This window comes from Chionomys nivalis, chromosome 11 (assembly GCF_950005125.1).
Source record: "Chionomys nivalis chromosome 11, mChiNiv1.1, whole genome shotgun sequence".
NCBI classification, from domain to species: Eukaryota; Metazoa; Chordata; class Mammalia; order Rodentia; family Cricetidae; genus Chionomys; species Chionomys nivalis.
Genome location: NC_080096.1, coordinates 11,969,599 through 12,099,901, shown reverse-complemented (window position 1 = coordinate 12,099,901; position 130,303 = coordinate 11,969,599). Strand labels below are relative to the sequence as shown.

Genomic DNA, 130,303 nt, shown 5'->3' with positions numbered 1-130,303 from the left:
TCTATCCAGGCGCCTTTGGATCCATACACAACTAGGGGAGGGTTCCATGCAGATCAAAGAGGGGCACATTAAGAAGGGGTGGCTGAAACCTAATAATTCTCTCTGACAACCTCTTCTTTAGGGGAACATCGACAGGACAGGTGTGGTTTTATTTATTTATTTTTATTTTGTTTGTTTGTTTGTTTGTTTTTGTTTGCTTTTGGTTTTTCTAGACAGGGTTTCTCTGTAGCTTCGGACCCTGTCCTGGTGGAACTAGCTCTTGTAGACTAGGCTGGCCTTGAACTCATAGAGATCTGCCTGCCTCTGCCTCCTGAGGGATAGGTGTGTTGTTTTTAATTAATTTATTCATTAATTGGTTTTTTTGGTTTTTTTTTTTTGGTTTTTTTTTTTTTTTTTTTGGTTTTTCGAGACAGGGTTTCTCTGTGGTTTTGGAGCCTGTCCTGGAACTAGCTCTGTAGACCAGGCTGGTCTCGAACTCACAGAGATCCGCCTGCCTCTGCCTCCCAAGTGCTGGGATTAAAGGTGTGCGCCACCACCGCCCGGCCATTAATTGGTTTTTCAAAGCAGGGTTTTTCTGTGTAACAACCCTGGCTCACTTTGTAGACCAGACTGGCTTTGAATTCAGAGATCCACCTGTTTCTGCATCCCGAGTACTGGGATCAAAGGTGTGTATCACCACTGCCCAACTTTTTTTTTTTTAATATTTATTTATTTATTATGTGTACTGCATTCTGCTTGCAGCACCAGAAGAGGGCCCCAGATCTCACTACAAATGGTTGGGAGTCCCCATGTGGTTGCTGGGAATTGAACTCAGGACCTTTAGAAGAGCAGTCAGTGCTCTTAACCTCTGAGCCATCTCTCCAGCTCCACTGCCCAACTTTAATTTATTTTTTAAGACAGGGTCTTGGGACTGGAGGGATGGCTCAAATGTTAAGAGCACTGGCTATTTTTCCAGAGGTCCTGAGTTCAATTCCCAGCAACCACATGGTGGTTTACAACCCTCTATAATGTGATTTAATCCCAACACTCAGGAGACAGAGGCAAGCGAATCTCTGTGGTTTCAAAGCCAGCCTGGTCTACAGAGCAAGTTCCAGGCTCCATTTACTGGGAAACTCTGTCTCAAAAAACAAACAAACAAAAACAGGGTTTCAGAGGAGCCTGGTGGTGCACGCCTTTATTCCCAGGACTAAGGAGCCAGAGGCAGGCAGATCTCCAAGTTCAAGGCCAGCCTGTTCTATAGAACAGGTTCTAAGCTAAATAGAGTAACTTTGTGTGTGTGTGGGGGGGGGGGAATCAAGAATCTCACTGTTAGGATTATGCTGGCCTTCCCTGTAGCCAGACAGGATGAATCCCTTTAAGAGACAAGCTCCACCCACTCGCAATCTCATCACCCTGCTCTCTCTTCCCTCCTTCCCTCCCTCTCTCTTTCCCCCTCTTCTCTTTCTCTGTATCTCTCCCTTCCTCCCCTCTTCCTCCCAACACCCGCTTCCTAATTAAAACGCCATACTCCCAAGCTCTCTTCATGGCGTATTCTGTCTCCCGCACGGTCCCCCACTCTAATGGGACCTGCCAGGGTCAGTCGTACTGTGATCTTTCACCCACTATGTAGCTCTGGAGGCCTGGAGCTTCCTATGTAGCCCAAAATTTCCTTAAACTCACAGAGATCTTTTTGCCTCTCAGTACTGGGATTAAATATGGCCACTGTGCCTGGCAGGCACCCCATCTTCTAATGTAGGATGTATACTGTAAAGTCTGGAGAGCAGATAGCTTTCCTGGGGGCTGCCCAGGGTAATTGACAGACTTACTTAAAGTAACGTATTTATTTGTTTGTTTATCTGTTCATTTTGGAAGACAGGATCTCATGGAGCCCAGGCTAGTCTCAAATTTGGTAGTCTCAAAGTAGCCTGGCACTCCGGATTCTCCTGAGTGCTGGGATTACAGGCATACGATACCATGGATTAAATTCTAAGAGAGGAGAATATGTTATATCTTTGTTCTTTACCGGAAAGCCCCTGGCTGGATAGTAATTCTAAAATCTTCAGGTCAATGTACGATGTCATAGTGCCACTTAGGGACACAGACATGGAGACCCTAATTTTTGGGTTTAAAGGCGTGCGCCAGCACCACAACAACCTATATATTTTTTCTTTTTTTTTTAAATCAAAGGTTTTCAGCACAACAAGGGTCCGCATTTCCCGAGCCTTCCCTTTTCCCTTTATGGTGATATCGAGCAATCAGAAGTGAAGTAGGACTTACGGGAAGCGATGTGGTTCCCCCCACCCCCATGTCAGGCAAGAAAGAAGCCACCTTGACCCCGTGTGGTTCACAGTACATCTTTTTTTCCTTGCCATGCTACTTTCGCTTTGACTTTGGGTAACACTTATGTTATTCTGCTTTTCAGAGGCCCCTTGGTAGATCATTCCATGGAGAGAGGAGGAAAGTCAGGTACAGAGAAGCAACTTAACTTGATCAAGAACACACAGCAAGTAGCAGAGCCGGAGTGTGTGCTGGGCCACTTGAGTCTATGTCCGCCATGTCTCAAGTTCATTATTCTGCTGCACTTCCAGCCCTGCTCTGACCTCAGCTTCACCTGTGCGCACGCACCCCTGCTGAGTGACCCTGAGACCCTCCCCAGCAGGCAAGGGTTCTGAGTAGTGATTTGTGAGCTTCTGTGTCCATGCACGGTCTTCCGCCACAGGCAGAGATTTGGTAATAAAGGCACTCTTTTGAACACTGTGTGTATAATAATAATTTAAAGTATCCAGTAGATTAAAAAAAATGAGTGGTTTGGTTGGCAGAGTGACTCCTGGCAGAGTGGAGGGCACTGAGCCGCAGGCTCCAGGGAGTAGACGCATGGTCTTTTCTCTGGGCTCGCTGGAGGCAGCGGGGCTTCCCCGGGTCTCTGAGGTTCTGTCCCTCAGAGGAGGGGTTGAATTCCAGGTAGAAAAATAACTTCTCCAAATGACCAGGCTTCCTCCACGGGCAGGCACTAGAGAGACCAAGGTCAACTTTCCACTGCCCAGGTTCCTGAGGCTGGGGTGTGACAGGCTGTGCACTGAGTCCACAGGTTTTCTATGGATGGATCGGTGCAGATCTGTGTGAGTCTGTGCACTTCTATTTTCTTTTTAAAATTTTCATTTTGTGTGTGCGTGTGTGTGAGCGCACGCGCACCACCAAATGAACTAAGAGTGTGGAGATCCAACAACGTTTGTGACTCAGTTTGCCCCTCATGGCGTGGATTCCAGAGGTCAAAGGCTGGCCTCGGGTTTTAGCACCAGAAGCCTATGGCTGCTGAGCCACTTAGCCAACCAGGAGGAGCTCCTAGCAAGAAATCAGTGGTCAGCCGGGCGGTGGTGGCGCACGCCTTTAATCCCAGCACTCGGGAGCCAGAGGCAGGCGGATCTCTGTGAGCTCGAGACCAGCCTGGTCTACAAGAGCTAGTTCCAGGACAGGCTCCAAAACCACAGAGAAACCCTGTCTCGAAAAACCCCCCAAAAAAGAAATCAGTGGTCATAAGGTCATGGGAGCTTCAGGACTGGGAGAGGCATCAGACAGCATCCAATTCCTCCTACTGAAGTCATGGTTATGGTTGTGTAAAAACCATCTTTCCCAACTGTCTCTCTTTTTCTTTCTTTTTTGAGACAGGGTTTCTCTGTGTAGCCCTGGCTGTCCTGGAACTCACTCTGTAAAGACTTGAACTCACAGAACTTGAACTCCTGAGTGCTGAGATTAAAGACATGGGACACCATCACTTGGCTCTAACTGTATTTTTTTTTTAATTTTTTACTTATTTATTTATTTTGTTTTTCAAGACAGGGTTTCTCTGTAGCTTTGGAGCCTGTCCTGGAACTAGCTCTGTAGACCAGGCTGGCCTCGAACTCACAGAAATCCACCTGCCTCTGCCTCCCAAGTGCTGGGAATAAAGGCAGTGCCACTACCTCTCAGCACATTATTCTGGTTTTTCTTTTTTCTTTTTTTTTTTTTTTTTTTGGTTTTTTGAGACAGGGTTTCTCTGTGGTTTTGGAGCCTGTCCTGGAACTAGCTCTTGTAGACCAGGCTGGTCTCGAACTCACAGAGATCCGCCTGCCTCTGCCTCTGCCTCCCGAGTGTTGGGATTAAAGGCGTGCGCCACCACCGCCCGGCTCATTATTCTGGTTTTGTTTTTGTTTAAAGATGTATTTATTTATTATGTACACAGTATTCTGTCTGCACACCAGAAGAGGGCACCAGTCTCATTACAGATGGTTGTAAGCTGCCATGTGGTTGCTGGGAATTGAACTCAGGACCTCTTGAAGAGCAACCAGCGCTCTTAACCTCTGAGCCATCTCTCTAGCCCCAAATTATTCTCTTTTTAATCTGCACCAGCATGGCCCCTTACAACCATCTGCAGCTGCAGCTCCAGTTTCAGTGCCGTCTTCTGGCTTTTTGGGGTACTCACATACATGGTGGTGCACAGGCAAACATGTAGGCAAAACACATCACATACAATGAAAAATAAATATTAAAACATATTTACTTTATTGTAAGTTGTATGTCTATGTGGGGAGGGGTGGGGATTGTGCATGTGAGTCCAATATCCAAGAAGTCCAAAGGAAGCTGTCAATCTCCTGGAGCTGTTGTTATAGGTGGTTTATACCTACCGAACCGGGTGTGGACGACTGAACTCCCATCCTCTGGAGGACCGTTCTTCCCGTTCTTCACAGCTGAGCCATCTCTTTTCTTTTTTCCTTCTCTCCCTTTTCTTTTGATGTTAGGGATGGAACCCTAGCCCTCATACATTTGAGTACGTGCCGGGTACTGAATTGTACTCCTGGTCCTGTGTTTCTTGGTTGGGATAGCCAAAGCAAACTCACAGTGGGAGCACAACCTTATCAGGGTTGTTGGTGAATTTCCCTCTTCTTGCTTTTTTTTTGTTCTTGACAGTGCTGGGGATGGAGTTCAGGGTACACACTGTACCGCAAAGCCACACCCTCAACCCAAATAAGCCTTGTCCTGTCTGTTTCCAGAATGATGGGATTACATAGGATTACAACCTAGTTGGTCTTTCTCTTGTTTCAGACTTATATAGCTGGGTGTGGTGGTACTGGCCTGCAACCCCAGAATTTAGGGGGTGGGACAGGAAGACCACAAATTCAAGACTATCCTTGGTTATATAGTGAAATGGAAGCCATCCTGGGCTAAATGAGATCCTGTGTCTCAAAAAAAAAAAAAAAAAAAAAAACAGTTGGGCGGTGATGGCACATGTCTTTAATCCTAGCACTTCAGAGGCAAAGGCGGGTGGATCTCTGTGAGTTCGAGGCCAGCTTGGTCTACAGAGTGAGTTCTGGACATCCAGGACTGCACAGAAAAACCCAGCCTTGAAAAAACCCCAAACCAACCAATCAAACAAATAAACAAAACCCCTGTATCAGTGCTGTCCCCTGCCATGGAAAGTAGACCCCGAAGAGCATCTTCTTTACCTGGCAGCTTGAGCAAGGGATGGTTTTCTAGAGAGATGGCAAGCTATTGATTAGAGACCAATTCTGCAGACTGTGGCTGTCACGCATGCAAACACGGGTCAGGCTGGGGAGCCACCGGTGGCTGCAAACTAACCACGTATGTTTATTGAATTGATTTCGATCCAGGTTTTCCCGGATTGGAGAAATTACATTTGATTCCCCAGATGAGCCCGTTCTCATTTCACATTTCTTCGGGCCTCTTCTATTAAAAGAGAAACGGTAAAAGCTGTGAGGGTACAATCGCAAAGTGCTTGCTTAATCCTCGAAGACTAGGCGGCAGGGCTGCAAGAGCCCTCTCCAGCCCTTGGGACTTTTCCTACCTCCCTAACAGGATGTGGCCCAGGCATGAGGCAGAATGCCGGCAAATACTCATTGATTCAGTTTAAACCCTGGTCCTCACCGGGCCAGCTTCGTGGCTCCTACGTCCTTTAGCTGAGAGTCCCTCTCCACGAACTAAGGGATGAACACCCCAAGGATAGAAATAGGCAGCGGGCCCTTCTTTTAGGAAACTGGACGAACAGGTGGCACTTCTCAGGTTTTTGGAAACAGAAAAGCCTCCTGGGATATCTGTTTAAGATGCATTTTCCTGGCAGAAGCTAAGTGTAGCTCAGAGGTAGGGTACACCCTTCTGTTTGTTTGTTTCATTGTTTCCTTTGTCTTGTCTTCATTGGTTTGATTTCATTCCCAGCACCCACAAGGGGGCTCACAAGTCTATAGTTCCAATTCATTCTAGGGCACTCTTCTGGCCTCCTGGTCTCCGTGGGTACTGCGCATACTTGGTGCACAGCCATAAATGCAGGACAATCTCTCATATACATAAAATAAATAAAATAAAAAATAAAATTAATTTATTTACTTACTTGCTTTTGGATTTTTGAGACCTGGTTTCTCTGTGCAACAGCTCTGGCTGTCCCAGAACTGACTTTGTAGACCAGGCTGCCCTGGAACTCACAGAGAGTAACCTGCCTCTGCCTCCCGAGTGCTGGGAGTAAAGGAGTATGCCGTGACACCTAGCTAAAACCATAATTATAATCATAACAGTCAGGTATGGTAGCACACTCCTTTAATCCTAACATTTAGGAGGCAGAGGCAGGCAGATCTCTGTGAGTTCGAGGCCAGCCTGGTCTACAAATGGAGTCCCAGGCTAGCCAAAGATGTGTAGTGAGATCCTGTCTAGAAATATAAAATAAAATAAATAAATGAATGTAAATAAAAAAATGAAGCAAAGAAAATATAGCATATAGTAAATAATAATAATACAACTTAACATTAGTTTGCGTGCGTGGGCATTTTGCCGCCTTGTATGTAAGTGCACCATGTGCATGGGGCAGCCACCATGTGGGTACCGAGAAGAGCAATGCTGGCTTTAACTGCTGTGCCATCTCTCCCGCCCCTGCAGTTTCTGTTTTAGTAAGTTAGTTTCTAAGAAACTCCCAAGGGATGCTGATGCTGCTGGTCCCAGGGTCCCATCACAGCTTCCTGACTGGAGCTGAGACGCTCCATTTGTCCTGCTTGTCTTACCAGCCAGCTGTGCAACCCTACGAGCGTCTCTGAACTTCCATTCCTCTTCTGGATGTTATTTAGGTTAGCTGCCATGCTGGGGACTCAGAGGGCCAGTTGTAACATTTAGAGACCTTTTGGATTCTAAAATTCCGTGACTCACTATCAGAAATAGAAGTTTTTTTTCTTTTTAATTAACTTATTTTTATGTGTGTGTTTTGCCTGTGTGTATGCCTGTGCACCCTCTGGCATGCATTTCCGGTGCTCAAGGAGGCCAGAAGAGGAGGTTGAATCACCTGGAACTGGAGTTACAGATAACTGTGGGCCACTATGTGGGTGATGGGATGGAACCCAAGTCCTCTAGAAGAGCCAGCCGTCCGTGGTCTTAAGTGCTGAGCAATCTCTCCAGTCCCTAGAACAAGACCTTTTCTTCTCAGAAAAGCTCTTAATTATTAGCTCTACCTACAGGTCTGGGTGTGAGGAAATAATAAATTCAGAAGGAACCCCACATCAACGTTGCCATTTTACTAGCAGGAAACCAGACCGAAAACAGGAAGAGTTGACTCCAGAGCAACCAACTCATTTTCCAGTTGTGCTCACAAAGACAGCGTTTGGCCTCAAAGCCTGGACAAGCTGCTGAGACGCCTAATGACACATCAAAGCGAACCTGGTTGCCAGGTTCTCCCAGCATCCCTCAGTTCCTACCTGTTACAGAGTCTCCCTGGCTAACACATCCCACCCCTACCCTAAATTCTCCAGCCCAGAGGCTGGGCTGGGCCTGCCCTTCTCCCACCTGTTCTTCCCTATATAATCCAGCCATTCTGGCTACGCATGGCGCTATTTTAGCCCTTTTACCTCTTGGCTGCTTCTTGGTCTCTTGCTCTCCGGGCCCCCTCCTCCCATGGTTAGGTTCAGTCTACAGACCTTGCTCAGCCTGGACTCTTTCCTCTGCCTGCTTTCTCTTTATATCTACAATAAAAATCTCTGTTATTAGTCCAAAGAATGTCTTTATTTTTATTTTATTTATTTTGTAATGGAGCTCTTGTTTTTTAATTTTTTTTTATGCATAGTGTTCTGCCTGCATGTATGCTTGCGGGCCAGAAGAGGGCACTATATCTCATTGTAAATGGTTGTGAGTCATGTGGTTGCTGGGAATTGAACTCAGGACCTCTGGAAGAGCAGCTTGTGCTCTTAACCACTGAGCCATCTCTCCAGCCTCTGGCTCCTCATTTTATTTCATTTTCCCATTCATCTACTGGCTTTCCGGTCATGTTTGAAGTGTAGCTCAACGGGAATAAAATGGCTGAAGACCTAAGGTCTGTCCCCGGGAGGACCCAACTCCTGCACCCTGCAAGTTGTTCTCTGATCTCCACAGGAAACCCTTGGCACACCTCCCCACAAAAGAGAGAAAAGGCCTAGTGGTACATGTCTTTAACCCCAGCACTCATAGGCAATGGCAGGCAGACCTGAGTTCGAGGTGAGCCTGGTCTACAGAGAAAGTTCCAGGACAGCCAGGGCTACATAGAAACCCTGTCTCAAGAAAAAAAGAGAAAGACACCAAGAAAAATATAATTTTGGTATATTAATCCTAGAGAGACAAGATGTTATCATTTCAACGAGGAATCGATGTTATTTTAATTATTTATTTGACTTTACATTTTAAAAATGTATCATTGTGGGTGCATGTACGATGTGACTGATTACACATACCACAGGTTGCATGCTTGTTCCAAGGGTCAGGAATCAGGTCATCATGCTTGCGCTGCTGGATGCCGGGAGCCTTTACTTCGCCTGTTGAGCCATCATGCCTGCCCTATTCTTCTTGTTGTTGGTGGTTGTTAGTGTTGCAGATTTATTTTTAATTATTTATTTTTTTGAGACAGGGTTTTCCCGTAGCTATGAAGCCAGTCCTGGAACTTGCTCCGTAGACCAGGCTGGCCTCGAACTCACAGAGATCCACCTGCCTTTGCCTCCCAAGTGCTAGGATTAAAAGTATGTGCCACCACCACGTGGCTTTTAATTTTTTTAAAAAAGTTATTTTATGTACATGAGTGACCTATCTTCACGCACACCAGAAGAGGGAATCATATCCCTTTATAAATGGTAGTGAGTCACCGTGTGGTTGCTGGGAATTGAACTCAGGACCTCTGGAAGAGCAGTCAGTAATGCTCTTAACTACTGAGCCATTTCTCCAGCCCCCTACTTTTTAATTTTTAGTATGTGTTTGGGTGGGTTTGTACACTTAAGGCAATGTACTGGAGCTAGACAGTCACAGGCAGCATGAGCTACTGAGTGGGTCCTAGGAACCAAACTCTGGCCCTCAGAGGGCAGTAAGCAGTCTTAACCATTGAGCCATCTCTCCTGCCCATTTCGTTTCAGTTTGTTTTTGAGACCGGCTCTGGATATATATATCAGGGTGGTCTGAGATTCACTATGTAGCCTAGGCTGGCCTTCAACTCATAGCAATCCTCCTGTCTTTGCTGGCACAGTGCTAAGAATATAGGTGTGTACACCATAAGAGGTTTATCCTTTCCTTCTGGGTGTGCCTGGGATTGAACCCAAAGCCCCTCATATGCCAGGCAAGTGCTCTACTGCTGAGCTGTATCCCCCAACTCAGTCAATTTGATTTTCTTTTTTTATTTATTTATTTATTTTCTTTCTTTCTCTCTTATTTATTTATTTATTTTATTTTCTGAGACAGGGCTCAGGGCTTTGGAGCCTGTCCTGGAACTAGCTCTGTAGACAAGGCTGGCCTCGAACTCACAGAGATCTGCCTGTCTCTGCCTCCCAAGTGCTAGAATTAAAGGTGTGAGCCACCACTGCACCCATCTATTTGCTTTTTATGGGAGGTCTGTCTCTATATGTTGCCCAAGCTAGTTACAAACTTTTGTTGTTGTTTTTTTGAGACAGGGTTTCTCTGTGTAACAGTCTTGGCTGTCCTAGAACTAGCAATTTAGAACAGGCTGACCTCAAGCTCACTGAGATCTGCCTGTCTCTGTCTCTAAAGTGCTAGGATCACAGGCACACACCACCACAGCCCAGCAGTTTAAAACTTATGATTTCCCCCTAGCCTCAGTTTCCCAAGTGGGACTACATAGCTATATACCATCATGCCCACACTAATATAATAAAACTGTATGGATCGTTTTGTTTTCAAGTGTAGTGTGAGTTGGGTATGGTGGTACAAGCCCATGATGGAGAGGTGAGGCAACAGGATACTAGTTCAAGGCCAGCATGAGCTACTCGGGTGAAACATTGCTTCAAGAACAAAGGAAAACAAAACAAAAAACCCAAATGAAACAAATCCAGTGTTTATGCTGTAGGATATTTGCATCATGGACCTCCCCTATTCAATTTGCATCATGGACCTTCCCTATTCAAGGGTTCAGTAGTTTCTCTCCTTCCTTGTTCAACAGCACAGGCAGATTGGATATCATCCTATTGTGGTCCAATTGCACATACCCAGACCATCAGAATTCACTTCCATCTGGAGCTGGGGGCATGGATTGGTAGAGTGTTTGCATAGCATGTATGAAGCCGATTCAATTCCCAGCATCATATAGATGGACTATGGTGGTCCATGCCTGTAATCTCAACACTCGAGAAATGAGGCGTGTGAATCAAAAGTTGAAGGTCATTCTTGCTACATTTTTAGCTCAAGGCCAGCCTGGAGTACAGGAGACCTGGTCTAAAAACAAAACCATCTCCACCAGCAGTAGCTGGCTTCATTTTTATATAAATGGGACCAGAGACTCTTTGGACTAAGAGGAGATTCCTGCGGTCCAGCTGGGTGGAATCGCCCCTCTGGGAAGGACTCTGGCTGTCGCTGAGTCCAACCTCTATTAAGGAGTAGCAGAAAAGGCTAACAGCAAGATCACCCATATTTGCATGTAAAAACGGAGACCAGTCACCTGTGCCCAGAGAGAAGGGCCCAGAAGTCTCCTCTCCCTTCTCATCTTTACCCCTTTCTTCTGTCCCTGAGCAGTTGCTCAACTAAAATGAAGTAAAATTCCCAAGCTTAAGTGGGAGTTGGAAGGAGCACTCCCAGCTTGCCCTGTTGGTGCACCTCACTCTGTCACACTGGTTACATAAGCTGAGCTGCCGACGTGCCTCGCTGATGAGCGTATGCGCCTGCACCCCATCTCAGCCAGGAGTCACTCGGGCTTTCCCTGGGTCTGAAATAGTAGAGAACTGAGGCATGTAGCGGCAGAAAACACTTTTATCACTCCCCGAGGTGGGCCAGTTTGTGGGTGTTATCCCCCAACCGCGCAGCTTTTCCAGCGCGGCCTCAGGAAAAACCAGTTTTGGAAGCACCACACCTTGGGTCAGATGATGCAACGTGATATTAGCGTCGGGTTGCATCAGCGGTTCTGACGCATGTGCCTTTTACGCCGACAGAAAGCAGTATAATGGGGCCGGAGAAAGAGAGATATTCGCTGCCTGAAAGCCTTTTAAAGGCGCCCTCAGCGTTTCTAATTGGCCACACAGGGTGTTGTCGGGAAGATAAACGCCCAACCAGCCACCTCCCCCCTGACAAGCTCCAGCATGCCGTTTCCTGAAACCGGGATCTGACTGCACACTAAAGGCAGAATTTTTTTCTGGTTGGTTCTAATGTTTTATATCAAAGCCTCAAGGTTTAATCTCTTCAATCTTTTCGAATGCCTGGCCTATTAAGAGGCTTTCAAACGGTGCTCCTATGTGGTATTGACCTGAATATCTCCAAAATGTACCAGTTGATGCTCATCTTCGGAGCTGTTTTACATAAGTGCTTCCGGCTCTCGGGGCACACAGACTTGTGACTTTATCCAACAACTTAGATTTGGTTCTCTTGGAGTCTCTGTCTGCTTTCAGAGTGAACCCCCACCCCACCCCCCCGCTTCTCGATATAATAAAGAATGAACCGCAAAGACCCTAGAACTCTCTAGTCAACCAAGAAAGTTGCCAAAAAAAAAAAAAAGAAAAGAAAAAAAAAGAAACTTTCACAGTAGTCAACTCGGGCACTTGAGAGAGGGAGGAGAGAGGATCAAGTTCAATGCCGGCTTGGGCTACACGGTGGGTTCAGCCATCCTGGGCTGCCTGAGACAAAACAAAACCCTAAAGAAAACGGAAGAAACCTTTGGTGGGAGAGAAAGTGACACTGAGATGCAAGCTCCCCCTGGCACCAGCCGAGTCGATCTTTGTCCAATCGACAATCCTGTACGTTGCTTGCCCGGTTCTACGAGGTGGCGCCTGTCGACTTCTCAGCCTTGCCACTTTAATCTCACCCCAGCACCTCTGGCCACTTCCCTTCCGGGGAACCCTGCACTATTCTATGGGGCTGGGAAAATGCTTTTCCTGGCAGGTCGGATTCTTTAAATTGCTCAACCCAGTTTACCCAGGAAACGCCTTCCTTAATCCTGGAATGGGGTAAGTACCACGCTTTAAATTATTTCTCCTTACTCCGCCTTCCAATAGGGCAGAGATCTTGTTCTCTACGTCTGTATTTTCAGCATCTAGCTCCCTTGCATCTTGTCTTGCTTGTCCTGGGGGCGCAGTAAATATGGTAACAGAAAAAGAAAAACTTTTCACCAGAAGTTTCAAGCCCACCTATGCCTTCCCCCCAGCCCCCGCTAATGACTACTTTCTTAGTATATCAAACCTTTATGTAACTTGACCATGTTACAGCACCCGGCTGCATCCTGGGGACACGTCCACGGCAAATAAAATCTAGCCTGCACAGGAGAAAGTTATTCAAATTGTTTTCATCTTTCATTCCAATCACTCAATTAGGGCACGTCCCTCGTTGGCTGCTGCGTGAGCAAAGCAACTATTTTCCAGCGAGTGTCCTCAGGTGACCTGTCTAGACGCTCAGAGGAAAAAACAAGAGAATCTGACACTCTCTGGAGCCCCATAGACGCCTGTGACGCGCAGGCCGCGCTGCGTGGAAGGGCGTGCGGAGCGCACAGCGGCAGGCCCAACGGGGCTGGCGGCGTGGCGCCGGGTGCCCGGGACGCAGGCTCCGGTGGGTGGCCCAGCCGTCGGGGTCCTCCGGCCGGTAGGGGGCGCGCGCGCCCGGGGCCCCTCGCCGCCCGCCGCGCGCGCGCTCGCTTGCCGCTCGGCCGCACATGTGTTTCTGTTTTGTGTTGTAGCATTTGTTCTGGAAGCTCGTATTTACATTTTAAGTGTATCTGGTGAGTGGGCTGGAGCCCTCGTCCCGGCCGGGGAGAGAAGAAGCCGTCGACCCGTCTTTTCAGTCGCTTCCCCTCCCTTTTCTCATCACTCCAACCAGGTAGGGGCTGGAAACCGTCAGGGACCAGTTTGCAGGGTCTGGGAAAGTTTTTTTTTTTTCCTTTTTTTCCCTCCTCCCCCCCACCCAACGAGAAAGGTTTTAAAAAAAAACAACGCTAGGGAAAGGGGGGGTTGGGGAACGGAATGAATAAGAAGGGGAAGGAAGGCGGATCCACGTGGTTTAATCGGAGACAGACAGAGATCCCATTGTTCAAAATCAATAAAAAAAAAAAAAGCAGACGGGGCGAGTGCGGGGCAGCGGGGGCCGGGCAGGGGGCCCACGAAAGTTCCTCTTTCCGCGCGTGCTTGCAGGTGCTTGGGGCCGGGCTGGGGCGACGGGGGTCCCCGCGTGGCGCGCGGCGTGGGGAGGGGCGAGGGAGCAGCAGGTGGGGCGGCCCACGCCGCGCCGCGCTCCCCTCCCCCGCCGCCAGCCCGTGTGCATTGTGCTCCCGTGTCTCCGCAGCCCGCGACCATGCCCAGGAAGAAGGGGGCGGCCTGGGAGGAGCCGAGTTCGGGCAACGGCACGGCGCGCGCGGGGCCTCGGAGGCGCGGCGGCCCCGCGGGCAGGAAGCGCGAGCGGCCCGAGCGCTGCAGCAGTAGCAGCGGCGGCGGCAGCAGCGGCGACGAGGACGGCCCGGAGCTGGACGGGGCCCCCGGCGGCGGCAAGCGCGCGGCCAGGCCGGCGGCGGCGGGCAAAGCGGGCGGCGCGGCCGCGGTTATCACCGAGCCTGAGCACACGAAGGAGCGCGTCGTGAGTGGGGCGGGGGCGCGGGCGGTTGGCGGTTTGGGGGGAGGGGCGCCGCGGGGTCACGCCCCGCCCCTCCCCCCACGCCGCGCGGGGAACTTGAGGGAGCTGGTCCCGGGCCGAGGGAGCGGGGCGTGCGTGGCCACGCGGGGGCTGTCGCTCTGCCGCGGGTGCGTCCTCCCCCCTCGCTCTACTCCCCCCCTCTCCGCGTCTTTTCCTCCGAGGGCGGGGGGAGGGCAACCCGCCGGGAGCTGCCGGCTCGCGCCGGGGCTTTGAGGTTCCCGCCGCTGCGGCTCGGGCGCCCCGGGGGGGCGGGGCCTGGCGCGCGGCGCGCATGCTCCCTGGGTACTCGGCGCGGTCGGCCGGCCGGTGCGCGCGGGGCATGGTGGGGGCCCGCGCGGGTGTGAGCGCGCATGCTCCTCGGAGGCCCTCCCCGCCCGGGGGCTCGCCTCCTCCCACCCGCGACCCCCCGCAGAGCGGCGCTGGGCTTTGTTTGCCTCGGGTGGCCGCGGCGTGGGGCCGGTGGGGTCGGCAAGCCTGGGCGCTCTGGTCTCGGCCATCTAACTTGCTGCTTGCGGGAAAAGCCCCGCCAGGACCGGTACGAGCCGGGCCCAGGGTCCGCAGCGTCCGTCCTAGAACTTTGTGTGCTAGTTTTCTTTGGTACACTTCTGCTCTCCATCCCGGCAAGAAACCACATTCTTATGTTAACCCTAAGAAAGAGATGGGGCTTGAGCCTCGGAGAGAGTCACCCTTGTTTCAGAGGGTGCTCTGGAGAGGTGACAAGGGTTAAAGGGACCTGGACGCCTCACAGCCATCCAGGCACACTAGACGGGATCGTAGAGAGCCCTTAACCATCGCAGATCGCGCCCGTGAACGTACTTCACAAATATCCCTGAAGTGGAAGGAAGGGCCTGGCTAGGCATGCAGGGGAACCCTGCGTGAAGCAACCAGATAGCGCGATGGTCTCAGCCCGCCTATTAAAAGAGGAACTCACCAATTGGTCTCCTACTCCCCCGCTCAGAGAGTTTGGACAGGATTAAGAAGTTAGGCCTATCTCGAAAAACCAGGGGGCAAAAAGGCATGATGGGGTCCTGCCTCTGTTGTGTGGGGTTTTTCGCGAGCTTGGGAAAGTCACGTAGAATTGGATTATCTGTCTGAGCTAGCAGCTGGACTGCTCTAGTCCACTGCAAGAGCAGCGAGTTTATAGTCTGGAAAGATATCTTAACCCACGGCGTAGGAGTGGATTGCATGAGGAGTGGAAGAACGGCGTGTAGCAGGGACTCGGAGACCTGTCTCTGCCTCCTCCAACCCCGGATTGCAGTTGGCACTTTGTGTCCTTCTGGGACATGCCATCTCTGAGGGAAGCAGCCCCCTGCAGTTTGTGCTTGTTTTATGTGTACAGCTAACTTCCCGTATATGTATAGAAACAGGAACTTAAAAGCTGTCTGCCACCTTAAAGCAGGGCCTCTTGAGGATCCTCACACTGGTGAGTGAGTACAGGGCCATAGAGGATGGGTGAAGGCAGGGGCCTGTGGGGATTCAGAAGAGATACACTGTTGCATCTGGCAAGTTTCTTGGGTTTCTCGGTCAAGAGAACAGCCTTGCGTTCTTTCCCACAGGCCTAGGCCATCAGACTGCCCAGTGTCTCTGGCCCAAGGGCCATCATGGTCTTTCTCTGCTAGGCAGATCAGGGACTGTTCGCTGTGGTAGGCTAAAGTTTCTTGATCTTTTAGAAGTTACTTCACTGAACAGACACCAGCCTCTCCCCTGTGGGTTGCTGGAAGGAGGCTCCTCTGCCAGCGTCTGAGCCTCTGGCCTTCGCCTTCCCTTATCCTGAGCTTGCGGGTGTGTTGGGCTTGGGAAGATGAGCCACATGCTTGCATTGTTGAGGGGAGTGTGCTAGGAAAGACAGAGGACTTGTCAGTTTGTAGAAAACTTCAGTCTTGTCCTAAGTTAGCGACTTGGTCTTGTCCCATGTTAGTCACGGATTGGAGGCGCACAGGTACCTGTGTAGGATGTGTATTTTGTCTTTCAAGGAAGAGGCTGATTCATCGTTCCCGGTAGTCTTGCTTGAATCCTCAGAAACTGGTGAGTGGCACAGGTGGTCCTGCTCTGAGTGGTTGTTTGGTTGTTTTGCTGTTTTGTTTTTTGAGGCAGGGTTTCTCTATATAGTAGCCCTGACTGTCCTGGAACTCTATCTGTAGACCAGGCTAGCTTTAAGCCTGGAGATCCACCTGCCTCTGCCTCCCAAGCGGTGGCATTAAAGGCGTGTCACTCCCGCCTGGTCTGTGGACCCCTGAGACACATCTTCCATTCATGGTGGACATAGTGAACCAAGCCTGAAGTGGGAGGGTCGGAAGCCCTCAGGGACTGTTGGTACCAGCTCTGTGATCCTCGTCGCAGGACATCAGTCTCCTGAATGGCCATGTGAAGAGGTTGACTCTCAGCCTTGCGAAGTGTACTTGGGCGACAATTCAGAAACTGCTGTGGCCAATTACTCCCAGTTTGTTGATTAAAGATACTCAGTGCATTTTCTGTCTTAGCCACTCATCTGGGCCCAGGTCAGTCTTGTGACCAGTCATGGGGAGGTAGGTAGCTAGGTGAGAGGGAGTTTCCCCCATTCTGAACTCTTGGCCTTTGTTTGCCTGCATGCTTTCAGGTACAGTGTAGGCTGGGCTAGCCTTTGCAGAGCAGGGAAACCATGGGCTTGTTCTTTCTTCCTGTCTTTCCCTCCCTGCCTCCTTCCCTTCAATGCTTGGGACTGAATCCAGGGCTAAGCACATGCTCTTCACTGAGCCCCCAAACCCTCCCAAATCCATTTGCTCACCCCAGTCCCCTGGATAGGGCCAACAGGTTTATGGGATAGGTTGTTGCAGTTCTGTGGGATTTTTTTTGTTGTTGTTTGTTTGTTTGTTTTGTTTGTTTTTTGCTGGGGGCTTTGCTTGAAAGGGCATTATAATAGCACTAATTAAAGTTCTTATTCCCAAAGAAGGAGGGAAGACATAGGCTGTAGAGATGAACTGTTGGGTTACTAGTAAAGAGTTGTGTAGGTCTTGGCAGTGAATGCAATCACTCATCTTCTGTGAGAACACGGGCCATGATGTGAAACTGGAGCCAGTGTAACAGGTCGTGTTTTTAATGGGCATCCAGGCAAGGTTGCCCACAAACAGGGCTTTCCTGTACATACTAGCTGGCATGAAAGCTTCAGGAACCCCAGGGGTAGCAGTAGGCAGTAGACACTGGCCGCCAGCCCTTGGACTGGTGGAGCTCAGCTCGGGGTGGCTGCAGCACTCATGGAGCTTTGCTGTGTGATTATCTCTCCAAGTGCTGAGCTGCTAGTGCGGTGCTGTCTGGCCTGGAGTCCTGCTGGGTTTGAGACCTTGCCCCTCTATTGCTGGGTCCCTTCAAAGTCCTGATCTGAAGAGTGGTCGAGCGTACACAGTAAGTGATGGCCTTACAGAGGGCCCGGTGCTATGGGCTGAGGCTCCTAGACTTCCAGCCACACCTGCCGTTCAACAAAGGAGAGAGGAAGGGAAAGTAGGCTCCCATCGGTAACTTGAGTCTGCTGCTGCAAGGCTGGCCTGCACTCCACACTCCTGAATAATTGAACAGGGAGGCCACTCCAGTCCTGTGAGGCCTGGGCCTGCAGCGGAGTCAGTCTTTTGGTCCCTGCCATCTGCCTCCTGGACCATAATACTGGGAATGCCTGGGACATCAGATTCCCCCCCCCCCCAATAATAAAATGGAGACTGTGGAGGGTGTTGTCCAGGACAGCTGATCTGGGGCCAGTGTGGGCTTGGAGGTTTGGGGGCTGCAGCTGCTGCTCAGTTCTGGTTTGCTCCAGGCCTCCACAAGGGTCTCTTTCTTAAGGATGGAGGAGTATAGGGGTAGGTACATAGATTGAGCCTAACAACCGATTTTATTTAATTGCTTTTATTTATTTTATTTATTTAATTGCTTTTATGTATTTTGTATTTGCTTATTGTAATGGGGATGGAATCCAAGTATTTGCCCAGGCTAGACATTTTCCACTGAGCTTACAATATACTTTACAAAGAATTCTTTTTCTCTTTTTCTTTCTGTACTAATTTTTATTTCTGTTTGTGTGTGTGTGCCTGTTTTACACCATGTGTGCACAGATGCCCTCAGGTCCCCTGGAACTGGAATTACAGAGTTCTGAGCCACTCTCTACCTGATCTGGGTACTAGGAACACAAAACTGTGTTTGTGGGCAAGTCCGAGTCCTCTATAAGAGCAGTAAATGCTCTTAATTATTGAGCCATTTCTCTGCCCCTGCAAAGTGTGTTTGGAAACTGGGTATAATCCCAGCATTTGGAAGGCTGATGCAGGAGGATTATATAAATGAAGGCCAGCCTGGGCTACATAATGAGCCTTTGTCTCAAGCAAAGCAAAAGTGCATTTTCCTCAAAGACATCCATTTTATTTATTGTTTGTGTGTGTGAGTATGAACACACAGAGGCCATGGCTCCTGAGGATTTGAACTCAGTTCATCAGGCTTGCACGATGAGTTCTTTTATCTCACGGAGCCAGCTCAGCAGCCTACAAGTAATTTCGAAAGGAAAGAATAATGTATTCGACCTGAAGGCAAAGAGAGAGTACTGGTGATTTTATGGGCACAGCCCATAATTGTGTAGTGGCCTTAAAGTGTGAACTCTGTATGGGCGGTGGGGCTCAGTAGCCCAGCTGTGGGTTTCTGTGTTTAAGATGGCTGGACAGGTGCAGTGCCGCGTACCTGTACTCTGGTGCAGGGAGGCTGAGGCAGGAGGACCACTGAGATTGAGAGGCAATCCGAACTGCAGAGCAAAATCCCATCTCTACATGTGGAGGGGGTGAGGAGTCATGCTCTTGTCTGGACGTCCCAGTGACAAAGTCCCCACTGTGGACAGCGTTGAATGACCCATGAAAGGCCCCTCTGCATCAGACCCTGCGGCCCCACCAAAGCTGAGCCTTGTCTTTACCCTTTCCATCGCCCAGATGAAGATAGGTACCCAGCTGTCATTCCTCCTTCTTTCCTGTTAAAAACATGGGGCTGATGTCGTGGTGATCATGCGGAAGACATGCGGGGCTTGAAGTGTGAAGGCTGTCAGACACCATGATGCTTAGAGTGTGGGATATGTAACTGGCCTCGGGCTGTGGCTCCTGAAGGGGAGAGCAGAGCTCTCCTTTGGTTCAGCATTAGTGTTGAGCTCAATCTCAAGACTTCTGGGGATGGGCTTGGGGTTGCCCACCTTGGAGCACATAGATGAGGGGCTTATTGGATGGATCTGTGCCAGTATGAAAGCGTCAGCCAAGAATTTTTTCAAGCCAGGTGCAATGCTGCGTGCACATTTGCAACCCACACGGCTGAGGCTGTAGAGAGAGACCTTGTGTCTTCTATTTCCTAGGACAGCTGTGAGTGCCAGCCACAAGTAGTCTTAACAAGCTAATTCTTGGCCTTTCTCTCTCTAGAAACTCGAAGGGTCTAAATGCAAAGGGCAGCTTTTGATTTTTGGGGCAACAAACTGGGACTTGATTGGACGGAAGGAAGTGCCGAAGCAGCAAGGTATGCGAAAGTGTCTGAAAGATGACTGTTCTTGTCCCCAGGGGCCAGAGGAATGCTAGTACCTGCCCACCAGGTAGGTACTCTCTGTATGTGTGGGCTTGTTCAGAGAAGCCAAGCAAATGGCTTGAGGCCACAAAGCCACTCTGCTGAGGTGAGGGGGCTGCGTTTGAACTGACCCTGGTCTTAGTCATGTCCCTTCACGGTCCTGTGTTTAAAACACTCAGATCACTCGGGAATGGAGTCCTCAAATAGGCATGGCCCCTTGAGTCCTTGAGATTGCCTTTCATTACAAGGAAGAGGCTGGCCCTGTTCGGGGAGCCATGAGGCCCCAGACAGATGTCCAGGCTTCTCACTGGCTTGTTAGAACACCTCAGTGGAACTAGTAAGCTGTGGAGAGAGAATGGGTGCAGTCCTGCCGTCTTCCTGTGTCCTGCTGCCTGTAGATGGGTCCCTTCCTGAAGGGCCTCTCAGAAGAGGGCTGACTGGCACAGCGCCACATTTGATGGCTCTTGATTTCATTTGGAAACATGCCCAAAGTGCTTCCCAGCATTGCTTTGTCCGTGAACAAATATTTGAACACCGGCACACCCTAGCGCCCAAACCTAGAGCCTTTGCCATCATCCTGCCTCAGGAAGATGATAGGGTGTCCTGCATGGTGTGGATAGAGCTGACCTGCTGCCGCTCCTTCTTGTGGAAGATCCATCCTGCAGCACAGCCTTGGGCACCTACCAGTCCTCATGAGTGAACAGAGTGGCCATTGCAGCTAGGGCACACAGGGTTCCTGCTTGCCGGTGTGTCTATTGCCCTGTAGATATGGTAGGGGTACCTTTATCTGACTCTCCCTCCCATGCCCTCTGTGTGCCACAAGTCCAGAGCACCCCGGGCTAGTCTTGGGAGTCTTGCCAACCTACCCATCCCAGGGAGCCTCCTGCCCCCATCTTCACTTGCTCTTCCTGGCTTTGCTGTCTCTGAAGTCATTTAAGTATGTCTGGGCTGTTAGGCAAGGTTTGCTTCTCACCAGCCTGTTGGTAGAGGAGGAACACATGCCTACCTACCCTGTCTCTTGGATCTGTGCAACTCCCTACCTTTAATGTGGCCTGGTTTGTGTGGCAGCATTGTGGTCTTTGCTATAGCCTGTGGTAAGGACCAGGTCCTGGGGGTCTGGAAACCGAGGGATAAATGTCTACCAGCCTGGCTCTGAAGCTGAGACCACTGCCGGCTGACTTTGACTTGGGCTTCTCTCGACTAAAATGGGGGGTGGGAGTCCCTGGAACGGGGAGATGACCTGATGTTCTTGTGGTGGCTGATAGCACCCTCTTCAGGGAAAGAGGCATTGGCGGGATGCTGGGGAGCCAGCTAGTGAAGAGCCTGGCCATTCTCTGCTGCACTCTGACCCCTCTAGAGCCTGGTACTGTTGCAGTTCATGGTGGCCAGTGGAAGGCCTTTCCTTTATTGCTAGCCAGTCCACGTCTGAGTCACCTGAACCGTGGCTAGTTTCTCAAGATAGCCACCACTGTCCTGGCGGTAAAAGACAGTCACACCCCTGCCTTGAGAAGTAGGAGTGGCAAGGGCAGGTCTATGGCCTGGTCCCTGCTTCCTGTCACAGAAGCAGTTATAGGTGGGATGCTTGGAGTGGGGTACAGGTTAAATAAGGGGTACAGTGCAAAGTCAGATGTGGGTTTTCTAGAAAGTCTGAAGGGCTAGTAGGGGCTATGGGAGGATGTGTAGAGGAAATGACTTGGTGGGCAAGTCAGGTGACAAGCTGAGGTAGGTTCCTGGGTGTGGGTAAGCTGAGTGGATGGCGATAGGCCCTCCATTCAAGGAAGCAAGTAGGTCTGAGGGTGATGGGGACACCAAACCCTGCTAAGAAAGACCTGCCTTTTGGCTGTGGGAAGGCTGAGGTGCAGGTGGGAGGGTAGATGGGAGGACCCAGTGATGAGCTTGTGTCACTCCAGGTAGGGTGCAAGAAGGCCTCCCTGCCCTGTAGTAGGCTGGGACCCAGCAGCTGTGGGTCAGAGGAGAGGTGTTGGTGCCATCACTGTAGAGGTGACCGGCCAGTGACCCCAGGCAGGCTTGGTTTTTCCGACCCCTGGTGATAATGTTGGGGTGTCCTCACCTGTCCAGTTGTGCTCTGCAGGGGTTTAATTTGTGTTCTTCCCTTTGCAGCTGCTTACCGCAACCTTGGTCAGAATTTGTGGGGGCCCCATAGGTATGGGTGCCTGTCGGGAGTCCGGGTGCGGACCGTGGTTTCGGGTTCATGTGCTGCCCATAGCCTCCTCATCACCACAGAAGGGAAACTGTGGAGCTGGGGTAAGTATTGGGTGTGGGCTACACACACACTCTCAAGTGTGACTTAGAGTCACCTGGAAGAGGTTCTGTCCTCATCTGGATCCATGGCTGCTTGCCCCCCTTTCTGTGTGTGTGTGTGTGTGTGTGTCTGTCTGTCTGTCTGTCTGTCTGTCTGCATCTGCATGTTTGCACATGTGGAGAGCCAAGAACAACTTGGGAGTCAGTTCTTGTCTTCCACATTTCTGTGAGTTCTGGGAATTGAACCCAAGTCTCCAGGCTTGTGCAGCCAGTTCCTCTTATTTGCTGAGCCATCTCATTACTTCCTGTTCTTTGAATCCTTCTTGAAGAATGTTTTTCTGAACTTGAGACAAGTGTGATCTCTCTGACCAGCCTCTGTTCTGGCCTGTTGTCCCTGCACTCGGCCCTTGTCCTGCTTGTCGCATCATGTGACACGAGGCCCGTGTCCCCGCAGTCTAAATGCCGCCCCTGGCTTTTGTAGCTGTCACGTCTTGTTACAAGGCCCCTGTGGCTGAGCCCTTGGGGCTCCTGGCCTCAGGTCTGATTTAGGGCCTTTGCCCACATTTCCCTTGCCTCCCTCCTGCCAGGCTGTGTTGTGGCTCCCAGCTATCATTTTTTCCAGGTGGGCCAGAAGGAGGTATTGCACAAGGCTCGCGTCATCCAAGCCACAGGGCTCGTGCAGCTGGGGGAGTTGGCTTCTCTCATTTGTTTCTAGCCTTTGGCTGGCTTCTAGTCCATATGACGTTTTTATTTTGGTCTGTTTGAGCCATTTTTTGGTGATTTCATGAGCTGCTGTACCAGAGTCCAAATGTATTAACATCTGCCGTCTTCTCTGCACTTTGCTAATTTTATAATTCTGTTGAAAAAAAAAATCTAACAAGTGTGTGTGGCCCAAATTTATCCTCCCAGGCTCTGGGTGGCACACCAGCATCTGCCCCAATTTTTGTTTTCTCTGGGTTGGTCTAGGGCCCCTCCCGCATCCCCTGCTGCTGCATCCTCAGTACCCGCCAAGGCCTTTTGGGTCAGCTCCCTGGCTTCAGCACTACTCTTTGATCTCCATGCCGGTCTCACCACTACTCAGGTTCTCGATTGCACCTCAGGGCAGACCCTGTGCCAGGAGTGCTTCCTCCAAAGCAAGAGTGGGGGGAGCTCCCTAGAACAGCAGCAGGGTTGTAGAGATCTGCAGGACGTCATGAGACCACTGTGAGACACTTGGGAGGGGAGGGGCGCCAGAGGCATCCTGAGCAGGAAGGAGAGGCTGCTGCTCTGTGCCAGGCCTCTGAGCGACATCCGGCTTGCCTGCCAGTGGACTTAGGTGTGGCAGGCTCTTCTTGAAGTTAGCGCTTGTCCAGTGCGGGACCCTAACACTAGCCCTTTAATTGATGTCCATCTGCTGGGAGGGGTCCCCCTATGAGGGAAGAAGCTGGTCCCCTGTCTGCCTGCCTCCTGCAGTCTGCTGTGGCTCCCTCAGTTCACTCACCTGTCTCGTCACTGAACTAACCAGAAGGGGACGCTCACCACTGGGGAAGATTAGTGGGAACCCCATCCTGCCCGTGGCCTTCTGCCGAGTGCATCTCTGAGAGAGATGGTCCTGGGGTTACTCGGTTTTGTTTTGGATCTGTGTTAGAACCTGGGTGGGATTTCAGGGCTCCCTGAGGAGCTGTGCATTGCTAAAGCTTCCACAGGAATTGGTCCCCTGCTTGCCTTCACACGCCATGGATACAGCACAGCCGTCCTGATGAAGGTGACCCTTGTCATGAGGGTACTCAGGGCTCGGGCTTTTTTGTTGTTAAAGATTTATTTAGTGTACATTGGGACTTTGCCTTCATGCATGTCTGTATGACATGAGGGTGTCAGATCCCTTGGAGCTGGAGTTGCAGATAGTTGGATGCTGCCCTGTGGGTGCTGGGAATTGAACTCCTTCCTGTCCTTTGGAAGAGCAGCCAGTGTTCTTAACCACTGTACCATCTCTCCAGCCTCAGGGCTTGGATCTTATAACAGGGTGGGGATGACATAAGAAATGAAGATCAACAGTAGGAATCAGACCCTCTATGAGGAGGAGGGGACAGGATTCCCGGCTGCCGTGGCAAGGCAAGTGGGAACGGGGTTCCTAAAGCTTGATGCCTGTGGAGCATCCAGGCCACACCAAGCATTTCCTGGGGTAACAAGGACTGGGGGCCATTGGGATTGTGTTCTGTGATGTTTTTCTCTTTTGGCTTTTTGAGGGGGTCTGCCACCCAGCTCCTAAAATAAATCACACACACAGAGGCTTATTACTTATGAATGCCCGGCTTTAGCTTGGCTTGTTTCTTGCTAGCTTTTCTTACATTATCTTAATTGCCTTTTGCCTCTGGGCTTTTTTCTTCCTCTGTGGCTTGCTGGGTGGCTGGCCCCTGATGTCCTCTCTTTGTTCTCTTTTCAGTTATACTTTCTGCCTGCCGGCCCCACCTCCTGCCTCGCTATTGGCCGGCCGTTCATCTCTATTAGACCCATCAGGTGTTTTAGACAGGCACAGTAACAGCGTCACAGAGTTAACAAATTCAGCATAAACAAAAGTCACACATCTGAAAATAATATTCCCCAAGAGGAATGGTCCCATAGCTGTCTACTTCCTGTTGGGATATTTTCAGGGGGGCTCTTTTCATTGGGGAGAGTAGCCAGGCTCTTCCTGCTCTCGGGGATTTGCTGAAGGTTTATTTTGGGGCATGGAGTGGGTGCTGCCTTAGCTTGTCCTTGCATTGCTGACCTAGCCAGCCATGATTTCCTCACAGGTCGGAATGAAAAGGGGCAGCTGGGCCATGGTGATACCAAGAGGGTTGAAGCCCCTAGACTCATTGAGGCACTCAGTCATGAGGCAATCGTGCTGGCAGCATGTGGGCGCAACCACACCTTGGCGCTGACAGGTAAGAAGGTGACTCTCTTTGCTCAAGCTGAGGCAAAGGCTACAAAGATGTTTTCTCTGGAGTAGGTGAAGTTGTTGAATGAGTCTGGGCCAGTGTCAAAAGGGTGGTGATGCCCCAGTTTGGTGGGTCTCTTCCTGAAGGCTGTGAGCCCCTGTGGTGGTCCCTGGCTGCCCAGACCAGGTCCTGTTTGTGGCAGGACTCAGTTCTGTTTTGTACCTTTGCCATCCTTGGGACAGATGGCCACATACACAACTCTCTCTTAGTGGATGATGTAGCATGAATACTGGTTATTCTTAATAAAACTGAGTCAGCTATGAGGGCTAATACTGAAGATCAGAGAAGCAGAGCAGCCAGCCATTAGAGAGCCGTTAGTCTACCTGTGCTCAGACCGAAGGGGCGATCCTGTCTCTACAAATCCTCAGACTGCATCTGAGCTCATGTCTCCTCCTGCCAGTCTCTACTTCCCTAGTGCTGGGATTAAAGGTGTGTGACTCCCAAGTACTGAGACTAAAGATGTGAGCCACCACTTCTGGCTCTTAGATCACTCTTTTGTGGCCTTGAACTCCATCTGCCTCTTTCTCCTAAGTGTTGGTATTAAAGGTGTGTGCCACCACAATCTGGCCTCTATGGCTAACTAGTGGCGTAGCTCTGCACTCTGATCGGGTACGCTTTATTTGTTAGATCACAAACAAAATATCACTACAGGGTGAGCTGTTTTCTTAACACTGATCCAAATCCATTTGAAAGTGTTGACCCCTTACATCCTGTTCTGTCATGGTTTTCTCTCCTTCCAGACACTGGCTCCGTGTTTGCCTTTGGAGAGAATAAGATGGGACAACTGGGCCTTGGGAACCAGACAGATGCTGTCCCGAGCCCTGCTCAGGTACCAGCAAGGTTGTGGACTTGGGACAGCTTAGGTTTGCAGACATGTGATGGAGAAGAGCGATGTTAGGTCAGCCCTGCCGTGGGATGCAAGGGTTTCCTTGCCTACAGATACTCTGGTTTTGTTGTTTGTGACCCTTGCCCCATACCCCCAAGGTTTCTCTGTGTAAGTCCAGCTGTCCTGGAACCCACTCTGTAGAACAGACTAACCTCAAACCCATACGACCTTCCTCTGCCTCTTAAGTGCTGCCATTAAAGGTACGCACTACCATCCGGCAGATAGCGAGTTTTGACCTCAGAATGGAGTGAGGGGTTCTGCAGGGGGCTTCCACTATGGAAAACGGTGCCGACTGCCAATGACTTAGGGATGCATGTGGGGGGAACCTCATGGCTATGCCTGTAGGGTTTGAGGGATAATGAAGGACTCCTGTTTTGTTAGCTATGAGTTATGGAGTGCAATTGGATAGCTAGAATGGGTAAGGATGGGATGAGCCTGGGCGCCATGTTCGCCCACACCATCAAGGGTTAAATGCTTGTTCCTTCTGTCAGGGCCTTTGCCAGGTTTCTGTCCCTGTGCGGTGGGACCAGCCTGTCACTTACTTATGGAAGCCCTGCTTGTCACTTCCCTGTTTGAGGCTTATAGCAGTATTAGCACCAGAAGTCAGCTTTTGGGGTCACAGCAGGACTTTGCTGCCTCCAGCCCTAGTCCCTGTGCTTGTGCCAGATGATTTGGGGTGGGCAGGGGGGGTGTTGCTGCTAGGAGACTCCAGAGTATGAAGCCATGTTTTCAGCCTCTGCTGTCCTGGGAAGGTGAGGGTGGTCAGCTTTGTGCTAACAGGTGTTCAAGTGGCGGCCATGGAGCCATAGAATCCACCCCTGTGGTAAGCCCTCTGCTTCGCACCAGGGTGGAATAAGGAAGAGATAACAAGGAGCTGAAAGTTGGCTTTTTCTTTTCAGATCATGTACAATGGGCAGCCAATTACCAAGATGGCCTGCGGGGCTGAATTCAGCATGCTGATGGACTGTAAAGGCAACCTCTATTCCTTTGGGTGCCCTGAATATGGCCAGCTGGGTATGGAAGTCTATTTCTTAAAAGCTCTGTAATCTAACTAAGCATAGAGCCAGAAGGCAGTGTGGGGCTGCGCACACGTGTTACAAGTGTGGGTAATTGATCCAGACAGTAGCTGCTTTTGCTAAGTGCATCTCATGCTCTGCGGGCCAGCTTGCTGTTAACTCACAGGTTACAGGGGTCAAGATGCTCTACCTCAGTGAAAACATCAGGACTGAGTCTGGCAAAACTTTTGTTTTGGTTTGGAATCCATCTCAGACAGAAAGAAGGACAAAAGCCGAGCCAGCCTTTTATTAGTGAGAGAATTACATAAGGGTGAGAGGTTCTGAGAATCTTGACTGAATAAGCAGCTGACATGTCTGCAGCTCATCCTTCACCGCAGTGGACGTTATACAGGCACAGAGCAGACGAGAGGAGGTCAGCAAACTGTCCTCAGAGCCGGCAAAGCTTGCCACCCGAATTTTGCAAGGTCTCCATTTTCCTTTCTCTGACTCCCCAGGCAGCTCTTGGTGCCTTCTCCAGTCCTGAGCAGGAGACGAGGTGTGGGCGCCCCCTGCTGGTGTCTGAACAGCCTGCAGCAGCCCCAGATCTGGGTTGCTGGGTCCCAGCGTCATTAGAAGTACGCAGATGGGAAAATATAAATAGCAGCAGAGCATTGCACTGGCCGTAGACTACAGGGAACAGTGACTCTGGGAAACTAAATATACCTCGAGTCAGAAGTGAATAAGAAGTTCGACCAGCCCCTTACGCACATCCATGCTGGTTGCCAGGGAGTTCTCAGGGCTTGTTGGATAAACGGTTTCCATAGTCACAGGCGGGCATCCTGCCATCCCCAGGCCCAACACAGGAAGTGTGTTTCTGTGCTTCCTGCTACGTGTGTAGCTTACCTGCCACCTTTAGACAAGCATCTTGATGAAACCAGCCTGTTTGCCTTCAGCAGCTTGGTCTTTGCAATAAGGGTGGTGTTCATGGAATGGTTCTGGAAGGGACAGTTAGGCACTGTGTGCAGCTAGGAACCTCTCTTCGACTGGTGTGCAGAGCCTCTCATTCTGAACTCAGCAGTTCTATGAAGCGTGTTCCTGCTCAGAGCCAGCTGTGCCGGCACACCTGTGATCCTAGCAGCTGAGCGCAGCGCGGAAGGGTTGCAACAGCTTTGAGGGTAGCGTGGTTTACCTGCGTTCCAGGCCAGCCAGGGCTGCGTAGTGAAAGCTGTCTCAAAGCTAAACGCAGCCCAGTCTCCCAGCTCTGCTCTTGTCTCGGGGTAGACATTGCCTTTAGAATCCAAATGTGATTTCAGAAGGGGTTCTGTTGCAATGACTGGGTGACCAGGGATGGCTGACCGGGGAAGGACATTGAATTCCTCCCAGGGGAGAAGGTAGCTGCCCCCACCCCACCTTCCTGGAGGAAGTGTTGCCTCCTGCACTGTGACAGCAGCCAGCTGCTGATTGCAATATCTTTAAGGAGGTGGAAGGAAAACAGTGGCAGGGTCTGCCTGCTGCTCTCTGGGACAGTCTGGGTGTAGTTAACACTTGGGCAGACACTGCTTGGAGCCCTGGTCAGTAGTAGAGAGCTTGTTGGGAAGATGGCGAGGTTCCTGGTAGTTTTAGTTAGGCTTTTCAGTGCCTGGGTCCTCGCAGTGGTGTCTGAACTGCACACAGAAGGCAGGCCTCGACAATACCCAAGCCAAGCCCAGCACCCTGATGTGGTCCACGGCTGTTTTCGTAGTGCAGCACCCACACATCCCCGCCTGTAAAGGTCTGATGAGCAGAACCACAGCCTACTGGGGACAGCCAGTGTCCTGCCATGATAGCACTTCACCCGTGGGTCAGTCCTTGTCAGGTGGATGCAGCACACATTGTCACAGCACTTCTGGGAGGTGGGGCAGGAACCAAGAACATTCTGGACTATAAGCAACCAGGGTCTTCGCTAGTGGGCCCAGATTGGCCCCTTGTGACTTGGTGACTTGTTCTGTTTATTTGGTGGTTTTATTTATTTACTTTTTTGTTGTTGTTGGTTTTTTGTTTTGTTTTGTTTTTTGAGATCGGTTCTCACTGTTTCTTTGGCTAGCCTAGAATTTGCTGTGTAGACTAGACAGACTTCAAACTCAGATCAGTTTGCTTCTGAGTGCTGGGATTAAAGGTGTGGGCCACGATGCCTTATCTGTTCATTTTTGAAATAGACTCAATGTAGTCCAGGCTGGCTTGAAATTCCCTGTGTAGCTAAGGATGGCTTTTACCTCCTGATCTTCCTGCCTCTATCTCTTAAGTGCTGGGATATATCATCAATGCACGAAGCCAGAAAATGTTGGGTCCTAGGGCCACAGACATGGGAATTCAGTGCTGGGCTGGAGCAGGCCCTTCACCAATGAAGCTAATGCCGACCCAATCCCTCATGACTTCTTGCAGGTGGTTTGTGAATTTCAGGTTTATATGTCCTTTGCAGTATGTTTAAATTACTCATTTGTAGACAGAAATGGAGAATTTTGTGAGCAATTGTGTTCACCCTTTCCCTTCTGGATGTCCTCAGAACTACCAACTCTAGGTGCTTGGTAGATTGATTGGCTTTACGATGAGAGCTGCCTACTGTTGTGACCTCAGCTACAGAAGGAAACACATTTTCCTTTTCCTCCTAGAGTGTATGTAGGGTTTGTCCCAAATTATGGTCCTATTACATAGGGTATCCTTGTTGTTTTATATGCATTTTAAGTTACCACAAGTTCATGACCAAGTGGCTGGGCTGTGGGCAGGGTGGTCCCCGGCCTGTCACAGTACAAATATAGTAGTGTACCTCCATGCCCATGCATTCTGCTGTTGCTGATGGCTGACTCTGCTTACCACAGGACACAACTCAGATGGGAAATTCATCGCCCGGGCACAGCGGATAGAGTATGACTGTGAGCTGGTACCCCGGCGGGTGGCCATCTTCATTGAGAAGACCAAGGACGGGCAGATCTTGCCTGTCCCAAATGTGGTAGTTCGAGATGTAGCCTGTGGTGCTAACCACACAGTAAGCTTTCTTTTTTTCTCACTGTCCAAAACCATCCGTGCTCGTATAGACCGGTCCTGGGTGTCTGCCTTACTCGGCTTAATGTCATTAGGCTGGGTGTTTCCCATCATGAGCTGATTGCCAAAGACACATCTGAACATGAACATCCAGGTGTGTCGTGTGTGTGCACACTGTGTCACTACGAATATGACTTCATACTAGGGTGTGAATGGTTAACTATTGAGGGTGTGTCCACTAAAGGTCCTCTGAGCAGAATAACCCTGGGAGGATAGCCTGTGTGCATTTGCTGCCTTGAGCCCTTCGTCTTTGTGAGGACATAGGCGCTGAAGGAGTATGTGGAAGTTAGGACACTGAGTGACTCCAGTCAGCAGCCCTGCATGGCGAGTGCTTTCACCTGCTCAGCCATCTTACCAATCCTCTTTTTAAGATAGTCTCCCTCTGTGGCCCTGACTGGCCTGGAACTCGCTCTGTAGACCAGGCTGGCCTCAAACTCCCAGAAGGGTGAGCAGTGTGCACCTGTCGTTGGCCCTTCTCGATCTCTTCGCTGAGAGCGGGTGTGTCTGGTTTGGGTGTTCTGCTCTGGCAGCAGAAAGGAATCCCGGAGTTGAGTCCCAGGGCCACTCTCTGTCGACTTGGTGATGCTCAGTGAATAAACTCAGGTGTCTCGAGCCTGCAAGTCCTTCAACCAGGAAGCCAATTTCAACCTTTGGCAACCCATGTTATATGTTTTGCAGTGCTTGGTATGAAGCCTAGGGCTTTGCACATGCTGGGCAAGTGCTCTGGCCCTGAACTTCCACATCCTCTGTCCATGCTGAGTTTGCACATTCATGGGGTTTAGATGTGAAACCCCAAAGACAGAGAAAAGGCAAATGGTAAACAGCTGGCACATCTGTGCACCTGTGTCCGGCAAGCGCAGAGCAGATAGGTAGCAGCCTTTCCCTCCTGTGCCTGTAGTTTAGACAGTATTGGAATAGGAGCTCAAGTGTTGCTTCAGGGAGGAAAAAAGAAAATCATACCTCTATAAAGGAAGTGTGTGCTGGCCCCTGCTGGCTGGCTGTGTGGCCAGCTAACTTCTTGCCTTATAGGCTGTGAAGTTTCTGGGCTGCTCCTTTGCTATCTGCTGCTATCCCAGGTCCTCTGGGCAGAAGCCATGACCTGCGAGTCACAGTCTGTGTCTCCTCTCCCTGCAGCTGGTCCTGGACTCACAGAAGCGAGTCTTCTCCTGGGGTTTTGGTGGCTACGGCCGACTGGGCCATGCAGAGCAGAAGGATGAGATGGTGCCTCGCCTGGTGAAGCTGTTTGACTTTCCAGGGCGTGGTGCGACCCAGATCTACGCAGGCTATACCTGCTCCTTTGCCGTCAGTGAAGTGGGTCGGTGTCTGTTTGCCCCCACCCGTCTTCCCAGGTCCCATGTGCAAGGTTTTCCCTCTTGGGATAGCTGTTTCCCCCATAGGGCCCATAGCCATTCTGTCCCTGACTCTATCTCTGCAATGTCCATTTAAGCAGGTTCATCACCTTGGTGTCCTGAGATGCTTCCTTGTGACACTAATGTGCTTTGCTCCTTCTAGGTGGCCTGTTTTTCTGGGGGGCCACCAATACATCCCGTGAGTCTACTATGTACCCGAAAGCAGTGCAGGACCTCTGTGGCTGGCGGATCCGGAGTCTCGCGTGTGGGTAAGTGACTGTGCCAAGGGTGCGTGGTATCTGTTTCTTCCTGTGACTGTTAGGTGCCCTGCGTGCCTGTGTCCTTGGGAAGGCTTCTGTGAGTGCTGACTTGGGGTCTTCTTGGCTGGCAATAGGAAATACCAAATCCCCAAAATTTGGGAGAGGGGATAGTGAGGGCCTGGTGGCTAGGATAGTTGGCTCCTTCCTTCATGGAAAGTAATTCTGAAAGTTTTATAAGGCAGTTTTTCCTGAATTTGGAAACTATAGGGTTTTACTTTCTTAACACAGCAAGTGGGTAGGGAAGTGACTTTTAATTTGATGTTCGCATTGAAGGTACCTGCTGAATTACCCAGTGCTTATAGGTGATAAATCTGAGTGTATGTGGGTTAGCTTGGCTCTGAGCAGTTGCTCCCTGGTCCCTGTGTCTTGTCTGTCCTCCACCCCTGCCCTCTTGTTAACTTTTTTTTTTTTTTTTTTTTTTCGAGACAGGGTTTCTCTGTGGCTTTGGAGCCTGTCCTGGAACTAGCTCTTGTAGACCAGGCTGGTCTCGAACTCACAGAGATCCGCCTACCTCTGCCTCCCAAGTGCTGGGATTAAAGGCGTGCGCCACCACCGCCCGGCTCCCTCTTGTTAACTTTATCTTGAGTTTGGACTGTCACTTTGTCTTTATGTGGCCTCCTCCCCACCTTAGTGTTTCTCCCAAAGGACTCTCCCTCTGAAAGGCCCAGGACAGATGGGCAATGAGGCCCTGGCTCTGGTATTGATCCGCTAATGAATGCGGACCATCCCTGGCCAGGAGGAACCTCTCGCTCCTTACTGAATTTGCGGTATGGAGGTGGTGGGTGTGTTAAGAGGTGTCTTTGACACAAGTCAGTGGGACAGGTGGCCCTGCAAGATGTCCTCGCCTCGGGTGGGTAGTAACAGCTTCTGCCTGTTTGCAGGAAGAGCAGCATCATTGTGGCGGCCGATGAGAGCACCATCAGTTGGGGTCCATCGCCAACCTTCGGGGAACTGGTGAGCCCTCCCTGGGGTCTGGGAAGAGCTGGACTAGCCAAGAGAGACCTGGAAATAGGCATGAGGAGAGTTTCATTTGGTTTTTAAGTTCTAAAGCTGTCCTGGCTGCTGGTGAGGCTGCTTGTCATCCATGCAGTAGAACAGGACAGTGGGAGGTGTCAGACCTGTGGGGCTACAGTGACGTTGTCCTACTGTTGGGACCCGTCATCCACGCTCACAGAAAGCAGTGTATGAGCTGCATGTACCATCCCGACTCCTGTGGCTTCCAGACATTTCTCATTGGTAGAATCAGAGAGGCAGGGCTGTCCTTGTCCCTCAAGCAATCACTGGTCTCCGAGGGCCACTAGCCACTCCTCAGGGTTCCCAGACCCAAGGGATCCCTCCTGAGACTGAGGACCTTCCTTCAGTTTTTGGGTTTTCAGAGAAGGGTGGACGGTGTGTTTTTGTTTGTTTTCAAAAGTTTCTCTGTATAGCCCTGGCTGTCTTATTCACTCTGTAGGCCAAGCTAGCCTGAAACTCTCAGGGATCTGCCTGCCTCTGTCTTGTGAGTGTTGGGATTAATGGTGTGTGCCTTCAATGTCCAGCTTCTGTTTGGAGTTTTTTTTTTTTTTTTTTTAATATTTATTATGTATACAATAATCTGTCTACGTGCATGTCTGCAGGCCAGAAGAGGGCACCAGACCTCATTACAGATGGTTGTGAGCCACCATGTGATTGCCAGAAATTGAACTCAGGACCTTTGGAAGGGCAGGCAATGCTCTTTCTTAACCACTGAGCCAGCCCCTGTTTGGAGTTTTTTAAGACAGAAACTCACCATGTAGCTCTGGCTGTCTTGGAATTCGCTATGTAGACCAGGCTGGCCTCAACTCGGAGACGTGCCTGCCTCTTCCTCCCAAGTGCTGGGATTGAAGGTTTTTGCCACTATACGTGGCTGTTACAGCTTTTGGGGCCCATCAGAAATGGTCTTTGACAGCCTGGACTGCATGGTGGAGTAGTGTCGGTGGTCTAGTGACTTACTGGATAGTCTAAGCTGCAGATTAAGACCCTCTGTCAAAAAACATTTGATCTTCTGGGGCTAGAGAGATGGCTCATGGGATAAGTACTGCCTTCTCTTGCAGAGGATGAGGGTTCGATTCCCAGCACACACACACACACACGGTGGCTCACCATTGTCTATAACTAGTTTTAGGGGATCTGATGCCCTCTTCTGGCCTCTGCAGTTACCTGGCACACAGCTGGAACATACATGTTTTAAATTTCTTCTAAACACAACTTTGTGTCTTAGTAACAGCGGGCTTAGTAACAGCCTGAGGGGCAGGGAGGTGATGCTGCTTCAGGGGCCATTCCTCAGATTTGGGAAGATAAGACTAGGGCTCAGGCCGAACCGCCCTTGGTCCAGTGCGCTCCAACAGCCCTTGGCCACTTTCTTTTAACCTCTGGTGTCTGATGTTGCCACTCGGTGCTCTGCACATTTTGTCCCATAATCACAGTGTCTTCATCTCCTACCTCCGTGAGTGATGCCTGGAGACACACATTTTCCTTTGGTTAGATCTTCCCACGGTCTGTGTTTTTGTCTTTGCAGGGATATGGGGACCACAAGCCCAAATCTTCCACTGCAGCTCAGGAGGTGAAGACCCTGGATGGCATCTTCTCAGAACAGGTGAGTGGGGCTTGCGGTGTCACAGCTGTTCGCAGCCTGCTGACTGTGTAACACCACTTGACTGGCTTTCTTGTCCTGTGGCTGTGTGTTGAAGGGTACAGCTTGCAGCAAGAGAGGGACAGAGGGGTGCTGATCTAGGTCCCTGGCAAGTTTCTGGTTCAATGGTCATCACTCCCCAACGCCCCCCAAACTGGGATCCTTGCCGCTAAGCCAGGGTCGGGAAAACTAGTCCTCAGCAAATACATTTTGACCTGTGATCCGGAAAGCAAGTGCAGTGTGGAGCTGCCCCTAGTCCCTGCCCACGGGGCTTCAAGGCCTTCCATCTGGGCCTGTGACACTGGACATTTAGCAAGGAGAGAAGGGTTTAATTTGCTTTCCAAGGGCCCGACCCAGTTTCTGACCCCCACACTGAGCCAGTGAATCCAGCGCATGACCATTCGACACCTGGGCTGTGTGGGGTGCTTGTGTTGCTGACATTGACTTGTTCTTGCAGGTGGCCATGGGCTATTCACACTCCTTGGTGATAGCGCGAGATGAGAGCGAGGCTGAGAAAGAGAAGCTCAAGCGGCTGCCCGAGTACACCCCACGTACCCTCTGAGGCAGGGTGGCACTCCCCTCGTGGCAGCTGTCATTTACACGTGCACTGGGACCAGAAGTCAGACAAGGAATTTAGGAAGCAAAAGTTGACCGACGATGCATTGGGTCAGCCTCTCTGCAGTTCCGTTTCCAAGCAGTTCAACGTTAACTACCTTTTTCTGTATGCTTTCCAAAGTGTTTTCCCTCAATGTTTGATTAAAACATCTGCTCATAGCCAGCTTGCCATTCTACGAGACAGGCAGGAACTCAGAGCAATTTAGGCTTTTTTAAATATATATAAGTTGTATTTCTTTTCTCCCCTCCTGAATATCCTTGTCCAGCCCTGCCATTCCAGCCATAATTAGCATTGTGATCCGAGTGGGTGCCGCGTGGGAGAGGAATTGCCACTTTCCCAGATGGAAACGGCCCTTCCAGGAACCAGCAGCCTCTAGGCCAAGAAATCCCCAGTGCTCGGTCTCCACCCAGCTCCCGCCTGCTCGCTTTGGGAGACCTGGTCACTTGCTTGTGGGCCCTCCTGCCCCTCACCTCCACCCAATAGCTGTTTGCTGGCTTACTGTCTGCATAGGCCCACTGCCTTTTGGCTGAAGCAGTTGTAGAACCAGCCATTTCCCCCCTGGTGGGGGAACTGGGGTCTCTGTGTTTAGCCATTTATATCTACTTTAGCTCTCGAGTCCAAATGCGAATTGGGGACCATGGGATATGGGGGTGGGCAAGGTGGGGACCCTTTGTGTTCTTGAAGGGCCTGACTTATGGCTCCCTATGGAGCCCAGACTATGCTTCCCAGTTAAGAGATCAGCCAGCAGTCAAGTGTGTGTTCAGTCCTCTGTGACCTGTCGGCTCCTGCTGTCCCCTCTGCCTGGGATGGCACCTTGTTCTGAGACTTAGCCATTCTTCTGCTAGCCCCAGTGCTCTTTGGCGCTTGCATTTGCTTGGCTCTGGTACCAAATAGTTGGGATTTCTGATGAAATCCCCTGCCCCGCGTGTCAGCGCAGATGCTGTGACTGCCACCCACATCCCCACAAGTGCCCTCTTCCCGAGCCTGTCCTGGTATTGACTTTGCGGCTGAGTTCCAAGGTGCCTTTCCTGGATCCCGAGTGTGGTGGCAGCTCGGGCTGGGGCCCCTGGTTCCCAGAGGGTCTGGGTTGTGTCGGCTGCTTTAACTAGGTTTAGTTCCGTGGTGCTCTGGGGGAGTCGGGGAGAACTGAAGTGTGAGGCTGGGTGGATGAGAAAGTTAATTCTGGTCTTCAAATTTATGGTTTCGCTTCTGGTGTTGTGACGCTTGTTACTGTCTCTATGTTAAAATGCCAAAAATGATCTAGTCGCTGCTTCCTTCCCGCCCCAGTGCTCTACAGCAGCTTCTGGCTTTGCAAGGTGTGTTTGTCTCAGCCAGCGCCATGGCCTGGCGGGAACGGATCCGAGTTCCCACTGTCTCCCACCGCGTGTCCAGCTATAGTCAGTCCAGGGACAAGCTTCTTCAGTGGCTGTGCTCCCGCAAAACCTGCTTTGTCCTGGTCACCCCAGACACCACCCCTCGCCTCCACGTGCCGCCTGAGCCTTCCCTGCTCTATGGCTAGTGCTGCTCAGTGTCTGCTCCTCTGTCCTGGAGTTGTGTGGTCACCAAGAGGGCTGCGGATGCAATAGCCCTGAGCTGAGCTGGGCTCATCTTCCAGGGAGCAAACCATAGCCAGCAGTCAACTCCCGGGTAGTGCGGGGGTGGGAGCTGAGCAGAAAGTACCTTCTGGGGAGAGTTCCTTGAGTCCAGCCACAACCCCTTCCTTTAGGCTAAAGTGTCCACCTGAGCTTTTCCACTGGGAAACACCTTTAGAACAGGGACAGTGGGAAGTCCTGGGCGGGAGCCACTCTGGCCGCCCATGGACTCCTGAAGTCTTCCAGTCACCGATGAGAGGGTAGCAGGAAGGGAACAAGCGAGGATGGTGTGATTTGGTTGAAGGTGCCTGGTTTAGTGCTGTTAATTGTCTTATTTTTTTTTATATATATATTTCTTGGAGTAAACATTTTAAATAAACGGCATCATTGTTTACTCTGCCTCGGCTCTTGTGTTTCCTCTTCAGTAGTGTGGACTGCACCCTCAGCACTGTGCACATGCCCCATAAGTGTCCAGAGAGGGCTGGAGAGATGACTGTTCTTCCAGAAGTCCTGAGTTCAATTCCCAGCAACCATACGGTGACTCAAACATCCGTAATGAGATCTGGTGCCCTATTCTAGCCTGCAGGAATACATGCAGAACACTGTATACATAATGTATATATTTCTTAAAAAGTGTCCAAAGAGGGTGAAAGTAGCCCCTAAAGAGGTTCTGGGCCACCCTGGGCTAGAGGGGTACAGAGAGCCGTGACCATCCCTAGGAAATGATGGGTGGCCAAAGGCCAGCATGTTGACAACTGCCAGAGGCTTCCTTAGTGGTAGTGGCCACGGAGGTGCCCCAGGACACATGTCCCAGCTCAGGAGTTTCATGGGTACAACAAGGTTTCATCTAGCTCAGGCTAGCTTCCTGCTTCCAGCATATGTGAGGTGTCAGCCCTTGGTTAATGGGAGCGTACTGGGCATGAAGGTGGCTAGCCGTTGACGTTCATGGGGTCGGGTGTGTTGAATGTGGGTTTGGTTTTGGAAACTGTCACTACATAGCTTCCTCTGGCCTGAATTTTGTGTGTACACTAGGCTGGCCGTGAACTCTGGTCTACCTGCCTCTGCTTTCTAGGTGCTTGGAGTAAAGGTTTGCGCTACTACACTCAAATGTTGACCTAAGATGTTTTTGACGCGGCCTTTTTTAGGTTTTGGTGCTGGGGATCAAACCTAGATGAGCAAGCAGTCTCAGCAAAGTTTTATCCCAGTCCTGTGGGGTCTATGAGAAGGGAACCCCACATTAAGAATAAGAGATCTAAGGCTATCTGGCTGCTTCAGTTTGGCCAGTTACCCACCAGGGGACGCTGAGTTCAGCCTTTTGTCTCCCACCACAGGAACTGAGCTTGAACCCAGGTCCCTGAGGGCTACTGTACATCCTGACTATCATTTCCTGCACCACACACCAGCAGTCTTGAGGTTGAGGAAATGTGTAGTCACGTGACACACTTGGTCACAGGGAACCTCATCTGAAAAGGCTGTAGTCATCCGCCCCCACACCCCTCCAGGAACGGCCTCTGGGAAGCTCGCTGCAGAGCTGGAGACCTCACCCTGACCAGGCCTGGTCCGTGCTGACTACTGGTGGAGAAGCCTCCCTAGTTCTCTCATGTTACTGGAGCTCCTTGGGAGGAGAACAGAGGGACCCCAGATGACCTGCCATCACACCCTTGCCCCATTAGGGACCCGGGTTCCCGGTGACCACAGTGTGGGAAGAGTTCTAAGGAGCAGCCTTGTCCAGGCACTAGACAGGGACAACAGCTGCAGAGCCCAGACGTTGGTTTAGGAGCCAGGTCAGCAGAGGTGGGCAGAGCAAGCATGACAGTAAGCTAAGCTTAAAATCTTACGTGTTTTACCTTCATATGTGTGTGCATCGTGTGCCGTGTAGCGAGTGCCCCAGACCTGGAACTGCAATTACGGTCATCAGTCGCCATGTGGGTGCTGAGACTGGGTCCCCTGGAAAAGCAGCCAGTGCTCTAGCCCACACACCTCCAGCTCCTCCCTAGCAGGAGTCCCAGGGCCTGGCCTTGGTGCACCTAAGAAGTGGTGCTCCGCCTGTTATTTCGCTGCAGAGAGCTTGTGCAACACGCCAGAGCAGTTACACTCCCACTGTTTGGTTTGTGGGACAGGGTTACTCTGTAGCAGCCCTGGCTGTCCTGGAGCTAGCCTCGAACTCAGGGATCCACCTGCCTCTGCCTCCCGAGTGCTGGGATTAAAGATGTATGCACCACCGCCCGGCCCCATTCCTGCTGTTAACCATAGTTACACGCAGGCCAGCACTTGTCTAGGAAGGAGGCAGGAGGATGAGGTTTGCCTCCATGCATGAAGTTAGAAATCCGTTGTTCCGCTGTGTGGGTCCTAGGGATCAAACTTGAGGTTTACCTTCTGAGCCATCTCATCAGCCCTCAAGATCATTTTTGACTATGTAGGGAGTTCAAGGCTGGGCTGGGCAACATGAGACCCTGTCTCAAAAAAAAAAAAAAAAAAGCTTTAGGGGTGGACAGGATTATCAGCCCTCAGTTTTCTCATCCACACCACCCTCAAGTTGGGCGGTAGAGCCCCAAGTTGTAGATGTACCTACCATGGGGGCTTTATGTTCAGAGCAGTCACGTTCGGGGATTATCTTCCCAGCCAGACAAGTCTTAGCATTGGCCTCATTCTAGGGTCTTCTCGCCAGCCTGAATCCTCCCCAGTGTGTGGCGACTAGGGGCTGCATCCAGCCCAAGTGGGGCAAGCTCCCTTAGCAGCCCAGCCCTCTCCTCCAAACTCAGGCGGCTTCTGAAGCTGCATCCAGAACCTGTTTTATGCTCTGCAGTTTATCTAAAGCTCCCTTTCCACATTTACCTTTCCCTCCAGAGCCATCAAGCTGGTAGATCTGAGGGGCCCTACCCTAACTCTCCAGCTTCTTCCCTTCAACCTACTGCACCAGGAATCATATGTCGTTACTGCTTTATTAACTGCTTTATGTATGGTAAAGACCATTCACTCTGGGGGGTGGGGGAGATCTGGCAGCTTTGGGACCCAGGGCTTAGGGGATCATCTTCCACCACTTGAAGGCAAACGGCACCCGGCGGATAATAATACAGGCACGGTCATCTCCAATGTTGGTCAGGTAGCAGTCAAAGTCTTCAATGAAGGTGCACTTGAGACCCAGGGGCTCCAGTAAGTCGCAGACTCTCTGTTCCAGGCAACAGGTGCCCTTGATTTTGGGCCCAAAAGGCTTGGGGATTCCTAGATTTTTGTCCAATACAACCATCTGCAGCTGTTAAGATAGAACTAGGGTCAGGCAGGGCCAGGACCCAGAAATAAAAGCTATCCCTACCTCTTCTGGGGTATGGGTGGGTGAGTGGGAGGGGCATAGATTTTATTTTATTTATTATGTATACAATATTCTGTCTGTGTGTATGCCCGCAGGCCAGAAGAGGGCATGAGACCCCATTACAGATGGTTGTGAGCCACCATGTGGTTGCTGGGAATTGAACTCAGGACCTTTGGTAGAGCAGGCAATGGTCTTAACACCTCTGAGCCGTCTCTCCAGCCCAGGGGCATAGATTTTGATATAGGGAAAAACCACACATCACTCTCCTTAGGGTTGACCAAACTTAAGCCTGTGTCCATGAGGGCATCTCTAATCAATCTCAGTGAAATCAATCTACTTTTGCTTAGTTGTCCAGTGCCTGCCAATGTTTCTCTGAAAAACACAGAATTCCCTCTGACTAGCCCCTAACCTTGATGGGCCTACCTATTTGCCTCTGGATTTGTTGCTCTGACCCTGTCTGTGGACCCTATCCCAGGCAGCTTTACGACCCCAGGGGCTCCAGTAATCCAGAGTTTCCCCACCACACCTAGCTTTGTTCCTTGATATCCTTTCTTAACCCATGCATAGCAGTTTTGGTACTAGGCACGTGAACCTGGGGGCTACACCACGCTCTCATTTCAGGCCATAACCATCTGATACAATCGAGCACCATGACCACCAAGGCACCAGCAGCACGGGCTGTGTTTGAACAGCCATGCCCAGCAGCCCTCACCATGTCAGGGAAGAATGGCCTTGCGTAGAGTTTTGTGGTCTGCTGGTTGGAGGGGACGTTGGTCAACAGCTCCAGGCAGAAGAGCTGTGGGATGGTAATGATGTCCTTCTCCACCAGGCCCAGCTCCTTCTTTAGGAGGCTGCGGTTCAGGCTGATGCATTTCTGCAGCACAGGGAAGGCAGGAGAAACAGCAGGAACGTAAGCATTATCAGGAAGGAGCTCTGCTTGATGCTGCACAGACCCAGAGGAGGCCGTAGAGCAGTTTATCTGGCTCAAATCCCGTGAGCCAGGAACCCTGTCGGCCATCCGAGCCTTCCCCTAACACGTAGTATAGCATAAAGTGAATTGAGAATTCAGAAAAGGCCAGGGTCCCTCACTTGTCTTTGCTGGGTGGCCACTAGTGTCAAAGCCTCCTGCAGGTGAGCAGGGTTGGGAGCGCAGGAGCAGAGTGGGAGTTGTGGGAAGCATACAGAACTCTTCAGGTCCTTCCCTCAGATCTAAGCAGCCACTCCTGCCTACTCAACACACCCTCCCCTTGGGCACATCCCTGCTGATGCCAACACCCTTGGTACCCTACTTCAGCTTGAAATAAGATCAAGCCACCTGTCCTAGGCCCATCTGGTACCCACCCTGCTAGGACAGGTGGGTCCTCACTGGATCTACAGAAGCCACGGCACCAGTGCACCGTGGCATAATATGTTCTTGGTCTAAGTAGTAAGGACCTAGTGGACAGAGCACCCCACTGCACCCCCGAAGTCTATATCTGGGCCTGCAGTTGCCTGCACTCCTCCCAGGAGTCTCAGGGCCTCCCCCCAAGCCCTGCAGTGCCAGCACCTTGGGGACAATCCTGCACCCCAGCCTTTTACCTCTACATATTCGTTCTGCTTTCGCAAGTTCTGATCAGCCAGGATTTGGGAGATGGTTTTGGCCTCCCTCCCTGTGGAAAGAAAGACCAGGCAGGGACAGATCAATGCCCAGCATGACCCAGCCAGTGAGGCATCCTCAGACCAGTGACTGCATGATCAGCCTCAGGTACTACACCTGGGTCTAGCATCTTACATCTGATGCCAACAAGATACACAGTACCAGAAAACCCAGTCAGGATTTACTGCCACTGGCTCAAGGGGAAGCAAGCTCAGAGTGTGTTAGTGTGGAGTCATCAGCCCTGCCTCAACTCAGGGCACCTCAACCCTCTGTGTGCTTACCCCTCCCCCCCACACACACAGGTGTATACCAGGAGGCTTCTAGCGGTGGTCATCAGGCCCAAACTCCATTCCCTCAGGTTCCAGCCCAGAGGTGACATGATCTCTCACCCTGTGAGACAAGGTGTCCCTGGACCCTTCCACAGAACGTTACTCAGGAGACGGGTGGTACCTCGAGTCTCTAATCCAGGCCAAGAAAATGTCCTGATGCCCCCACCTCTTTATTGAAGAAAGTCAGTCCCTTTGCATTCCCCTCACACATTGAGGTCAGAAGATGGCCTGGGGCACACCTCTGTCGGCTCCCTTAAGGGAGAGCTGGAAGTGTTAGTGCCACCAAGCCCTGTGGCCCCCTCATGGAGGTCATATAGCATCAGTTTGGGTGAATGGAGTCACTTTACTGTGGCCCAGAATCTCGGGTCTGCCTGGATAGTAGGGTGCCCCCTCCTGGTGTGGTATGTTCTGACAATGGCCATCCCACCACCTCTTAGGATTTCCTGTGCCCTCTCTACCAAGAATGACAAAGACCCTAGGCCAGTGGTCCTCAACCTTCCTAATGCTGCGATCCTTTAATGCAGTTCATGTCCTGGTGACCCCAACCACAAATTATTTTGCTATTTTATAACTCATTTTGCTACCATTAGGAATCATAATGTAAATATCAGATATCCTGCATATCAGAGGACTTCTGTGAGGGTCATTTAACCCACAGGTTGAGGACCGCTCTGGAAGGTACTAGGGTGGCCAGGTGGCGGTGGCTCATCCTTTTAATCTTAGCACTCAGGAGGCAGACAGGTGGATCGAGTTTGAGGCTAGCCTGGTCTACAGAGTTGAAGTTCCAGGACAGTCGGGGTATACAGAGAAACCTTGCCTCAAGAAAATCCAAGTTCCTAGGTGAAGAGAAGTCGCTTTACCATTAGAGAGGAGCTGCTCTGTTCTGACTTCTTCAAATAGGGTCACGTCCCCAAAGCCTTCCTTCTTCTTCTGTTCAAAGAGCTCATAGCAGGCACTGGGGCTGGCCAGCAGGAGACGGAAACCCTGGGAAGGGAGATGAGGGTCACCCACCCACTGTGGGGGTCCCTAGGCTCAGCAGATGTACCCCTCTCCGGCCCCCAACACAAACCTTCCCGTCACCATTTTTATCCTTCACAGGGACAAAGCACATGAACTCATCCACGTGGCCTGTCATCAGCCAGTCTGAGAAGAGCTCCACAGGGGCCTGCACCTGCTGGGCACACACGAAGTCTCGCAGGGTCTTGCTCATGTCCCGGCCTTCGGAGCTGGAGGGTGGAAACAGTGAGATGGTGTGGCTCAGAGCAGCTGCCCACCATCCACTGAGAATCAGGCCACCTCCAGGCTACAGACTGCTTCTGCCAATGGGTAGGTAGGGCGGCTTTAAAAAAAAAAATTCCTAGCCGGGCGGTGGTGGCGCACGCCTTTAATCCCAGCACTCGGGAGGCAGAGGCAGGCGGATCTCTGAGTTCGAGACCAGCCTGGTCTACAAGAGCTAGTTCCAGGACAGGCTCCAAAACCACAGAGAAACCCTGTCTCGAAAAACCAAAAAAAAAAAAAAAATTCCTTACTCTGGGCCAATGAATTGGTTCAGAAGATAAAAGCACGCCAAGCCTGGGGACCTGGATTGAATCCCTAGGACCCGCACAGAGAACTGACTACCTACAGGTTGTCCTGAGTGTAATGTGTGTACATGGTTCTCAAACACAATTTAGGAAGGGGTGTGTGCTTGTGGTAGCCCTTACTGTGACCTAGCTCAAGTCCAAATCACATAATCCTACTTGAGCCCTAGACTACATGATCTCCTGGTTTTAGGGTTAATACCACCAGCCCAAACCCATGTTTGTAAAAGACATGTCTAAGCCACGGGGTAAGTGGTGCATGCCTTTAATCCCAGCACTTGGGAGGCAAAGACAGATGGATCTCTGAGTTTGAGGCCAGCCTGGTCTAAAAAGTGAGTTCCATGACAGGGTGGTTACAGAGAAACGAAAGAAAGAAAGACAAAAAGACAGAAAGAAAAAGTAATGTGTTTGGGGTCAGTAGCCTAGTTGGATTTAAAGCCAGGAAAACCAGAGACATTTTTGGGTAGTTTTTACTCTAAAACAGCACTCCACATGCTCAAGCTGGCCTCAAATCCATAAAGACATGAGTCAAGGAAAGATCTGAACCTAGGACCTCCTGCTTGCTATGCAAGCACCCCAAACTGCCACGTCTCTAGCCCTGCCGCCAAACTTGATTTTTGTAATCCCAATCTTACCACAAACCAAAGGCTCAAGTACCCTGAAGTCTTAAAAAGAATGCAGAGCAGGCCTGCTGAGGGGGAACTGAGAATTACTGGGACCAGGGTGATGGCCTTTTACCCTTAAGACAGCTGTCACCTGCCAGCTGGCCTCCCAGCTCACCTGGGGTAAAAGCTGCCACCAATGAGGACCCTGCCTAGCGGGTAGTCTTTGCCTTGAGCCTTGACCGGTGGGGACACCATCAGGTTCCCGATGGAATCCAGGCTGCCCACTCCATGGTCCTCGGTTTGGTGCATCAGATAGCCAATACCAGGGCTCTAGGAGGGGAGCCGGTAGGGGAAGGAGAGTTATACAGGAAGCACTGGATGTAGGTCCCGTCTCCTGTCAGGTCCATGCACATCTTCTTTCCCCCAGAGGCCTCCTGGAACCCCACCCCCAGCATCCCAGCTCAGCACTAGACCTGAGGAGTTCACTAGAACGGAACATAACCCAACACCTCACCAGTGAATATTTCATGGGGAAATCGTCCAGCTTGGAAACCCGAGGGGTGTCAAGAACCAAGGACACCGTCTTGTGGGGAGCCTGAGTATAGCAGAAAGCCATCTCATCCTGGACAAGACAAAGATGGAGATGAACTTTCTTCAGCTGCTTCCTCTTCTGCTACCCTATTCCCTGGGGGCAGCCAGAGGGAAACCTTCTGACCAGCTCCTGCTCAGCCCTCAGAACCTTCCCGGAGGCTTCACCCAACACATTCCACCTTCCAGTTCGAGACTGAGAACCTCCAATCCCATCCCAGTGACAGGTCAAGTTCTACTTACAAATCCATTGTTTCTGGTACCTGCAGGCATTCGCCATGATCTGATTTGCCCTATGCCCTTCTAGTCAGACACCCCGCCACCAGGGTTTCCTGCATCTCAGCCAAGTGACTCTTTTTTGGTGTGTGTGTTGATGGGGGAGAGGTGTCTTTTGAGACAGCATCTCATGTAACCTTCAAAGTTCTATGTGGCAGAGACCTGGCTTTAAATTCCTGATCCTCCCTGCCTTGTCTCCAAGTGCTGGGATTACAGGTATGCATCACCTCACAACCCCAGTTTACAGGATGCTGGGAACTGAATTTGGACTCTCCTCTGAGCTACATCCCTAGGCCCCTCTCCCCTTTTCCCAAGACAGAGTTTCTCTGTGCAACAGCCCTAGCTGTCCTGGAATTCACTTTGTAGATCAGGTTGGCCTCAAACTCAGATCCGCCTACCTCTGCCTCCCAAGTGCTGGGATTAAAGGAGTATGCCACCACCACCCAGCCTGCACTGACCTTTCAATTCGGCTGTACCTTTAAAGTGTCACCCCCGCCTTGCTTTGAGTTTGCTTCTGTACTTTGCTGGAAGGGTCTCTTATTCCATGGTGCAACCCTTCCCTGCCCCTGGTCACGCCTCATTCCCCCAAGCACATCTCACATTGCGAACTCCATGTTAATGGCACTGCCACCCGAAGAGCTGGTGCCCCACACCCCATCACAGCCACAGCAGCACCTGGCTTATAACCCACCTGAAGGTTTCCTCAGCTACCTAAGTGACCTGCTTAGGTCTGTTCCCTTCTTTTTCTCAGCACTTAGAGCTTGGGCCTGGCTGGAGGGTACCTGTTCTTAATTCATCTCTAGCCCCTGGTGGCACGCCAGCCTCTGGTAAGTGCGCAGATGTGCTTGGGGCAGGATTTTCCAGAACCAAAGCTGATCGAGCTCTGGTCCTGCTGTTAGGCCAGGCACAAGGCCGGACTCGCAGCCCAGCTCCAACACTTGCAACCGAGGTCTCAAATTGATCTTGAAACAAGCTTAGCATCTGAAGAGGGGGCTGAACTCTAGGCCTATCCTTGATGAGCTGCAGTAGGTTGCTGTCTGACGGTTAAGGTCATCTTGTGGCATGTGCCAAGCCTCCCTGCCCCTCCCTCCATAGCTAGGGCACCCCAGGTGGGGTCAGTTACCTTGGGGTCAGTTACCTGGAGCCACCTGCCCTGGCGGCTGGGGTCCTCATAGACGGACGCCACCTGCACGCTGCTCTTCTCACTCAGCCTGGTCACTGTATCCACAAAGCCCTGTATCTGCATCTCCCTGCCACGAGAGAAACCCACTAGGATTTCCTCAAAGTCCTTGAAGCTATCACACTCCCTGTCCCAGGGGGAAGGCAAGGGAGAGGGCCACACTCTGCCCACAAGGCGAATGGAGCCACTGTCCCTATCCCTACTTCAGCATAGCTTGGACTTTTTCTGCCTAGACCATGCTGGTCACTGGTGATATTCCAACCCTGTTCACACCGTTCACACCTTTGGATCCCCCTCTGCACGCACACATTCTTTATTTCCCTTGTGTGGGCTCCTCTGCTCAAACCATTGGACGACTGTAGCTCAAACAGGGCTGCCAGAAACTAGGCAGCTCACGATGGATGACCAGTGACATCATTGATTTGTGGGGCGTAGGGATATGGGGACATCTAAACACCTGGGTGCATTTTTTGAGATGGGGCGCCATGACTACAGTGTTCTGGAGCTTGCTCTGTAGACTAGACTGGCCTGCCTCTGACACCCGAGTGTCGGGGTTCTAGGTCTGCATCCCACCACACTTTGAAAAACTTGTTTAAAATATTTATGTATGCAGTGTTCTGCCTGCATGTATCCCTGCGGGCCAGAAGAGGGCACCAAATCTCATTACAGATGGTTGTGAGCCATCATGTGGTTGCTGGGAATTGAACTCAGGACCTCTGGAAGAGCAGCCAGTGCTCTTAACCTCTGAGCCATCTCTCCAGCCCGAAAACTTTGGGGTTTTAGTGTTTTCATTCAAGGCATGAATACTTGTGAATCCACAGTGGACATCCTTTCCTTGGGCATCGAGTGACATTTGGTGATGTCAAGACATCCAATTTAACAACTGGACCCTCAAGAGCTGGCTGTACCAGGAAGTCACAATTGGGAAGTGTCCTAGTTGGGATTCTAGTCCAGAGTTGGGGGAGGAGAGGATGCTAGTGGCACACCCTCCCCAGGTGGCCTCTTACCTGCACAGGTAAATCTCAAGCGGCATCTGGGTGCTGGGAGTGAAGATGTAAGGAGCCACCCGGAACACTACTGTATCTTTGTATAGCGGGATCTCGGGGATTAACTGCAACATATGAGAAGTCTCCATGGCGACCCGGCTCCATCTGCCCCCTTCCATCCCTGGGTCCGCAGCTGTTCATCTTTCCACCCATCCCTGGAGCCCACTGCCTTGCATAGCTTTCTGTAACATCCCCCAGCTGTGCTAAGACCCACACTCCTGGGTGTCCTGCCTAGCACTGTGGCTCTCTTCCTCCGAGCCCAAGGGATCCTTGCTGACCTGGCGGCATACCTGGTCATGAGACATTTCCACTAAAGACACGGAGAAGGAAATCAGGCCTGTAAAGCTGGTGGACGGGAACTCCAGGGCTTCTATGTAGAAGGTCTCTTTCCCTCTGTTCTCAAAGGGAGCCAGGACATGGACAGACTTGTTGGGTCCTACTACCAGCTTATAGGCGTCGTCTAGGAGAGATAAGGGGGCGAGTGGCTATTCAAGCTGCCTGGTTGCTATCGCAAGTCCAGGTGGGCAAACATAACAGGCTTGTGATCCATCCCGACATCAGAACTGAGGGCTCCGGGATCGTCAGTACTGTCATGAGTCACTTCATGCACCATCATCATACTGTATGTGTTTGCATGGGTATGCACATGCATGTGGAGGCCAGAGGTTGACAGAGGTGTCCTCAATAACTGTTTGAGGTAAAGTCTCCTTCAGTGAACCAGAAGCTTACCAATTCAACAAGAGTGGCTGGCCAGAAAGGCCCAAGGATTCCGCCATCTACCTCCCACAGCTGTGGGGTTTCAGGGGCAAGCCACGCCTCACCTAGGTTTACATGTGTGCTGGCAACTGAACTCAGGCAATTTCTGATTACAGGGGTTTTACCGACCCAAGTTACCACCCCAGCCTCTGCACCAATGTTTTTTGAAGGCCTCGGACAGACACGCTAGGAGTCAGAACTCCGCTAGAGAACCCATTCTCGGGTGTCCAACTTGAACCAAGTAGGTAGTTGCATCCTTGAACTCACAGATCCGACATTTGGGAAGAACTGTAGGAGTTCCTTAAAGGTGAGACACTCAGTAGGCAAAGACGGGCTTGGCAGCCCCAGCGGCATATTGGCCAGCCACATGACGGACAGATGGATGGAGGACTTCTCCAGAGACATTTCTGGAGAGACCTAGAGTTTTGGTGCCCTGCCCCCACCACCAAACCTAGTTCAGTTTTAGAATAACTAGAAGAGACCCTGAAGGTAGATGGCCACATATCAGGCTGTCTTTATAGTAGCTAGACTCCAACTGTCATTCTCGTTGGAAACTGTCCATCAGCTGAGCTACCGAGCTTCTCCCTGGTGTCACTGACTTCCCAGATTCTTCTCACCACTCCTAGAGTCGTTATTCCAGGGCCAGTTATGGGAAGTTAAAACTAGCACCCTTCCACAACCCCACCCCTCCACTTGGTCCCTTTCCCCAGGCTTTCAATCAACCTGGACAGCAAGCAGCACATGCTACTCAGTGAGCAGGGGATTGGGTGCCATCCCCACGTGGATGCACCATGACGGCTGCCACTCTGGCTTCTGAGCCACTGGATCCTAAAGATTTGCTATAGAGGGGTCTGGGGTTAAGTTGGTTCCAGACTAGAGATGCCTTGGTGGTTAAGAGCACTAGCCAGCTCCTTCCAGAGGACACAGCTTTCCAGCACCCATACGGTAGACAGGACGGGACGGCTAACCCACGGTAGACAGGACGGGACGGCTAACCCACGGTAGACAGGACGGGACGGCTAACCCACGGTAGACAGGACGGGACGGCTAACCCACGGTAGACAGGACGGGACGGCTAACCCACGGTAAAATGTGTAAATTATCTGGTAAAGATAGCAGCCAGACAGCCCCTGTAACATAGATCTGGCCTGTGACTTGCAACTCTAGATTCTGGGCATCCTCTTAGAGGCAGTATAGGGCCGCCAGTTGACCAGCATGCCAAGGTGGAGTAGGGCTGGGACTTACTCTGGTGCAGGTAGACTCTTGCCTTGCTTGCCTCTTCCTTGGAGGTATGGAGGATCAGCCAGTAGTCCTTAAGGACAGAGGCGGGACCCTCCACAGACAGGGTCATCTGAGACAGGTTCTGTATTTCTGGGCAAAAGGATGAACACAGGCTCAGACCAGGCTCCGGGGGTAAGAAAGTAAGCAGCAGGGAAAGGGGTAGAAAATTGCATTGAGTCTTGTTTAGTAGTCCAGCATGGCTGAACTCTGCGATTCCCCTGCCTCAGTCTCCCACGTGCTGGGATGACAGGTGAGCTCTCATGTCTGACTTGAGGGCTTATCCGAGATCCTCTGGCCCCTGGGATGCTCTTGGGTCCCCAGCCTGAAGGCTCCTACTCACTGGAGAGAGGTTCCCACATCCCTTTGATGGGATCAAGGATTCTTACCACCTTGTGAAGTCAATTTCTCATTTCTACCCCCCAGATGGCAAAATGAGGCTTGTTCACAACCAGGAAATAATGAGTTAGTGTCTGATTTAAGCCTCTTCAGGGCTGGAGAGATGGCTCAGGGCTTAAGAGCTCAGGCTGCTCTTCTAGAGGTCCAGAGTTCAGTTCCCAGCAACCACATGGTGGCTCACAGCCATCTGTAATGGCATCTGGTGCCCTCTTCGGATGTTCAGGCAGACATGTAGGCAGAACACTGTATACCTAATAATTTAAAAAACAAAAAAAACCGCTCTCTTCATGGGACAAAGGATGTAGCTCAGCTGATAAGAGTGTTTGCCATGCACAAAGCCCAGGGCGGGGGGTCTAATCCTTAGCACTACATATAAACGGTATAGTGAAGCACACATTCCCTCGGGAGGTAGACACACAAAAACTGAAGTTCACGGCTACACAAAAGCTTTGTCTCAAAACACATGCAAAAGAACTAGAGAGATGGCTCAGCGGTTAAGAGCCCTAGCTGTTCTTCCGGAGGATCCGAGCTCAATTCCCAAGAACCACATGGTGGCTCACAACCATCTGTAATGGTATCTGGTGCCCTCTTCTGACCTGCAGACAATACGTGCAGGCAGAACAGTGTATACATAAACACAATATTTCTTTAAAAAAAATAACACCTACAGAAGAGGCACTACACCAACCTATGGAGAAAAGACAGCCAGCCTTGAGGACTCAGCTGTGACCTGTACCGAGGAATGGCCAGAGCTCCATAGAGGTGGGGGACATGGAAGATGGGGACATGGAAGATGTACCTTTGGAGACCTCCTGATCACTGGACTGGTCATCAGGCTCACCCGTGTCCCCAGGATTTAAATTCACCAGCAGGATGGCTCCCCAGCCATTCGGGCCCCACACCCATCTTTTCTGCAATAGACAGGAACATCAAGGCAGGAAAGAGACAAGCAAACTCCAAGCAAACTCCCTGCTTCTCATGTGCAGAGTTTTGCTCCAACAGTCCCTGGAGACCCAGGGGGCAGCTTGAGAACGATGACCCATGACAGTAGAAGGCTACTGGGTGAGTAAAAGCTAAATACAGGTTACAAGTGGCCACCGGTTTCAGGAATGCAGGGACAGAGGCCTGCTGCAAGAGATGTGTCTCCTCGAGGTCCAGGGTGGGAGAGCGCAAACTCTGCTATCGCCGGCTATATAACCAAGCCAATGTCCTGCATACCTGGCTATTTTGGTTTTGTCTTGAGACAAGGTCTTGAAGGGCATCCCAAACCCATCATCCTGCCTTTGCCATCCCAATACTAGGATGACAGGCAGGTGTCACCACTACATCTGGCTGTTTCGTTTCGAGGCGGGAATTCCAGGCTAGCTTGGAATTCCCTGTGTTGTCTGGGAATGGCCTTCAGTGCCTGATCTCTGTGCTTCTATTTTGTGGATGCTGGAAAAACACATCCTACCGCACCTGGCTTTCTTTTAGTAAGTCAGAAGTCGATCTTATTAACCTTGATTTGTATAGCAGTGAAACTTAAAGACACTCTGGAGGTCAGATAAAAATGGACCTGGAGGTCAGGGATGGCTTCCCTTGGGTCCTGTCTTGCTCCCTTGACCAAGTAAGCCTCACCTTAGCCTGCTTGTCACTTGGCATGTCTAGCTGTCCATCTCGATAGATGTCTGCCTCCAGGGAGATCTCTGAAAGGGAAGGAAAAGGTCTCACACCTGGACTGCTGATGCGGCCCAGAAGCTCTGGTGGTCCTCACAGGGCAAGCCCAGCCTCTGACACTATTTGAAAGCCTTATGTGGTGTCTTAATGTTGAGAAGTTCAGCATCTTCAAGATTCATGCGATGAGTCAGAGGAAGTTAGACATAAAAATTCAATTTTCTAGAGTGATTTTATATTAGGATGTATCCATAGCTAGACTGGGCCACAGGTTAGATACTCCTGGTGTGGCAGTATCCTCAAAGGCAGGCTGGTTCCCAAACTAAGTCAGGGAGGTAGCTATCCCCTTCCCCTCTTCCCCGCATCCTTAACTCTAGAGCTCACACATGGATTACAAGGTAACCTCATTCTCCCAGCTTTCATCCTAATCAATTCCAACAGGGAACCTACCTCCCTACCATTCTAGAACAATCTTTGAACTTGAAGATACACAATGATCAATACAGAATCCCCTTGGGGACCTAAGGGTCCAGGCTCTGCCCAAAGACTTCTTGGGGACTACCCTCCTGTGGCATCCCACTGTCCACCCCTTCCCACACAGATCAACTTCCTTCAACTTTAGTCTCATTCCTAGATCTTGTGTGAAGCGCCACCTCCCACCTGAAGGGTCAGAGCCATAAGTCTGGCCCTAGCTTGCTGCTGCACTCTCAGAACCCATCTGTGGGCATGGTGCCCCACTACCCAGTGAGCTTGATTGCTTAGGGGATAGCAGTGTGTAAAACCTGCCATTTGAGTATGCACAGAGTTTGGCAGTAGATGACCATAATTATGTATATATATATATTCATTGACAGTAACATCGGCCAGGGGACGCAGGACTAGGGAATGGAGCCAGGTGTTTCTTAGGTAGTCAAAGGGAGTCTTATAAACTGACATCTTAAAGCCCTGAGAGGCAAGCAAGATCCTACTATCTGGAGTAAAAGGTACCAGAAGTGGGGAATCTGTACAAGTGGCAGGTTCAAGGGTCAAAGAAACCACTGAAGCCAAAAATAGAAGGGGCAAGGAAAACCGACCCATGTGTCAGAGGGAGCTGGGTTACTCATGGAGGACTTGTGGGCCGCCGTGACTTTAGATTTGATTTCGGTCCTAGAGAAGCTGAAGAAAGCCTGGGAACCCGGGTGCTGTCGTCTGGCATCTTCCTAAAGATACACCACCCTGCTTGTGGGATCAAAACTGGACTCACAGAAATGGCAAGAGGCTGGGAGCCCCCACTGAAGACCTGGGCAAAAATTGAGGCTAGCAGCCTGGACAGGACTAGGACTCAATGCAGTCCAGCTAAGCTTACAGTGTCTAAGTGTTAGAATGAGTGGAATCCGAGAGGATGAAGGGCGCCACCAAGCCTGAACACCCAGGCTGGAGCTGTGTCTGCTGTAATGGGGAAAGCTACTAGCCTCAGACAGATGCAGTTAAGAGCACTTGCTGCTCGTGCAGAAGACCCGAGTTCAATTCCCAGCACCCACCTGAAGCTCACAGCTACCCGCAACTCCAGAGTTTGAGATGCTCAGTGCCCTGCTGGCCTCCAAGGACAGAATATACCATTGGATGTACATGGACAAAGCCTACACGGAATTTAAAAATAGGCTTGGGGCAGGGTAGAGAAAAATCAGTTTTTGCTTAGGATCCATTAAGTTAGACACATTAAGAAGCTATGTTGGGAAGTCAATACCCAAGTACCTATGGGGCTGCCTGGGTAGAGATAGTGTTGGGAGTCTACAGAGGCGTGAGTGACACGAGCTGCTATAATTTGGTGGCCGGCTAGGGGTGAAGGGCTCTGCAAAGGGTCTTGGGAAGGATCAGGGAGCGAGCTTGATATGTTTCAGGTGACATGTATCGGGAACGATAACAGGTGTGTCTAATACCATCAGGTCAAGGCAGAGAAGACGCAGTGATCACAGGCTCTTACGGAGCAGCTGCAAGATGGAGCTGGAGAGATGGCTCAGCTGTAAAGAGATGCTACTGCTTCTGAGGAGCCAAGTTCAGTACCCATCTCACAACCACCTGTAACCCAGTTACACCAGTCCAGGGGCATCTGATGCCCTCCTCCTGGCCTCCTGAGCACCCATGTGGAGTGTATGGCCTTCTTAGATCAATCAATTGCTAAGGGATCCATAGTGAGAGGACTTTGGACCAGACCTGTCAGCGATGAGAGTGAGGAAGGGGGCAGATAACGCATGCCAATTCTGGATGCTTTTATCCTCAGGAAATTAAGGAAGGAAGAGGCACTAAACTGAAGGAACACGTCTGTGGATGCCTCGGGTCCAACGGGGGGGAGGCATTTTATACACAGCAGTCTTTGCCTAGCTTGACACCACCTGCCCTGCTCTCCAGAGGGCTGGATCGGCTTCAGCTCTTGGAGCAAGACTCACCAATGCCGGTGAGGTACAGCACAGCTGTGGCTGTGGGTGACTCCTTGTCGGGACAGTAGTACGAGACCAGCACCTGTGGAGACAACATGGAGAATCTGTAAGGGTTGAGAGCAGGAGCCTAGGACCAGAGCTGTAGACAGCATCTAAGCGTTGGACCTTGGCTTCGAGCATGTAGGCTTCCAGTGACCCACTGCCGAGCTGACCCAAGGACCTCGACCACTGAGGACCTTAAAGAGTGCCTCACTGATGGGGTTGGAGAGTTAGCTCAGAGTTTAAGAGCACTGACTGCTCTTCCAGAGGACCTGGACACAGCCAGCTGCAGCTGACCTGTTACCAATGGGCTTCAGCTAGGCTTGCCAGTTTCCACACTGGGATCACCTGGGTAGGTACAGTTACCCTTCCCCCGTCCCTGGCTCACCTTGTCCTCGTCCACAGCGGGGCTGGGTGACACCATCCTCACCAGTGCCTCCATGGGCTGGGCCATTGGTCGCCAGACCACGGCCTCCCCCTTCCCAGTAATGACCGAGCTGGAGATGTGGATCAGGATCCTGGGGGAGCCACGAATAGTGAAGGACTCGCAGTTCTCGGGTGCACACCTGCTTTGCCAGAAACAACACACATTAGAGGCTCAGGGATGCACTGACTGAGGGGGCAAGGTTCGAGGACAGCCCTTCAATCTTTGTCTTACGGGGTGTATGATGTGGCCTGCTGGTCGGTAAGATGTGGGGGCTCCTAATGTCTTCAGATTTTCTCTTACCATCCCTACCCTGGAAACCTCCATTCATTCTCTGAATATCTCCAGCCCCAGCTTCACTCTCCCATCAATGCCTCCTTTTATATTCGGGGCCCCAGCTCCCATGCAGGGAGCGAGAAAATGCGAGAACCACAAAGAAAACACTCCCTGGCCTATTCCTCATGGCCACGCCTAAAGTTAAGGGGGCCTTTTAGAAACAAGAGGCAGAAGAAACCTTTAAGTCAGCATCCTAGTGGGACTGCATGGCCCCCAGAGACCAAACCAGATTCCTGGAAACCAGCCAGTTCAGTGGAGAGAACTAACCTTAGATTCCTGGGCACAGGAACTCTACCCAGACTACCCCGCACAGGTACCCCTTCAGACGCTCCCAAGCCTCACCCACTGATGTCCAAGGTGAGCTCCGTGCCCAGCACGCAAATGACACGAGTGGGCCTGTCCAGGGACAGGCTCACCGTACTCTGGAACGACATGGCAAGGCTTCTGAGGCAGCCACTCTTGGGTGCAGCCCCTACCTAACGAGTAACCAAGGAACCGCACAGGGCTCTTGGGCCCCCTCGCCCTCCTCTTTAGTAGGGGAAGGAACGCCCCAGTCCGCCCCCTCGTTAAAGGTTCAAGGCCTCAATCCCACCCAGGTGAGCCTGCTTTTCTCCCTGGTAGGTGTGGGAGGTGCACGGGAAGGGGGAGAGGGGATGGGGGGGACCTCTTTCAGTCAGTAGCAATGTTTAGCAGCTGTTGTCTGTGGACCCTGCAGCCCTGGGGAATCAGAGGCTGATCGCTTGGGGCTCCGGCCTTCTACTGGGAGCAAGAGACACTCTGGGAAGTTGGAACCCACATGGACCAAGACCCTGCAGATTCTGCTAGAGTTGCCTGGGTGAAGGTCTCCAGAGGGTTGTGATTAGGGTGCTACATCTCAAGGCTGGGGTCTTGGTTCTAGGATAGCGGTTTACAACTTGTAGGTTTAACCCCTACTAGGGTCACGTATCAGATATTTTACACTGCAATTCCTAACATTAGCACACGAAGTAATTGTATGATTGGGGGTCACCGCAACATGAGGGGCTGTATTCAAGGGCTGTAGCATTGGGAAGGCTGAGAACCACTGCTCTAGGGTGTGTGCTACTTGGAAATTGATGAAGGAGGGGGCTTGACAAAGTGTTAAGGTCGCAGTTGGGGAAGCTGGTTAGCTCTGCAAGTCCCTGGTCCTGGCAGAGAGCCTACATCCTTTTCCTGGTGATAAAGGTGACCCAGTGGCCCACAGCTGTGTCTCCTGCCAGCACAGGGGGTGGGGGGTGGGGTGGGGGGTTGGGCAGCACCAGTTGGTGCGTGGAGTAAATCTGTGGCGCCTTGCTTACAGCTGTTGTCCATCTAGGCCCACAAAGCAGAAAGGAAATTTCATAATTATCGTGAATTTCAAAATTGCTAATACAGGGGTCAACATTCTCATGTCCTGTGATAACTTGCCGAGATGACAGGTCCATCAGGGAGTTTCGTGGTCTTTTTCAGAAATGCATACCTAGGTCAAACCACTAAGCCATGGGTGGCAGTTCCTGCCTGTCAATCAGTTCAGCATTCAGACTGAGGCAGGAGGATTTCTGTGAGTTTGAGACCAGTCTGGGTTCCAGAATGAGACCCTGTTCCAAAAACCACAAAATATCATATTGCATTTCATAGTAAACATATTTATTGTTAGGGGGGAAAAAGACCCAGTCGAGGTAGGCCAGCCTGTCGTTGTGGAGTGAGTTCAGGGCTAGACTGGGCGATTCAATAAGAGTGTGTCAGAGTTTTTAGAAAGCGGGTGGATGGGAGTGTAGCTCCTGCTAGAGAATGCATCTACCTCCAGGTCCTAGGCTCAGTTTCCATTGTTCCCTCACTGAAAGCTGAGCGTGGTGGCTGGTGTCTGTAACCCTGGAACTTGGTAGACTGGCAGGGGTTCGAGCGTAAGATGCCAGCCAGGGCTGATTAAGGGGACTCCATATAGAAACTTCTCCAGCTTATTTCCCAGAAGACCTTGGTGCAGGGCAGAGCTTAGAGGAAGCCGCCTCCATTCCTCTGTTTCTCCTTTCTGCCCACCTATCTGAGGCGTGATGGTATCAGCTGCCAGCCGGCTTCCGAGGTGCACACCCGTAATCTGAACACTTGGGAGGCTGGGGCAGAGAGATGGCTGTGAGTTTGAGGGCAGCCTTTGTTACAAAGGGAGTGTCAGGCAGGTTAGGGCTACTAGCAAGACATTGCCTTCCCTCACCACTACCCCACCCCAAAGTGAAAGCAAACAAAGCAAGTGACAGCAAAGGCAGAAACCAGGAGCTCAGTAGGAGCTGGAAGTGGGGGAACCTCTGGAAAGCGAGGAGGCCAACCTCACAGCCACCAGGTTTTCAGCCCTGTGGAACTGCTGTGGTCTCAGTCCTCAAGAACTATGAGGGACTCGGTTCCTTCCTGGCAGTTTCTGAGGAAGGGAGTGAGATGAAGGGATTTTTTTTTTTTTTTTTTTTTTTTTGGCTTGATGAGGTTAAAGAAATTCAGGATTGGCCGGGTGGCTCAGTGGGTAAAGACTCTTGCCACCGAGCCCAATGTGCGGAATTTGGTGAACAGAGCACACATGATAGACGGAGGAAACTCAGTGTTTTGAGTGTCCACACATGTGCACTGCGGTATGAGGCTACATACACGATCACACACACGGTGGGGCATGTATGTGCCCCACTTTTAATCCCAGCACTTGAGGCAGATTTCTGAGTTCGAGGCCAGCCTGGTCGATAACACAGAGTTCTGGGTAAGCCAGGGCTACATAGCCCTGTATCAAAGAGAAAGGGAGAAAAGAAAAAGAAGAAAGATCAACGACACGAAGAGTTTCTCTAAGGAAGAAGTCCGTCAATGGAAGTACACCAAACTGAGAGCGTTAGCATCATAAGATGAGGTGGTGGAGGCCAATATTTATTGGGAGAATAAAGAGATAAAGGACATTATTTGATTGCTTTGCAAAAGCCCTGGGTCACAGTTATAGGCTGACAGATTATCATTGGCTGGGGTTAAATTTTGTAAACAAAATTTTCAGAAAATAACCCAAATTTCACTTATCATTTGTAATGGGGCAAGGTTGGGGCTGCTGTTGAGACCCATCTGGTTTAATTTGCTCAAGGATTCTACAGGCCTGGTGTTTTGTTTAATGTGTTAAAGGCATTGTCTCCACTCCACGGTGCTATCGAGAGGTGATGGACTCTTCTTAAAAAAATGTTTCTAAAATGGTTTTATCTTATGTGTAGGTGCCTGAGTGTAGATAAATGTACCACATGTGTGCAGGAGTCCACAGAGGTCAGAGGGCACATCAGATGCCCTGGCACTGGGGTTACAAGCAGTTGTGAGCCATCATGTATGTGCTGAGAACCGAACCCAGGTCCTCTGCAAGAGCAGTAAGTGCCTTTAACCACTTAGCGGTTCTCCACCTGAGGGCTGTGACCCCTTTCACATGGGTGACATATCAGATGTCCTGCACGTCACATATTTACATTGTGATTCATAACAGTAGCAACATTACAGTTACAAAGTTCAATGTACACCATTTTAGGGTTGGGGGTCACTACCACATGAGGAACTGTATTAAAGGGTCGCAGCATTAGGAAGTTGGCTGGACCAGTAATCTAGTCCCAAGCCTTCCTTTTTTAAAATGATCTCAGCTCTCCTCCTGTGAGACAGGGTCTTGTGTGGCTCAGGCTGGTCTCCGACTCGCTATGCATCTAAGCCTGGCCTCTAATTCCTGTCCCTCTTCTGCTTTTCCAGTGCTGGCCTCGCACACCTGGTTTCCATTTTAATTTACTTTAGCCCGTGAGCTGCTCACCAGCTGTAGTTTGCTCTTTGGGTTTTACCCTGGCTCTCTTGGAGGCAGCTCTTTTTTCCCGACGACGGCCGGCCGAGGCAGTCCCTCCACTTTCGGGACTGCTTTCTCCATCAGCCTCCCCTTACCCTTCTGCAACCTCAGATCGCTAGTCTGTGGGTTCTACTGTGTATCTTCCCACTGGTCCCGGCCTTTCTGGGCCACAGGGAAGTTGCTTTGACTGAATTCCAGGCCTTGGAACAGCTGCTCCACTTCATGGTCGGACTCAGGTTTTATCCATCCCTTTCTCGTGGACAAGGCAGAGATTTTAGGAAAGAATCCTGTTCAGGACAAATTTTACTATCTAGCCTAGGCTACCTTTAACTCACAATAATCTTCCTGCCTGAGCCTCCTGAGTTCTGGGAATATAAGTGTTCATCTCCAGACCTCTCAGAATCTGAGGTTTAAAAAAATTGTATTTGTGTGTGTGTGTGTGTGTGTGTGTGTGTGTGAGAGAGAGAGAGAGAGAGAGAGAATGCATGCTGCATCATGCCTGTGGCGGTCAGAGGACAATGTATGGGAGGTTGGTTCTCCTATCATGTGGGACCCAGAGGTTGGACTCAGGTCTTCAGGTTGTACCCACTGAACCATCTTGCTGGCCCCAAACACAAGTCTTTTGAGCGCTGTGCCAGTCCTCACTCTATGCTTAGTTCCACCAAATTCCATCATCTTTACGGTGTTCCAGGCCCTGTTCCAGGCAGCCTGACACACCAACAAGCAATGCCTAATTGTTGGAGGTAAGCTCACTGAACTTAGTTTTTGTATTGACTGGCTGGTTGGGGGAGCCCCCGGGTTGATTTATCTTGATTTTCCTCTGACCAGCTAGGATTACAGGCATTATCGTTTTAACATGGGAGCCGAGGATCCGAACTGGTGCCCTCATGCTTGTTCCGTGCATGCTTTATCACACAGAATCGTCCCCAAGTTTCTGGAGGAATGTGGTTTTATTCTCATTAGTACATAGGGTGTGTGAGTACTGGCACACCAGCGCCACTCACTGCATGCACGTGGCAGTCAGGGGACAACTCCGTGGGGTCGGTTTTCTCTATCTTTCCATGGGCTCAGGCTTGAACTCAAGCCTTTGCCTGCTGAGACATCTCACTGGCCCAAGGAATAGGTTTCTATTTATTTATTTTTAATTAATTGAGCCTGGGTCTCATTATTTTGCCCTTGGATAGCCTGGAACTCAATATACACAGACCAGGCTGGTCTTGAATTTACAGATTGCCTGCCTCCTGCCTCCCAAGTGCTGGGATTAAAGGTATGAGTCACCAGCCTGGGCTCAAAGGCATGTGTTTTCAAAGGGCTGAGTGTGTAGCTGATTGGTAGAGAACTTGCCCAGCGCCCATAAGGCCCTGGGAACTTAAGACACATGAGTTAAGTCAAAAGAGTTCCCAGCCATAGTTGAAGCTATTCACCTCATGGGTGCTCTGAAATTAATTTCAATGTGCTTTACAGAGAGGGACTGGGGGTGAAACTCAGTGGTAAAATAAAGACACAAAACCACATCTTTATTGAAGCAGCTCTTGAGCAGAACTGAGCTTGCCAAGCAAGGATCATTTTAGGGCAGGCAAAGATGGAGGAAGAGCCAGACATGGGCAAAGCAAGCTAGCCACAGCAGGGAGTTAGGGCCACCCCTGGGGAAGCTCAAATATCCCCAAATCTCTTGCCGCACCTCACTGCAGGGGCCCAGCTACCTCTGGCCAGGACAATCTCTGAGGGAGGTTGCCAGAGGCAGTGGCTCAGGGCACCATGTGCCACCACTTGAAGGTGAAGGGCTTCCTGCGGACATTGGTGCCACAGTGAACCTCTCCGTGGTACACGTGGTAGGCATAGAAGTCATTGATGAAGGTGCAGTGGAGGCCCAGCGGCTCCAGCAGGGAGCGCACCTTCTCCTCCAGGCAGCAGCGGCCATCAATGATGGGCCCGAAGGGCTTGGGGATGCCCAGGTGCTTGCCCAGCACCAGCATGTTCACCTGCGGGAAAGTGGGGGCTCAGATCAGAGGAGACAGCGGCTAGGGTGGGACCCACAGGTCTACTGGACTAGGTCTGTGTTTTTAAAGATTTTTTTTAACTTTATTATTACAAGTATTGGTGTTTTGCCTACATGTATGTCTGTGTGAGGCTGCTGGATCCACAGAAACTGGAGTTACAGGCAGTTGTGAGCTGCCAGATGGATGCTGAGAATTGTAACCCAGGTCCTCTGGAAGAGCAGCCAGAGCCCTTAACCTCTGAGCCATCTCTCAAGTCCCCGGTGTTTTCTTCTTGTAACAAGCCTTCAATTGGTAAAAAGTCACATGCTGTTTAAGTTCGCTGAAAAGCTGAACCACAGTGAACTATGATGCATGGGCCTCAGGAAGAGAGGGGGACAGATGGAGTCTTCGTATAGCTCAACATGTGGAGAAGACACCTCAGTAGCCAGATCTGAGCCCCCGACTTGAAACACCAGAGCTGTCTCCTTCCTGAACTGTAGCCCCCAGTCCTACACCTGCCCGTGGGCTTTCTTTGGAGAAGGCTGGTCAAACTCCATGGGAGGTAGGAAGATGCTTGGGGTCACAGTTAAGTAACAAAGGGGTCCACGCTCTGAAAGGTCAGATCAGGTCTGGCCCTGGCATTGTTGCAAGACTCCAAAGAGGCTCTGGGTGCCATAAGGGACACGTGAACCTCTAAGTGTGAAGGGAGAGTCACCTGCACCCACCTTAGGCCCGTTTTAGGCCTCTCATTGGTTGCATGCTGAGGTTTAAGCCATTTGAATGGGATGAAGTTGGGTGGTGGCTGTCACCTCCTTACCATGTTTGGGAAGAAGGCCTCGGCCTTTGGGTTCCCTCTGGAGTTCCCCACAAGCTTGAAGAGCTGTGGAATGTCAATGATGTCACCTTCCACAAGGCCCAGCTCCTGCTTCAGCACCACCCGGTTCCAGTCAATACAGCTCTGATGGGGAGACCAAGGGGGTGCATTAGGGGAGGAGGAAGTGTGGAACCATAGGGGTGGGTAAGAACCAGGGTTCAGGTTCCCAGGGACCCCACACACTCCCCTTCCTGCTCTCTACCTGTTCCTGGGCTTCAGACCCTGGAGCCAGTAGCCAAGCCAATGCCTAGGGAGCAGCCCTGCAAGGTCCCCACCCCACCCACCCATGTATCTAATGGCAGGCAGTGTCTCCAGGGCAGTCTGGCTGAATACCTCCACATAGGCATTCTGGTCTCTCAGTTTCTTGTTGGACAAAATGTCATTGATCGTCTGGTTTCTTCCTGTCATGGAGGAAGAGAGAGAAAAAATGGACCCAATTTAGGAGGCAGGCTACCCCCCCCCAGTGAGGGAGGGGCAGAGCTGGACCCAGTGCCTCCATCTCTTTAGTGAGGATGTTCTAATTCAAGATGCTCTTGCTCGCCGGGTGGTGATAGCACATGCCTTTAATCCCAGCACTGGGGAGGCAGAGGCAGGAAGATCTCTGTGAGTTCGAGCCCAGCCTGGCCTACAAGAGCTAGTTCCAGGGCAGGCTCCAAAGCTACAGAGAAACCCTCTCTCGAAAAACCAAAATAAATAAATAAATAAATAAATAAAACAACAAAAGATACACTCACTCCCCACAGTGCACCTTTGCACAAGGGGTCCTGAATGTTTTGGAGGAGGGGTTCCAGAAATGCTGTCTTTAGTGATAAAACTTAGCACACTCTAGTACCAGGATAGGCACAGAGTCAAAGAAACAAGGACAGTTGAGTGACCCCACTGAACCTCATTGACACAGAGGATGAAGAAGGCGACCTAACAGAAGAAGCCACAGCCTCAGACAGGGTGGCGGGGGTGGGGTGGGGGGGAAGCCCAAAGCGGCACAGAGGACAAGCTGCTGCTTGAGAGACAAGATTCCAACAGAGTCAACCAAGCAAACCAAAGAACTCCATTCCGATGCCAGGCCCCATCCAGCCGCACCAACTGTGGTGGCCCCAGCACCCATAAATGAGGCAGCTGTGTCAGCGTCCCCAGGAGGTGGCACTGGCCGGCTGGAAAGGGAAGCTGCACGAGGAAGGCTGTTAGGTGGGGGCTCAGGTTGGCTTGGGGGCGACACAGCATGGCTGGACCCCTGACTCGGGGTGGATCAGTACTGGAGAAATGAGTGGGGCCCTGGTGCTCTGGACTCTTCCAATTCCAGAGCTTTAACCCTTGGTCTCAGAGTGAGTGTGTGTATGTGTGTACCATACATGCATCTGATGCCCGAGCAGGCCATAAGACAGCGTCAGATCTCCTGGAACTGACAGGTAGTTGAGAGCCATCATGTGAGGGCTGGGAACCGAACTCAGGTCCTCTGCAAGAGCAACAAGTGCTCTTAACTGCTGAGCTCTCTCCAGTCCCTGTATTTACTTTTGAGACAGCCTCTCATGCAGACCAGGCTAACCTCAGATTTGCTATATAGCCAAGAATGACCCTGAATTCCTGGTTCTCAACCTCTTGAGTGCTGGGATTACGCCCGGTTTACAGTGCTCAGGGTAGAAGGGTCTTATGCTTAGCAAGCCCTCTTCCATCTGAGCTAAGTCCGCAGCCCCAGCCCCAGATGCTGTTAGGGAAGAAGGAGATTGGGGGGAGGGGGGGCTCTGTGCCAGAGCGCTTCCTTGGTGTGCATGAGATCCTGCATTCCAGCAATACAGGGAAGGAAAACTAGCAAGCAAAGGGGCATGGGGCTGGTTTGCTCACCTCTGTCTAACACAAACATGTTTAGAGAAAACTCTTGTGTCCCAGAGGGTCGTTAGCCTCTGACCCTGCCTGTTGAATTTATTGAAAACATTGTGTCCCATGGACTTCGCTCAGTTCTTTCTCTCTGTTGCCCTGGAGCCTTCTTAGTTCCCTGTCTGTAATTTCCCCTTTCAGTTACCTCATGGACTCTTCCATGCTAACCCTGCTAACCCTGGTTCATGCCCTGCCACTTCCAGGACACCTTCCCTGAGCCGTACTGACTCAGGCACCCCCAAAATACCTTTTGTTGTCTTAGAAGCTCACTGGGAGCTTGGGGACCCCGTGGTAAGTATGGTGCCCCGCACACAGTGGCTACACAAATCTCTTTAGACCCACAGAATCTCATGGAACAGTGGAGACCATAGACAGCAAAAGAAGCTGTCCACACAGGATGCCAGCCATGGTCAACTTACTCGGGATCCCTTCGAACAGCGGTACCTCCCCGTGGCCCTGACTCTGCTGCTCCTGGAACAGCTGGTAGCAGGCTCTGGGGCTGGACATCAACAGTCGAAAGCCCTGCTGGGAAACACTGGAGTCAGAAACATGGGGTTTCTAGGAGGAGGGATAGCACCCTCTGTCGCCTTCCTGTCCCCACAGAGAAGGAGAGCTGGCTTGGGAACCCAGGCAGAAGGGCTACGCACCTGCCTGTCAGGTGCTGGGACGAAACTCAGGAACTCATCTATGTGACCCACGAAGAGCCAGTCAGAGAAGAGCCTCACCGGGGCCTGTACCTGCTGGGCACACAGGAAGTCCTGCAGGGCCTGATGCATGTCTCGGCTCTCGCTGCTGTCCTCACAGGAAGGAGAAGTTATGACAGCCATCAACATCATCAAAAGACACAGTGCCTACTCACAAGTGGCCCTGGAATCCCACCTGTGCATCTTCCCTCATAGAAGAAGGGCGTGAGGAGGGTCATGGGGCCCTCCTGTGAGATTCCAGTGCCTGCCTGCACCCCTTCCAGCTGGATGTAGGTCTTCCCTAACCCTATATTGTCACGTGCTCTCAAGAGGTGTGAGAGCGGTGGTTCTCAAACTGGGGGTCACGACCCCCCTTGGGTCAAAATACCTTTTCACAGGGGTCATCTAAGACTGTTGGAAAACACAGCAATTTACATTATGATTCATAACAGCAGCAAAATTACAGTTATGGAGTAGCAACAGAAATAATTTTATGGTTGGGGGTCACCACAATATGAGGAACTGCATTAAAGGGCCGCAGCATTAGGAAGGCTGAGAACCACTATACTAGATAGAGTGTAGCAGTGCGAGAGAAAACTTGAAGGGGAGAGGAGGTCCATGATGCAGGGAGGTGGGAGAGGGGTCATTCATGCTGGGGTGAGACTTCAATGATGCTTCATGGTGACCCACCCACTTGTAAGTAACCTCTCGCCCATGCTCAGTGCGAGCCCAATTCGCCCCCAAGTTGGACGCTGGAAAAACAATTACTTTGATCAGTTTTTTATTTTAGCTGGAAAAGTTCACGCAGTGGGCGTGGCCGTGGGGACCGTGGACTGGTAGAGGACTCAAGGCTCCGCCCGCTTATGGAAGGGACCATGGAGCATGGGCTGCTGCTGTTGTGGCCCTGATATTTGAACAATTTAGGCTTTGCTGCTACAGCTTTCTTGGAGGGAAACTGAGGCGCAGCCACTGAGGTTCATAGGATCAGGGTCAAACTACAGGAAGCATTGCCCGCGACTCAGCCTAGATGCCTGTGTGATGGAGAAGCATGGGCTTCGGAGCCGGTCACGCTCACTGTCCCACCCCTGGTTTCTGGCACACAGTAGATGCTCAGTAAACAGTCACTGACTCAAGATATGTAAGTGGACAGAGGTAGGCCATGGAGGTTCCTGTCTCTACATGCGGATTCCTCAGTGTCTGCTGACCTCCTGGATTTGGAGAAGGTACGGGAGGCTCCACCATGGCTTTTGTCACTGTCCCCTACCCCAGCAGCCTGGCCACCCCTCATGTCTTTCCCTTACCTGGAGTAACCACTGCTCCCGATGAGGATCCTGCCAAGTGGGTATTCCTTTCCTCTGACGGTGACTGGGGGACTCACCTCCAGGTTCCCAAAGGCATCCAGCCCTGTGACCTCCGCTGTGTAGGGCCCTCGGGTCACATAGCCAAAGTTTGGACCCTAAGATGGGAGGAGGAGACACTGAGAATCAGAGGCAGCTGTCCCCGGGTGGTAATGGTGACTGAGGGTTTAAGGCTGGTTTGGCCACGGGAAGGAATCCTGTGATTGCAGAGAGGAAGCTTATGACTGTGAAGTGTGGAAGGGTTGCTGGATTGAGCCAGGGACCCTTGAAAGAGATGGGGCCTCTTGGGTCCCCATGCGCAGAACAGAATCTCAAACCATTCTTTCTACTCGTTCTCTACAGGCTGGCAACAGGGAAGGATTGGAGACAGGGACTCATTCAGCCAGTTTGAGGAGGGTCAGGAGTCCAAGTCACCCCTGAGGCCAGCACTTGGTCTACAGCACACCCCCATCCTGACCCTGGCCTGGAATGGGCTTTACAGAGTGTTTGTGATATCTCTGTGTGAGTCTTCATCAGAGGTCACATCTGTTACCCCCAGTATGAGTTTTGCGGGTGCTGTGGCAAATCACCACCAGGAAAGTGGCTAATATTACCCTGGTGTATCTTCCTGCACTTCTAAAGGCCTCAAGTCACTTGTCACACGATGGAGCCAAAGTGTGGCCTCACGCCCCTCAGGGAGGCCCCAGAGGAAGAGTCTAAAGAGAAAATGTCTTGAGCCGTCTGAATGCCTGTGGGGGCCTTGTGCTACCTCCCCGCTGTAGTCCTTCTCTACCTTGCTGTGTGGGAAAGGCAGCCCAACCGCTGCCTCCTTCATCTCCTGGAGCCAGTAGCTGGCCAAGTGGCCTTGCCATCCCATGGAATCCTAGTTGTGAGCTGAGCCCACTACCCACACCACTCCTCCAGCCACCTCCACTCCCGCAGACGCTGGACACAAGATGCCAGGTGGGGCTTGGCACCTACCTGGCTTCCCACTTGTCCTGCCCGGAGAGCTGGTGAGTCCTCCTCTCATCAGCCCGCCACCTTCCCATGGGCCTCTCTTCCCAGGGGACAGCCTGGAGGTCGCCTTTGCTCTGTCTCTCTCCCGATGGCCCCCAAATCCTGCTGGCCTGGTCTTGTGGAGCTTCTCAGAGTATGAGCACTTCCCACAGGGCCAGTCACTGCCCCTCATCAGTCCTGGTCCTTTTCCACTCTGCCCTGACAATGAGCCTAATCTCTTCATAACATAAAGCAGGACACACCCTCCCAGACTAAAATGTACACAGAGCCCCCTTTTCTCAGATTCTAAACTGACGGCCCCACCGGGGCAAGCAGCTCAGTGACTTTGCTGTCCTTGACACTGAGCTAGTTTTAACAGCAGGTATTTATTTTAAATTCTATTTCTTTTTAAAAATTTACTTATTTGTGCATCCATTATTTTTATGTGTGCATATGTGTGTGAGAGAGGGTTTATTTGTGCCACATCTGTCCTGGAGCCCACAGGGCCCAGCAGAGGGCTTCAAAGCTCCTGGAACTGGAATTCTAAGTGTTTATGAGTCTTTATGTGGGTGCTGAGAACTGAACCTGGGTCCTCTACAAGAACAGTAAATGCTCTCTTAAGATGGAGAGAGCCCCAGGTGTGTTGGTGCACGCCTTTTATCCTAGCACTTGGGAAGCAGAAGCAGGTGGATCTCTATGAGTTCCAGACCAGCTTGGTCTACATAAGCCAGTTCCAGGCTAGCCAGGGCTATATAGCAAGATGCTGTCTAAAAACAAAACAAAACAACAAGCAAACAAAACAAAAAAAAGAAAGAAGCAATGGGAAGAACCACTTTTCCAGTCTTCTGATTCCTTTTTCTGTCACACATTTTTAAAAATATATATACAGAAAGCCAAGGTCGTTCTGTAGAGCCCAGGATAGCCTCAAATTCTGCCTCCCCTGTGCTGAGCGTGAGCATGCATTATACCAGACAATGTAAAATTTCCCAACATCTTACTGAAAGACCAGCACCATGCAGGGCACATGCCAGGTACCCATGTGCGGCAATAGCAGGGCACACGGCATTGCCCACCTACAGCAGTGGCAGGGCACACGGTGCTGCCCGTCTCCAGCAGTAACAGGGCACACACTGCTGCCCACCTCTAGCAGTGGCAGAGCAGCTCCACACCCTGGCCAGGCAGGTGAGAAATAACGGAATACTCTGGAGATGATGCATGCAAGGCTGGCTAGTTTTTGTCAACTTGACAAAGATCATCTGGAGAGAAGGAACCTCAACTGAGATGTCTCCATCCAATTGGCCTGTGGGCATGTCTGTGGGGCATTTTCTTGATTAATGATCGCTATGGAAGGGCCCAGCCCACTGTAGGCAATGCCAACTCTGGACAGGTGGTCCTGGGTGCTACTAGAAAGCAGACTGAGCAAGCCATGAGGAGCAAGCCATGAGGAGCAAGCCATGAGGAAGCAGCTCTTCTCCATGGCCTCTGCGTCAGCTCCTGCCTCGACTTCCCTCAGTGATAGATTGTGGCAGGGAAGTGTGAACCGAATAAACCCTTTCCTCCCCAAGCTGCCCTTGGTCAGGTTTTATCACAGCAAGAGAAGCAAACCGTCCACGGGGACGGCTCTGACAACGCCAGCAGAGGCCCTCCTGGGTAGGACATTGACACTGGGACCTGACGGCTGAGAGTCACCCAGCAGCAGAACAGGGAAGTGCATTCCTGGCAGAGGGAATGACATATGGAGGCAAGGAAGGGACAGGGAGAGTGGTCCGTGATGACACTCGTGGGAACAGTGATGACAGTTTTCCCTCCTGTCACGTGGGTAAGGTGAGGGTGTTACGCATGTACTCAGCCAAGAGCCTGCTGGGGTCTCCTTCCACCCAAGGCTGGAAGAAGCAGAGGGGAGACTCCCATGCTGAGGATCTGTCTCTGTCACTGGCTGTTGGAGGTCTGACTTATAACAGGGAAGCTGGCCTTTGGATTATCAAAGTGGTAAGATACAGCCACCGCAGGCAGGATGGGAACCAAAGTGGGGGGGGCAGATAGGAACGGGCAAAGTCCTGGCAACAGTAGACTTGTGCTCCCACCTCCAAAGGGAATGAACTTGCCTCCACCATCAGCCCACACAGAGAGCCTAGCTACCGCTTGGTCACAGGCATAGGGTGTGCCAGGAAGAAACCTGTTGATGAGACAGATATATCCCTACAAGCCTCTGGCATGGAGCGGGCCACTGCCCCTCTCCCTGGAGAGCAAAATACTCCTGGCTGCAAAACGTATTCCTTTTTCTGAGGGTTCCAGGCCCCAGTGCAGGCTACGGTCTTCCAGGGGACAGGAAGGGGGACCAGGAGGCAGTGTGGGAGGCCTGGTGTCCTCACACAGAGCCTCAATTTCTACCTCTGTGGAATGGGCCTAGTGATAGTATCTTAATGGTTGTCACGTGAAATGAGTCAGTCCCCGTGGAGAACTCAGCACCGTGGCTGGAAGCACATGAACTCAGTAAACATACTATTATTGTTATTTACGATGAGGACAACCTGTGCTGAGCTGGCTTCTATCTACCAGGCTGGGCCAGTGTGACTCACCAATATGTCACCTTCCACTCCCAAATGTGTTGACCGTCGCTGATAAAAGCCCGGCTGATCCCAAAGCCCCATCACAGCCCCAGTCGTGGCCCCAAAGGACAAACCACACCCAAGAGATGGAACTCCTGTCTTGTGAAAGAGCACTCTTGGGTAGCCCAGTATGCCCCTCACAAGGTTATTCCAAGGATGAGCTCATTCCTGATGAGGCTCAGAGAAACCAGATCTTATCAGGGTACTGGCTGGAATAACCAGCACCGCCCCATTGAGTCCCTCTGGAGCAGGGATTCAGCTTTGGGGACTCATCTGCTTAGGGACAAAGGGTGGGGCCTACAGGGTTCCTACCATGACCCGTTTGATGGGGAAGTCCTTCAGGCCTCTGTCCCTCGGGGAGTCAAAGACCACGGGCAGCGTCTTGTGGGGAGCCTGGATGTAGCCGATCTCCATTTCGTCCTGGAGGGGCACAAAGAGGCTGCTGGACACGCCACAAAGTCCTGTTACCTGGTGTGATGTGGACCTGCCCCACCTGCTAGCCATTGCCATCAAGAACAAACTCTGTGGGAGACCTGGGCCGAGAGAACGGATCTGAGGCTGCAGACCTGTGCTCTGCAGGGCCTGCTGGGAAAAGGAATAGGACAGAGGCCCTGAATCTGGGGGGTAGGGACGACCCTGGGCCGAGGCTGGGATGGGTGATTGAGCCTTGTCCTTGGGGAGAGAGATCATCCAGTGTTGGGGTGTCTAGGGGTGCTGAGGGGATGCTGGGGGACCCAGAGAACTCCCAGAATGGCTAGAATAGGCAGAGGTTTCAGTGGGAAGGCTGTTGACTGAGTCCTTCTGGACCTCACAGGAGCAGGCAGGAGGCCCACCCAGCACTCTAGGTGGGTGTCCAAGTTTTCAGAAATGGATCTGGTGAGGACTTTGCCCCTCCAGCAAGCAGTTGTGCAGTGTGCGGGGACAGTCACTATGAGAAGTCACAGGATGGAAATCCTGGCTATTCCTTTCCTTCAGGTGAAAGGTGGGAACGTGTCTGCAGCGTCCCAGGGATCAGCCTATATCACAGAGGTGGGATGACAGGGGTGGGACTTAGGGGACAGGAAGAGAGACGCAGTACCACTGGAGGGATGGCATACATGGAGGGGCAGCCTTCATGCTGGCCTTTGATGAGCATGACTGGAGTATGGGTGATGAGGAGGGATGGGCAAAAGGCACCAGGTGAGAGCCAGGGGATGGCCATGGAGACGGCGGGCACCACACAGCGACTCACAGTCTATGTCAAGTGAACTTTTAACTTGAGTCCCTGGTGTGAGTACCTTCCGAGGCTCCTTCCTCCCAGTCCATCCCAGGAAGGATGGCCCCTAAGTTCTAGGCTGTGCCCCAGGAGCCCACAGCCCGCATCTATCCCTTGGCCTCCGGTGGACAGGGCCATGTACCTGCATCCACTGGTCATCCAAATTCTCTTCCTCTGGGCACACAGTCAGCTTGCACTTGGCTTTCTTGGTCAGAGCAGTCAATGAATTTAGGAAGTCTTTGTTTTCAGAAATCCTACAAACATTAGCCTCGATGTCCACAGAGCAGCGACCATGATAACAATTTGCCCCTCTCCCCAGGGTCCTGAGCAAATTATGGCTCCCAGTGTCTGAGGGCAGGGAGGTTTTTTTCTTCATTCCTAGCTAACATAGCACCCAGAATTCAGGGCTCTTCCTAGTGCACCCAGACCCCACCCCCTAGAGCTTCACCTGCACACGTATACCTCCTGGGGGGGCTGGGTGTTGGGGGTCATGATCCAGGGGGCCACACGAAACGTCACACTGTCTTGGAACACCAGGGCCTCGGGGAGATCCTGGAGGGGAAAGATGAGAAGGTACGTCATGTCAAGCAGGGTTCATCTGCTTCCTCTCCCCCACCCTCTTCTAGGCTGAGGCCTACCGGGTTAGATATGTCCAGCAGCGAGACTGTGAGGGGAATGAGCCCCTGGAAGTCAGCGTCAGGGAAAGCAAGACCCTCCACGTAGAAATTTGTGCTGTGTTGGCCGCCTGGCAGCTCCAGGCGGTGTGAGAACTGCTGTGGGCCCAGGACCACCTTGTATCTGGATGGCAGCTTGCCCCCTAGACAGAAGCAGAGCACGCTTAGCCCTAGCATGCCTCTGTGGCTCCGATTTCCTCCCCTCCGTGCTGAGATGCCCAGAGTCCTTGTGTGTCACTACCCAAGGGTCCCTGGAGGTGTTTAGGGGGGAAATATCAAAACTCCAGTTGGGACCTTGTTTCCCTGACTAGAGGGGTCCAGGAAGGGCACGGCAGGTGCCAAGCCATCCCTAACTCTGCTCCGTTCATTTATTCATTTGTATACTCATATATTCAATTATCCCCAAGCACACTGTGCTGTCTCCTGAGTGACCATGGAGGAACAAAGACCATTACGTGTAACAAACACCAATTAAAGCAATGGTAGAGGGAAGTGGGGGGGGTTGCATCCTGGGGGTGACAGTGCCTAGATGGAGGCATGTTAGGGACTGCTACCACCAGACCCTGAATTTCCTGTAAACAACTTGTTTTCCTCTGCTCTGAGCAGCCTGCAGCTGCTCTGAGCACGAGACCCTGATGGCAGGGGAGTGGGTTCTGATGAGTCTGCAGCTGAAAGATCCCGAGAGCTGGGGCGTGGCCAGAGCCCTGTATAAGCTGCCCCTGAGCACAATAAAGAGGGTGTTCTTGTTTCAAGGATGACCCGTGTCCTTATTTCTCCGTCTCTGTGTGTATGTATGTCAATCTCCAGGCCCTTGCCTGCCTCACAAACATCCCCTAGCTCAGGTGGTACACCATAGGCGTAGTACCGTAGTACATGTAGTACAGGCGCTGTGGGACCATCGTAGCAGGGACACGACAGAGGCACAAAGTTAGTCATCGCTCTGTCAGCTTGATTAGCTAGTTCATCTAGGATGAAAGGGTGGGACCAAGTTGAGCCTTGGAAAGCCCTCTCCTGTCCACTATCCCTAGGAGAGCAGAGACATCAGTACGTGCCCCTCCCCCGGGCCTCCACTCACCACTTTTAACCATGTACACCGCACAATGGCTGCTCTGGCCCTCTAGCTGGCTGCTCTGTCCCCCCATGCTGGTCACTCTGGCCCCCCTGCGTTCCTGAACCACACAGGCTCATTCCACCTCAGGGCCTTGCACCTGCTATGCACCCCATCTGGGATGCCCTTCCTGCCTGCTACCCGCCCTTCTGTCTGGGATGCCCTTCCTGAGAGTACCCGCAGTCTCCTCGGACCTTCCTCTCTCTCAGCCCCCAGTTCCACTCCTCCCACTGCCGTTCCTAATGATCTTACCTGTCACCCCTCCTATTCCACTAGGATGAAGTGACATGGGGCAAAGAGTTGGTCATGTTCATGGTTGTGAGCCCAGGGCTCAGAACTGAGGCAGGTAATGCTGGGTTAGCCAGTGTGAGGGGCTGCAAATCTATGATGTCTGAGCCACAAGGGGGTTCATGGCACCCGGGGGCTGTAAGGGGGTTCATAGCACATGGGGGCTGTAAGTGGGTTCATGGCACCCAAGGGCTGCAAGGGGGTTCATAGCACCCGGGGTATGTAAGGGGGTTCATGGCACACGGGGGCTGTAAGTGGGTTCATGGGGGCTGTAAGTGGGTTCATGGCACCTGGAGGCTATAAGGGGGTTCATAGCACACGGGGGCTGTAAGTGGGTTCATGGCACCCGGGGGCTGTAAGGGGGTTCGTGGCACATGGTGGGGGGTGAGGGGAAAGAGGGAGGAGGAGTAGGAGAAGAGAGAGGAGCTAGGAAAGAGAAAGAGAAATAAGAGTGAGAAAGGAGAAAGAAAAGCAAAGCGAAGGAGAGAATAGAGAGGAGGGGGAGGGGGAAGAGGTGGGTGCCCACTGGAGGGAGTCCTTGTGCCCAGCGGGGACGAGGCATCTATTGACCTTCATCTGGAGGCAGAGGACAGACGCCTGTGCCTGGCACTCAGAACCCAGCACACCATAGCTCCATGGGAACTGCTTGCCAAAGGGGAGTGGGGCAGGGCAGCGCCCCATCTGGTGGGGGCGGGAAAGGAGCGTGGGGTCGGGAAAGGAGCATGGGGTCATGGGAGGCAAGGGAAGGGCCAGGCCGACTCACGTGTGACCCGGAACACCCTCACTTTGTTCATCTTGTTCTTGGCCACGTGCAGCACCAGCTGATATTTGGCAAAAAAGTCTTTGGGAGTCTTCGTGCTTAGGGTCATTGGGGACATGTCCTGCAGGTCTAAAACAAGAAGCATGTGGCCCAAGATTGTTATATCTGTGTTATATCTCTAGTGCCCATCTCCCTCCAGCCGCCTCCTGGTGAAGCCCACACTCCCACACACTGAGTTGCAAAGGAAACTGGTTTCTTTTCCTTTTTTACAGTGCTGCTCTTTTTGCTCATTTTTAAAATTACATTTACTGTTTTCTTTTGTTCCACAGCTCTGGCAACTGAACTGGGAGTCTTAGGTAGACAAGGAAAGAACTTCACCACTCACCTCCAGCCCGCGGTTACTTATTTATCGTGTGTATGCGTGGGAGAGGTTGAACACGCTGTGGTACGTGTGGGGGTCAGAGGACAGGACAGTTTGTACAGCGTTCTCTTCCTCTACCATGCTGCACCCCAGTATAGAACTCGGGTCATCAGACTTGGCAGCGAGCACCCCTACCCTGCCCTGTGACTCCCCCTTGCCCCCCTCGCCAGCCCCTGACTCTATTCTCTTCAGCATATATATGATGTTTATCTGTGGATGTCTCCAAAAGGGGAGCCAAGGATAGAAACCCAGAGCATCAAGGCCTTCTGCCCCATTGTCATTTCTTGCTATGACTCCAGCACTCAAATTCCAGAGCACAGAGAGTGCCCAGGAGAGCGGTGGTACATGGCGGTGGGCAGCATGGATTTGTGTATCGGGATGTTGGGGAATATGCCAAGTGGTCACTGCTGGCGGCTGGGCTACGGTGAAGGAGGCAAGGATATGGGCTCAACCTGGATCTGGGTAAGCTTGGGGGAAATCCTACAGCTCTTAGTGCCTCAGTTTCTCTATCAGTAAACAGGGGCAGAGAGAATGCCAAAGGGTGGGGAGTGTAAAGAAGAGGGGACACATTTGGAGCCATTGTCCAGAGCTCTGAGAGTGTCCACAAGGTCATGGATAATAAATATCCTTCAGGGCTGTCCCTGGTGTCAGTGTGAGATACATAGTTACTTCCATGCACGTTAGCATTCCCCTCCCCCCACTGCCAGGGAAGGTGGGTGGCTTGTCTCATTGAGACTCTGCAGGACCCGCCACCATTCTTGATCCTCTTAAACCCGCCAAGGAGTCAGGTTGTCTGGGCTGCAAGTACTGACTGAAGCTGAGTAACTGTGTGACTTTCACAAGCTTGACTAAGTCTTGTCTTAACTTTTTTTTTTAAAAAAATATATTATGTATACAGTATTCTGCCTGCAGTTCTGCCTAGATGCCAGAAGAAGGCACCAGATCTCAGTACCGACGGTTGTGATGTGGTTGCTGAGACTTAAACTCAAGACCTCTGGAAGAGCAGCTGGTGCTCTTAACTGCTGGGCTGTCTCTCTAACCCTTGTAACTACACGGAAACTGTATTCTTTTAAACACTGCTTGGCCCATTAGTTCTAGCCTCTTATTGGCTAGCTCTCAAATCTAGATTAACCCATTTCTAATAATCTGTACCACCACAAGGTGGTAGCTTACCAGTAAGATCCTAACCTGCCTCTGTGTGGGGCGGGAGAATCATGGCGACTCACTGACTCGGCTTCTTTCTCCCAGCGTTCTGTTCAGTCTACTCTGCCTACCTAATTTTCTGTCTTATCAGGGGCAAGCAGTTTTCTTTATTAATTAACCAATGAAAGCAACAGATAAATACAAGACCCACCTCCATCACTTCTCTGTGCCTCAGTTTCCCCATCCGTTAGGAACTGGGGTCTTGTGCAGTATTTGGGGACCAGCACTCCTTTTCTTTTTTTTTAAAGATTTATTTATTATGCATACAATGTTCTGTTAACATATATACACCAGAAGAGGTACCAGATCTCATTATAGATGGTTGTGAGCCACCATGTGGTTGCTGGGAATTGAACTCAGGACCTTTGGAAGAGCAGCTAGTGCTCTTAACCTCTGAGCCATCTCTCCAGCCCAGCACTCCTTTTTTTTAATTAAATTTGGCCCTCATGTCTGAGCCACGCCCAGATGTGTGGGCTAGACAGGGGCCAGCATGGAAAGCAGAGCCTCTTGGGGAGCCCACACTGGTCTCTTTGGACTGCTGTGTGACTTTAGCTGGTCATTTACTCTCTTGGGACACTTTTCCGTTCCTTCCTCTGTAACATGGACATGCTAACACAAGCGTGCTTCCCAAAGCCAGGGGCTACCTTACAAAACCACAAGGGCAAGTGAGCCTTATTGACGCGCGAGGCCCTTGTCCTGGGACCCGGCCATGGCCTTTGTCCCCAGAGATGGCCACAGCCTTTGTTCTTTACCTTTGTTGTCCAAGACCATGTCATCCTCGAAGTCCATTCTAGAGGACGTGGGGTTCTCCTTGTCACAGTTCACCAACAGGATGGCGCCTTGGCCACATGGGCCCCAGGTCCAGGTGCTCTGGGAATATCAGAAGGGCAAAAGACGCTGTTGGTAACTCTCAGATCCCATCAGCCCTTGGGAGACAAGTGCTGGTTTCTCTCTCTCTCTCTCTTTCTCTCTCTCTCTCTCTCTCCCACTTCGCCTGTTTCTCTCATCCAGCAACTCATGGGCCCAAAGAGTGGATTTCTGATGGCTCCAGATCTAAGCAAATCTGGATGTGAGTCAGAGGTGTTTGTGGTTTGTTAAAGACAGCATCTATTCTAGCGAAGACTAGCTTCAACTTCTAATCCTCACCTCTGAGAGCTGAGATCACAGACCTGTGCCGCCACGCCCAGTCTGTGAGGTGCTGGGTATTGAACCCCGGACTCCATGCATGCTAGGCACCTCTACCAGCTAAGCTATATCCCAGCCTCAATTCATCCATCTGTTTTTTTAAAAAAAGGAGCCTGATAGTAAAATATACTTTAAAAGCCTTTTTAAAATTGGCTTAACAAACAAAAGGAGTCAAATACATAAGAAATCAAGATTGTAATCCAGGAGGGAGGAAGACTTGATTGGGGGAGGGGGGGGAATGGAAGGTGGTGGCGGGGAAGAGGCAGAAATCTTTAATAATTAAATAAATTAACTTAAAAAAAAGATTTTAATCCGTACAACAACTCTCATGTGACCAAATAAACCACTCCTTCCTGATGTGAGTGCTACCCTTGGTACCAGAAGCCCTCCGCCCAATGATGAACTACGTCTGGGTGGCCTGGCCTGTAGAGATCTATCATGATATGACAGATGAAGCAATATTGGATAAATTAGGATGCTAGGCTAAGCCACACTCTTCCCCTTCCCCTACGATTGATGGACTTCATCATTTGGAGCCTGCCAAAGTGTACACTAGCCACCAACACAAAGTCACTCAGGCAGTTCTGAAGTTCCAAGGACCCTGGGTTAATAGTCCACCCTACGTTACCCCGATCCACCATCTTTCTGCAACACACACTCCCGGCCATGCCTCGCTTCTCTCTCCCTCCACCCCTGTCTCTCTTCCCTTCCCCGTCACTCACCACCACACACCCCTGTACACAGCTCCGTGGGAAACTCAGCTACCAGCCATTAAAGGTCTGGGGAGCATTTCTGAGCCACAGCTGGGACCCATTACCTGGGTGACTCTAGAGATTCCCGCTTGTAGGCTAATACCATTTCTGAACCCACAATTGGTTGTAAATATGACCTTGTAAAAGAGATGGAATATGCCTAAGCCACAAGGTCACCAGTTATTTCCTGGTAAGGGAACCTTACAAGTTAACACAAGACGCCGGCGAGGTGCCGCTGCTCATGCTCAGCCTGCCACTACCAGGAGGCCCGGTAGGCGCGCACCATGTCCCTAAAGCCGGAGAGGTGCCGCTGTTCAGCCTGTCACCACCAGGGGGCGCGATAGGCGCGCGCCATGTCCCTAAAGCGCGTACAGACGGACATTTGAGCCTCACCTGATCCTTCCCAGCCCTAGCAGGCTTCGCTTTGCCGGCTTTGCCAGTGCGGGTGACATCTGTGCTCAGGGAGATTTCTGAAATGGGCGTGAGAGAGTCGGTGAGTGTGAGCTGCAAGGCTCTCAAACTGGCCCTGACGGTTGGCCCCGAGGACAGGAGCTTCTCTGTTCCACCCTTTGTCCCCAAGAAGCCACACTACAATTCAGAGAACAAAGTTCTGCCTTCCTCAGGAGCCATGACGGTGATGCCAAAGCAACTCTTACACCCCAGTGAAGCCGCCACAACCTGCCAGTTCACCTTGCCAATTTCTCCAAGAACTCTGCCCCCATCCCCCAACCTCAACCCACAGTCTTCATCTGGTCGTTGTTATGCATGTGTGTGTCTGTGTCAGGAAAAAACTCACGCTCCCCAAGTCTACCCTGTGCAAATGTCAAAGCAAAGTGTCTGTGAACTCCTTCCCTCTACCAGAAAATGCGACCACAGTTGCTTCAATAATGTAGACTCGTGTGCCTCACAGTGTGACACAGGGACCGTGGCCTGCACGAGAGGGGCGATATGACCTTTTACTATTGTGCCATAGCAGATTCGCTAATATGCATGAATCTAGGGACATAGAATTATTACGGTACTCCTGGCTTCCCCACCTCTCAGCAAGTAGTTCCTTGAGTCTCAGTTTCCTAATCAGTGAAATGGGATCACGGGGTCAAGTTCCCTGGATTATTGTAAGAATTAAATGCAATATCTCAAGCACAGGTTGTGGCGTTAGAGTAAGCCCCATTTTATTTAAACCTATACTCATGAGTGAAGCTCATCATTGAGATGACACCCAGCGACTTCATATGCTATTTATATATTTAATACACACTTAAATAAAAAGAGTAGATTGTTCAGGTTGAGTTCTCATTAAAAATCTATTTAATTTTTAAAAATTTAGATATAAGGTCTCACACTATGTTCTCCAGGCTAGCGTCTAGCTCCTGAACTCTGTGATTCTAAGAATGAACTTTAAAAAAGATTTTATTATTTTTATTCATGTGTTATGTGTGTATGTGGTGGGGGGTACATGAGTGTAGTTGCCTGTGGAGGCCAGAAGAGGGCATTGCATCCTCTGGAACTGGAGTTAACAGGGGGTTGTGAACCAGCTGATGTGGGTACTAGGAGTCAAACTCAGGTCCTCTGTTGGAGCAATACACGCTCTCAACCACTGAGCCATCTCCCCAGTCACAGGGATAGGTTCTATTAAAGATGAATATGAAAGAAATAGAAGTACACGTGTTTAAATGGGTTATTGATATGATAAAAATGAAACGTAAATAATGGGATTTGGGGAACACAGAAGAACACAGAATTATCTGCTATAAAAAGCTATAATATGAGTGGGGCGGTGGTGGTGCACACCTTTAAACCCAGCACTCGGGAGGCAGAGACAGGAGGATCTCTGTGAGTTCGAGGCCAGCCTTGTCCACAGAGTGAGTTCCAGAATAGGCTCCAAAGCTACAGAGAAACCCTGTCTCGAAAAACAAAAACAAAACAAAACAAAAAGCTACACACACACACACACACACAATGAAGCATTAAAAGGGTATAGAAATTTGTGCATAGAATCTAGGCCCCTAATTCCTAGCCTGAGAAGTCAGTTATTACACTGTGATGTGAGCCTTCACCTGCGCTTATATTAACTAATTACCAGGGATCCCATAGCTGGAAACTTGTCCGTAGCTGAGGGCGACCTCAAGCCTCTGACCTGTCTGCCTCTACCTCTCAAGGTCTGGGAGTACTGATGTGCACCCCACACCAGGTGTATGCAGCACTGGGCGTCAAACCTCGGGCTTCATGCTACCTAAGCGAACACTCCACCCTCACCCCCAGTCCCCCATCTGTGTTTCTTTGTGCTCACTCTCTGGGGAAGGGGAACTTAAGAATCACCAGTTGGATGGCTAGCTAGAAATGGTCATTTTTCTTTGCTTGTTCTAAAGTAAGCTCTAGTCATGCTGTGTCTTGGAAAGATGCCCTGCTGGGTGGGGATGTGCTGTGTGGAGATGGAAGGCAGCTCTACGGTCCCTTCCTCTCTCCTTCCCTCCCTCCCCCCCTTTCTTTCTTTTTGAGACAAGATCTTAGTATTTAGCCCTGACTGACCTTGAATTCACAGAGATCTGCCTGCCTCTACCTCCAAGCGCTGGGATTAAAGGTGTGCACCCTTGGCAGCTCTTTGGGACCCTGGTCATCACTTACCCACCCCAGTGAGGTACAGCAGGGCTTGGATCGGTGAGGCCTTGGGTACATAGTACAAAATTCGAACCTATAAGACAATAACAGACTATTTATGACTTCATTAGTCATTCAACAAACAGTCTGAGCTGCAGCACGAATTCTAATTGATCTTAATAATAGAAACTCAAAGTCAACTATCAGGGGGTAAAAGCTGTAGGATCAGAGAAGCAGAGCGGCCAGTCACTAGAGAGTTCTTACTTCTACCAGTGTTCAGACCAAGGGGCGGTCCTGTTCTCAGACAGCCTCCTTAGACTTCACTGTACCTCAGATGGCATTGAGCTCCTGTCTCTTCTCATTTTATTTTCCTCTCTCTGCCCAACCATATCACTCCTGTCTCCACCTCCCTTATCCAAAGTGCTGGGATCACCTTCGTGTGAGCTGTTTCTCTTTTAGATTGGATCAATTTTGTGTAGCCCAGGGTGGCCTTGAACTAACGGAGATTCGTCTGTCCTACGAGTCCTGGGATTAAATGTGTGTGCTTCCACTGCCTGGCCTAGTGAGTTAGCTCTGCACTCTGATCTTCAGGCAAGCTTTATTTGTTAAAACACAAACAAAATATCACTACACTGAGCCCTGCTGTGTACTGGCTTAATCCAGTTCAACTCAGCTAACGATGATGCTTTAAAAAGAGTCCCAAGGGAGTCCAGGAATGGAGGATCCACTCAGCCAGAGAAAGGGGTGAGGGAAGACTTCACAAGGAGGTGTTTACTGGCTGTCAGCTTGACACAATACAGAGTTATCTGAGAGGAGAAAACCTCAATTGAGAAAATACCTATATTGAGAAAGTTCTAGCTAGAAGACATTTTTTAAATCAGTGATTGGTGGGGGAGGGCCCAGCACATCACAGGTGTGCTGAGTTCTACAAGAAAGCAGGCTGAGCAAGCCAGTAAGCAGTACCCCTCCATGGCTTCTGCATCAGCTCCTGCCTCCAGGATCCTGTCCCGTGTGAATGCCTATCCTGGCTTCCTTCAGTGACAAACAGTGCCGTGGAAATGTACATCAAATAAACCCTTTTCTCCCTAATTTATTCCTGGTCAGGGTGTTTCATCACAGCAATGGTAACCCTGACAAGGACAATGTGTAGCTTGAGAAGGGGAGTAGGTGAAAGACTCTGGGGCATCTCAGCATTTCTGCCCCCCTTCCCTGGGAACCAGGAACCTGATAATCACCCACGCGTGCACTGGAGCTTGGAGCTTTGGGTACTTTCCCAGGAGCTCTCCACCCCCTTTGTAGTTTTTCTTCAATAGACCCAGGCCCTGGAACTGGGGCAAAACAATCTGCAGATGACCTGCAGGTGTTTCTCCTTGTTCAACCAACTCCACAACTGCTGTGGCATTGATCAATTATAGTTAGCTGACCATTAAACGAGCTAGTCACAACAGCTGACAAACCACTCCTGGACTCCCCCTTTGATTCTGCAGTTTTTTCCTTTAAAAGTAGCCTGTAATAGATGAGTGTGCCCCTTACTCCACAACCTCTCCAGCAAAGGCTATCATTGGTGTTTTTGATTTTAGCCATTCTGACAGGTGTAAGATGGTATCTCAAAGTTGTTTTAATTTGCATTTCCCTGATTGCTAAGGAGGTTGAGCATGACCTTAAGTGTCTTTTGGCCATTTGAATTTCTTCTGTTGAGAATTCTCTGTTCAGTTCAGTGCCCCATTTTTTAATTGGGTTAATTAGCATTTTAAAGTTTAGTTTCTTGAGTTCTTTATATATTTTGGAGATCAGACCTTTGTCTGTTGCAGGGTTGGTGAAGATCTTCTCCCAGTCAGTGGGTTGCCTTTTTGTCTTAGTGACAGTGTCCTTTGCTTTACAGAAGCTTCTCAGTTTCAGGACCACGAGGGGTGCACCCACCCACTGTGACAGTGGAACTGATCAATTGGGAGCTCACCAAGGCCAGCTGGACTGGGACTGAATAAGCATGGGATGAAACCGGACTCTCTGAACATGGCGGACAATGAAGGCTGATGAAAAGCCAAGGACAATGGCACTAGGTTTCGATCCTAATACATGAACTGGCTTTATGGGAGCCTAGCCTGTTTGGATGCTCACCTTCCTGGACCTAGATAGAAGTGGGAGGACCTTGAACTTCCCGCAAGGCAGGGAATTTGGACTGCTCTTCAGTCTTGAGAGGGAGGGGGAATGGAGTGGGGGGAGGGGGAGAGGAGTGGGGAGAGGGGGAGGGGGTGATATGTGGGAGAAGGGGGAGGGAAATGGGAAACGGGGAGGAGGCGGAATCTTAATTAAAAAAGAATAAAATAAAGAGAGAAAAAAAAGTAGCCTGTAACAGCCACTCGGGGTCCTTCTCCTTTCGAGGCTGAGGGATCCTGTCATGTCAGAAATAAAAATTCCTCTTGCTTTTGCATCAACTGTGGTATGAGAGTGGTCTCTTGGGGCGACCCTTCTTTGGTAAGTAGGCTTTAGGGCCCAACATAGGGACTCAGCAGCCAGAAATGAGGTGCAAGCGGCATAAGAGGGAAAGAAGGAGTAGGTGGTGGCCGGGGAACTGGTCTTCTGCAACAGAAGGCCAGGCCTTCAGGTTGTCTCTCATAGTACCAAGTTGGTGAGCATCAAGTCTCTAGGCAGCAGCCAAACAGGGAGGCTGGGGAGGGTCGTGGGGTAGGGGGAAGGATGCAGGAATGGGTTGGGGGGAAGGGAGTAGGGGATGGGTCGATGGTGGGTGGGGGCAGGTGGTGGAGGGGTGGGTCATGTGCGGGTGGAAGGAAAGAGCAGGGGTGGGTGGGTTGTGTGGGGGGAGTGAGTGGAGGTGTGGCTCGTGTGTGGGGATGGGGGTAGGGAGTGGAGGGGTTGTGGGGGTGGGGGAGGATATGGGGAGGTGGGTCGTGTGTGGGTGTGGGGGGGGAGGAGGGATTGGGGAGTGCAACTCAGTGGTTGGTGGACGGTGTGCAGCACACATGAAGCTCTGGAATCAGGCCAGTCCCTCTGTCCAGCAAAACCAGGAATGAACAAGAAAATAAAAACCCAGAGAGAGGAATCTGATTGGCCCAGCTGCCAGGGAGGGCGGGGCACAGGAGCTGAGAAACCTGAGTGACATAAGCTGGGGGACCAAAAACAACCAAAGTGCTACAAGGAAAGGAACCTGGGGGGACATACTGAGGAGACACACTGGGGGGGGCACACTGAGGGCCACATGGAGGAGCCCCTGAGAGGACACACTGAGGTGCTAGGTCCTGTCCTATAGACAGTGGTTATCCTGGAGAATGACGGAATCATGGCCTCTCTTCTGTACTCTCTGGACCCTGGCTTCCCTTTCTATCCGGGCTCCTGGGCTCCAGACCACTCCCTAGTTGCAGGCTACTTGCTTTGTGCCAGCCAGTAACATCTTTGGGAGGAACTTTTCTCTGGCTTCCCGTGTCCTCCAGAAAATGGGATCCTTAGCCTTGTATGGTGGCACAAGTCTCATCCCAGCACTGGAGAAGCCTGAGGCAGGGGAACTGAGAGTCTGAGCTCAGATTAATTAGAGAGAACTTGTCTCAAAAGACAGGGAAAGTAGAGCAAAGGGTGGAGAAAGGGAAGGAGAGAAAGGAAGGGAAGGAGGGAAGACAAGGTGGTCCCTGTCTCCCTCACCCTTCTCCCCTCCGTCTTTGTCATACAGGACATCTCCTTATCCAGGGTCAGCCCAGGGGCCACCTCGGTATTCCAGCTCTCTCGCAGGCTGGCCTTTGGTTCCATCCTTCAACTTAACACTTCTTTAGGGAAGTGACCACACCTGCTGGACACCCCATCTCTGTGTTTCTGGGGTGGGTCGCAGAACTTGGCCCCCAGGAAAGACCAAACTGGGTTTGCTCCTCCAGGGAACCCCAAGAGGGTCTTGTGGAGAAGGGGAACATAGGTGGGGCCCATCCTCACTCTTGAAATTTGTGAATGAGGCACTGGGAGCAAAGTCTCTAAGGATCTAAGTTAAGGATGACCCTCGAAGTCAGTACAGTGGCACGTGTTCCAACAAGAAAAGCACCCATAAGAAAAGGAGGCTGAGGGACCAGAGCAAGTGACCACACCCCAGGGAATGCTGACTGCCATATGACAGGATCCAGGAAAAAGCGAGAGTGACCCTCAAGGGAGCCACAGGGGGCCACACTGCTCACACCTCTGTCTTCTAAACCTGCAAGTGCTGTGAAATCATCTTTTTGTATGGCTGTGAAGATGTGTTGCTCTCTTTGGTCAATAGTTAGGCAGGAAGAGGTTGGGCGGGATTTGCGGACAGGGAGAGAGTTCTGGGAAGAAGAAAGGCGGAGTTGCCAGAAGACATGGGGAGAAGCAAGATGAACATGCCAGGGATGAGGACAAGAATGGCAAGGATGGATGTGCAGTCAGTGTGGACACTGCGGAGGGATGAGCGATTGAGAACTTGGTCGGGGAAGGGGGCTCTCCCAGGGTGAGCCCTGTGCACGGAAGCAAAACTGTGGGGCTGACATCTCCCATACTCAGCCCCCCCCACCCCATCCACTAGGCCTCACCCCATCCCATCCATCAGTCCCCCAACCTACCCCACCATACCCTCAACCCCCACCTCACCCTATCCTATCCTTACTCCCCCCTCACTCACCCTATCCTTAGCCCCCCACCCCACCCTTAGCTCCCACCTCACCCCATCCCACCTGTCAGTCCCCCACCCCATCCTCAGCCTTCCACCCCACCCAGCAGATCCCCACCCCCACCCCAATCATCACACCTACCTTTTGGTCATCTGTGCTACTGCTGGCTGCTTTGACCTGTAGGGTCACCTCCAGCTGGGGGTCCAGAGGCCATTTGGAGGCACCAGTGATGCTCTTCTTGGCTGGAGGACTGTGGGCGACATCTACGACCACTCCTGGGGAGGCTGTGATGCTGAAGGTCGTGCAGCCCTTGGGAGCAGAGCTGTGGAGTGACAGGGGCCGGCAGAGGCACTGGTGAGGAGAGGGCCTGGCCCCCATGATATTGGCCCCAGCAATTCTCCTTTCCCCAGCAGGAAGCAACACAGGCCACCGCTGGGCTAGCTCTGGCCAGAGAGTAAATACTATATGATTGCCAGAAGGGGATGAGAAAACAGAAGGGGAGGCCTCTGACTGGGAGCCTTACACTTGAACTAGAGAGACAGCAGAGGAAGGTATATATCACAGGCACCTCCTACACACACACACGGAGCAGTGTGCACACAGAGCCCTTCAGCAGTGGGCATGCCAAGGGCTGTCTGCATAGTATAAAGGATCACATGCTCAGGGGCCTGAAGAGATGGCTCAAAATACCCCCAAACAAAAGCCCCGCAACAACAGCCAAAACAAACTCACACGTATTTCTGGAGTGGTGGCAGAACAAATAATCTTTTTTTTCTTTCTTTCTTTGAGAAAGCCCTGGCTGTCAAGGAACTTAATATATAGACCAGGCTGGCCTGGAACTCACAGAGATTCACCTGCCTCTGCCTCCTGAGTGCTGAGATTAAAGGTGTGCGCCACTACATCCGGCTTGCAGGTAGACATTCTTGAGGCTCATCCTCTTACAAAACAACTCGATCAGGGGTGGGACGCACTTTACAAAGCAACATGAATTTGAGAGGGAGGAGGTGAGGGGACGGGAGTAGCATTGGAGGCCGGAGAAGGAGGGGAAGAATGATATGAGCATATTGCTCACGCATGAGATTCTCAAAATAAAAATTACAAAAGTTGTTGGGAGCCAGGCCGACCCCAGGCTTTCTCAGACGTCATGTTGAAAGGACAAAGGGACCTTGAGTTCTGTGTTCTGCTCGGGGGTGGCTGGGGCCAGGCCTCGGGGGAGTTAAGGTTTCAGTTCCTGGGCACCTAACTCTTTCCTGGTGAAGACATTGGAGTTACCCATCCTGGGGCTACTGTGTGCTTGGTCTGCACTGCACTTGAGATACAATATGTTCCCTTTGTGCAACATTGCTTGACTAGCTTCCTGCTGGACTTTGTCCCATGGTATAATGGCTTTCTGCCGACTTTGCCCCCCTCCCTGTAAACTGTATAGCGGCTGCTGTACTTCTTAACAAATGTGCTTGGTGCAAGCCATCAGCTTAGGCAAGATCTGGTCTCCACGTCCCTATATTCCTTATTTCTCATCTGCTGGTTCAGGTCAGAGGGCACCACTGAGTTTAGGATGTCTCCAGGGATCCCTTCCCTGTACGTATTCTTCAGATGTGTGATCCTAGGCCCAGGGGCAGTTGCCTCAACCTCCCCCGGAAACAGGAAGACAGGCTTCCAGGGTTGATCCCCAGACCTGCGGCTGCAGACTTGGAGTCCAGTGGTCTGAACTTCCTCTGGGCACCCTCGGGCATGAGAACCACACCCGGGAAGCCACTGATAGGCAGTTGCTGAGTTACCCAACTGAGCAGAAGCCGAGGGACGCAGAGCCCAGGCTCAACCAGGCACAGATGAAACTAACTGGTGGTTGAGAAAACCTGTTTTGTTGTTGTTGTTGTTGTTATTATTATTAGGCAATTATTTCATTTCAAAGTCAACAGAACCTGCTGCTGGTCGGGGGAAGAACAATGCCCAGATTTCTTTCCTGAGAGACTCTGAGGCCATGCAGCTGGGAGGTGAGGGCAGGGCGCAGGTGGGTTGGGTCAGCAGTAATCGGGACACAGCACGAGGGTTGTGGGGGAAAGGAGTGAGAGAGACCAGAACAGTGAGGTCAGTGAAGGAGGAAGCTTCTCTTTGGTAAGGTCACAGGGCAGGTGTGGAGGAGCTTGCTTTCTGGAACATTCTCTCTCCTTTCTCTTTTCCTCATCCCCCCCTTTTGAATCCACACCACACTCCAGAGGCAGAGCTGTGTGAGCAGAGGGCAAAGAGAGGCTTTCCTGGAGGATTGTGGGAAAAGGCTGAGAGAAATGACTTGGGGCCTGCCCTGGTGAGAGGGGAAAGAATAGAGTATATTTTCTTCCTTCCTTTCTTCTTTCCTCCTCTCTCTCTCTCTCTCTCTCTCTCTCTCTCTCTCTCTCTCTCTCTCTCAATTTCTGCCTGTCTTCCCCCCCGCTCTCTTTCTGCAAAAAGATTCCCATGTGACTGAGTGTCAGTGAGACCCCTTCCTGTACTCAACTTTCTTTTACTCAACAAAACAGGATGCCACTATATGTGAGGCCTGGCCCTCCCTAGACGCGCGCACACACACACACACACAAAGTGATTATTCCCGCAATCCATAGCACTCAGTCCCAGCATAGGTCTGTGATTCCACTGTGGACACCTTCTAGTGTCCCGAATAGGGACACCATTCGACACCACTCATCCCAAACCACCTGTGCCTCTGTCCCTTCAACACAAGCAAGGGCATCCTCACCTGGTTCCCATGCTTGTGTGGACAGGGAGCAGGACGCCAGCACTGGTGCCCTGACTCACTGGGCCACAGAGGCCAGTGTGTCTGCTTTAGCCAGCAGTCCTGGGGGAAGGATTCGCTCAGATAGCACTGCCCGCGAGGGGCAGTTCAAACAATTTATGATTTCATCAGATTCTGGTCATGGTCATGTGAAAAGCACAAGGACCCGGATTTGATCCCCAGAACCCATGTATAAAAGCTAAGTGAGGTAGCTGGGCGTGGTGGTGTACGCCTTAATCCCAGCACCCAGGAGGCAGACAGGAGGATTTCTGCGAGTAGCCTGGTCTATAGGGCAAGTTTCAGGACAGCCAGGCATGCTGGGGAAGCACAGACAGGTGGATCCCTGGGGCTCACTGGCCAGCCAGCTCCTCATTCTCCATGGCTATCCCATGACTTGACCTGAACATCTGCCTCCTCCCTCGTCCCTTGTAGTCCGTTCTCACATGGCAATCAGTGATTGGGTTAACCAAGGCCACACATGGTATCCCATTGCCCAACGCACCTCCATGGCGGTCCACAGCAAACCAGGCCTTGAGAAGAGCAGAAGTCCTTCCAATGCCCCACCCAACCTTCACAGGATGCTGCCCCTGCCCAGGGCACCCCTCCCATTCTTGTCCCTACCTCGGGTCCTTTGCACTAGCTGTATTGGCTCCTCCCAGGGGACAGACAAACACCCACATTGTCATCAACACCCCTGTCTGATCATATGTCATTGCTCTGATCTCCCCGTCTGAAAACCACAATCAGGACTAGCCAGACGGTTCAGCGGGTAAAGGCGCTTGCTGCTAGGCCTGTGAGATGGGCTCCATCCCCAGAACCCACGCAGTGGAAGGAGAACCGACTCCCACGGGTTGTCCCCTGACCTCTGAAGACAGAGCCTGAGGGATGACAGCTGAGTTTGTCCTGGCCTCCACACGCTCCGCCACACACCTCAATCTACAACCGGCAGACACTATGAAAGAAGCACCATGGCTGTGACCTAGGGAGGGATAGCCTGGGATCCTGGCAAGGATGATGGGCTAGCTCTGGCTCCTGTCATCTCTGCACCTACCTTCAAGCAGCTCATCCTCTGGGAGAAACACCAGGTTTTCTTTTGTCCCTAGCCTCCCACTAGTGGCCTGGGGACCCCCCAGACCCTGAGTGTTTTCCTCCTGCCGGGGTCAGTCAGTCTCTGATCCTGGGCGTGTTCCAGAGACATTTATGGACTTCACTGGGGCCTCAGCTCTATGGGGGAGGCTGAAGCAATCCCCACATGAAAGGCAACACCAGACTCTACCCTGAGGCTTCCTCCGCTGTCCTGTGTGATCTAGGACAAAGGTCTCAGCGCTCAGTACGTCCTCAGCCTATATTTGGTGAAGGAACAAGGGAGTAGAAGAATGAACAAATGATTTGGGGATCTGCCCGGTACTGTGTGGTGTACCTAGCAAACAGCACTGCAGAGTACCTAGCAAATAGCACCGTGGCATACTAAACAAACAGCCCCATGGAGAACAATTGCAATTTTCACACTTAATCTTGAGAGTCATTTCACCAGGCAAGGAAACCTATCCTCCCTTCCGTCAGCCTCCAACAGGGCCTGGCAGTGGCGGTATTTCTACCTCACAGAGAACTGGCTGTGGTGGGTCCCCCCCCACCCAACTTATCTCCCCAGCAGATCTCTTGGCCAGAGCCTGAGCCGGGCCAGCAGCATCCTGCCCCTGCTGGCATTGCCCATCCCACCCCACCCGCCCAGGCTCACCCACAGACATCCAGCGGGGTCGCGGTGCCCACCACACACACAGAATGGGTGGGCTGCTCAGGGGCCACATGGATCACCGCGCCCTGGGCCATCCTAGGTCAGCAGGCAGCAGGGGGCCCCTGGGCTGGTTCCTTTATAGTGTGCCAGGCGAGGCCATGAGTCAGCACCTGCCCTGCCCCGGAGGCCCAGCCCCACTTCACGCAGGTGCCCCAATGGGCTGCAGAGCCTCTTCTACCCTGGGCTAGCCAGGACCTCCAGGTGGGTGTCCATGGTGGGCTTGGCAATAGTAGAAGAGACAAGCTCCCTGTGGCCTGGGAGGGGAGGGCACAGCCTGTGCCCTTCACCACCCTTGCCTGGGCCAGGACTGGATAGTCTTGCTCAAACACACTTAACTGGGCACTGGGAAGAAGGTGAGCTGGGTAGGATGCTAAGCCAGAGGTGATGCAGCTGAGTTTCCCGGGGATCTTCTCATCGGGGACCCCTCTCTCTGCTCTCAGGACAGCCTATGAAGTGTGGGCTGTTACAGTTCCCTCCCACATCTCATCCCCCAATCCGCTCCGAGATCAGCACACACATGATCACACCCACTTTCCGGAGGGAGAAACTGAGGCATGGCGAGGCTTCACGCCCAGTCAGGGTTTGAACAGAGGCGTCACCACAGGTAGGGCCTTTATTAGCAGCCTGGGCTGGTGATGTGATCTTTCCAGACTAAGGCTTCTCATTATAACACCAAGCGTCCAAGGGCAGGTGACTGACTCCCAGCCCATTTTATAGACGGGAAAACCAGAAGCTTGGGGAGGGAAAAGATACTTGTCCCAGGGGCTGTGGATCGCCTGACAGGGCTAGGAAGGGTGACAGGGTTGGGAAGGGAAACCGGGTTTCCTGACCTGGAAGTGAGGTTTGCTGGGTCTCTGCCTCTAGGGGGTCTCCCCCATGAGATGGTGCATAGGTATGGGTATGGGCTACCCCTGCCCCGACGCTCTCATGAGGGCAGGGCACCTGGTGCCAGGTCTGTCTGCTAATGGGGTAAACAGAGGAGGGGGAGTCCAGGGTGGACAAGTCTCAACAGGGAGCACCCGGAGGTGTGTCCCAGGAGCTGCAGAGAGTACAGGCTGTTGGGGGGCTGTGGAACTGGGGTTTTTCTTCATCTTCTCATTTGGCTTTGAATCAAAGACTTTACCTCATGTGATCCAAGCCAAGAAGGCTGCAGGATTAGGCAGACTTGAGCACATGGCCTCCTTGCCAGTGTCCCTGGGACTGGGAGGAGGCCACTAAGGACCTGAGAGAAGAAAAGCTCCCAGGTCCAGTGGATTCCTAAACAGGAGCTAGGACTAGGGTCACTTCCTGTCCTCCCAAGGACTTGTCCAGGACTAATGCTCTACATGACCTTGCTCACGCTAATTTGGGAGGCCCGAATTAGCCCAGTCTTTCAGGCTGGTCATGTGATTAAGAGTTTGTGTTTCTCAGGTTCCCTTGGGGAACACAAGATCCAGCCTTCATTCTGTGCATGTATTATTGTTAGGACCACGGTCACACAGCAAGTCAGCGGGAGGAGAAGAATGTACCCAAAGTCTCTCCTGGAATAGCTTCCTTGCTTTGCCCTTCTCGTCTCTTTTTAAATGGGGCCGGCAGAGCAGGTGGCCTTTGATGAGACTTGAGGGGGGCTTATGACAATGTGACCTTTTGACTGGTCCCTAGGAAGAGCCAGCATAACTATGGTATAGTGACACAGTAAGGGTCACGTCTGTTCGTCCATCATGCGAGTCCTGGGGACCCAAATCAGGTCCCCGGGCTTTGTGGCAAACACCCTTGGGACCATCTCCCTGGTCCCCAACTTGATTTTTGAGACAGGTTCTCTCATTGGTCAGAATCCACTAAGTATGCTCTGCCGGCTTCCGAGGAGCCCCAGAATTTCTCTCTGCCTCTTCAATGCCAGGATTCAAGCGTGTGCCTCTACCCCTGACCTTCTGTATATGTTCTGTACCTGTGTGCACACGTTTATGAGACTGTGTGTACGTGGGTAGAAGCCACAGGGCAAAGTTGGGTCCCTTCCTTGATTGCTCTCCACTTTATTCTTTGAGGCAGGGTCTCTCATTGAACCCATGCTGACTGGCTAGATTTGCTGGCCAACGAGCCCTACATATCCCCCTGCCTCCCACTCCGTATCCCCCTGCCTCCCACTCTCCAGTCCTGGGATCACAGGCCAGGCTGCGGCACCTGGCTTTTTCATGTGGATACGGGGAATCCAAACTCAGGTCTCGTCCTCACGCTTGCAAGGCAAGCATTTTACTGAGCGAGCCCTCTCCCCGGGCTTTACCCACTGGTGTATGTATTTAAGATGCACAGGGGACTGGAGGATGTTTTTGTTGTTGTTAAATTATCATCATCATTACTACTACTACTATTATTATGTGATGAGGGCAATGCATGGAGATCAAAGGACAGATTTATGGATCTGTTCTCCCCTTGCACCTTTGCATAGGTTCTGGGGATCAGCTCGGCTCATCAGGCTTGGTGGCAAGCTCCCTTACCCACTGAGCTGTCTTGATGACTCAAGATTGGCAAATGGTGGCCACAATCAAGCTAACTAACACATCCATCTCCTCACATAGGGAACTGTCTTTTTGTCATTTTCTTGCTTGTCCCTGTTGGTGGACACTTAGATTCTTTTCGTCTAGTAATGGTCTTCCAAATACTGATTTATTCATCTACACCCACGGAAGTAAGAGGGCAGAGGCAGATGATTGCATTCCAAATGATCCCATCAAACCATGCCTCCCTGAGCTCGCTCCTGGTCGTCGCTGCCCTGTCCTTGTTTGCATGGTTTCTCCTTCCATGGTGTCATTTGTGATTGATGTCATTGCTGGTGAGATGGACAGATACTATGGATGTTGGGCATCGGCATTAGGACGGGCCTTGCAGGCATCTGGCGACTTTGAAGAGTTGTCACCGTTGTGCTTGGCTGTCAGGACGGCGATCACATCTCTCCAACAGCAACGCAAGGACTGAGCTGCCTTCAGAAATAACACTGGCATTCGAACTTGAACCTGGGGTGGGTTTAAAATAACACAGACACCTGCACTTTCCTCAGCCGTGCGTGGGCCATTCTCTTCCCGGATGTGTTTATCTGTCTGGTGGAATCACACCCAGCAGAAAGCTGCCAGGCAGGGCTGGGTCGCCCAGTGCCAGGTGTGGTCAGGGCTGCCCCGGGTTCCTTGGCTACTGCTAGCTCTTCAGTGCTTCCGTTCCCTGTCTTCCAGATCTCACCAAGCTCCCCAGCAACAAAGATGTCACTCAAGAGTTCCATGGTGTAGAATGAACAAGATCCAGTAGTTACAGATGTCATGCGTAGCCATGGCACCCACTCACAACCCTGGACTGTGTCCCTGCTCTCCCAGTGGCAGCCCCTGGCTGTTGGCGCACTGTCCTCCCGTCCCTGGCAGGTACATTGTCTCCCAGGTCTCAAGCATTCAGGCCTTGGCTTCTTTGGGATGTTATTGTTACTGAATTCGGGGTCATAGTCTGTGACCCTAGATGAGGCTGAGCCACCCGATCTCAAGAAGTCAATGAAAGCAACCACATGAATAGTAAAGAGAAGAAAAAGGAGATTTAGTCAAAGTGGCCCCATTGGGAAGGAACAAAGAGATAGGGTGACCTTTCAAGTCCATCTTCAGGGTCCTGAGGTGAGACTGAAATTTAAATCTCAGGCTGGAGAGATGGCTCAGAGGACAAGAATAAGAGAGCTTGGTGCTCTGGCAGAGGACCTGAGTGGGCTCCCAGCACCCACACGACGGTCCACAACCATCTATAACTCCAGTTGCATGGATCTGATGCCCCTTCTGGCCGCTGTGGGCTGCACACACAGAGACACATGTACACATAAATAAACATAAAGTTGAAAAGATCTTTAACATGTAAGTAGAGGGCCAGGGATTTGCAAGTCTAAGCATGCCATGATCAAGGCGTGGTCCTGCCCACTGATGACCCGTCATCGTCTGGGCTCCAGTTTCTTCAGAAGGGCAGTCTAGTAAGCTGTCGGCATTGTGGGAAGTCTCTTCCTGGGAGACAAGTTCCATCTCTGGCTGTCGTCAGGTTTCAGCCTTTTCCTTCTCCTACCATGAGATACCGGAGGGGGCTGGGAGCTGCCAATGTTGGGGTGATTGATTGTTTCAATAGTCCGATAGGGACTATTGAAAATGGAAGGACACAAGTGTCCTTTAAAATATCCTCATCTCTTCCCAGTCATTCTGATGGCTGCTATGTGGTCCCTGCGTGCTATATCCTGAGCTTTGGGTGAGCCTCTTATCTGCTGGAGAGAAAAGGTCGATTGTAAGAATATGCAGTGAGACTCCAGCTGTTGCTCAGGCCGCCCAGAGCTGACAGTGAAGACGTAGCAGGAAGGCCTTGTTGATGCACAAACACGTGTTACAAGGAGAGGGGCCCTTTGTTTGTCCCGGCCACCCGGCTAGCTCACACCCAAAATAACCACACAGAAACTGAAGGAACTCCTACATCAAACATGGCTCTCAGCTCAAAGGGAAGAAGAGATTATTATGAAGCTGAATATGACTGAGTATGGTCCGGTACCATTCAGGTCACCCTCAACGCTGTGGTCCAGGGTAGTAACAGTTTCAAGAAGTTTTTTTTTTTTTTTTTTTTTTTTTTTTTATAGCAATAGAACAAGAAAGAAGTCACAAATCAGTAGTACGTGGTACACACGCCTTTAATCCCAGCACTTGGGAGGGCAGAGGTAGGCGGATCTCTGAATTTGAGGTCAGCCTGGATTATATGTCAAGTTCTAGACCAGTCAAGGCTATATATAGAGACTATCTCAAAGAAAAATCCATAAATCAAGGCATTTTTTAAGTTTGCGGTGGGAACTTCAGGCCAGACGCGAGGGGAGCTCTGCTGGAGGCCTCGGATGTTGTCTGGTGACATCCTGAGTGTTGAGCTGGTAGAAGCCTGCAGTCTGTTAAGTTACATCCTCAAAGATCTCAGTGAAAGCACAAGGGGCCACGTTAGACCCTGGTGGACACTAAAGATAGCACAAAATAAGTTTGCTCCAGATCTGCAGCTCCAGGGAACTGATGCCCTCTGGCTCCGTGGGCACCCGCACACACGAACTCATGTTGGCACACTGTGCTGGCTAGTTTTATGTCTGCTTGACACGATATGGAGTTATCTGAAAGGAGGGAAACTCAACTGGGAAAATGCCTCCCCCAGATCCAGTTGTAGGGCATTTTCTTAATTAGTGCTTGGTGGGGGAGGTCCAGCCCATTACAGGTGGGGCCATCCCTGAGCTGGTGGTCCTGAGCTCTACAAGAAAGCAGGCCGAGCGTGCCAGTAAGCAGCACCCCTCCATGGCCTCTGCTTCAGCTCCTACCTCTAGGTCCCTGCCCTAAGTTCTTTTCCTGACTTCCTTCAGTGATTGAAGTAGTACAGTGAGTGGTACAGAAGGGTAAGCCCAATTAACCCTTTCCTCCCCAACTTGCTTTTGGTCATGATGTTTCACTTAGCAATAGAAACCCTAAGGAACATCCACACAAACACATAAAATTTTTAAAGAAAAAATGTAATATTCATCCATCCATCCATCCATCCATCCATCCATCCATTCATCCATTTATTCTTTCTTTTGGTGTGTGTGTGGTGGGGGGGGCTTTCTCCACATACTGTCATGGGCTCATGGACCCTGGAGCCCAGCTAAGGAGTTCAGAATAACTCTGGCTAGACCAGACCTTTCCAGTGTGACTCACCACCCCCCATTCCCCTTTCCAGTCCACTTGTCCCCCCAGGGAAGGGGAAGCTTATTGACACAGCTGTCTTCCACCCACACACTTAGGGACTCTTCCAGCCGGCCACGGCATGCAGAGTGATTGTTAGAATGCAATCTTGTTCTCCTGGGAGCTTCAGGCAGCTGGCCCCTCGCCTGCCCAACCCCAGCAGCCCTCTCAGTGAGCTGCCCGTGGGCCACTACTTGCCACAGGCTAGGCTTGATCTGTACATGTATGCTCATGTATGCTCACGCATGATCATGCATGTTCACTATGTTCATGCATGCTCACTATGCCCAAGCATGCTCACGTACGAATTCCGTGTTTTCCTTGTCAGTCACTACCTCTTAAAATCATGCAATATACTATGCATCAGGAGGATGTGTAAACATATGGGAATCTTAAAGGATATTAAAGTGAAGCCTGGCAAATGCCACCCAGCTAAAGAAACAGAGCCTTTAGATGCTCGTGGTCATCTCCCTGACTCCACCCTCCACCCCCAGCACAACTGCCTTTTGCAGTTGTTAATCCCTTGTTTTTGTTTATGGGTTTTACATTATTGTTAGGGTTTGCCTTTGTGTTGAAGGATGGACACTGTATGCCTCTATGCTCTTAAGGGGCTTCCTTAATCCATGTGACTGTGTGGGGCACGGATGGCCCATGGTGGCTATTGTCAGACATTGGCACACCAGTCACTTCCTCCCTTGTAAACAGGAAAAGGACCACCTCCCTAGATGGAGACTGGCTTCTGTCTTCGAGTTCTGCCTCCCCACAGAGGCCAGTGTCTGTCTTCAAGCTCCGCCTCCCCAGACGGATGCCGGTGTCTGTCTTCAAGTGCTTGGACTTTTCTTTTGTCTTCCTTTAAATGTATTTGTTTAGAGGGGTTTTTTGGGGGGAGGGGGTGTCAGGACTGACGGCTCTCTAAATAAACACACAGAGACTTCTTATTAATTATAAATGCTCAGCCAATAGCTTAGGCTTATTACTTACTAGCTCTTTCAACTTGAATTAACCCATATTTCCTATCTACGCTCTACCATGTGGCAGTACCTTTTTGCAGCATAGTATGTTCATCTCCTGTTTCCTCTGCATTTGGCTGGAGACTGCCCTCTTCCCAGTGTGTGTGTGTGTGTGTGCACGTGTGCGCACCTGCACACATATACATATATATTTACACATATATATCTTCTAGAGTCCCTTGCACCCAAACGTAGCCACTGGCAAGGTTGCACACCCCTTCTGATCTGAGGTGGTCAACAAGCAGGTTTGCCTTCTGTCTTCTCCTTTCTGTCTTCTCAGGGTCAAGTTCAAGGTGACTTTGGAATCCACACTTGGAAGACCATTGTCAGCCTGGGTCTCTGAAGGGCAGTGTGGAATGAAGCTGTCTCACCCGACCCTGACACACAGTGTGCTCACCATTCAGATCTAACCACACTATTTAGTAGTGTCCGTGTGGGTGGGACATAGGCCATGGTGTGAAGACCGAGGCCAGAGGACGACTCTGTGAAGTGAGTTCTCTCCACTTTGATGTGGGTTGCAGTGATCAACTCAGTTTGCCAGGCATGTCCAGCAAGTGCCTAGACCAGCTAAACCATCCCCCTCACCCCTGAACCTCCTTCGACTGTAGACTTGGGCAGTAGAAGCATGTTTATCATGGCTGGTTTGTCTATGTTTCCTAACATTTCTGCTGGAGCAGCTGGCCTTTGGGGTGAATACGTCCCCCATACTCATCCTCTTCTGTATCCGACCCCAGAGCTATCACCCTGCCTTTCTATAAAGTCAGAGAGCTTCATATGTATTCTAGCAGGATTTGAAAGGGTGAACCCCACCTCCATCTGTTAGGAAAAATCTTAAGGAGAGCCTCTCAGCTGACACAAAAAGCTCCAATCAAACCAGATTAGACCAAATCAAAAATGCCCACATTTAAGGAATGCTGCGCTCTCGGGTGGCCAGGAGCATGGCAGGGGTAAGACATGGGAGAGCACAAGCAAAACCCAAAACAAGTGTTCCATCTCTGGGCAGCAGCCTAAATACCCTGTGGGAGTGGTCCTGACCCTCCCCCAGGAGGGGTCAGCGCTTGGCAGGCTGGGAGTTGGAGTCCAGAGGTGGAGTCTGGCCCAAGGCAACTTCTGGGGGAGGGGGCCTGAGATGGAGCTCCTCGCTCCATTGGTGCCCTAAGGATGACTGCCAGGGGCTGGGGTGATTCCCCCAACTTAATATTACAATATGTATTCTAGCAGGATTTGAAAGGATGGACCCCAGAAACTGCACTCAACGTTGAAAGAAATTTCATTTCGTTTTGGTTTGTGGGCACCTCATGCATGTCTAACCAGACCCAGTAATGCAGAGCGCATCTCTGAGGCAGGATAGAAAGACAAGAAAAATTGTGGGGACGTAAAGGAGACCCTCACCTTTCTGCCTTTCCAGTTATGAACCTACAATCTAAACCCAGGAATCTCGCCAGAAACCCTGTTTTCAGGGAAGGAGCACATACTAGTGCAACCTGGCACTCGCCCCAGCCAAGGCCTCTCCACAGACACCCCACACAATCTCATTCATCACGAGAGGAACGTACGTGGATAACACTAATGTTTGTTTCTATGATCCCCGAGAGCAGAACAATGGAACCTATTACCTGGCTCAGATGGGCTTAGCCCAGAGAACAAGGGTCCCAGAAGCCCAAGGACCATTCAAGCCTCTCCAAGCCAGACGCCCTCAGGTCTGTGGATCCCCAGAGGAGCTAGGAGAGTAAAAAGCAAGCAAGGTTTTATTGAGTTGGAAACCAGCTTCCCACAGGGGAAAGGACTTGAAGGCGTGTTGCCAGCCCGACCTCGTGGTCCACGCCCCCCCCCCCATTACCCCTACTTGTCCCCATCCCCCTGCCCCTGCCCACAGGCCCCGAGCCTAATTGGCTCGGGGCCTGTAGATAAACTAGGGATTGGGTTCAGAGATTCCTGTTTGGCTGAGTTGGATGGGTGTGGGGTGAGGTGGGAGAAACAGACTGGGGGAGGGTTGGAGGGGGGGGAATCGGCGAAGAAGTTTCAAGGAGGAACCGGAAAGTGAGGAAAGCAGGGTGGCAGCCATCATTATTACCTCAGTGACTCAGGGCCTTTTAAAAGTCCGGTTCTGGGGGAAATGTACAGCTTTGGGGGAGACTTTACAGGCTGTGGGCCCCATGTCTGCGTTCCTGTCAGTACAGAGGTCACTGGGAAGCCTCCCACTAGTTAGACAGCTGTCTGGCTGTCTCCATCTGAGATAACCTCCCTCCCCGCTCCCCGCCCACTCCTCTCTGCTCCCCCCTTCTCTTTCCTGCTCAGCTGTGCTGTTCTCTGTCACCAAGACAATGAATTGCTACTTTCTCTGGAACTGCCCATACCACACTTGTGGACATCTCACTTCCTATGTCACTTCCTTGGAGGCCCGTAGCCACACCCATGCTTTTGGGTGTCTTTTAGCTCTTTATTTAAAAAAGTAAGTATGGGGCTGGAGAGATGGCTCAGAGGTTAAGAGCACTGGTTGCTCTTCCAAAGGTCCTGAGTTCAAATCCCAGCAACCACATGGTGACTCACAACCATCTGTACTGAGATCTGGATCCCTCCTCTGGCATGTGGGCATACATCAAGGCAGAATGTTGTATACATAATAAATAAATAAATCTTTAAAAAAAAAAGTAAGTATGTAAGTATGTAAATCAGGTGGTGGTGTTGCGTGCCTTTAATCCCAGCATTCGAGAGGCAGAGCGGATCTCAGTGAGATCAAGGCCAGCTTGTTGTACAGAGTGAGTTTCAGGACAGCCAGGGTGATTACACAGAAAAACCCTGTCTCAAGAATCAAAAATCAAATAAATATATGTATGTGTATGTATCTGTGCAGGTGTGCACAGGGGCCCACAGAAGCCAGGAGGGGGCGTAAGAACCCTGTTGGGATCATTTGGAGTCCTGGCCTCCAACTGCTCTTCCCTGCTAGAGATCTCTACTTTCCTTCTGATTTGAGTTACTAAAGGCTGTGTCAAAGTTGTTTACCAGCTCTGCTTCACAAGCACGTGTTGCCTTGCCTTGAGGATCAGAGGATGGGTTTTTCACCTATTGGCCCACCTGACTGTTGGGTATGTAAGCCTCCATGGGGCTATTGAATAAAGGGCTTCTTACCAGTGACTAGAGGTCTGTGTCCATCTCTCTGTCTGTGTGAATCTTTGTATGTTTCAACCTCCAGCCCCTTGCCCGAAGCTCGCACGAACTGTATGGTAGTGCACAGAGCGCAGACAGGCAGTTGTGCCCTGCAGAACCCCTGGAGCCAGAGTTACTATATGGGGAGTGGGGGATGGGGAGGCACTGTGAGTTAAACTCTGGTCCTCTGGGATAGCAGTAAGCGCTCTTAAACTGTGGAGCCATTTCCTCAGCCCTGGGGTGCATTTCTAAGCCCCCCTATTTCTCTGCACCTTGTGTTTTCAGCTTGTTTTAAGGTAATCGTTAATAAAACCTCAAACTCTCCTTTACACTGTCTACTTCTGAAATTCCGACCTGCACCAAAGCCATAGATCCCGGTTTGATCCTTAAAATCTAGGGGGATTCTTCAGGCTATTGTGGGTGCCCATGTGGAGTTGTGTCTCTGTCCCTTTGTAACTGGCACTTCCAAGCACTCAGACTCCTGTCCCATCAAAGCTTGCTCAGTCCCCGAGTCCGGCATCCAACCCTTAGACTTGGTTGTCTCCTCTGTGTCACTGAGGTGCTCCTGAGCTCCCGGTCATCCTGTAGCCCAGACAAAGCATCTCACCGTGTTACCCACATTGGGGGTCATCGAGCGTCAAATTCCAGAGGAGTAGCCAGGCAAGCAAATGCCTCAGCTGCACAGAACCCCCTCAATTTAATCACCAAAGAAAGGCCGAGATGAGACCCAGGGCATTTGCGCTTCTGCTGATTTATTGGCCAGCTGGACACACACCTCGAGACAGCCAAGCCCCTCCCCTCTCCCTGTATGTGGAGAGGTTCAGCTGTCCCAATGAGTCCAGCCTTGGTGGCCTCTGGGGTGGGGATCCCCGGGGCTCTCCTGCAGGATGGGGATATAGGCAGAAGGTGTCAGTGATCTATTCTCCTGCACAGAGCCCCCAGGCCAGTTGACCATCCCCCTCCAGACGGTGGGACCACCACCGTCAATCCGTGTCTTTGGAAAGATGTTCTTCACCCGGAAGTCAGTCCTCCTAAGCTTCAATAGCCCTCCAATCACTTCACCTCCCAGAGGATTTGAACAGCCCAGGTTCTCAAACGTCGGATGATGGGGAGCGTGTTAAGCTAAAAAGTGATACCTGCCATTCCCAAAGCATCTACAGGCACCCACTGTGTGACGAGAGGCTCACAGAGGCACCCACTGTAACAGCTCAAGCTGGGTGGGACAGAGGCGGGTCCTGGTCAGGAACTTGCGGTGGGAATGATGGTCACACTTTGACCTAAATGGACCCCCAGGTACTTCCGGGGATGGGGTGGGGTGGGGTGGGTAGATTCTCTCTTGCTTATGTGGAATAGTCTGACTTTACAACCATCCCTTATAGGGTGGAGGCTATCAGCCGGAACAAAATCCCCGGGCCTTCCATCATAGGAAGCACAAGCTGAGTGGCTGATGAGATAATGTACCCATCCTTCCAGACCCTCAAGTGGATTTACCCACAGAGAAGTTTGGAGCTGTGTGTATATGGTATTTAGGAGCGTCCCATGGTCATGTTGGTCTACATGGGAGTCCATTAACACAAGGCCTTTCTTTGGGAGGCACCAAGAGGACTGACTCATGCCTGGGAACTGAACGGGCTGCAGATAAATGCAGGCGCTTCAAGAGGAAAGGCTTCTGAGAGGAATGGGGCACCCTGGGCATTCCGTTCTAGAAACTGAGAGTCTCTTAGTGCTTGTTGCTCAGGGGTCTGTCTCAGTCTCCATGGCCTGGGCCGATGCTCCATCCCAGGGAAAGGATGGGGAATGGGCAGTGGCTCAGGGCACCATGTGCCACCACTTGAAGGCGAAGGGCTCCCGGCGCACATTGGTGCCACAGTGAACCTCCCCGTGCAGCATGTGGTACGGCGTGAAGTCATCGATGAAGGTGCAGTGGAGGCCCAGAGGCTCCAGCAGGGAGCGCACCTTCTCTTCCAGGCAGCAGCGGCCATTGATGATGGGCCCGAAGGGCTTGGGGATGCCCAGGTGCTTGCCCAGCACCAGCATGTTCACCTGCGGGGCCAGAGGGGTCCCAGATCAAAGGTGAGACTTCAACATCACCTTCCCACCCTGGAAGCCCCAGGAGAGTCTGGGGCTATCTCCACATAGCCTTCATCCTATCTGCTTTCTCATCCCTGTGTGGTGGGGGCTGGAGAGTCCCAGTGATTCCAACACCTGCAGTAGGATCTGCAGAGCCCAGCCACTCCCTTCCTCGTTGGTGAACTGTGGTGGCTGTCACGTTTGCACAACAGAACCCCCTACCTCCTAGGCTATCTCTGTTGGACTAAGTTAAACGGCTGACCAAGATGAGCCAATCAGATTCTCTCTCCCTGAAAGTTAGAGTTGACATGGGGAGAGTCTCAGTCTTTGCCTAGACAGGTCCTGCATCTCATGGCCATGTTCATCATGGTGGTTTGAATGAGAATGGCCCCCATAGCCTCATCTATATGAAGGCCTGGTCCCCAGCTAGCGGCACTGTTTGGGAAGAATTAAGAAATACGGTCTCGGGATGGGTTCCAAAAAGCCCACGCCATTCCCAGTTAACTCTATCTGCCTTGCACTCATGGATCAGATGTAAGCTGTCAGTTGCTGCTCCAGCACCATGCCTGTCTGCCTGCTGTCTTGTGCCTTGTCGTGAAGGTCAGGGATTCCCCATCTAAAACTATAAGCCCCCATTAAATGTTGTCTTCTCTACATCGCCTTGGTCATGGTGTTTTATCACAGCGGCAGCAAAGAAACAAAGATGTTCGTATCTGCCTCCAGAGCAGCAAAGGAGAGAGGGGCAGCGACGGGGAAATAAGCAGAAGCAGTGATGTGGACACAGAAACAAGAGGCCACGCTGAGGGCTTCCTGTCACCGTCCCCACCCTCAGATGTCATAGTGCCCTTGTATCAAATCTCCATCTGAGCCAGCTTGGGTGGGCCTCTGTTTCTAGCCAACACAAGAACCTCAACCCTTGCACAAGCTTCCGGGAACACATGGACTAATAACAAGGCCTCTCCAAGCATGCAGGAAGGAAGGGGAGCGGAGAAAGGTGTTGCAAGCAAGGGCAAAAAGCCAGGGAGGCACGGAAAAGAGAACTGGATCAGGGTTAGGGCTGGGTTAGGGTTGAGGTTGGGGTTAGGGTTATGGTTTAGGTTACGGATTGGGGTTAGGGCTGGGTTATTGTTAATGTTGTAGTAGGGTTAGTTTTTGTTTGGAGTTACAGTTAGGGTTAGAGTTTGGTTAGGTTAGGGTTAATGGATAGAGGCTTTGAGGCTTGTGTATTAGAGACCAGCTTGTGCCCAGGGCAGCAGTTTGTCCCCTGGCGGTGTGTTAGAAGGCAGACACACTCTCTGAGCCTTCATCAGATCTGCTCAATAAGGACATTTGAGGGGGACTTTAGGCTTTGGGGGTTTGAGATGTACACTCAAGGCTCAGAGACAGCAGAGCCAAGGCTACAGTTCCATCAGAGGCATGTTTTCCAGGAATACCTGTGGTATCTCCACTCATATCTCAGAGTGGTTGCCCTTTGTCTCATTTGTGGTCTGACCCCTTAACCCTCACCATACAGAGTAGGTGGTTGGTAGATGCCCTCAGAGCAGTGAGGAGAGTTTCCCCTCAATGGAGGACAGGGACAACTCTTAACCATCTCTATTCCCCATGGGACATCTGCTTCTGTGTGGGGTGATGTCAGCCGAATTGGGCATGACCCCTCAGCTCCTGGGTGAAGCCAAGTGCCTGCACACATGATTCTATGTAACTTTTCCTCATGCCATAGATGTGAACTAGGCCTCATCCTTCATGGGCGGCCACAGGAAACCACAATGTCAGCCTGGGCGTCCTGGGACCCCGATTCTCCTCACCACCACCTGTTGGTCACCACAGTTCCACCAATGAAGGCAATCAAATGTCTTCCCCTAGAACTGAGTCTCAGAGCTCATCTAAGGATGCCCAGGTGGGGAACTCACCAAGTCGGGGAAGAAAGCCACAGCCTTCCTTCTCTCCGTCTTGAAGAGCTGTGGGATATCAATGATGTCGCAGTCAGAGAGGCCCAGCTCCCTCTTCAGCACCTCGCGGTTCCAGTCAATACAGCTCTGCGGGTTGGCAAGGGATGAAACCGGAGAGACCTCGCCAGTGTGGCTGAGGCAGGTGTGCAAGTGCCCACCAGCCTAGATCCCTCCCTCCCATGTCCTGCTCCTCTGAGCAAACACTGAGAACACTTATGGGATCACATTCAATACATGGTTTAAGATTTCTGTTGTCTTTAAGTGTGTATGTATGTATGTGTGTACCTGGATGCAGTACCCTTGGAGGCCAGAAGAGGGCATCAGATCCCCAGGCTCTTGGGGCACAAGCCTTGCTGTTATTCTCATGTCTCCTTTTCTGTCAGACCACACCTAACAGTGCCATCTCCATCTGTCTCCATCTGTCCCCTTCTTGCCCCCTCGCTGCCCCCTGCCTTGAAGGCTGCCCTCTGGCTGCAGTGCCGTTGCCCACTGATTTATCCTAGCCTCTTCACTGTGTCTTCACACGGTCCCAACTTCAGGAATGTAGCAGGCCATACTTGCTGTAGATGCTGACATTCTTCCTGGGGGTTGAGCTGTATCTCTCTCATTACTTGCAGCTCTGGGTGCTCACAGCCCTGCCTGTATTTCTCAGATGCACAGGGCTCACAGCCTTCCCCCAGGTTAAAGGAGGGTCTGGGCCTGTTTCAACCTGACTGACCTTTTGTGAACTGTGGGTCCCAGATGTCTGCCCCGGCTCTGACTCCAGTCCTGTCCACACCCACATTCCACCCACAGCCCCATGGCCTTTGTACCTGTGCAAACTTATTAAAGTTGATAAGGTTCTGGTTGGAAAGCACCTGATTGATGGAGATGGTCTTGACCCGCCTGTCGCCTACGAAAGAGACAAAGAGGACTGGGGGTACTAGCACAAGGCAGTATGAGGGCCTCCCGCTCCGGAGACCAGAGGCCAAGTTCATAGCTGCTGGTATGGTTGAGTCAACAGCTCCTAGAGTCGCCTGAACAAGGGGTGGGCAGCATTTGCGAGAGCTTAGCCTAGCCAATCGGCACATCTGGAGGAAGAAGAGGCATTGGCGGAGTCTGGTTGCCAGGCGGTAACAAACTGCAGAGTTTTACTTGAGTTCATTGAAGGCGGTAATGACTAATTGGGACTAACCTGGGCACCAGTGGTGGTTCCTCTCCCTCCAGCTCCTGGGGGAGAAGCTGGCTCTATTGCTGGCCCTCACCCCAGGGCTGGAGTTTATGGGTTTTCTAGGCAGTGAACCAGCCAGTTCCAACAGGCTAGGAGTCCAAACCAACAGGTTTTGGCTTGCTTTTTAGGAGCGACTTCAGGCCTAGCTTTTCTGCTAGGCCATGGAGACAGAACTGGTCAGGGGAGCAGAGTTTGCAGCCCCCCCCCCCCAGCTGCCAGCTTACCAAACCCTGATCGTTGAGGCCGAAAGGAAGCTCCTCCGTGGTCAGTGCCTCATTCCCCTGTACTCTGCAAGGGACGTGTCATTACCGCCACCTGACTGACAAGGGAACTGAGGCTCCAGGTGCTCAGGTCACTTACCTAAGGTCCTATAATAAGGGCTTGGGGGGCCCTGGGAGCCAGGTGCTCCTCAGGGACTTCTAGACCCTTGTTTAACCTGGGAAAACTAGGGATGCCAGCCATGAGCATCCGAGGGCGTGGAGGGGCAGAACAGGGCTCCTCTGACCTACACACATAGCTGTAGGTCCCATGTCCCCGCCTGGAGGCAGACAGTCTTATTACAGGCCAGCTCTGTGGCATTTTTTGCGAGGCCCTGGGGCCAGCACCTCCTCCCTCTGAGCCTCAACTAACAGCAGATTCCACTCAGCACCCCACCCCACCCTACCCCTGGGGCCTGTCAGGATCATCAGGATAATTTCTGTGATACCCCAAACCTAGGGCCTGACACTCCTAGGCTCTGAATAAGCCACAGCAGCCTGGCCTGGTGTGTCTGCAATTGGGGGTGTGGCTGCTGCATATGGCTTATCTTCCCATCTGGGCAGGTTGGACTAACTCTGGTCCACCTGATGTTCAGGGTATTTTTTTGGGTTTTGTTTGTTTGTTTTTTGTTTTTTCAAGACAAGGTTTCTCTGTAGCTTTAGAGCCTGTCCTGGAACTAGCTCTTGTAGACCAGGCTGGCCTCAAACTCAGAGATCTGCCTGCCTCTGTCTCCCAGGTGCTGGGATTAAAGGCATGCGCCACCACTGCCTGGCTAGGTTTTTTGTTTGTTTGTTTTGTTTTGTTTGTAAGATTGAATTTGGGTTCAGAGAAATCTCACTAAGGTTCCTCTGGAGCAATGGCTTAGGGAACACAGTCGCCGTTTTATTTTCTGGGCCCCAGTGCTGTGCTCGGAGCAGGGAGACCTAACAAACCGAGCAGGGGTCTTGGAAGCAGATTTGGTCCAGGATATTCTCCACCTCCCACGTGGCCGAGAAAATGTAGGACTTTAGTGCCCAAAAGAGCTTTCTTTGATTTTATTTGTTTTTGGTTTACTGAGCCAGGTTCTCACTAGGTAGCACAGGCTAGCCTCACACCTGTCCTTACCCTGACTCCATCCCGAGTGCTGGGGTTCCAGGCCTACACCATGCCCTGCTAGAGTCTAGCCAGCCCTACCCATCTAAACTGCTCCATTTTGAATAATGAGAGCACAGGATCCTCATTCAAAAACAGGGTGAGGAAAAGTCTCTCTAAGCACACGAGAGTAGAAAACACTCCTTCCACAGTCTCTCTTGACTCATCATAGTGTCCACAAATTGCTAATTGACAGGGTATCCGTGGGGGCAGTGTGGCCCTTCACAACCCTGAGGCCTGGCTCTGATGTGGTTGCATGAGAGACACACTCCGCTGGCATGGGGTGACTCACTGAGCCAGGCACCTCCCTTGCCACAGGCTCACCACCTCAAGCAGCCACCACTGGAGATGGCCAGACTGCCACAGCCTCCTGGCAAAGATGCGCCGGCAAGGGGCTCCTCCCACCAAGATGCCCTTTGGCTACCCCTGAAGGGCAAGGGCAGTAGATGCCAGGCTGTGGGTCATTCTCCCCGCCCCCCCAAACCCAGGCCCTGTTGCAGGTGAGGGCACAACTCCATTCCATGATGACCAGGGAAAGAAGGCACGGTAGCTGGAGCTTCAGAAGCAAGGCAGAGGGCGGCAGAGAGCTCCTCTGAGAGACAGAGGCCACTGGTGGAGGCTCTGGGGCTCCAGCAGCTTTGTAGACCTGTCACACTTCATTTAAAATCAAACCAGTGATCAAGGAGCGCTAAACCTGGGCTCTGGGACCTTCTAAGTGGAGGCATGATGGGACATTCCTGGGCACACCTGGCCCTCGCCGTCTTCTCCATACCCTCTGCCCTATGCCCATCTTAGCCCCGCCCCCTCCACAGGCAGTGTCATGCCAGGAGGAAACATTCCTGAATTTTGTGGGTACCACTTGGCTTTAAAATGCTCATTCCTTTCTGAAATCATGGGGTGCTCAATTCAGGAGAGAGACAATGCTGTTTTGGGGGGACTCGACGTCTTTACTCACCAATGACCCCCTCGAAAAGGAGGGACCTGCCATGGCCCCACTTCTGTTTTTCCTGGAACAGCCTGAAGCAGGCAGCGGGGCTGGCCAGGAGGAGCCGGAAGCCCTGAGTGTAGAGAGCAGGCACAGTTGAATTCATGGCCTTACGTACCCACCAGCCCCAGCCCAGCCCCAGCCCCAAACTCTCAAGGCTGCCTAGACATGGCCACAAGTCCTTACCTTCCTGTCTGGGGCAGGGACAAAGCTCAGAAACTCATCCACGTGGCCCACAGCCAGCCAGTCCACAAAGAGCTCCACCAGGGGTTGCACCTTCTGGGCATGGAGGAAGTTTCGTACTACCTGGGTGACTCTGCGGCCTCTCGACCTGGGCCAGGAAAAGACGCCAGACTATACACACACTCGGGAAGAAACAGAATGGCCAGACGGCAGTATCTTACTCCAAAACGTACTCCCGGGCATAGTGGCACAGTCCTAACATTCCAGCATTTGGGAAGTTGAGGTGGGAGGATTGCAAGTTCAAAGTTAGCCCAGATAGATAGTGAGTTCCAGGCCAGCCTGAGCTACATAGCAAGACTTTAATCTCAAAACAATATATTACTTTATAAACAGGAAAGACAGTAAGGTGTGTTTTTTGGTTTTTGGTTTTGCTTTTTTTGTTTGTTTGTTTTTGGTTTTTCGAGACAGGGTTTCTCTGTAGCTTTTGCAGCCTGTCCTGGAGCTCGCTCTTGTAAATCAAGCTGGCCTCGAACTCACAGAGATCCACCTGCCTCTGCCTCCCAAGTGCTGGGATTAAAGGCGTGCGCCACCACCGCCTGGCTTACAGTGTATTTTAATATTCCAAGCAGGGTGGGTTCTGACAACCACACTTAGCACAGGCTAGCCACGTGAGGAGTCCTCAGAACCATGTTCTCCAGGACACTGAGTCACACCATCCCTACTCTTGTCTTGGTTCTCACATAGTGGGGTTAGTTTACACTTCTCTGGCAGCCTCAGTTTCCCCGGATGTCTCACTGTCCTAGTACTTTCTGTTCAAGCATTTATAATCCATCCTTCTTTTGCCTTCTGGAAAAATAACTACAGTGAGGTCTCATTGTCTCCTCTCTAGGCTGACTCAGGATTCATCCATTATGTGACGTCATCTGTTCTAGTGGCTTTGCTTGACTGACTGTGACTATTATCTCCTTCTCCATCATCAACCTGTATCACGTGCAGAATACACCGTGTGTGTGTGCATGTGTGTGTGTGTGCGCGCACGCGCACGTGTGTGTGTGTGCACGTGTGTGTGTACATTAGGGCTACTGTCATCTCAACTCACATTTTACTTAATGCCTCTCCTGCTCCAGAAAAAGATCCAACATTAGTCATTTCCACCATCTTATGAACAAGGTTTAACTTAAATGCTGTTTTTCTCTATGCTACCAGGTGCTACCTTTTATGCTACCATATATTATGTCACAGAGGACTTCAGTCTAACCAGAATGTGTGTGTGTGTGTGTGTGTGTGTGTGTGTGTGTGTGTGTGTGTGTGTGACTCGATCTCTCTGGGCCCCTTATAGAGGGAAGGGTTGGATTAATGACATCTTAGGTTCCTGCTCACTCTGGCCTGCTCTGAAGGTACTATCCGACTTCCCAGGGTAAGCGCAGGCAGTCTGCAGAGTGGCCCACCCCACGCAGGACTTCTCCGCTCTCCACCCCCACCAGCACCAATTCCAGCCGGAGCCTCTCACCCAGGCAGGTTGCCCCCAATGAGGATCCTCCCCAAGGGGTACTCCTTCCCATTGGCCACCACGGGCGGGCTGACCTCCAGGTTGCCAAAGGAGTCCAGACCACTCACAGAGTTGTCTCGCGGCTCCCGAGTCACATAGCCGAAATCTAGACCCTGGTAGGGAAAACTGAGTCAGGCAGGGGCAGAGTGCCAGGAAGAGCCTAGATGTGACGGGCGCTGAGTCCCTAAAAGATGGGGTGGGAGTGAGCTCCCCTTCTTCAGGTGGAAATACTGGGTCAGAAATGGGATCGGGTCTGGTTGTATGTCACTTGTGCAAGGGGGCCCAAGTTGGGAAGTATTCAATTGCCTGCCAGGTCTGTGGTGGGCCTGTCAGCTGGTGTCATTTTGCCAGTCACAGACCACAGAGGTTGGGCCCAGTGACTGTGTACCCTGATCAGACAGAACCTTCCTGGTAGGCAGCTGTCACCGTGACGACAGTCGCTTGCGAAGCTGTTCCTGCCACTGAGGAAATAGAGGTTCTGAGAGGGACGTAAGTCTGACAATATCACACAGCATGTGGATGACACAAAGCTTTGCCTGATCAGCAAAGAAAAACACACAGCACCCTATCACATTAGAAGCACAGATAAATGCGCACTTTAGCGTATGTCTATCCCATAGAAGTGTGGGATAGGCTTATACCAAACTTAATTGCCTCTTTCAATTAATGTCACCAGCCCTCTTTCAGACAATAACTGGCCAGCTGTCACACCTACAGACCAGGTTCCCTGTATACCCTGGTGTCTCTGGGGATGTGTCTTCTCAGTCCCTATGGCTGCATTGCCTGCCTCCCACTCACCAGGATTCTTTTGTAAGGAAAACCCTGCAGCTCCCCATTCCTCGGGGAATCAAAGACCACGGGCAAAGTCTTGTGTGGCGCCTGCACGTAGCCCAGCTCCATCTCATCCTGCAGATGGGGAGAGAGGCCATAGCTGTGACAGTTAGCAGCACCCCCAAGTGCTGGTAACTGAGCTCTTGGGGAGGGTGGCTCCTAGGTGTGGGTTGTTCTATGCTCTTTGAGGTGGGGGAACCAGCGAAGCGAAGGGGGTGGGGGCTGGGTTGCCTATGAGAATCACATAGGAATAAATGAGAAACCAGACTTTGGGGTGTGCTGGTGCTGGGGCTGGGCGGGGTGGGCACAGAGGGTGACGCAGCATGGCCCTGAGTTCAACACACGGGACTAAACATCAGAGCTTGTCCCTTCCCAGAACCACTGCCCTGGCCCAGGGAGCAAATGAGGTTCAGTCTCCTGCCTCCTGCCTCCTGCCTCCTGCCTCCGGGTCTTGGCACACGCTAGCCCTCTGTCAGGATCTCCGGATCCCATCCCACCTGATGATCCAAGTGCCAGCCTTGGGTGTTCGCTGCATGAGCTCATCAGCAAACACCCAGGTGTGATTACAACAGGCCAGAGAAGAGGAAATGACGCTATGCAGGGCCTGTGGGGAAAGTGCCTGGGGAAACAGCCAACCACGAATATTCCCCATAGTTCCAGTCCAGCTCACACAGAGGCTCCTTCACTGGCCCCTCCCTCCTGGGCTTTTCCTTGGAGGATGCTCCCCATGGCTCTCCACCAGAAGCCCTGCCCCTGGCCCCTCCTTTCTGTTTTTTTTTCCTTGGAGGATCCTCCCCATGGCTCTCCACCAGAAGCCCTGCTCCTTGGAGCCCACCCCCAAATCCATTATTTTCCCAGAAGAAACAGTAAGGCTTCCTCCGGTCCCCTCTGGCACTCTGGTACCCCCTTATATCCTGGACTCTAGGGATTCTGAAACAGTCATTTACCACAGTGGGGCTTCCCAGCCCGCTGCAGCTGACATGTTGTACCAGACTGTTCCCTGTGGGGCTTACCTTGGCAGTGGAGTTTTAGCGACAGGATGGGATTCTAGGTGCTAAAGGCTGGTCCCTCTCCTCCACCCCATGCGACAACCACAATGTCTCCAGATGGTACCTAATGTCCCCTTGAGGGACAAAATGCCTCTCAGCTCAGCCGCTGGGGGCTGGGAGTGTGTGCCTTCTGCCACCTTACCTAGAGGCCTGCCTGTCGGAGAACTTTTAGAACTAGGACTCTGGAGCCAGAGAACCCTGGGTCCTCTTGGGTATTTCCTTGCAGGATGCTATCCTAGCGGGGCAGCCTGTGACACTGTTACCTGGATCCAGCGGTCATTCCGATTCTCCGCCTGCGGACAGATGGTGAGTTTGCAGCCTGCCTTCCTGGCCAACTCCTCCACGGCTTCCACAAAGCACGTGTTATTTCTCACCCTGTGAGCGATCCGGGAGGAAGGAGGAACTCAGAGCTGGGGCTCAGGAACAGAGCCAACTCCAAGGCTAGGACTCCACCCAGACTTACCGGCACACGTATACCTCCAGGGGCGGCAGGGTGCTGGGTGTCATGATCCAGGGCGCCACCCGGAACACCACAGTATCAGTGAAGATTGGGGTCTCGGAGAAGTCCTTCACAGGAGGACCAAGACAGAGAGTGCTGGACTCAAGTGTCTGGTAGCCAGAGGAGACTACGGGTTCTCTGAAGCCCCTCCTCTAGGGTCCTCAAGAAATCCCCTGGCTAGGGCTTTAGATGTGGCTCCTCTGGAGGGAGGAGTGCTTGCCCAGCATCCAAGTCCTGGGATCTATCCCAACCATTGCATAAAAGGTGAGCATGGCAGTGTATTCCCAAAATGCTACCACTCAGGAGGTGTGACAGCCAGGTTAGAAGTTCAAGGTCATCCTTGGTTAGCATGAGTTTAAGACTGGGCTACAAGAGACCCTGTCTCAAAACAAACAAATGTTCCTTAATTCTCTAGAGGACTGACCAGTAAGATATTGAAGGGGTATGAGGCCTTTAGCTCCGGTGATGTCCACATCTGCCAGGAACCTTCATCTCGCCCTCTGCCGGGCCACCCTTACCTCATTGGAGTCATCCAGCAGGGTGACGTGGAAGGAGATGAGCCCCGGGAAGCCCGCATCAGGGAAGGAGAGGCCCTCCACAAAGAAGCGCTCCTCATCGCCATTCAGGCGGGGTACCTCATAGGACACCTGGTTCGGGCCCAGAACACACCTATAGGACTCGCAGGAATCCTCGGGACCTGGGAGAAGAGCATTGGCTGCAGCTCTTGGGCTGCTCAGGGAATGTGAAGGTCCCAGGAGAGTTGAGCAGTCTCACCTAGGTGCAAGGCAAACAGCCTTTCAAAGAAGCCCTTCCTCTCCTACCCCCAGGGAAAGAGAAAAGAAGGCTTGGTGGGGGAAGGACGCTCTTTTCTAAGAGACAAGGTAATGTTACCCTAACCCAGCATGCTACCTCTCGCCATCTTTCCTACAAGAACAGGCAGACAGGTTGGAGAGACAGCTCAGTACTTAAGAGTTTTTGCTGTGCTTGCAGAGGACTCGGGGTTCCCATGCTGGAAAGCTCACAACCACCTGTAACTCCAGCTCCAGGGGATCTGATGCCCTCTCCTGGCCTCCATGAACATGGGCACATGTGTGTAACATCCTCCCCCGTGTACATAAATAAAAATGAATCTAAAAATACGTGAGTGCAAATCTCATTAAGAAGTTCCACTTCAATCAGGTGGTGGTGGTGCATGGCTTTAATCTTGGCACTCCAGAGGCAGAGGAGAAGGACCTCTAAGTTCAACGAGGCCAGCATGGTCTACAGAGCAAATTCCAGGACAGTGAGGGCTACACAGAAAAATCCTTTCTCTAAAAACCAACACCAAACCAAATGAAACCAAACAAACAAAAAAACTCCACTTCAGGGGTCTAGTAGAGAAGCTCGTTCTGCAGGCTGCCAGCTGCAAGGGCAATGGCTCAATCTGTAAAGTTACTTGATGTACACGCAAGAGAACCCACCCAAGTTCTGTGCCCACAACTCATGTTTAAAAAACTGGTGAGGGGCTCTGACTCAAAAACGAACAGGACAGTACCTGAGGAATGATACCCGAGGCTGTGCTCTGGGATCCACACTGCATGTATGTACACACACACACACACACACACACACACCACACGCCCACACGTCTGATTGCTCTGCTACCAGGGCATCGCCGGAACCTGAGCTGAGAGGCACATCTGCCCGAAGTGGTTGGCTGGGTGCCCAGGATGCACTTACCACACATGTGGAAGACCCGTGACCGATCCGCATCACAGCCGGAGGTGTGGAGGATAAGTTTGTGGTCGTCAAAGAGGGCCTCAGGTCCCTGGGTCCGTAGCACCATGAGGGACATGTCTTCCAGATCTGTGAAGCGAGACAGAGGGAGCTGACTGACAGCTGCTCCAAAAGGCACTGGGTGTCCAGGGCTGGGGACCCCAGTCTCAGCTCAGGGAGATATTAGAATCTGCTGGTGTGAGCGAGAGAGGTGTCTGTGCATCTGTGCACATGGGACACTGCCCTGCTTCGTGTCCTCTTTGTGGTCCACATATCCTCATATGCCCAGAGCAGAGTTGAAGGTCACCTGGGCATCTTACTGGGCAAGCCATCCCCTTTCCATTTCCAGGGATCCCTCCTTTAGAAGGCAGCTCCTATGAGCATAACGCAGGACCACACTTCAACACAAGTCAGAGATCCAGTGGGAAGGGGTCTGGATGTGGGGTTGGCAGCCCACGAGCTGGATGTGCAATTTGCAGGACCCTTCTAACCTGTGAGCCTCAGCCCTCTCCTCTTTAAACTGGGGTAATGACACTCACCCCCTTGGAAGATTAAAGAAAGATCTGGGTGAAGGGCCTTGCACACAGTAGGTACTCAAACAATGCCAGCAGCCCCTTCTCTCCTGCAGGAAGAGAATACTGGGTGCCCCAGCATGGGTGCCACAAGCACTGGGGACCGTGATGAGGAAAGCCTGGCTGTGTTCTGAAGAATCTCATGGTGAACTCTGACCCTCCCCTGTCCACCTTCAGAGCCTCTCCAGGGGGAAGGGACACCCGTGGGGGAACTGAGGAGGAACCCTGGGTACCCAGGGACTGGGCTGCCCCAGCATGCTCACCTTGCAGGCAGCTCACATGTTGGTCACAGTTATCTTGGCTATTACAGCCCACATCATCCCGATCACAGTTCACCAGCAAGATGGCTCCATACCCATCAGGCCCCCACACCCATTGCCTCTGTCAAGGAGAAAACACAGCTGGCAACAGGGACTCCAGCCAGACCAGGGCAGGCCTCCTACTCTGTACTTCTGGCCGGCCTCCTGATCCTCCACTCTATCCTGTGAGAAGTACACTTTCATCATAGCAACCTCTGCTCTGTAAACATTATTAAGTCCAATCTACAAGGCTGTCATCATGGCCGGTTGTGAGGAGCACTCCTGTCCTCCATGACCTTCTTTCTTTATGAGTAACATTTTTATATTTATTTATTATGTATACAATATTCTGCCTGTGTGTATGTCTGCAGGCCAGAAGAGGGCACCAGACCTCATTACAGATGGTTGTGAGCCACCATGTGGTTGCCGGGAATTGAACTCAGGACCTTTGGAAGAGCAGGCAATGCTCTTAACCACCGAGCCATCTTTCCAGCCCCAGTAATTATTTAAAAAATTTTTTGAAACAGGATGTCTCTGTAGCTTTGGAGTCTGTCCTGGAACTAGTTCTTGTAGACCAGGCTGGCTTCAGACTCACAGAGATCCGCCTGCCTCTGCCTCCTGAGTGCTGGGATTAAAGGTGTGCACCACCACCACCCAGCATGGGTAACTTCTTGACTTTTCTCTCTTCTTCCTACCAGCTCAAGTGCCTATTTTTGTCAATAAAGTATTATCAGAACACAGTCCATGATTAGCCTATGCATTAACTGGCTGTTTGAAAGTAGTATAGGTCACAAGGCCTAAAGCATTTACAATCTGACTTGTATTTATTTAGTTTTCGGTGGGGGGGCTGGATAGTGTTTCTCTGAATAGCCCTGGCTGTCCTGGAACTTGCTCTGTAGACCTAGCTGGCCTCGAACTCAGAGATCCACCTGCCTCCGCCTCTTGAGCTCTGGGATCAAAGGTGTGCACCACCCCCTCCTGGCAAGGCTTCTGTCTGTCTATCTATCTGGTTTTATAACCCTTGACCTATTTTATAAACCTAGAACTTTCTCCTCATCAATCAAGGATAGCCCAGGATTGGGAACACCATATTATGGTTACATTTGCTGATGAATCTAGCCATGCCTGGTCCTTGTCTGGCTACCTCAACCTTGAGTCAACTGGGAGGAAGGGGGACACTCATATGGCCTCGCCCCTCTGACCTGGAGCCCAGGAACTCCATACCTGCTGCCCCTGGTTCTGAGGCTCAATCAGAAGCCTACCTTATCCACAAAGCTCCTGTCCTGCCGGCCTTCACAATTCATGTCACAGTCCAGGGTGATGTCTGTCGGGAGGCAGCAGCAGGTGAGTCCCCATGATAAACATCTGGGGCCAGGTAGATGAGGGCCATCCCCCAGGAGACACCCACAGGTTGGGGCTCTGGAGCGTCCCATCCTTGGACAAGGGGAGGGGCTTTGGGGAGGAAGGATGGTCATAGCAAAGAATGGCCAAAGACTGCCCCTGCAGGAAACTTTCCTTGAAGGTAACATATTTTGAAGCCCCAGAACCCTTGCTGTGAGGAGGGGCACAGTGACACTGAGTCCAGGTGGCGGGGGACAGTCTCCATCTACATAAAACCTACTTCAGCTCCTCGGGATGGAGCAGTGAACTTGAATTTTGGTGTCAGAAGGACACGGATGTGAAGCTGGGCTTGGCCACCTCGCTGCACAGCCTGGGGAACGCTGCCTTGGCATCACCTCTCCCCTGCAACCCCAGGCTGTTTACACAGTCTTCCTCTCTGGAAACCAGAGGGTTCTTAAGGAGCTAATAGTGCAGTGCTTACAAGGAGAGAGAGGGGAGAGAGAGAGAGAGAGAGAGAGAGAGAGAGAGAGAGAGAGAGAGAGAGAGAGAGAGAGAGAGAGAGAAAGGGAGGGAGGGAGGGAGGGAGGGAGGGAGGGAGGGAGGGAGAGAGAGAGAGAGAGAGAGAGAGAGAGAGAGAGAGAGAGAGAGAGAGAGAGAGAGAGAGAACGAACTCGGGTGATCTTATTCCCAATCACGGCAACGTGAATGGGGGAATCTCACTGCCATTACACGGATAGAAGCAGCCCCACACAGAACAGATGCGGAGGGATTCCAGCTGCAGAAATCCGACAGCCTACCTGCTTTGCTACCTGTGCTTGGCTATAAGTCGTATAGAAGATAAAGGGATCACAACAGAAGACAGTATAAGAGTCACTGGGTGGGGGGTGGCTCTGGGAACTGACTTTATTCCCAACCTGACCTCAATGACTGATGTGCACAATTGGGTGCCTGTGGTGATTTTTGGTTTTGTTTTTGAAACAGGGTCTCACTATGTTAGCTCTGGCTAGCCTAGAACTTGTTATGTAGATCAGTCTGGCCTGGAAATCAAGGAGATCTGCCTACTTCTGCCTCCCAGTGGTAGGATTAAAGGCTTGTGCCATCATAACTTGGCTTCCATTTTATCTTCTAAAAAATATTCCATTATTGTTATTATCATAATATTATTATTAATATTATTATTATTATTGTATACAGCGTTCTGGTTGCATTGCCTGCACGCCAGAAGAGGGCATCTCACTATAGATGGTTGAAAGCCACCACGTACTTGCTGGGAGTTGAACTCAGGATCTCTGGAAGAGTAGCCAGTGTTCTTAACCTCTAAGCATCTGTCAAGCACCTCCATTTTATCTTTTAAGGCAGGATCTCTCGCTGAACCTGGAGCTCAATGATTGCTAGCCTGGTTACCCAGAAAGGCTCTAGGGTTCTCTTGTTTCCCCCTCCCAATGCTGGGATTACAAGCATAGGCCAGCATGTTCTGCCTTTATCTGGGTGCTGCAGATTCTAGCTCAATTCCTCATACTTGTTCAGCAAGCACTTTACCCATCTCCCTAGGCCCTTCATCTCCTATGTTTGAATTGTCTAATGTGTGCTTTCTTTTTCAATTTAAAAAATTAAAAAAAAAACCATTTGCTGTGTGTATGTGTGTGTGCGAACCTGCAAATGTTCCTGGGACCAAACCCAAGTATTTGAAAAGGCTCGGAGGGTATTCTACTATAAGAGCTGCGTGCCTAGCTTCTAATCACTTTTTTAAAAATAAAGGTTGGGCGGTGGTGGTGTACACCTTTAATCCCAGCACCTGGGAAGCAGAGGCAGGTGAATCTCTGTGAGTTCGAGGCCAGCCTGGTCTACAAGAGCTAGTTCCAGGACAGGCTGAAACCTTGTCTCAAAAAACCAAAATAAATAAATAAATAAAATAAAAATAAAACCAAAGGTCATCAGCAGCCCTCACGGGGCTCCCTGGACACACCCTCAGATCTGCCCAGCTTACCCACACAGGTGAGGTAGAGTACCGCATAGGCCAGGGGCAACTGCTCACGGCTAGAGTGGTAGGCTATCTGAACCTGCAGAGAGACATGCTCAGTGTTACATATATGTCTTACAGAGAGGCCCATGGGACTTGGTGGGCAGGGTCAGGACCTTCAGCTACCTCTGGCGCTGTGCCAGCTCCCCTTTAAGTCCTTAGATCATTTATTCCTATCCCTTGGCATGTCTGTAAAAGTGGGCACCATCTGTCCTGGGTTCTACTTTTACCAACAAGTACCTGGACTTGAGTCCAGCATCTCTCGGCCAACTTACGATGCCTATCTGAGCTGCCTCAGTTTCCCCACCCTTTCTGACCAAAACTGGAGATCCTTTGAAGTTGGGACCTGCATGGGCCCCCATTTTGCAGGTGATAAAACTCAAGAGCCCTGCATTTGACCTGACCGTGTTTGTCACGGAAGCAAACTGCCCATGGGCTCTGCTGTGTGGCCTGGTTTCAGATCTCATATTTGCCCATCGTGACTCTCCTGGGTCAGTTTCTGACCTTCTCTGAGCCTCAATTTCCTCAATAAAGTAGGGGATAATGATGGTTTTTACCCCATAGAATGGGTTACAGTCAGGTGGATTAAAGGGACAGAGAATGTGGGGGTTCATCACAGCTGGCCCAGGTTCAGCTTCCAGCTGCTATAAAGAGTAAGGATGGAGGTGACCATTTTGGGAAGCTGGTGGCGGCAGCTCTGTCACTGACCCTTTGACCCGTTCTTCTCCCTGGGACATGCCCTGCAGACACATCTTCCTTCATCTGGGTCATTGTGTTAGGACCCTGTGGAGTCCACCTCAGCCTCAGCCTGGGAGTCCCAAAATTCTGCACCAGTTTCTCACAGGTGGGGAGGAGAGGAGTGCCTTCCTCATGCCTACTGGCCCATGAGCCCCAGAGTTCAGGATTGGGAGTACCCACACAGCCTCAACCTGCAATGCACCAGGTGGGGCCTCCGCAGCCTGGCAGGTCCTGTGGCCCAGCCCCAAGGACTCTGTGGTCCTCACCAACTCGGCTACTCACTAGAGAAACCACACTCCTCAGCCTTTATTTCTTTCTCTGAAAAATGGGTTCATTGAGCCTAGGGCAGAAGCCACATTCTGAGGGGGAAATGGGAAGAAAAGTCAGGGAGGGAGCCAGATGTGTGGGAATCCTTCTGTTCCCTATCTCAATGGGCCCCTTGAGAGCTACTTGGTGTCCCATATAGGGGAGGGGGACAGCCCATGACATATGGGCTATCCAGGGCTTAGAAAAGGTCAGTGATCCTTAAAGGGCTAGCTCCCCCAAAACACTGCCCTTGCAGGAATGTCTCCCTGGTCTCAATCAGTCATTCAAGGGAATATCACCAGCCACCAGCTCAAGGGCCACTAATTTCTTCTGTTTTAAATCTCTCCTACCTTTTAAATGGGGACAGGAAGAGGGTGGGAGGGAGGTGAGACCCATCAGGGACTGTGAGCTCCTGGGTACCAGTTTCCTCCCCATCCCTGCTCTCTCCTCTATCCAGAACAGCAGAATCCCCCTAACCAAGCCCTTCCTTACGGATGGGGAAACTGAGGTCCAACACAGCAGGACTTCGCTAACTCCTCCCCTTACGGGGGCTGGTTAAGCAGGAGAAGACACACAGGATCCATCCCCACCCATCCTGGGAGCAGGACTGGAGTGGACCTGCACTACAGATAGACACATGGAGGTATGAAGTCTGGACTTGTAGATTGCAGGACTGATATTCACACCCAGCAGTGTGACCCTCAGGTTGAGTACTCCCCTTGGAGCTGTGGCACTCTACAGAAAGAAGGGGTGCAGGGCTAGGGGTGAGCTCACATGACTGTCATTGAGGTGATTGCTAGGGGAGTTCATGACCACGATGATCTCCAGCCCCTCGTTGAAGCACCACCGCCTGGTTTCGGCTCTTTCTCGGCTCCTCGTCATGCTGGGAGACACGTAGATGTCCACGCCGGGTGTCCCGTAGACCTCAAACATGGCTGTGCCCTCAGGAACCGCCCTGAGAAGAGCAGGGGATCCATGGGCAATGTGACAAGAACTTACTCAGACATGTGCTCTCCAGCCTCATCCCCTCCCCCAGGGAAGCCTTTCTCAGGCTGCTCACAGCAAGGTCTGGGCAGTAAAGCCCAGGTAGGAACCACATAAACTCACACACACTCCTGAGCCTGAGTGTTGAGATCCAATACCTCACCACCATCCGGCTCATTTGGGGCTGGTGATCATACACACACACACACACACACACACATCACACTCACAGACACACACACATACATACACATATACACACACATCACACTCACATACACACACTATGCACACTCACACACATGCATACACACACACACAGCAGAAAGACTCAGAGAGATGGAGGAATCAGACAGACATGAATTGGGCACAGTGGTGCACTCCTCTAATCCCAATACTCAGGAGGCAGACAGGTGGACCTCTGCAAATTTGAGACCAGCCTGGTCTACAGAGCTAGTTCCAGGACAGCCAGAACTACATATTAGAGACCCTGTCTCAAATCTCAAAAAAAAAAAAAAAAAAAAAGGAAAAAAACCCCACAAACAAACTAAGAAACAAAAACACAGGTAGTCACTTGAGCCAAGGAGGAAGGGCTCTCTCGCACCCCAGGGAGCACCCCATTCTCAGAGGCAGCTGGCTTCCAGTAACCCAGGCAGCTGTGCAGATTTCTAAAGGAGGCACACCACTATGCTTGGTCTTGTGTTCAAAGAGAGGGATATTCCTGATGTGAAATCCTTTGGCTCAGAGGCCCCAGTCTCTTCAGCTCAGCACCCCAGGGCTCTTCCCTAGGTCACCCTATCAGTTACTGGGAGTCCCTAGGGAAGCTGGAGACAGCTTGACTGGGAGGGACACACAAAGGTGGCAGCTTCAGCCTCTCAGCAGAGTTAAGGGCTCAGGAGTGCCAAGGCCATAATCAGCAGTAGTTGGCGATCTCAGGGTCCCATTTCAGCCAGGTGACCTTGACTAGTCACCTAGAGAGTGGGATAATGACATGCACTTGGCCAGCCTCCTGGGAAATCAGGAGGCTCAAGTGTATTAATAGCCACGAGAAGCTTGGAACATCCCTGCCCAGGATAAGGAAGGGGCTATTAAGATGAATTACAGAGCAGGCTGAGGAGGATGGAGACAGCTCCGAGAGTGAGCTGAGGTGATTTGAGATGCGTCTGAGGAAAAGGGGGCTTCCTTCACGCTGGAGCCTCGGGAGGTCAATGTTAGACTGTGTTGGACTGATTCCCGCTTTAGCCGTTCTTGAGAGGGGTGATGAGGCAAGGTGATTAAACCAGGATCCCTGCAGTCAGGAAGCCCGGGTTCAAATCCCAGCCCACTGCTCACATCTGGAGCATAGGACGCAGCGGCTATCCAGCTGGGATGACAAGGGGGTATAAGGAGTGGGCATGGCCATAAAGCAGTCAGAATGAAAGTCAGAACTGTTGTTTCTCTATCGACTTAGCGGCAGCACCTGATTCTAGTATAACTCCCTTCTGCACCCGCCTGGCGGGATTTCCAGTCCTTGGCGCTGACTCAGTCGAAGACACCAAATGTAGGTTTTTTTGTTTTTTTTTTTTTTAACTAAGTTGCTATCGTTCTACTCACCAATAAAGACCCAGGAGTCAGATGTGGGGGTGAAAACCAGCTAGATCAGAGAGGCTGAGAAGCAACCAGCTGACCTTCCTTTTTGACCAGAGACCCAGCAAGAGAGCATCTCTCCACCCATCCCAAACCAAAAAAGACTGAGAATCTCTAAGCCCCTCCCTATTTCTTCCTGTGAGACTCTCTATCTATATTCCTGAGTCCTTCAGCCTCTCTATGACTAATTCTTGTCAACTAATCACTGGCTCTTCCCCCTGATCCAAGGTTAATTTTACTAACATGGTCTCAGAGTTTCAGAACATCATCAAATATCCCTCAACACATAATCTTATTTTAGTGCCAGGGAAACTGAGCCAGGCCGAAGATAAGACTTCAGACCCCCATCCAGGGTTGACGCCCCAGCATGGAAGCTGTGTGTTGGAATGGCCAAGGTAGCTACCGGAAGGAAGGAGAACCTGGGCCGGGCAGCAGATGCCTTTTTCCAGAAGTTAGGAAGTGCCTGGAACTTCTCTTGGGCAACACTCTTCCTTGGGCCAGGCCTCCATGACAGACAGCAAGGCAAATCCCACAGCCTAGCTTCCAGATGACTGTAGGTCATTTCTCCTAGCCCGAGTGAGTTCGTTCACAATCCTCCAAGGTCGCCTGAGTGTGGCCCTGCACAAGGCGAGGTGACCAGCCTTGCAGGAACCAAGGCATGTTTCCTGGGACATGGAACATCCAAGGCTAACACCTAGGCAGGGGCTGGTGAGCTGGCTCCACAGGTAAGGTGCTTCCCACCAAGATTGATGACCTGAGTTTGATGCCTTGCCTACATGGTAGAGAGAAGCGACTCCTCCTGAACATTGTCCTCTGACCTCCACCTGCACCATGTGTTGTGTCCCCCACACAAATGAATAAAAAACGAAGGTAATAATACATTAAAACAAAACAAAACTGGGCAGAGCTGGGCGGTGGTGGCGCACGCCTTTAATCCCAGCACTCGGAAGGCAGAGGCAGGCGGATCTCTGTGAGTTTGAGGCCAGCCTGGTCTACAAGAGCTAGTTCCAGGACAGGCTCCAAAGCTACAGAGAAACCCTGTCTTGAAAAGGCAAAAATAAAAAATAAAAACAAATAAACAAACATACAAAACACCTTGGGCAGTTCTTGAAAATGGGAACAGCTCATTTATCCTATAGGTGCCAACCCTGGAATCTCATGGACAAAACTCCCAGTGCCAGGGTGCTGCAGAGACCTGGCCAGCAAGCCCTTCTCTGATGGCTACCGATGCCTGAGCCTCAGTGGCAAAGGGACTGTCTAGAAATGCTGGCATGAGGATGACTTGGGGCGAGACTGTCCTGTCCTGGGAACCCTCAGCCAGCTCTTGTCCCCTGCCCACCGTGAGGATAACACTGGTGACTTTGATAAATGAAGCTGCACGCTACCATCTTGCTTTGGGGAAACTGAGGCTCACGGGTGACTTGTCCAGAGTCAAGCAGTTGTTGACTGCTCCTCGTTCTGTGGCTTAGCTGTCCTGTCCTCAAGCCCAGGTCAAGCCGACCTGATGCCGTCCCCTCCGGCTAAGGTTCTGGCCTCCAGAACAAAATTGCTGATGAGAGGTTCTGGTGTTTAAAACAGGAAAAAACAGACACAGTCCCCTCAGCACTGGCCCATGGGGACAGAGACCACAGTTCAAACAACACAGGCTCAGAGTGGCAGTTTCAATTAGCAAGAGCCCCAGATCCCCCTACCCTGCCAGATTTGTTCATAGAACTAGGCCCAGGAAACTCTGGGCCCATCTGACCCCACATCCTGACCCCACCCTGATCTGGTCCTGGGCAGTGGTGGCCACATTGACCCTTCTCCAAAGACTGAATGGCTCTGAGACTCCTGACTCGCTTTTTGTTGAGTGCTCTGAGCTCCTATGTCAGAGCCCCTACAAGGACAGAGGAGCCTGTGTATGGACAGAGGAGCCTCGTGTGGACAGAGGAGCCTGTGTGTGGACAGAGGAGCCTGTGTGTGGACAGAGGAGCCTGTGTGTAGACAGAGGAGCCTGCACGTGGACAGAGGAGCCTGTGTGTGGACAGAGGAGCCTGCGCGTGGACAGAGGAGTCTGTGTGTGGACAGAGGAGCCTGTGTGTGGACAGAGGAGCCTGCACGTGGACAGAGGAGCCTGTGTGTGGACAGAGGAGCCTGCGCGTGGACAGAGGAGTCTGTGTGTGGACAGAGGAGCCTGTGTGTGGACAGAGGAGCCTGCGCGTGGACAGAGGAGTCTGTGTGTGGACAGAGGAGCCTGTGTGTGGACAGAGGAGCCTGCGCGTGGACAGAGGAGCCTGCACGTGGACAGAGAAGTCTGTGTGTGGACAGAGGAGCCTGTGTGTGGACAGAGGAGTCTGTGTGTGGACAGAGGCGCCTGCACGTGGATAGAGGAGCCTGCACGTGGACAGAGGAGTCTGTGTGTGGACAGAGGAGTCTGTGTGTGGACAGAGGAGTCTGTGTGTGGACAGAGGAGTCTGTGTGTGGACAGAGGCGCCTGCACGTGGATAGAGGAGCCTGTGTGTGGACAGAGGAGCCTGTGCGTGGACAGAGGAGCCTGCGCGTAGACAGAGGAGCCTGCACGTGGATAGAGGAGCCTGCATATGGACAGAGAAGCCTGCATGTGGACGGAGGAGTCTTCACCGTTGGTCCAGGAGGTTCTAAGGCCTCAGAGAAGAGCTCAAAAGGCACTTTTACTTCTAATTTTTATTTTCTTTTTTAAAAAAGATTATTTAAGCCGGGCGGTTGTGGCGCACGCCTTTAATCCCAGCACTCGGGAGGTAGAGGCAGGCGGATCTCTGGGAGTTCAAGGCCAGCCTGGTCTACAAGAGCTAGTTCCGGGACAGGCACCAAAGCTACAGAGAAACCCTGTCTCGAAAAAAAAAGATTATTTATTTATTCATTATATATTCAGTGTTCTGCCTGCATTTCCTGTAGGCCAGAAAAGGGCATGAGATCCTATCATAGATGGTTGTGAGCCACCATGTGGTTGCTGGGAATTGAACTCAGAACCTCTGGAAGAGGCTCTTAACCTTGGAGCCATCTCTCCAGCTCCAAAAGGCACTTACTAAGACAACCCTTTCTGGTGTCTTCCAGGAAACTGAGGCCCAGGGAGGAGAAGCCAGTGGTTCAGAATGACACAGCACTGGAGACACCCAGGACCTAAACTCAGGGCTCCTTCTGGAACCACTGGGCAGTTCATCAATGCCATGAGCTGTCTGCTTTCCCACCTAGGGGAGCAGCATCCAAGTCGCTCAACAAATGAGCAGGGCCAACTTCTCCATTTGTTTATGAAGAGACCCAAACTGCAACTGGGGCATGGGGATGGGGAGGTGCTGGTGCTGAAACCTAGAACTTCCAGCACAGAAAGATGTGCTTTCCCACTGCAAGGCACCCCAGCCACACACACTGGCCTTGAATTTATGGAGCCAAGGAGGACCTTGAGCTTCTGAATCTCTTGCCTCTACCTCCTAAGTGCTGGGATTATAGCCATATGCCACCACAGATGGTTTTTAAGGTACTAGGAATGAAACCCAAGGCTTTGGACATATTAAGTAAGCCTTCTATTAGCTTCTAGCAACGGAGCACCACCCTGGCTCCAACAGTTCTTCCTTCCTTCCTTCCTTCCTTCCTTCCTTCCTTCCTTCCTTCCTTTCCTTGTTTCTTTTTTTTTTTTTTTTCTTTTTTTGGTTTTTCGAGACAGGGTTTCTCTGTGTTGCTTTGTTGCCTGTCCTGGAACTAGCTCTTGTAGACCAGGCTGGCACTGAACTCACAGAGATCCTCCTGCCTCTGCCTCCTGAGTGTTGGGATTAAAGGTGTGCACCATCACTGTCCAGTCCAGCAGTACTTTTTGAAAGTCCCATATGACTCAAAGATGCAATGGGGATAGAGACATTCTGCTGCTGAGAGGAGGGGGTGCCACCTCATCACCAGGTGTGGCATCACCAGGTGTGGTCACTTAAGACACTTGCTCGCAGAGAACAGCTTTCTCGGGGAAGCCTAGGGCGGCTTCCCGTTGACGGAGACATTCCTAGTGGATCTCATTCATGGCTCATTCCCCACCCTCTGGCTTTTCCAGAGCTGCTTCTGGGGCTCACTCAAAAGTGACTGAGATCTACCTGAAGGTCAAGGTGCCTGGGCAGGTTCAAGGGAGGCCAAGAGGCACCCGTGGCTACTGCCCCACTGCAGGTGTGCAGACCAGCCCCGCCTCTCTACCTGAACATACACGGATGGTCCCTCAGGTCTCACCACCCCACAGTACCTTGCCATCACAGTAGTCGTGAGCTGTTTGAGTCTCAAGGCCTGGTTTCTTTCTATCTCAGCTCATTTCTCTATACCTGGATAAGTCCTTTCACCCACCAGGCCTCAGTTTCCTTATTTAGAAGGAGGGATGGGTGAGCCCCAGAGGGTGCCACTGGGCCAGCTTGGGGACTGCTTTCCGCACTCATATGTGACATGTCATAAAGATGACAGCTTTCCAGACACGCAGTTCCTTGAGCAGCTCCAGGGGACAAACACCCAGAAGCGAGTCACATGGTAGATGAATGGTTGACGGTCAATTTCAGCCTGTCTTCCCGCCTCATTGCAGCCTGCGACTATGGCCCCGGTAAGCCACTAGCTGTTCCAGAACCTCCTTCTTCCCAGTGTGAGGCAGCCTTTCTCTGCCTCCAAGGCTGAAGTTTCAGCCTCACACCTCAGCCCTGAGGAGGGTCCTTGTGAGAGCCTCGTGAGGCTCCTGCACCTACAGCACAGAATGGGCCAGCCTTGTGCCCGAGCCTCACCATGCTCGTGGGAAATAGATGTGAATCGACACCTCCAGTTGCCTAGAGGAACAGATGAGGCCCGGAGTCTCGCCTCCATTCCCTGGCTGCTCAGGAACTGTTCCTGGATACCTCTCACATGGCCAGTCAAGCTCTGCTGAGCCTTCTTTCTCCTGCCTCAGCCTCAGGCTCCTCCTCCAGGAAGCCCACTCTGATTGCTCAAGTCATGCCGTTCCCTCTTGCATCTATTCCTCCATCCCCTGCTGTGTCCTAGCCAGATGGTACACGGCAGGTTCGGGAGCACCTGAGACTTTCCCTAGGATCAGCACAGAGTCATAAAAAGATGGCGGTGATAAGGATGGTGACAGAGAGGATAATAAAGTGTTTCATGCACGCCAGCATAGGTTCGGTACTCTATATTCTGCATACCAGCCTTGCCCGCCTCCTCTCATCTCTTCAAAGGAAGAACCAAACAGTTCACACGGCCTCCTACCTCTCTGCCAACTAGCTGTGTGACCTTGGACAGGTTAGTTAACCTCTCTGGGTCTCGCTTTTCTCATCTATGAAGTGGTGAGAGTAGCCTACACCCTTTGGCTGTGCTAAGCTCGGTTATCTGGTTAAAGTTGGTGCCCAATACATCACCGGCCCACAGCGCAGGCCATTAACAGCCTGGTGCCCGCTCACACCACCAACCCACAGCACAGGCCACTAACAGCCTGGTGTCCACTCACACCATCAATCCACAGTACAGGCCACTAACACCCTGGTGTCCACTCACACCATCAATCCACAGTGCAGGCTATTAATAGCCTGGTGCCCACCACTTTGCAGAGCTGGAAGCAGAGTCCACAGGGAAAGTTCTAAGATGAGGCGGCTGGGAAGGACCACAGTCAGGGCTGAGTCACCACCCTGCATCTCCTGGCTTGCAGGCCAGGCCAGGGCTTTGGGAAGAGCCCTCTAAGATGTCCAGTCTTGCTCCCATTCCAAGATACTTCTGCAGCCTTCACTGGACAGCAGCCTGGCCTACGCTGGAACTCCTCCCCCAGGTAGAATGGAGCCTTCTCCTTCTGAGAGTCCCCAGGCTTGGGCATGGGCTATTACTCAAAGGCCACGTTAAGTGTGTGAATAAATGAGGTACGCCATTTCCCAGGGGGATTGGCCATCAGGGTGAGCGGCCATCCTGGAAGCCCTGCCACCATCCACACTGTCCCATCCCCAATCTTCTAGGTGAGTCCTCACCATTGCCCATCTCATTCACATCAACAACCTTAGCCGCCTGCCCCTCACCCAGCCCCTCCCCCATCCTTGAAGGCACCTCTGAGGGGAGGAGGAGGAGCCATCCCCAGCTTGGACGGGTCAAACCGGAGACTTATCTACCCACCGGGCACAAGGCAGCCGGGCAGTGAGTCACTTCTATGGGCACACAGCCCCAGAGCAGGCCATGGCGCCAGGCAGCATCCACCCCCTCCTGTCCTGCCTGATTCTTCGGAGGCCACAGACTCCCCTCTGCACAGCCCCCAGCCCACCTACCCTCAGCCAGGCTTTAGCTCCTCGTGCCCAGATCATCCAGACTTGTTTATTTTCTGTGATTGGCAGTTCACTCCCTATCCTCCACACCTGGAATCTCTTTGCTTCCAACCAAGTTCACTCCACTTTTTAGTTCTAGACGTTCATTCTCAAAAGGTGTGAAACTTTGGCCCCTGAGGCATTTCTGACGATAACTAGAGACATTTTTGGTTGACCCAGAAAGGGTCGGAGCCCCGCTGGCTCCTGGTCAGTGGAGGCCAAACATGACCCTCAGTGTTACAGCGTGTGGTATCATCTCACAAGGACTTTCTGGGGTACAGTGCTGGTCAAGTTCAAGAAGAGGGCAGGGAGGTGAGAGGTGGCACCATGATACCAGTATCCTTGGGATCTGTCCCCAGCTCAGTCTTGGAGCTGAGGTAAGACTCAAGAGTCTAAGAAGCCAGACTTGTTCCTACACTCACTACCCAAACACCCTGCAGTGTAAAGGCTCAGCCTGGCACGTAGCAGGCACCGTGCGTAGGCGGTGAAGAGCTGGCGATAGTGGAGCTGAAGCCCCGGTGCTGCGGTGGCTGAGCAGCTGGATGTGAAGTCTTCAGCAAGTCTGCAGTGGGCTTAAAGCCCAGCTTTGCTCCCTGGTGACTGGGTGACCAGGGCTAACGGCGCACCCTCTCTGTGCCTCCACCGGCACTTAGTGACCAGCACCATATCAGACAGTGTTAAACCGAAGGGATCTTGTCAGGGTGGCATTTGAGAAGTCTGACCAGCTCTGGGGACAGAGCGTAGCACCTTAAGTGCTACGTGAGATGATGTGACCTTTAAGAAATGACTTAATTCTCCCTGTGCCCATAAGCCCAGGAGCTGAGGGATAAAGGGATGCAACCCTTCCTTTCCTTGGGGGCTGTAGACAGGCTGCCCAGCCTCTCCCGAGCACCCCTGAAAAGAGAAATGGGGCCATGGCCCCAGACACCTTTAGGCCCTGGATGGAGTTCAGTTCTGCAGGTCTCACTTCCCTGGTTCAAGAACCCTACTGGGAATCTGGCTGACAACAGCAAAGACCCAAGCTTTCCCAGTGGGCAGATGTTCCAAGGTTAAGGCTAGGGACCAGGCAGCCAGACCCACCTGTGCCCTGAGGAACAGCCACACAGCTCCTAGGGATTCGCACGAAGAACCCCAGACCCTCCGGGGTCTCTTACCCATAAATGTCCACGATGGTCTCAACACCTGCCACACACACGGCGCTGGTAGGGTGTTCAAGGGATACCCGCACAATCCTCTGCAGAGACATGCCGGCCTAGGATGGGGGCTTTGGCCACCAAACCCAGCACTAGCCAGAGGTCCCCCTGGATGTGGTTTAAAAGTACCCAGCCCCACCCCTCCAACCCACGGTGCGAGCTCATTGGCTCCAGTTCTAGAAGGCCAGCCTCTTCTCAGAGGACAAATACCCAACCCCTTCTTCAGGATTGGCGGGAAGGGTTCTTTCATTTGCATATGAATCCGTGGCTCCCACCCCAGGGCACCCAGAGAGTTAATTTTTACCTGGAAAGAAAGCAAGTCCCCACAGGCACTTGGCTAGCACATCTGGATGGATGGGGAAGGGGGAGGGCAGGTCGGTCTTTGCCCTGACCCTTCATGGTCCCGTTGCCTCTTTCTTTCTCCACACTGCTGAGAGTGCAGGTTCCCAGGCCTGTTCCAACCTGGTGCAGGCAACGGATTCTTCATGCAAGCCTGTGAGAAATGCTGGTCCTGTCTCCTTTTCCTCCTCTACTTCCTCCTTCTCCACCACCCCGCCCCCCAACTCACCTCCCCATCTTTCTTTTTCTTTTCTTTTTAAAAATTTTATTTTTTTTATTTATTTTGGTTTTTTGAGATATGGTTTCTCCTGGAACTCACTCCGTAAACCAGGCTGGCCTCGAACTCAGAGATCCGCCTGCCTCTGCGTCCCCAGGGCTGGGATTAAAGGTGTGCGCCACCACCTCCTGGCTTTTTTTCTTTTCTCTCCCTTCCTTCCTTCCTTCCTTCCTTCCTTCCTTCCTTCCTTCCTTCCTTCCTTCCTTCCTTCCTTCCTTCCGTTTTTTCTTCCTCCCTTCTTTCTTCTTCTTCTTTTTTTTTTTTTTTGAGACAAGGTCTCCAATACCCCAGACTCACTATGAGACTGAAGATGGTCTTGAACTTTGATCCCCCACTTCCCAAGTGCTGGGATTATAAGCGTGCGCTGCTCTACTCGATTTTATCTGGTGCCAGGGATCAAAACGAGAGATTTGCGCACGCTAGGCAAACACCCTACCAACTGAGCCATATCTCCAGCTCCCTCCCACTGGCCTGGTTTTTCTCTCTCTTTAAACATATTATAACTAATGCATATATATATATATATATATAATTTTTACGTTGATATATTTATGGAGGAGGTTGTGCACACGTGTGCCACAGTGCGTATATGAAGGCCAGAAGAGTTGGTTTTCTCCTTCCGCTGTGTGCATTCCAGGGTAGAACTCCGACTGTAATGCGTACTGGAGAGGAACCTTTACCCGCCCGGTCATCTTGTTGGTCCCCTGCCTTTCTTAATTAAAAGCCTGAGTTGTAGGACAGCACTGGGCTGCCTCCCTGCCTCAGGGGCTTCCTGGCGGAGCGTCACTTTTTTCCCTGTAAGCAATGGCTGCCATGAGGCTGGAGGAATCAATGGTGGCAGGTCTAACAGGGACCTGCACTCATTCTGCTGACTACTGTTGCTATTGCTGGTGGAGGTCAAATCCTCCCAAGGGGGTGATGACACAGAAGTGAATATCGGTCATCATTAGGAGTCAAAGATGTCAGAGCAGGAGGCCCACTTGTAGGTAGGGAAACTGAGGCCGAGAGGTGTCAGGAATGTCAAGAACAAGGACTCTGGGAAGTCTTGGGTTTGTTCGGATCAGGTACTGATGAGGTTGCATCTCTTCATCTGGGGCCTCAGTTCCCTCATGTGTAGAAAATGTGACCCAGTCACCTGTTCTGGCAGAGATAATGGCTGTGGAGCTCAGAACTGCTGACTGGTGTCCTTCCCTCCTCCCTGTGGCTGCTGCCCTCCGGGGCAGGGCAGGGACCAGGATCTATTTCCCAGGGTCTCCCATTTGCACCGGTCAGAGGATGACATTTGGAACCTGTGATAGTCCCTTTGTGGTAGTGCAGTACCTGGGAAGGGCATTCCCTAAAGTAGTCCGCACCCAGGACAGCTTCACCAGAATTCTGGAGAAAGTCTCCCTAACTGTGGGGAATGGGTGGAAAGGGTGGGGAACCCCCCTGCATGGGTGCTGACACACTGCGCTAGGGATGCAATGAGTCTCATGCCCAGAGTCTCCGTCTCCCTTCGGAAGTAGATCCCTGCCGTCAAATTCATCCAGCTGGCGCCAGTCTTTAAACTGCATTTTATTATAGTACATGTATTAATTTATTTTAAGTTTGTGGTCATATGCATGCCACGGTGCATGTAAGGAGGTCCCAGGCCCATTTGTGGGAATCTGTTCTCTCCTTCCTCCATGTGGGTCCTGGGAATCGCACTCAGGGCATCAGGGTTGGCACCGAGTACCTTTACACACTGAGCCATCTTGTTAGCCCAGTCCCAACCTTTAGAAACAGTCTCATGGTTGATTCAGACTTTTAGATGTCAGTGATTGGTGGAGAGCTTCTTAGTCCCATAAAAAAAAGTTAAAATAAACCTGTGTCAAAGGGTACAGTCTGAGGTCATAGCAAGTGTGCACCATGGGAAAGGAATGGTAGGTAGTTCCAGGCTCCTGAAATCAAGCCATCAAGGCTGGTAACTCAGCCTGAGAATCGGGGCTACAGAATCACGTTGGCCAATGTCCTGGCCCCAGAACTGTCGGCGCATCATGCCCCTCCGCTAGCAGAACCCAGGGCTTCCCTGCCTCTTTTCATCCTCCCAGACAGATGAAGATAAAGCCAAGGAATGGGGAGAGAGGAAGAGGCAGGTCCCTCTCCCCAGATAGTATCTCAAGCCAACAGCAGTGTGGACGTGGGCATATGCCCAGCATTCTCTTGAATCAGCTGCTGCCTGGTAATCACCTGCCTCAGCCCAGGAAGCTGTTCAGCTGACAGGGCCCGCCTGTGGCCTGCTGAAGCTGAGCCCACACACTTGTGGCAGGGTGCATAGGGCAGGGAAGCAGGGCCCCTCACTTTCCTCTCTTGGTCAGTCCAGGGAAAAATGAGGCAGCCACTTATAGAATGCACAACGATCTTTTTATTGTTCAGAAAGAGGGTGGCCACTCACCCAGGACCCCAGACAGCCTGGGCAGCAACTCCAGAGTCCCCCCATGAGGCTCCGAAGGCTCGCTCCCATGTTCGCCAGGGCTCTGCGGTCTCCCCCTCAGAGACCAGGCCCTGCCCCCAACCTTTCTCTCCCTCCTCCTTTTTCTTCTTCTTTTCCATGGCTCAGCCCCAGCTGGGTCATGATTATAGAGGAGGTAGAGGAGGATGTTGATGTCAGGAGTCTACAAATGGGGTTCCAGTTCCACAGAACCTTCTAGAGGGAGAGGAGTCAATCCTTACCCGGCCATGTCCACCCTAACAGTTCCATGGGAGACTTTACTAACTGAATGTCCAGTGACTACAAAGTAACCGCAGCTGCCTCAAGCCTGGGATGGCACCAGAAGTTACTAGAAATGCAAAGACAGAATCCAGCGACTGGCAGCCTGGTGTGAATCCCTGACCAGAAGAGGAAGGGAGCAGGCAGCTCCGTCTGCCAGCCGTGCCCTGAAGTCGGGTCTGCCTGCCTGCACAGGTCTCTGTGACCTCACCCTGCACTATTAGCCTCCAGGGCAGTGTCTCTCTGACTGCGGAAGGGGGACACAGGCCTGCCATGGGTTTACTAGGGCACCGCAAGCAAGTGTTGTGCAGGGTCCCGGGCTGCTGGGGAGTGTGGGCCCTCCCCTCCCACTGCCTGCAGCAGGTTGGGGAGTAATTACAGACTATTAGAGGAAATTAATCCCCACCTCCAGATGTAACTTAATGGCCCGCACCACCCTCTCCTA

At 51.6% G+C, this 130,303-nt stretch overlaps 4 protein-coding genes across 6 annotated transcripts; 1 reads left to right on the top strand and 3 right to left on the bottom strand.

Annotated features, from left to right (window-relative positions):
- Positions 1-12,034: 12,034 nt before the first annotated feature.
- Rcc2 (regulator of chromosome condensation 2) lies at positions 12,035-36,716 on the top strand. Of its 3 annotated transcripts, none has more exons than XM_057784129.1 (15): positions 12,035-12,404; positions 12,768-12,999; positions 13,127-13,266; positions 13,729-14,016; positions 19,479-19,572; positions 21,739-21,882; positions 24,651-24,782; positions 25,577-25,665; positions 26,622-26,736; positions 29,573-29,739; positions 30,930-31,110; positions 31,308-31,413; positions 32,346-32,418; positions 34,001-34,078; positions 34,572-36,716. In XM_057784129.1, the coding sequence occupies exons 4-15, from the start codon at positions 13,738-13,740 to the stop codon at positions 34,674-34,676; spliced, it is 1,563 nt and encodes a 520-aa protein (XP_057640112.1). In that variant the 5' UTR covers positions 12,035-12,404; positions 12,768-12,999; positions 13,127-13,266; positions 13,729-13,737; the 3' UTR covers positions 34,677-36,716. The 3 variants fall into 3 exon arrangements, with proteins under 3 accessions (XP_057640112.1, XP_057640113.1, XP_057640114.1); XM_057784130.1 differs by having other exon boundaries at positions 12,768-13,032; XM_057784131.1 differs by lacking the exon at positions 12,768-12,999 and having other exon boundaries at positions 12,304-12,404.
- Positions 36,717-39,259: 2,543 nt separating this feature from the next.
- Padi6 (peptidyl arginine deiminase 6) lies at positions 39,260-54,665 on the bottom strand. The gene is made up of 16 exons (XM_057784835.1): positions 54,517-54,665; positions 53,803-53,980; positions 53,385-53,457; positions 50,923-50,990; positions 50,105-50,216; positions 48,874-48,999; positions 47,163-47,332; positions 46,834-46,937; positions 45,785-45,896; positions 44,297-44,404; positions 43,958-44,112; positions 42,667-42,823; positions 42,458-42,581; positions 41,211-41,281; positions 40,345-40,506; positions 39,260-39,575 (listed from the first exon to the last, which is right to left on the bottom strand). The coding sequence occupies exons 1-16, from the start codon at positions 54,606-54,608 to the stop codon at positions 39,342-39,344; spliced, it is 2,046 nt and encodes a 681-aa protein (XP_057640818.1). The 5' UTR covers positions 54,609-54,665; the 3' UTR covers positions 39,260-39,341.
- Positions 54,666-59,542: 4,877 nt separating this feature from the next.
- Padi4 (peptidyl arginine deiminase 4) lies at positions 59,543-87,816 on the bottom strand. The gene is made up of 16 exons (XM_057784541.1): positions 87,725-87,816; positions 83,358-83,538; positions 78,622-78,688; positions 76,390-76,466; positions 74,812-74,929; positions 72,439-72,564; positions 70,244-70,422; positions 70,054-70,157; positions 69,748-69,859; positions 68,663-68,770; positions 64,710-64,864; positions 63,373-63,517; positions 63,145-63,247; positions 61,187-61,254; positions 60,797-60,937; positions 59,543-59,982 (listed from the first exon to the last, which is right to left on the bottom strand). The coding sequence occupies exons 1-16, from the start codon at positions 87,814-87,816 to the stop codon at positions 59,749-59,751; spliced, it is 2,010 nt and encodes a 669-aa protein (XP_057640524.1). The 3' UTR covers positions 59,543-59,748.
- Positions 87,817-99,473: 11,657 nt separating this feature from the next.
- On the bottom strand, positions 99,474-126,567 carry Padi3 (peptidyl arginine deiminase 3). Its single transcript, XM_057784707.1, has 16 exons — positions 126,476-126,567; positions 117,184-117,364; positions 115,333-115,405; positions 113,267-113,328; positions 111,969-112,086; positions 111,098-111,223; positions 109,897-110,075; positions 109,343-109,446; positions 109,143-109,254; positions 107,798-107,905; positions 106,961-107,112; positions 105,454-105,598; positions 105,238-105,340; positions 102,496-102,575; positions 101,645-101,770; positions 99,474-99,707 (listed from the first exon to the last, which is right to left on the bottom strand). Exons 1-16 carry the CDS (start codon positions 126,565-126,567, stop codon positions 99,474-99,476), a joined length of 1,995 nt encoding a protein of 664 aa, XP_057640690.1.
- Positions 126,568-130,303: the final 3,736 nt, after the last annotated feature.

What these genes read in the sequence shown, in the direction of transcription:
- Rcc2 (XM_057784129.1), top strand. Translation starts at nt 13,738, where the DNA reads ATGCCCAGGAAGAAGGGGGCGGCCTGGGAGGAGCCGAGTTCGGGCAAC. An exon ending in GGAAGTGCCGAAGCAGCAAG is followed by an intron (nt 19,573 to 21,738) that starts GTATGCGAAAGT and finishes TTCCCTTTGCAG; the next exon opens with CTGCTTACCGCAACCTTGGT. An exon ending in CGCCAACCTTCGGGGAACTG is followed by an intron (nt 32,419 to 34,000) that starts GTGAGCCCTCCC and finishes TTGTCTTTGCAG; the next exon opens with GGATATGGGGACCACAAGCC.
- Padi6 (XM_057784835.1), bottom strand. Translation starts at nt 54,608, where the DNA reads ATGTCGTTCCAGAGTACGGTGAGCCTGTCCCTGGACAGGCCCACTCGT. An exon ending in TGGAAATGTCTCATGACCAG is followed by an intron (nt 46,938 to 47,162) that starts GTATGCCGCCAG and finishes CATATGTTGCAG; the next exon opens with TTAATCCCCGAGATCCCGCT. An exon ending in TCCCCATGAAATATTCACTG is followed by an intron (nt 44,113 to 44,296) that starts GTGAGGTGTTGG and finishes CTCCCCTCCTAG; the next exon opens with AGCCCTGGTATTGGCTATCT.
- Padi4 (XM_057784541.1), bottom strand. Translation starts at nt 87,816, where the DNA reads ATGGCCCAGGGCGCGGTGATCCATGTGGCCCCTGAGCAGCCCACCCAT. An exon ending in ACCAGAATGCCTATGTGGAG is followed by an intron (nt 60,938 to 61,186) that starts GTATTCAGCCAG and finishes TCTCCCCATCAG; the next exon opens with AGCTGTATTGACTGGAACCG. An exon ending in AGGCCTTCTTCCCAAACATG is followed by an intron (nt 59,983 to 60,796) that starts GTAAGGAGGTGA and finishes ACTTTCCCGCAG; the next exon opens with GTGAACATGCTGGTGCTGGG.
- Padi3 (XM_057784707.1), bottom strand. Translation starts at nt 126,567, where the DNA reads ATGTCTCTGCAGAGGATTGTGCGGGTATCCCTTGAACACCCTACCAGC. An exon ending in ACATGTGAGCTGCCTGCAAG is followed by an intron (nt 111,224 to 111,968) that starts GTGAGCATGCTG and finishes CTCGCTTCACAG; the next exon opens with ATCTGGAAGACATGTCCCTC. An exon ending in CTGGAGGTATACGTGTGCCG is followed by an intron (nt 109,255 to 109,342) that starts GTAAGTCTGGGT and finishes GATCGCTCACAG; the next exon opens with GGTGAGAAATAACACGTGCT.